Genomic DNA, 144,179 nt, shown 5'->3' on the forward strand with positions numbered 1-144,179 from the left:
ATGTATTCACACAGGTAGAGGAGTAGGCTTAGGAATTATTGTTCTGTATATAATTATAGGGGCTGAGTACTAGTAAAGCACCATGGAAACAAGTTTCTGCTACACCGCCATTAATATTATAAACTGCTTGTGACGTGGTCATAAAAATGGAAAAAATATTTCTAAGACAACAGAGCCTCCATTATTACTTTGGTTATGCTGAACTCTCAGTTCTTTCAATGAGTTTTTTCAGTGAAAAGCAGATTTCTAGTAAACTAGTTCACTACACTGTTTTCTATTTGTTTATTGAGAAGGTGAACACATACACATATCAAACCCACACAATCCTGTTTTGCTGCTTTCCAGCGCGGGAGCAGTTTGTGAAGGTGGCTTCCGAATCTTGCAGGAAAAACATGGCTGTTGCAATTACGGAATCACAGAATCACAGAATGCGATGGGGTTGGAAGGGACCTCTGGAGATCATCCAGTCCAACCCCTCTGCCAAAGCAGGTCCTTCTAGAGCAGGTTGCACAGTATCGTGTCCAGGCAGGTTTTGAATGTCTCCAGAGACAGAGACTCCACCACCTCTCTGGGCAGCCTGTTCCAGTGCTCTGCCACCCTCAAAGTGAAGAAGTTCCTCCTCATGTTTAGATGGAACTTCTTATGTTCAAGTTTGTGCCCATTACCTCTTGTCCTGCCACTGGGCACCACTGAAAAAAGACCGGCCCCAATTAATCAGCCTTTTTTTTTTTTTCCATGGTCACTGTAGTGACTTCACCATTCTGCAACAGAGTGTAATGCTAAAAGTTCACCTTTGGCTTTATACCACAGACATTTTTAGCATAACATCTTCTCATGTGTGTGTGCTCCAGTTGTTTTTTGAATAGATTTGGATACTTTTTATTCTGAGTCTTCATTTCACAATCTCTTTTGCTTCTGATTAATGATAAACACCTATGGCTTCACCTCTCTGGAAAAGAGCTCTACCTTAGTACAACAATGCTAATACCAAGAAAAAAAGCAATTGGAGAGCCTCTGCTTTCAAGGTAGTGGGTGTGAGAGGTTTTTAACTAGTTCATTATTATAGTTTCTGTATCAACTCTTTAAATTAGGCAAGCTTCTTTTTTCTAAATAATCTAAATGATTTTTTTTCTAAATCATTTTTCTAAAGCCATCTAAATTAAGATGGCTACTTAAGTAAGACTTTCTTGCAACTGAACCTGAAATGTTGATAAATTCAGGTACCTCCTGGTTACATATTATTGTTTAATATGTAATACAGATATGAAGCTGCTTTGCAGCTTTCAATTTCAGCAATTTGATCTCCCTTAAGCATTGGTAGGGAGAATATCTAGAGGTGAGACTGAGAACATACATCTGTGCACTAGTATGGGGGATCTAAATTAACCATCATCAATTAATTTGACACACTTGCAGACTTCTTAGTCCTAGCATCAAAAAATTTAAAGGCACTTTTGTGGGCCTTTGCGTAGCCCATCAGGTGTTCTTGTGGCAGAGTTATGCTTCTGTCCAGGAACACAACTCTGCAGTGCCAGAGTGAAGGGAGACTTATTAAACTCCTTCTCCTTCCAGAAACTAACATAATTTGATTTTCTCTTTGTTTACTTTGCAGTCCAAAGCTGGAAATGTTCCCTCAAATGGTTCTCAGTGGTTCCCTATGTGTCTTTCAAGCACAGTAACTAGCTTAACTTTTTTTTTTTAACTAGCCTCACATTTTTCATATTTCAGGAGTCCAGAGAATTTTGAGGTGAAAAACCTTAGGTCAAAGTACTCGAAGGGACTACACCCTGCAGGAAAAAACACTGACTGCTCTTATGCCAAAGAATTCCCAAGTCCAGATCTTTACCTCCCTTAGGGCAAAATCTCCATGACCATTATCAAAGCACTGTAAAATCATACTGCTTTTCTGTGTAAAAGTGCTTTGCTAACTGAGGGTTCATTGTGCATCTCAGCATCAAGAACCTACAAAGGTATTACCCCTCTTATAAATGTGAGATTAGACCAAAAAGAGGCATGAGGCAGTATTTTTGTGAATGTGCCCTAATTCATCCAAAGACGTTTTTCTTTAAGACCTAGCGAACACGATCTTAGGGGATTGACCTGATTTTACTCCTTCTTCAATATCATCCTTTTTTTGGGGGTAACATTTTTTCCTGCCTTATTACATCAGTAGATCCCTGCTTCAGGTGTTATCTTGTCACCTCTGACATCAAAAAGCACAACACATGATTTAGCAAACTTCCTCAGAACCGTGTATTTCGCAATGAGTTGCTAAATTTGTGTCAAAACCCAACACGTTCATGCTTTCTCAGGTTCTTGCAATGCTTAACTCCAGTACACTGCAGAAAAAAAGTTTCTGTGTTGTGTCTCCTCCTCTGAAACAGATTTCCTCAGAAGACTAGCGCTCTTTTTTTTTTTTCTTTTTTTTTTTTTAACTTTTCTTGTCTATTTGACTATGAAAAGCCCAAAAGGTTGAAGGAGACCTCAGAAGACACTAACACTTCCCTTGTGTGAAAGTAGATTCTCTCCTTGCAATGTGATCCACTCCTTGACCTTACACTCACTGAAAATAGGGAACTTTGCAGTGCTGAGTAGCTATGTATAGTTACTTCCTATAACGTATTTCCATAAGTTTACCTCTCTGGGCTCTAAATCAATGTAATACTCTTCCCAAAATCCTTCTTGTTTGAAAGTTCCCTACTTATGTCTTCTTGTAGATTTTGTTTTCTGCCATTCCTGGGTGTATCTGAAGTTTGGCAAACCTCTTTTAATTTTGACTGTGTCCACACCTAAGATGTTGATATACTGAACTCAACAGTAAACTTATAAAAATGAACTAAATGGACTCCTTCAACTGAATAATTGTGACAGCAGAGCGTGAAACAGAATATGAAAGGTTTGAATGTCTGGGACAGACACAGCTTGTGTCCAGGCTAGAGACACATGTACCATCTACTCCAAGACAGACAAAATGTGCTCATCAGGAGGCCCTTCAATTTATAAGTAACCATCAAGGATCAGTGGGGAAAGTGTCCTAATGTGAGTTATTATCAGGGAAAACGTGCTCTAAAGACAAAATTGGGTAACATACCTTCTACGTGAATCAAAATAGATTTCAGTGGTAGCCTGGGATGGATTTTGGCTTCTCCCATGCTAAAAGTGTGTGGCCTCAACTCTTCTGCCAGCAAAGTGCTACAGCTCCAGGTCCTCTCATGTTTTCCTCCTCACCTTCAATTACTGCAGAGGTGCAATAGCCGTTATATGTGCTGGGTACTGTGCATTTTCAAGGTATTAAAACTACCCTGTAAGGACTCCTGTTTCATTTTGCTCTGGTGTGTGTTGGGTTCATAAGGTTTTAACGCTGTGAATACAGAAGCCTTGTCCTTACCCGTGTAGAAGTTCATAGGAACTGCCAGTGTCCCCACCTCATTCCCTAAAACAAACCCAGCACCAGCTGCCTGGCCACGTTTCACAAAGCCAAGGGGCTTGCACGTGGTGAGCACCCATCTCGAAGGGAGTCGGGATGATACACTGGCTGGCTAAAATTGCACACCCACAGCAGGTCAAGGCTCTGAAGAACGAAAAGCATTTTGGTCATTATCTGTACAGACCTGAACCCCAAACTTATGCAAAGTAAATGCAGCAAGCTGCCTTTAAGCTGCTAACCCCAACGTAAAGAAAACATCCTTCTTTTTCGTGCACATCAGGACGCCGCCATAATTTTTTTTTTTTTTTTCAAGAAGGAAACTGAAAAAGGTCAGTGAAAAAGTGAAGCTGCTGTGTCAGTTGTTACAAGGCTGACCGACACTCCTTTGCTGGCAGTTCCCACCATAGCAGCCCCACTTGATTTTCCACAGGCATATGTCTAGCTGTAACCCGCTGAGTTCTGTCTGTTACCATATGCTCCCCCCTTCAAGCACAGCGTTTCCTATAGGAGCTGTGTCTAGTGCCTATTTCTAATTACTCTGTTTCGTTGGACTTTTTGGATAGCGATGGAGCCGGCTGCTGTAGGCAAAGGTGCTCCCTGGCACCCTCGGGGCAGGGCTGGCTGTGCTGGCTGCTGCCGGGGTCGCCATCGCTGCTCCGCAGCCAGGCGAGCATCCCGCTCGCTCAGTCGCTTCAGCAGATGTGCATGATTAATGGATTATTTACCTTTTGCTGCCTGATTATTATTTTTTCTGCCTCTAACCTTTTCACTTTTACAAATTTATTTTGACTTTGAAATTCTGGGGATTCCACTTATAACCTTTATGTTTATTGGTGAAGTAGCTATTATTAGAGTGTTTCCCCCCCCACTTTTCTAATTCTGGAGTTTAATTATATTTTTCCTTCTGCCTTTTGGTACAGGTGCAGTAATTAAATGGCATTAAGTCTGTTTCACGATCATTAAGTAGGCTCGTTATTGTCCTTTTTGTATATATTTGAAGTTGTAAATAAGTCACCTTTCTAATGAATCCACCTGGTAAAACTCTGACATGTCACTGAGGCAGTGCTGCTGTGGCTGTACAAAGAGATGTCTTGAGTTAGGTACAGTCCCCGGCCCTTTCCAGCAACAGAGAGGTCAGGGTGAAAAGGGAACTGCTGCACTGGAGAGTGTGGTGTAAACCCTGCAGGCGGGATGAGCCGAGGGAAGGAGGGGAGGTGAGAAGGAGAGCAGCAGGACAGAGATTTCATTTGACTCAGGGGCAACATTCTCAAAGCCCCAGGAACATGGGTGTCTCCAGCCAGACAGGTAGTCCTGAAATCTGAGTGACCGCTGGGGAATACTTGCATAATCTTGTTTTTCCTCTCCCTTTCCTTTTATTTTGCCCTGGCTGTTGTTCCATTCCCCACTATGCCAGCCTCCTCCTGCCTTATCTTTAGATTTTTTTATGCATTTTCTATAATTTATCTGCTAAGGCACATAGTGCTGATGCTTTAGTTTTTCTTTGGAGAGTTTCTCCCTCTCCCTGCCTTTCTGATTGCTTGCGCACACAGACATGCCTGGGACTCTTGCTCTGTTGTAGCTGGTCTCTTGCATCAGCTCTGTAAAAGTGGATCCTGATTGTGCTGAACCTTAAATAATTAATATGAATGCTTAAAACACTGAAATTATTCAGCGACAAGTTTGTTTTTAAACCCAGGCTTGTGAGCTCAGGCCACTTAGATGAGATCCCTGACATTTTCTATGAGCATGGGTTTTTTTCAGTGTTCCTAAAGTACTATTAATGGAAGAATGTAATGTGACCTTTTTTAAAAGACTATTTAAGGGATGAAACACCAGAAATCATATTGATATAGTGTGCATAATTTCAGAAAAGGTGAATTAATCAGCTTTATGTGATGGGTGTGCAGGAACGGAGCTTGCATGAATACAGACCACACGCTTTAAAATACCACAATGGGAGACAGCAAACATAATAGAAATACTCCAAAGGTGAACTAGGGTGAGGGGCAGGGAGGAAGAAAAGGGGCTTCTTAGTGGCATAACTCCACAGTGTTAGTGCTCTTTCCAGCACTAGCTAAGGCTGGAAATTTATTCTCCTTGATTACACTAGAGGAAAAATGTAGCCATCTTCTGGGAGGCATGTACACAGGTTTTAAAATTTTCTTGTAAGAAAGCACATCAAGTGACAAGCATGGACCTGGATAAACGTTGCCTCCATGTGGTACACACCTCTTTATGCTGTGAAAGATAAAACTGTCAGTCTTTTTTGGATTGTGTGGATTTGTTCAGTGACCTTTACTGGTGCCATCAGAACAAGCAGAAACGTGTTGCTCCTGAGGCCAGGCTGGGTAATTCGATGGAGCAAAGAGGTCAAGCGCAAGAGCAGTTGTCTGGTGGCTTCTCCAGGTAGGTTGGATGCTGTCAGTCAATCTTTTTTTTTAATATACTGCTGCTATTGTTCTGCTGTGGGGCACATGGGACTCTAAGGTTTGTACTGGTCTTTGGTGCGTCTCTGCTAGTGTGTTTCAAGAAGAGCAGCATATTTGTCGTATGGGTCTCCCCTTGGGTGCTCTGCCTTCCACCTGCTGTGGGACTTGACTGACAGAAAACCGCAGTCAGAAAAGGCCAAGTGAAGGACAGTCTTGTGAACAGCATATTTTGCTGCACAGCTGAGGATGTGGCACGGTTGCCTCCAACTTACGTGCCCACCACAGTGCTGGAGCTGATTCTCTCTCTCTCCACAACACCAGAGACCCACAGTGAGTAAAGTTATACTGGGGAGGATTTACACTTGTACTGGTGCCACCTGCTTTCGTTAAAGCGTGGTTATATTACCTGCTGGAAAGTACAGTCAGCACGAGTACAGTTTTAGTACCACCACCATCATTTCACTGATAGAGCATGCTGGTATTCAAGGAGAAATGAAGTCCTCTTCTACCTCGGTTACAATTTTCTTCCCCTCAAATTTTACAAGGAAGAGGAAAAAAAGCTCTTTGTATGTCAGAGCATTCCCAGTGCTCTGACGGCAGGAGAACAGTTGTGTAAAGCAAGGGCAAGTAATGATGCATAAAATGAGCATATCAAAGTTGCTGGTTTTTTTATGATTTCCATTGGTGGGACTACCTGAACAAGCCATTTTATAAGTTTTCTGTGATGGCTCTGACCCCACACTCCAGGGAGCATACAACACTTAGGTGCCATGTTATACCAGAACTAAAATATCTGGGTAAGACATGATGACATGATGGAAAAAATATGGGTAGTGTTTAGCTTTGCCTCCACTCCCTCAGCTTACCTCTGCCGGAGGTGGACGTCACCCCAAACGGGATGAGAAACCTACAGCCTGCAAAATGTGTTGCCCAAAACCGGCATGAACTTCACCCTCAAAATATTAGGCTAAAAAAAAAAAAAAAAAAAAAAGAGGTTTTCTTCTTTAGAAAACACTATGAGATGAAGAAAACTGCCCAATCAGGCTGGGTAGCCTTAGTGTTTCAGTGTTATGTTGATGGTATGAAAGAAATGAGTAAGTTCAGATGTAGTTGTCACCTCTATTACCGAAAGTTACTACTGGCTACTCTGTCACCCTGCTGCCAGGGTCTCAGGCTAGATCCAGAGAGGCTTGGACATAAGAAATGAGGAACAGCCCAGTTCCCTGCGCATTTGTCAAATATCCATCATGCTCTGGTGGGGAGGGGTCATGGGTTTGGGGTTTTGGAGATAAAGAATGAAAATGAAGTTGAAGGTATCTCATAAATTGCTGTAAAATTGTCCAGCAATTAAGCACTGTCAGTTCTCAGCCCATTCCTCTCAGCCCAAATCTTGCTACTTGAGAGTAAAATGAAGCAAAATTTACAGAAGGTTCATCTGCATATCCTTCGGTTCTGAAGACAAGATTATCTGCAGGATTCACAATTTTTGATTCAGGAGATCTTGTCTGAGACTTTTATTTCACATGAAATCAGCACTTGCTAGTTATTGTATGCTGTAAGTCCACATCCAGCAGGGCTGTCCCCTTGGCCTCCTCAGACTTCTGCAGATACAGCTGGGCAGAATTTGGCAGGAGTGCTTACAAATGCCTTCAGACTCCTTTCGGTATTAAAACAGTAAGTTGACTTAATAGCCATTTTTTCCTTAGAAAAACCATTAAAGGTAACATTTCACTGTAGATACTTCCTTAAAATATTGGGTGTATGAAAACATTTCAACACAAAAAGGTATTGCTGCCAAGTTAAGAGACCTTGAATTCTTGCGTTAGAGCACAGCTTTGCTCTTTATTTAATGTGTCACTGCTTAATAAATTCAAGAACCTCTGTTTAGTTTTACTTTATTTTTATTTTCTAGCATTTTACTAAAGCTTAATATCACACTGCACAGAGTTTTGATACAAGCCTGGAGGGGAAAGTGGTCAAACCTGGCTGATGGGAGTCCTCCCCAGCAGGGCACAGCCTGCACTGCCCCAAGAGCCATGAAGATCTTCAGCCAGGGCAGACGCCTGGAGAACAAAGTGCAGCCAAGCAAGGGAAGCAAGCCAACAAGCCGACCAGGGACCAACAGGAGACAGCAGGCACAGCAGAGACCAGCAGCCCGTGAGAGCAGGAGCAGCGGGGCTTATCCCCGAGGAGTGAGAAGGGGCTGTGTGGAGGGGGCTTGGCAATTTAGGAAGCCACCAGAGTCTGTTCTGAAGCCTAACACAAGGTCAAAACCTGACCTGACAAGACACAAGGGGGGGGATTTTCTTGCAAACCTTTAAAACTTTCTCCCTACCCAGCTCATGACCTTTCCGCATTTTAAAATTGTTCTAGCTCATGAGTGCCCAAAGCCTGGCTTTTGCATTCAGAGCCCTCTTGGTGCTTTTGGGGGTATTCACTTTGAAAAAAAGCTCTGGCAGATCTTTTTGGCTGTCTTTGAATCCTATCATGGCACAGCTTCAATCAAGAAAGTCTTTCCATTTTTCCTCTCACAGGGAGGTAAGCTGTCAGCACCAGCGATTATTTGCACAAAACAGTATGCAGACTTGTTAGTGACTTGACTTGGTATCAGGCAGATGGGAAAATCAAAAGCGTAGGATATCAATGTGTCAATAAATCATTGCAGCTTAACAAGAGAATTCCTCCCTCCTCCAGGACAGAGATTCCTTTAGTTTTTAGTTTTTTAGTTTTGACCATCACATTTCTATGGCCATTCAGCATTACAGAATGAGCAACTGCTGTCAGAAATATTTCTACTTCTGGCATGATCACTGGAGTATCTAGGGGTGATGTACTGAGCAGCTGTTATCCAGAACAAGAGCTTTCAGGAAGGTTTTGAAGGAGGAACGCTAAACCTTCTGCTTGACAAATAAATGAATGTGTCACAACAAGCCATAGAGGTGCTTTGAAATAAGATATAACAAGTTAAAACCTAAAGATGGATCAAACAAGTATGGAACTGAAAACCTCCTTTCCTCTTTGCAAATACAAATCCTCAGTGCATAACATCTAAAAAAAAAAAACAGATACAAATCCGTCCTCTGCTCCTCCCTCCCCATCTTCAACTGCTTGTGATTTAAGTAGAAAAAGCCCCATAGTTCTGTCAAACTCTGGCAGCTTTTTGGCATGACAGGGCAGAGTAACTTTGTATGTCACAAGGACTAAAGGGATTGAATCATCTTCTCATGCAGCCTGTGACTTTCAAACAGATATAAAGAACTTGCATTTTATTATAATATACTTCTCCAGGTCAGAGAAACAGCAAGCAGACACTCTTGAAGCTGTCATCAGTAGCTTGTTATTTTCTAGAAATTCCCTGTTTATTCAGTCCTTCTGGAATATCTGAAAAAAAACCAACCCCAAACAATTCCTCCAAGGCAGATGCACCTTTTAGCCATTTACCCACCACAGAGTCTTGCGGATGCTTAAGCAATACATTCCTCTGGCACTGACCAGAAGACATTTGGACCCTTCCCAAGCTGGTTTCAAGCTTGTCAGCACTGGTCTAAAAGTTGAACCTGTTTTGAGTTGGGTTTGAACAACTCGGTCTCCAGAGAATCCAGCCAGCCTAAATTATTCTAGGATTTTAACACACACTGGGACGGTCATGTCCCACCCGATGCAAGTACGACGTTGACAAGGCAGTGTCTTCAGGGGGTTGGCAATTATAGGCAATGGTAATGTTGTTCATGACTGCTATTGGATTTTTAGGCACTATTATTATCAGCCTCATTACCTACGGAAAACCTGCTGTGTGTGCAGCCATCAACTTTCTGTTGGCAGCCCTGGCCTCTTTGACCCTGTGCTGTCCTGCAGCTATGGTCGCTGCAGTGAACTGGACCTTTGGGGCTCATTTCTGCCAAAACTCAGCTATGCTCTATTGATTATTTGTCTTGGAAGGAGTTGCCATCTGGATTATTAGTGTGGACCATTTTCTAACCACTGTCTAGAGGCAAAACTAGCTGAACTCCCACTGTGCCAAAGCCACAACTGCTTTTTTTTTTTTTTTTTTTTTTTTTTTGATGCTTTCTGCATTGCTTTTCCTCCACTGACTGGATGGATGGTTGGGGAAATGCAAATCAGGGCTCTCCAGGGTGTGTTTCCTGCTGGCTGAGCTAACAAAGCGATGCTTGTTGCGGTAACATTCTTCATTCCTTTCAGCATCATGCTGCACTCCAACCCGTGCATCCCAAACACCCTCTTGTAGGTGGTTTGCATCCAACAACACTCCCAACAGCTTTTTCTTCAGCCAAAGGAACAAACTTGACCTGATAGGGCTGGAGAAACTTTGCCAGGTGAACGTAGACCTGAAGTTCAAAACAAGAGCCCTTCACTAAAGATCCCACTCTTGGATTTTTACCCTGCTGGCTCCCCAGGTACGCTGTGCACAGCCTGCCTTCAGCATCCAGGAGATGCCTGCAGTGCTACTGGTGCCTACGTTACCTGGCTGAGGGCTTGTCCCTGTCCTCTACTGCCTGAACACCAAGACACTTCAAGAGGTTTGAGCTGAGCTCAGGTATAAGACATCCAGAATTCTCCCTAAAGTGCCTGAATGGGGAAAAATAATACAACCCGTGCTTCTGATGGGAGCCACTCAACCATCTAAGCAGCATTTTCAGAGAAGTAGCTGAAAATCAGGGAAGAGCTAGCCAAACTGCACAAATTTTGCTTCTGCGCTTTTTTTTTTCTGACCATCCCATGCATTTTTAATGCACAAACCAAACTGCAAAACGAGCACGTTCCCATTTGTTATTTGGCTTCGAGACACCAAATAAAACCGTAACAGCGCAATGCTGTCAAAGCCATGCTGGCAACTAAACCCAAGCTGACTGAATGGCATGAAGCTACTGCGCAACAGTCTTTGTGGTATCGTTTCTTTATATAAACTTACTTTTTCACCAAAAAAAATGCAGCAACAAAAAGACAGGTGAGAATATTATTTGCACAAACTTGAAACAAGCAGCAAGTCCCGATGGTTAAACAGCTTATGCAAAGAGCCAAGACTGGAAAAGGGGAAACATAATCCCTACTTTCAAAAAGGGAAAAAAGGAAGACCTGGGGAACTACGGGCCGGTCAGTCTCACCTCTGTGCTCAGCCAGCTCACGGAGCAGATCCTCCTAGAATCTCTGCTAAGGCACGTGGAAAATAAGGACATGATTGGTGACAACCAGCATGGCTTCACCAAGCGCCAGTCATGCCTCACAAATTTGGTGGCCTTCTATGATGGTGCTACAACATTGGTAGGCAAGGGCAGAGCAACAGACGTCATCTATCTGAATTTACACAAAGTGTTTGACACTGTCCCTCATGACATCCTGGGCTTTAAATTGGAATGACATGGATTTGATGAATGGACCGCTCGATGGATCAGAAACTGGCTGGAGGGCCACACTCAAAGGGTTGAGGTCAACAGCTCAGTGTTCAAGTGGAAGCCAGTAACAAGTGGTTTTCCTCGGGGGTCGGTACCGGGAACAGTGCTGTTCAACATCTCTGTTGGAGACATGGACAGTGGGACTGAGCGCACCCTCAGCAAGTTTGCCGACAACACCAAGCTGTGTGGCACGGTCAACATGCTGGAGGGAAGGGATGCCATCCAGAGGGACCTGGAGAGGCTTGAGGTGTGGTCCCGTGTGAACCTTATGAAGTTCAACCAGGCCAAGTGCAAGCTCCTGCACCTGGGTCATGGCAATTCCAGGCACAAATACAGGTTGGGGGGAGAATGGATTGAGAGCAGCCCTGAAGAGAAGGACTTGGGGGTGTTGGTGGATGGGAAGCTCAACATGAGCCGGCAATGTGAGCTTGCAGCCTCCCTCAACCTGCTGGCCATGCTCCTTTTAATGCACCCCAGGAGACCACTGGCCTTTGTGGCCACCAGGGCACACTGCTGTCTCATGGTCAACTTTTTGTCCACCAGGACTCCAAGGTCTCTGTCTACAGGTCAGCCCCAATCACAGAAGGGCAATTAATCATGGAAGGGATTGCTTTGGCTGCACAGAGGCAGATCAAGATCTTCCAAATCTATAATGGCAGTAGCTGCTTTTGCCTGAATCTGTAAAAGTTCAGTCAGTCAAGGAAGAGGTGAAAACAAAGTGAAACTTCTTCACCAAAGTTAAAACTCATTAGTTGTTAAGAACACCTGTTTATCTCCGTTAACAGCCTGCACTTGCTTAATTCAGCCTTTTCATCTGACCACCTGTCAGTCACTCAGATGAACCCTCTTGTTTACCACTGAAGAATCTTTTTCCTTCACTCAGCCATTCACATCCTGGGGTTTATATATCTAGGAATGAATGACAGAAACATAATTAAAAGACTTTTTTTTTATTAAAAATCAACATATTTATACATTTGTACATTCCACATACTGCTGTATATGTTCACCAACATAACCATTAAGTCAGAAAGCATTAACAGTACAGATTTCCATCTGAACAAATTTACTGCAGGGGAACTTCAGTTTTGTAATCAATCAGACATTACAGAATGTCATTAACTTCTTTTCTTCTTCTCCCTTTAAAAGTAGCAGCACATTTAATTATCAGTGTTCACAAGGCATAAGCCCCAAAGTGTTGTACAGCAAGAGAAAAATTAATTAGTAAATACAGGCAATAGGAGGAGAGCTCACAACGAAAAACATATTAGTTGCTGCCTGTTATAAACAGCAGGATGTTAATAAAACACTTAGAGCTATGCTGAATAGAGACTGCAGCAAAATGGGAAAGGAAATAAAATAAAAAGTTACTTCTTGATACAACTGTCTAAAATAAAATATTGTTTAATGGCATTTGGGATAGGACTCCTGCAAAGAACAGACGTCATTATAAAGATTCAGTAGTCAGGATAATGCTTGTGTGTTCAAACATGTAATAAGGGTCTCGGAAAACACATACCTACTCCATCCCTACCACCACCTTTCCACAGTTGACGTTATTAGGGTTTCATGTGGTTGATGTAATAAAGTGACATTTTATTGAACAAAGAACAGATGTGCTCAGGAGTCCACCCCAGAACTCAAGATTTACATCCCTGTCAGTTCAGTGCCAGAAGAGTGACATTAATCAGGTAACAAAGGCTGGAAAGTTTCTGGAGTTCTCATTGTAGCCTGGACTCCTGTGCGCTCCTGAGCCACCATGGAACGGGCTCTCCAAGGAAGTCAGTTCCCAGGTGCCTGTGGTGTGCCTTGTGCTCTGTGCAGCAAAACCCAACGGCTTATTTTCTCCAGGCTTTGAGATCAGTATCCTTGTAACATTACCAATGTGATAACTTACCCCTTTAAAGCACAGAATGCGGTTAGATCTTCATTTCTTTCTTATAAACGTACAGCCATTCATCTTATTTCAAGTAGATTCTGGGTATTTTTTCCTCGTTAGTATTTTTCTTCTCTTTTTTGACTTAGGGGAAAAACTGCGTATGATGATATATACACACCATAGGTAATTTTTATGTGAGGAGGCATGGGGATATGAAAAAGTAGAAAAGGGTTTAACAAATGCTTTTTTATGTAGCAGTGACTGCAACGCAGAGCTGCAATATTTCTGTAATTAGAAACTACATCTTAGCAAACATGCCTCAATGTCTGCAAAAGTATCTGTGAGAGAGACTAATCTCATTTATTATGTTCTGAATCGCAGACACAGTCGTGTTAAAGAAAAACAAAATCTGCACAACTCTTGGTTTTCACACGTACAAGGTTGGAGGAGACTCACTAGAAAAAAAATAAGTGATAGAGATGACTTACAAACATAAATAATTTAGCAAGAGTTAAATCAAGGAGAAATATTCTGACGGAATCTCCTCTCCTGGAGGGCAGGTCTAAGACACCGCATTCCCTAACTGGAGAGAAAAAGACTGCACCAAGCTTGAACTCCCCAAACCCACCATATTTCCAAACTAGAACGACGGTCAAAGAAATATTCCACTTCCCTGCCTCTCCTCCTTTACCTATCCAGTCAGCAATTAATAACCAGATCACCGTTCATTCCCTCCTTGCGTATCAGAACTCAGCACAGCAACAATGCTGTGCCCCAGGATGTCAGGAACACAAAACAAGAACGAGCAAACTGACCAAAGTGCCAAAATAAAAGGAGGAATAAACTCAGGGTCCTCCCATGTGAAGTTCTCTTACCCCAGGGGTGTTGTAGTTGTCTGACCTATGGGAATTGCAATGCAGACCCTTTCATAAATTCCCTGGTGATAGAGTACAGAATACCACGCACCACTCTGACGCAGGCTGCCGTCTCCTCTGGTCGAGTACTATTGCGATTGCTGAAGGACCGTAGGCACACTGGAAGAGCATCCTCCACCCGCCACCTCCCTGCTGAGCTCTTGCTCTACCTCTGCCTCACATTGAGTTTTTTTTGCTTTTTCTTTTTGTTGTCATGAAATTTCCACATCAATTCATCCAAATGAGTTCTAGTATAAAATTTAACAAAGAAACAGGTAATAACGTATGAATCAAATGTCAGTATTTTTCCAGTCCACATTTCAGGGGCAGCTAAAAGAATTAGATCCCCCAACTTTAATATTAATCACCCTTTTGGTCATCTATGATTGCAAATATGGTACCTTGCATTACTTCAATTTCTGTGTTTGTTCTGTATGTACAGTTATACATTTGGCTGCATTTTAGCCAAAGCACAAATCTGAAATATATCAAATATTAGTGAAGAATTGCTTAATCTTTTACAGCCATACCTTTTCATGGCACTAACAACTAAGAACTTTCTTGTGGTCTGGAATGATATGATCTCTATTCCACTGCAACACTAGTTGACAAGACTAAGTTCATCACTACCTAGCGGCCAGAATTAGTCTTAATCATGGAAAGCGGTATTTGTTTTAGTACCTCCTTATTAGATAGGAACAAGGCATACTGAGGATGCTTGCAGCAAAAGAAAGTATTTCTTATGAATCCCGTGCTACTGTACACAAAAAGGCTCATCAGATCTTTGTATAATCACTTCCTCTCTATCAGCAAGTATTTTGAGGATAGGGGACTACAAATTTGTCTACGTCATCATCACCAGTTGTACACAGAATGTCTAAAAACTGGGAATACAAGATGCAGAAGAATCACTCATGCCTGAATAAAGTCAGAAATGCCCGGATTTGTCTATTTTGAAGGTGTCTTTCACGAAATGTGGCTCACATGTCTTAGTAGAAAGGGCTACAAAATTCCTTACTTGGGTTTTATTTATTTTTTAAAAAAACCCAACCCAACAGCTGTACTTTTCTAATTTCAAACTCAGAAAAAGATCCAAAGGTCTTTTACTTCAAAGACAAAGAAATAGATTCCCTCCCACCACCCCCCCCGCCACGTAGTCTGCTTGCCCCTTCCTGGAGGCAGCACTATGCTTCCAAGGCCATTTCATAACCCAGCCTTTCTGTAACAGAAGACCTGGGCAGAGACTGCATCTGGAAGACACCGCACAGATACCCCATTTTTGCTGAAAGTCTCCACTCTGATTTGGAAACGCTCAAAGCAGTTGTACTAACTCAATTGCATGCCGGGCAGTAAGCTTGGTATTTATTAGAGCTTTACAGAATTAAAAGAAATGCTTTGACTTTGAAATACTTTTATTTAAAGTCGTCATTTTTGAACATCTCTTGTGGGAAGCTGCTTCTTTTAAACTGATTGCTTCAAAATGGTTAAATAGCAATGTGAATACTTATCAGGGCAGTTAAATAAAGGGGTTTTGTCGTTATTTGAAAAACCTTACTTTTTTACAGAACGTTTTGTAGAATATAACAAATCCAGTACCCCTGTAGTGCTCCTTTGCAGATTTCTACCCAATTATACCTTCTTTCCGTGATTTTGACTGCACAAAGTCACCCACAAGTACTTAAACCTATTCTTGTGGAGTTCCAATCCGCCTAAGTTATGTTATAGCAAACATTTAGCACATAGCCTGTACATTTATGTATCAGCTACATCTTTATCCTCCAAAGAAACTCTAGAATGATATAAGATCAATTTATTCAATTGTATGTACAGTATATTTGCATATTAATAAATAAATCAATCAATATTAATGTTAAGGTCTCTTCCCCCATATAAAAGTGACTACAGACTGACCAGACAATCTGACTTTTTTGTTTTTCTTCTGAGAACAGGTGTGTGACTATCAGTTTCCACTCAGTTGGTTACAATAACTGTAGGAGTAGAAACCTAACAGACCAGTGCTTACATTTAAATTCTATATAGGAGAGGAAGGGGGTGGTGGTGAAGTACTAAAAAGTGCATCAAAAGCCAACAATTTGTAGAGCAAAAATCAAGTTCATAATGAGATCCTGGGGAAGAGAATCCAGCCCAAAAGAGGACGTGCTGCAGCAAACATTATAATCAACACACATTTTTTGTCTTGATAGTAAGCTGCACGATGACAGTCCTGTCACGTAATGTTCCAAGAATTCCAACTCCAGTAGATGCCATGTCCACCTCTACAAATTTATCAACACCACATTCAGTGCAAAGTGACTTTTCTTAAAATAACTGTTTGCCTTGCCTCCATAACGTTCATCCTTACTGTGAAGAAAAGGCTCATTTTCTTTAATTGTTTATTACTATATACACAGGAGCCTATATTTGCACCTCTCCGTTTCTGGTAGTGATTTTTCTTTTCTATATACATTCATTAGAAAACAAAAAGATAAGTGGCGATATTTCATATTTACTGGAAGTCTTCCCATTAACCCAAAGACTACCTCTTCATCTTAATTTATACCTAAAGTAGCTGCACTTTGTTCTTTTTTCCAGCCCACTTTCAATGGGGGTATAAGTCACAGGAACCTGTGGGACCAGAACATATTTCAAGTCTGATTGCTGGAGCTGGAAGAGTGATGAGTCATATTTGAATTCAGATGTCTGTTTGCAGCACAGTGCGTGTGGACCATACCCCCATTTGGGTATCTTACAAATACAGGCTCGCAGAAAGGATTTTGGCACACCTGACAGACCTTTTTGTCCGAAAGAAGAATTGGGGTTCCTTTTTGTTTAACCTAAAGAGAGGGAAAAGAAATCCAAATGTGAATCTAGCAAGAAAGGAAGGGAAATTACAAGGCATATAATTGATGGCTGATGGTTGGACTAGATGATCTGAAAGGTCCCTTCCAACCTAGGCAATTCTATGATTCTATGTACTAATTTCAACTGTACCAAATGGACAAACCTGGTCAATGACAGAGGCAGTCGGAGAAGACAGCATTCATTTCAGACACAGTCATACTCATTTATTTTCATGCCTCCTCTTAAGTACTGCTTTTCCTTTATTATTTTTTCCTTTGTTCGTTTAATAACGAAAAGCACTCACACATTTAATGTAACTAAAAACTCTATGCAGCTTCCTAAACAAGGTCACAGGACAACTCCACCGCAAACTGAACACTGATGCATTTTTATTTCAGACAGATTCTGGTGGATATACCATTGTTAGAACTAAACGGATTTAAGAATCTGCTGGGAGCTTTAAGCAACGCAGCTCTACCTAGGAGTAGAAGAAAGCTTCACAAGTGAATTTACCACTAACAAAAGCTGCTAACAAGCTTCAATTAATATTAAGTGCTGGGTAAACTTTTTTGCAAATATGGACAGGTCTCAATCCTAGTGAAAAAATGCTAACACATTTTTTTTTTTTTTTAAAGTTTCTGCAAGAATTTCGCTAATCTGTAAATCCTAGATTTAAAAAAACAACCAACAACTAACCAACCTACCTTCTCATATTTGTAGATTAAGTTTTCAGCTTGGGCTAACCCAAGTGCAGCCTGAGTCATTCTTCTTGTGTGAATGCTTTGCCTCACTGCTCCAGCCAGGAACGGGGAGAGGAGCTGCACTGACCAGCTGTCAGGTACCAGCTGCAAAACTAGAGCCGCATCAAATTCAGTAGCGTGGTTATTCAAGAGATCCACAGCAGCCATGACCAGTGCACAATCTGGAGTGCCTGGATTTAGATACACTGACAGCAGCATATGGAAAAGCCTCCGCCTGTACTGCATGTCTCTCTTCTCAGAGTTCCACATACAGTATTCTTCAGCAGCACGGAAGTCCTTTAGCTCATGGACAAGGATATGCAGAGCCTTCTCATGTTCTTCTAGTTTTCCATATAAAATTGCACTTTCCATGTGAAGGTCTGTGCCCTGGATTTTGTCTGTTAAATGAGAAATAATGCAATATTTGCTCAGTAGAGAAGACAACTACTCGCTCTCCCAGAGCCAGTGCAAACAAGGCCAAAGAAGTCAACCCTGCTACGTTTGCAGAGGTGCTGGCAGCTAGAAAGAGGACAGATGTTTGTAAGTGCAAGAATGCCTAGATGTATGGAAACACATCTCTAACAAAAGTGCACCACAAAATAAAGGAAAAAGAAATTACTAAATAACAGGTGGTAAAACCAGTGTCACTGACATCTTAAGTTCTAGCATGTCAGTCTTGCACATTTCTGTGCACACTGCTACCATGTATGAGAAACCGTAAAATGAAGCTGCGTTTTTCACCCTGCTTCTCCCACTACAGAAAATTACAGAATAGTTTAAAGTCCATAAAAGGCAACAAAGATCAAATAGTACTTCCTTTTAAGAAAGGGACACTACAAACCCTTAATCCAGTCTGACAGTTTAAAGTGTCAGTGGCAGGCAGAGGAAATGGCAAGTTCATTTGGCATTTCAAGATAAAGTAGGAAATCCTCTACGGATGGTAAAGGTGTTAAAGATTTGGCACAGACTTCTGTAAAAGGTTTGTGCCAAAAAAAAAAAAAAATACAATGTTTTTCCTCCCCAACATATTTTGGTTATCAAGGAGGAACACACTAGCATGCACTGGTCTCACCTTCACGTAAGCTAAGAATTGTCACGTAAGAAATCCTTTGTTTTGGAGTATACTGATTTCAAGCAAATAATCCATCTTGTAACTCTTGCTCTTAAAAATTTGGTTAAAAATTAGAAGGTGAAAAAAAGCAAGACTTTTAATGACTGTTGCGCATTATCTGTCATATAATATTTTGCTGACTGGAAAGGCAAGAGGACATTAAACATTGGTAAATTATTTTAGTTACTACTCAGCTATTTTTATTTCCACATCCACTAGATTTTTCCACTGAATTTCAGAAAAACATTTCACATATTTCAATACAATAACAAGTCATTTCCCTTTCATCCACTGCAAGGTACATTAAAAAATAGCCATTATAAGCCTTGGCCAAGGAAAAAATTTAGCTCAACTGCTGATAGCCTTGTACCAACAGTAAAATGTATGTTGCACTTTTCACCCCAAAAGACGCTTATATTTTTGCTTAGCATTAACCCCAGCTTTCAGGGTTAGAGCACGTTATGGACAACAAACAAGCCCTTGGTACTCAGATTCCTCAAAGCTTCACTTCAGTTCACTGAAAAACAGACTGCTTAACAAAAACTTGTAACTCTTCCATTTGTAAAAGACTGTCACAAGTTGCATGCTCATCATTAAAAAGAAACTGACTATAAATTAAGGAGATAATTGTATGAAGATTTTTTTTCTAGCTAGTTACGGTATTCTGTCTTTGCTGCAGTAGGAAACACACCACTGTACCTTACGAGCAAAGACAACACTAACAGATATGCTTTCTAAATTAATTTGCATCTGTTAGAAATACAGATGGTAAGCCGATTAACCAAATACACCTAGAAACCTCAGATCTTTTAGTTTTCTACCCTTATGAGGAGGGTTTTTTTGTTGTTTCCTGCTGGAACTGACATATAGCATTTATAGTAGACAACATGCATCTTACCCAAAATAAAGTGAATTCTGTAAAGATCAGATTTCTGAAGAAGACTGCGTAGTTTAAACAGCAGATCAGTTGTTTCTGTACACTTATCTGTGGTCACACATTTTAGCTGAAGTATTGCCTCCAAGTACAAGACAGCTAGATGAGTATGGTACTTTTCTTTCTACAGATGAAAAGAACAGTATTAGCTCAGTTTACAAAGACAACCCCTTCTCCCCACCAATAACAGTGATGAATATTTATGTTAATTACATAGAAATGTGTTTAAATTCATTTATCTAATTCAATTTAATCAGAAAGTCTTTTGTTCATGCAGACAGACAACTTATTCAGACCAGCTTCACAAGATGTACTATACCTATTGTATGGGATTCTGTTTCATTAATACAGATATTTCCAAAATGTAGATATAAAACATCTTATTCCTAAACCCCTCTTTACCTTAAATAAACAAGATCTATAAATAGCTTTTCTTGTGCAAAAATCATTTGAAAGTTCACCTAATGAAAGTCAATGCAGTAAAGCAGATCTCTTTCCTTTGAATACAAGTATGACCTCCACTGTGTCTTCTCCTTTTCTTTCCCTTGTAAAATGAGTAAATTTGATCTAATTCATTCTTCTTCATACTCAGCTATGTTCTTTGACCTTTTCTATTTCTGCAATAAAATTTGAGAAAGCCACCACAGATAGACAGACACTCTGAAGGCACAGTGCTTTTTGTGTTATCCACTACCCAATATTCATTAAAACAAGTCGACGATTTGGCTGTTTGAAACATTCCTACTAAAGCATTTACAATTAATCTAGTACTTTCTAAAGAGCAAATTAATTTATAGCCCAGTCTTTACTAGCAGGTAGGGTAGATTTAAATATAAAATTCTTTTTGTTACAAATATTCTATAAAGCGCTATGCTTAACTAAAAAAGTTTGTTTGAAAATATCAATGATATCAGCAACTAGAATATTCATCCGTTATGGTGTTACACACCTTGATGTATTTGCAATAGCGACAGGGGGAAACCATTGATCTAGCATGTGTATTTGAAGAATGTAAATTAGTGAACTGGTCATCAGATCTACTGAGTTCTTTCAATGCTCATTTCTTTGCAGGTTAAATTAACTTCTCCTGTGCTTAAAATATCTCTCATCCAAATACCATAATGTTTAGCTGCTTCTGTATTGCGCTTGAAAACCCAAGGGTGGAATACACTGTCATTTATGACTTGTGAACATCTAGAGTGGTTTGGAATTCTACAGCGAGAGGTGCACGGTTTAATTCTATCATTAATTGCTCAAATCTCTCTAGAAGGACAGAATAAGACAAACCTACTTGTAAAACACTGAATTAGCAATTTTAGTATATTGTTGCCATGGTGCAATAGGATTAGCACTTGCTCAACCATTTTTCTGTGATCTTACCAGACAGAGATTTGAGCCTCACCGGTGAAACAGAAAAGTATGCAATAATCAGGTGTTAAAAAAATCAACTCTGAGGGGAGTTAAGCAACTGTCTTGCCATCACAAGAGTTGAAAAGTTAAAAATAATGCAGATATCCACTCCATCTTCTGCTTTAATCTTAAAACCACCCCTTTGCTACTCTGAGTACATCTGAAAGCCTTTATATTATGCTTATTTATTCTAGACTGACTTTTTTCCCAGAGTTGTGCATCATAGTCTGCATTCTGAATCCTACGCCTATTTTTAGTATTCTTATAGGACTCACCTCTATTTTTCTTTCCAACACTAGATGTTCTAGATATTTAACACGTGCTTTAGGATATTTGTTAAGGCAACTGATGATATTATCTGGATTAATGTTGTTTTTCTCCTGTTCTTCTAAAGGCCTTTTGGTGAATATCTGCACGCCAACCTAGAAAGAGTTAATTGCATTTAGGAACCCCGTGGTAACCATTTTATTATCTTATTTTAAATTCTTATTTAATAGCACTATCACATTAGTTAGTACAGTATTCAGGAAGATAAACACCACAAAACCCTGCTCAACACCACCAAGATTACACTACTTAGTGCTTATTGTGATCTTGCTCACTGTCTTCATTACCTCAATTTGTAGTTTATACATTGTCCAGCCTATAAACTGGGCACAACCTCCACAAAAAGATCTGAGTAACAGCAGAACAAGAGACTTCAGCCCTTTGCAGCAAGAAAGTATAAGTTAGAGACCAGACTCTTTACAGCCTTGTCACTCTGTGTATCATCACATTTAAGAGACTTCTATAATAACCAAAACAAAAGCCTAGAAATCTGTCATTGCATTAAGTAACTAAGCTTTAAATTAGCACAAATTAGGCAGTGACAAATTCCAACAGCACAGACTGTCTTATACAGCATAAAACATCCCATTTCACGGCACACCACACTAATGGATGTTACAAAATTATTTTTTAATTCTGGTGGATTAAGTTAATTCTCACAGTAATGAGGTTTTGTCTTGAATTAAGGCTATTTATTCCACATCCTAATGTACACAGATATCACCCACCCATGGGATCTTTTTAAAAAAGAAATAGCAGCAACTGTTAACCTGTTTGGTGATTATTTTTTTTAAGATCTGAAAATTATTTTGTTTAATATGAAGAAAAACAGAAGACATGCTTTATCTTTCATTGTACAGAATGACCTAAACTTTGTTTTCAGAAGAAAAAGAGGCAATTATCACTGGCACTTGTTAACAGCGAGACTTAAAAGAACTGAGAAACCTGGAAGTTTTCTTCTGTTGATCACAAGTTAAAACAGTTAACTAACTGCAAAAAAAAAACCCACAATGGTCCAATTAGCTATCAAGATGGAACAATGCCAATGAACACCCAAACACCACTGCAGGAAAATACTTCATATAGATTATGTTCTTGGAAAAGTACACCAATCACAAACCTCTTCATTTTTTTGTAAAACCCATTCAGAGTATTTCCACACTAGATCTTGGTCTGAGCAGAATGTGAGGAAGTCTACTATATATTCATAGAGATCTGAACGTGTAGAATCTTGAATGTCTCCATCAACTATTTTCACCCATAACTGCAACAAAAACACACAAAGATTAAAGTGCTTAAAACATGTACCAGCTCTTCCAATTCAAAATTTATGTAAGCTACTACAACACTTAGTCATTGATACTTGTGGAATTAGAAAGAGCTCCTAGAAACACCAATTCCAAGGAATCTCACTGGTCACTAAATTCATGCCTCCTCTCCACCATAGGCTTTTCTTGCACCTGCCATAATACTAATTCAGTCAACTAATTCAGACTCTGTAGCATGTGGGTTCTCGCATTCTGAGAGTGCCTGGCCAAATCCTTCAGGAGGAGGTACACTAATCACAAAGAAAGCTTTTGATAAAAGTCCTTTTCTGCAATGCATGGTGTAATTTTCATGTGTTCTGTGTATGCAAGATTAAAAGCAAATTATTTATATAACTTAGAAGAAAACCTGATTTTTTTTTTACTGCTCTTTCTTTTTGACTGAAGAACTTTAAATTCCTTATGAGATTATTTTTCTATGAATTATAATTGGAATTAAAAGATGTCATATCTAGCAGACCAGTTTAGCAATAAATCTTGTTCCTTGAAACAAAGAAAACATGTCTTGCACATGACAAAGGTATGTACTGGTTTTGTTGTCCTTACTGGCTTTCTGCTTGGGAAATTACTTTTTACATCACTGACTTGAATGCATTTGACAGTGTTACTGTGATAAACATACTCAAAAAGCCACACAGTAAGGCAAGCTACTTGAGGTATTGGATATAGTCTGAGACATACATGCTATTTATTGATCAAGAACACATTAATTTCTCTAGATGAAGCTTTGCAGACAGGAATAACAAAATTATTTAGTCTACAGACCACTGCTAGTCTTAGCGACATCAGAAGGGGGGTCCCCAAAGGAATTACTAATCCAACTGAAACCCACAGATCTTGCAGAATGTGTTCACTGTCCATCATCAAGTAAGGAAACAAACTCTCAGTTGCTGTCAGTGTCTGCTATGAGATTACAATACTGCTTTGCTGTATGTATACAGACTAATTAGCACAGGATATGTTCCTGAAGTCCCTCAAACACCTTTTTAAGTGATCTCTTGATTATTTTAGCACTTCTGTCCATCTTTTAAGAGTACAAACATACGTTCTGGCATGCACAGTTTTGATTAAAAAATAGCATACAAGCATCTAAATAGCTCTCATCTTCACTAAGCTCTTCAGGTTTTTCACATCTAGCATATTATTTTATTCAAAGAAGTCTTATCATAAGTTTTCCCTATATATACACGTCACTACTTTTTAATCAGATAAATTAGCACCTCAGATATTTATCTCAGAGGTAAACTGGTATTTTGGAATGGTTTGCAGATGACACTAAAAGCTTTATTCTAACCTGAAGTGCTGCAGCATCCTGACCATTGTAGTGATACAGGAGACCCAGAGCAAAATACCTGTATAGAAAGAGAAAATAATATTAAAATTGCTGGATCTTTCCTACTAATTTCATTATGGTTTGATTAGCAGAGAATATAACAAATAATTGCTTACAGTGACATGTACATGGCCTTATCTACACTTGAACAAGTGTCTGTAGGCTCTTTTTCAGAATCAGGGGAGAGACGTTCTATGTTTCGTGTCTCTAAGGCAGTTTCTAGTTACTAGATCCAACTTAAACAAAGTATGTGTCACATTAGAGATGATTCCCATGCCGTTCTTTGCATTTTATATACAGACTTAACACACAGCTCCAAATAATAAATATTCCTCCAATAATTAATCAGGTGTCATTAAATCAAATTTTTATGATGCTTTTTTTATGATTTTCAATTTTTTATGATGCTTACTTAAAACTCTGTTTTACTATCAGAAACATTTTTTTCTTTACTGCAGCATGAAATCAAGTCAGGCAAGGAAGAGCTCTGTACAATGCCATTACAGAGGGGGTTTTGTGTACTCTAATAAAAATACAGCCTGAACAAACAACTATAATTTTAAAGCCACTTAAGTGGCTTTAAAGTTAATAGCTTCTTCCTAATAGTGCATGCTTTAAGGCACCTTTTGATTCTGTCCAAGTACCACTACTATGTCCACTCAACTCTCACATTGTCACAAGGGCAACTAAATCACTTCTTCCCGCCCCGCCGCCCCCCCCCCCCAAAAAAAAAAAAATATGTGCCAATCCTTTTTTTTTATGTTGGACACAGAAACTTTCAGGGAGAGTTCTGTATTTACCGGCGTAAGGCAGAATGCATTTCCTTTACCTCAGACTGTCAATTAATACTTTTCACCAACATTTTAAAATGCTGATAACTCAGGCCAAGTTGTCTTTGTCAAAAACACAGAAACTACAAGGATTTGAACACATTTCTCTAGAAGCCAACAGCATTTAAGATAATGTTCCCTCTGATCTCACAGGTGCAATACACAAAAAATCCACTCACTTTTTGTGTTTTTCCAGCCAGGCAGCACTATCTGTTAAAAGACAAAAGTTCTCTGAAACTAGCAGATCCAGCAGGCTTTCGTGATTTGCCTCTGCATAGAGCTTGAGCAAAGCTGTGTCAATATCTTCCTTGTAGCCATTTGCAACCTCGGTGCTGCGGACTTCATTCAAGTAACTCATGAGGAATCGTTTGCATTTTGTCATCTTCTCCTGGTCCCCTTGGGTCAGCTGGTTTAAGTCCGCATATTCATGCAGAGGGGGATGAGACCGTATAAATGAAGAGGAAGTAGGCAACAGGAAGGGGTAGAGAGAGATCAGCTCCCGGACATCAAGCTGGCCGCTTCTGCAATTACAGTGTCAAACTAGATGAAGCAAAAAGAAAGAAAAAGTATACATAGGCACAAAAAAATAACATACTGGGAATGTGTGCTCACATATGCTTAGAGTCAGGACACTAACAGGTTGTCAGTTTCTGGAAGTTACTGCCTTCTATGCTGGAAAAAATATATTCAGAATAAATTTGGATTGTTTTGGTTTTGTTTGCTATTTCTATCCAAACTTGTTTATCATACTTTTTCCTCCTCTAGATATTGAAAGCTCTGAGAATTGGGAAACTGGCCAGCCCTTCACTTTTGACATCCCACAGCTGTTCTGTGGCATATGTAAAAACCAGCTGAATAGCCTCAGTGCAGTTCCTAGGGTTGTCCTAGACTTCATCCATACCTTATGGGAGCTAATCTTCTAATGGAGGCAAAAAAAAAAAAAAGGGGAGAGTGAACCCTTTCAGGCAAGCCACTCAGACTGTGCAGGTGTAATACTGTACAGAAATGGCAACTTCCTATAAAAACTAAAGCTTTGGATGATGAAAATGCTTTCCCCAACTCTGAAATGCACCAAATTCCTCCTTTGCTCACTTCTTAAGGAGGTTCTGAAAACAAATTGTGGATGCTGATTATGCATGCATCTAATCGATAAGTAGTAGTCTATTGTACAGACATAGGTCTTGGGTGTACATCTATATCAGATACTAGGGAGTGGCTTTTCCACTTTGTATGTGAAGGGGGTCTATACTTTATCCAGGAGCAAGTCGTAACATCAACAAGCTACACAAAAATTTTTTCTTTCAGCCTAGATTGAAGAAATTCCTCAAGCATTTGAAGAATGCATGTTGTGACAGAAGAACAAGATGAGAAGTTTTTTCCACACATGACAAACAACTCTCCAATTTTCACAGCTAGAATCACTCCTCCTCCCAGGCCTTGTTTTAGAAGAACAGCAAGAAATCAGGATTTATATTTCATTTCACTATCACAGTAATTATTCAGCGTTCATCTTTAAAGATGAACATTCCTGAAATACAGGAGATACTGTTGCCAAAAAAAAATAATAAAAATGAACAGACTGTTCTCTAAAAGAAACCCTGGTTAGTTACTATTTTGTTGCAAATAAAACTTTTAAAAAATAGTTCTTCTCTACCCAATTATCAGCAACCTCAAAAAGACTTTCCCTTCACAAACTTGACCAGAAAGAATTCCAAAAAGAAACAAGTTATAAACATGGAAGTAGAAAAAGCAGCAGATTTCTGCAGGCAATAAATTGTGAAAGATGCTCACAAGGAGACTCATCCCTTCCCTGCTGTTGTAAAGTAACTACAGCAGTGGGGCATGCCTTGAGTTGTCCACTTCTTGCCAGAGATACAGTGCCAAAACCATCCATGAACTAGTAGGAAGCATCACCACGGCAGCACCTATTTACAACTTTTAAAAAAAGTAAATACTGTCCTTTGGCTACAAAAAAATCTATACCAGAAGAATGAAATTCTGGGAGACAGCAGCAACAGCAAATTTAAAAGCAGCAAGTATTCTGTTCCAGAACCTAGTGTCAGCAAAGCGTGGGAACACCACCACGAAAAATAAGAGTACCCATAAATGAGAAAAATCTGAACATGGGAAGCTTTCCTGTGAGAAGAGGTTTGAATAGCAAGTTTTTCCGATTTGCACACAGAGCTCCTACTGCCTAAGAAACACCTCTACACTACAAAGGGCAGCCTCTAACCAAGAGTAAAGTGTTCATACCTACTTTCAGATTTCTGCATTTGAAATTTCCTTTTAATCCCCCTTTCTTTTCAGACTTGATATTTGGTTTTGAAATTCTTGGCTCTACATTATGATGGAACTCATAAGCAGATGAGGATTTTTTTTTTTAAGAGGTAGAATAAGCAAGAACTAGCAAGTGGTGTGACCTGTTGGGCTTTCCATATGAACTCATTACAATAATCTAACCGCAGCTTCAGCTAGTCCAACTACTCATGAAATTTTAAAACTTGAGGACCACCAGATAAAATACATTACATGAGATGTATTACACTAGAAATGTTATTTAAAGATTTTTTTTCTCCTCCAAGGTTCTTCATTGATTTGTTTTAGAACAAAAGCTAACCCATAACTTGAATAACATCAATAGCATACTCAAAATTAGTGCAGAAGCAAGGAGTCAATAGATCTGCAGAAATTCAAGTATAAAGATTGGTTCCCTTGCTGGCTGTGCAAGGAGATGGCTTAAGCTGAGATGGAGACCGTGATGATTGATGAAGAAGTTAAAAATGCTATATTTAATGTGTCACTTATAAGAAGTTTTAGAACAATTTCCAACTTCTTCAATAGTTTCTACATCCTTTCATCTTACCATCCAGCTTTTCCTAGATGAGGAAGTAGTCAGCTACTTCAACTCTGGATTTCATAGATTTTTGTCCTTAATGACCATCTGTTTCCAAAAGAAGAATCAAAACTATCTTCCAACTCAGGCTAACCCAAACCCTAGGCTGTGAATCACCAGTGGTTCTCTCAGGTCTGATTCAAAGTCACATTGTACAGTTTTGCTCTCCCCAATGCAATGGTAACCAGCAATCAAGCAGCTTCCTTAAAAGCACAGCATAATCCAGAACAAATTACTTCAGAAGAATACCAAATACTAAACAAAGAATGGTTAACATTTGTCTCAAGGCTTATGGCTCCTGGGATCTGTGGATGCCTTTTGGCTTTGGCTCTTTCCAAAAAGAGCAACAAAGTTTAGAAAAGTTTTAGTGTCTGGCACGTCAAGTTTGGAAGAAACATCTGATCAGTGAAAGAACATAATCCAACACACTGGAGAGAAATAGTTTCGCTGTGACAGCTACCAACAGCTCAGCAGGACATCCAGAACTCACCAAATGGCCTGCTAAACATCACTGGTCTAACAGCGTGCAAGCTTCCAATGATAGCAATATGAAATAGCGAAAATATAATATATAAATCATAACTATATAACAGAATCACAACTCTGCTAGTGCTTACAACAGAGTTTGTCAGACCACAGCAGCCTCACTGTGATAGCTCACTCGGCTTAAGGTGAAAGGATGCAGCTGAAGAAAGTTCTCCTCTCTTTGTTGAACCATTTGATTTTCAATAAAGCTACCACTTCCTTCCTTTTTGTCAATCTTCTTCAGTATTCAGAAGTATCAGCAAAACCAAGAGGAACTTAGCAGGAAACTATTCCTCTTAGAAGTTTCAGTATTTAAGAAATATGAAATTAAGCATAAGATGTAACTGTATCCTGACAAGATTATCCAAGAACGATTACTGACACAAGAAAAAAACACCTTTAATCCAATATAATAATTTCCCCTACCTAGCCTGTAACTGACAGATATTTTCCGAGGAGTGAGACAATCTCAACTTCATATTTGACCAGAAGTAGGCCCACGTGACACCAAGTTCTTGGAGGTACTGCTGCCACTGTTTCACTGTTAAATCTATCTTCTCTCAGATAGGTACTAAGATGCCCTTTGGCATTTTAAGATGGAAGTTATTTCTGACTAACACTAGCTTGAAACACCTGCAGAGCAACACATGGGGATGGGAGGACGTGTTCGCATAGATTGCCGTTATCTTTCCCAGTTTTCCTCTGAGCATCAGTAAGTCTAAAATGACCAAGATTGTTTGAGTGTATATCAGGACATAACCAGATATTACTCGGACTGGATGTGCTCACTGGGGTTGAAAAGTTAGGGAACTTGGATTCCATAATGAGTTTTTTTTTTTTTTCTTCACAGTCACCAAAATACTCTGAGTAACTTATGTACGGCTTGCCAGGCAAAAAGCACAGAAAGCTCATCTTTTCTTTCTCCCCCCGCCGGACTTCAGCAATTCATGTACAGTTGTTCTGCTCTGGAGTTGCAGCTTATAGAGGAAGAGAATACTCTGGGATGTTGACTCAGCTCCAAATTCATGCCTGGACAGCATGTTTTCTTGTGAACCATGTTTCTTTCTATAGAGGAGCTCCCACAATCCTGTTCATTAAAGCTCATTTGTGAGATGGACTGTTAGTTGGATGGAGGCTGCATAACTGATCTTGGCTCCTTCCACAAGGTGCTGGAGCTCCCTGCAGGATACATTTTCCCCCTTTCACTGCTTTTAAAAGATGCTGGGGCCACTACCAGCAAGGCGGGGCTCCCAGATTAGCCTCCACAGGGAATTATTTCCAGTCAGGGTGGGAAAAAAGCAATATAAAAAAAAAGTTGAAGTGTCAGCTGTAATCAAGACAGCTGCAGAGCTATACAAATCTGGACACCTAACCACACCTAGATAATGAAGAAACTTCATAGCCCGCATAACCTCAACAAGCTATTTTACCAAAAAAGCTATTTTATACTGAAAGAAAAACAACCCAAAACATTGGAAGCCACGTAGAAGGGCTTTGTGGGAATGTTGCAAAGGATTCCTAACTATGTACAGCTTGTACTTCTACTTCAGATACACTAGAATGAATTGCTGCTGTTTTGTGTTTGTAAGATTACAGGGAGGAGGAAGATTGCAAGTTGCTCACTATCGTCAAAAATTACAAGGTGATATAGAAAGTGATTGTGGCCAAAACAAATTGCCACTAAATGCTGCTCAGGCCTTTCCTGTCATACCCTAATCTTCACTCAGCGTATACTGCCCATTCAAGCTCAGTGTTTCCCACTATTCTGGAGAGCAGGAGGCAAAATAGCGAAGTCCCTCATCAGTAGTAACATTCTCAAAAGCTTTACTTTCCTTGATGCATTTCCATAAAACGAAGGACAACTTTTTTTCCTATAGTGTAGACACTTACAATATACAGCAAATTGTCTAACCTTAACCCTATTGCATAGAATCTAAACCAATTTAAAGTGAATTTCAGCAGATAACATGGAGAGTTATTTTATGTGGTCAGCATGGATTACACTAACTCTAAACAGTGTCCCATCACATAATGAGGCATGGCTAGCAGAAATGAAATTATCAGGTAAAATAAAGATAACGAGCAGCATTTTTTGAACGGAAGTGAAGTATCAAGGTCAATTTGTAAACAAGTGACTGCTGAAACAGCTAATCAGGAAGGTTAGTACACACATCAAGAACAACAAACCTGTCTTCTGGAAAAGGCCTCACAGAGCAAGTGTTAAAACAAATTCACTATCAGCACCCTCAAAAAAAAATTAGTTCAATTGTGTAAATAATATTTAAGTTGAAACTAACTTTTAAATTGTAACTATTTGTTTAAAGTTGTTTTCTTTTTTTTTTTTCCTTAAAAATAAAAAGGAACCACTAGGCAATGCTCATGCTGCAAATCACAGCACAGGCTCAATTATAAAGCCTTGACCTTTATAAACAAAGTAAAAAAAAAAAAAATCTCCACACATACAACACTCAGATTACAGGATTACAGCCGTAATGCTACTGTGTATTAGCATACCAAAAAAACAGTTGCACCAACTCTTCAGTTATGAAGTTGTTTCAATGTTACTCTGTTTTCACCCCCAACAAAATCATTTTATCACAGTGAACTCAACATCTGTATCAAAAAACATCAAGCAACTAAGTCTTTAAAACCAAGAACCCTAAATCCTTATTTAAAGAAGATAAATAAATTTGTCACACAATTACCTGAAGAGTTCTTTTGCTTCAAGGAACTGAAGCTGTGCAAATTGTATAAAACCTGCTTGCTGCAGGATTCGTTTGTACATTACCTATAAAAGAGAAGGGGAGGAAAAGATTTACTATATTTGTAAGGAGTTAATTTACATAGTGCTAGCCACTACTGCAATAACTACCTGCTGAAAACACTGAACACATGATTTTCAACCAGACCTGTCAAATTACATGCAAGATAAAGCCTTGATCCTCTACAATTGTATGTACCTGAATATACTGAATCTGATGCCCAGATTCAGTTTCTTACACAAAAGTGTGTAAACACAACACTGTTCACAAGTACTTAATAAAAGCAAAGTCAACAAATAGCAAGTTTAAGTTTTCTTATTCAAATTGTGACTGACATCAGTCTGACTTGCCTCAAGTTTTTGCCCATGGTATTTGCAAACGTAAAAGCGAACGGTCATCTTTGAAGTTCCCCATGATTCAGCAGGCACAAAAAAAGGTTTAAACTCAAGGGTGGTCCCACTTGACCACATACAGCCAACTTTCTCCCTGTCTCACCTTACTTCTGCAGCAACCTTGCTGGTGATTCTCATAGTCTCATCCCCAGCTGATGACTATGTTTCTGGCTTTCTGCCAGTTTGGTTTTGGGTTTTTTTTGTTTTTATAAAAATACTTCTAAAGCAGTTCAACTTATCCAAAATGAGTACATTATGCAATGTACATAAAAATATAGAAATATAGTTAAGAATAGGAGCACAAGTAAACCATACGAAAAGCTATGTGTTATGAAGTTTTACTGTTAAGGTCATACCTAGACAGAAAAAAGTTTACAAGAAGTTCACAGGAAAAAGAACACAAAACTACTTGAAATGCTACGTATTTATTTAACCTGAATGGTCAATTAGTTACCACTAGATTAAATGAAAACCTTGTGCCCAGAATATTTCCAATGGCAGAGAATTACTGAAAGCAAGGAACCTAAACCATGCTCTGCAAAGCATCCACCATTTGTGAAAACACTGGCATTTTGCAAATACCCTGAGCTACATCCACATGCTCTCAGTTTTTCCCCTTCAACTTTCTCATGAATATACAGCTTTCTAATATTTAACAGTGTACATGAATACTGTTAACTAATAACAGACTCCCGTTTTCAATGAAAATACCCAGATTCTGCAATACATTAGAAATGTATTCCAGGCAGGAGGCCTGACACTCTTCAGAAATTCAAGTAGGGTAGACTGGTATTCTGGTTGGTGATTTTTCACCTTGATTAAAGACTGTGGATTTACCAAGAGAAAAGCTTGGCTTAAGTCCATTCAGTCTGTGCATGTTTTACTAATGGATTATCTTAAAGAAATACTTAATCTTGATCATTAGCAAGCCATTAAAACTTACTGATTTGTAGGGTTGTGGGACTTTTCTTGCCTCCCCAGTGTGGGGGAGAGAAGGGGAAATGCTGTCTGACATCTTTACAGACAAATGCAACAAAAAATAAATGAACGATACTTCATGACATCTTTATATTTACGTTACTATGCTTTACAACCAAATGTACTAATTCAAAATACAGTTATCTAAAGCTAAAAGGGAATTTAAGTACAGTAATAAAGCAAAACTACCTTAGGTGATTAATTCACAAAATATTCAAAATATTTTGAATTTACAATTGTGTTATTACATCAATAAGTGGTAATCTAGGAACTGATAAACAAATGCAAAGCTTCAAAATCTGGCCTCAGACTTTGCAGGGAGGGTTGAAGTACAAACATTTCTCACCCTGCTAACTAGTATCAAAAGTACGCTGTTTGTTTTTTTCTTTGCGTTGGGTTTGTTTGTTTTTTTTTAAGTCTGTTTTCAATCTTTGCAATGGAGTGACCGCTAATATTTATATATGTAGTGAATTAGGATATTGAAATTTTGTTTGAATTGATCTGAGACACTGAAAATACAGCTAGTCTGTACAGCTGTAATTGTACAGCTTAGTCTGTACAGCAATCTTTTCAACTAAAAGTTGAAAAGAGCTCATTGATAGTGTAAGCATAGGCCTAAGTGTAAGTATAGGTCCAAGGAATCAGTTTTACATTTGAACTGATTAAGTGGTATTCTCATTCATTTAAATGTTGACATATCTTCACTTGTCCCTTAAAAGCCACACAACAAAAAAAGCTGTAATGTCTACAGGCAGATCTTTTCCCAACTTTTTAAAGATGCAGTGATGGGATAGGGAGCATGCAGGTTGATAGTTAGCTGAAAAGATAAACACTAGATATTAAGATGTCCTGTGGTAAGGATTATGGAAGCAACAGACCAGACTCTCTGTGGAAAAATCAATATTCTCTTTTTCTCACAGGGTTTTAAAAACAGGCTAGACCTATATGCCAACCACATACAGTTAACTTTTGACAGAAAAAACATCTTGAGTTCTTCCAGACCCATTTGCCAGAATACCACAATAGACTTCTTTTTAAAAGGTACTAAGTTACACCCCGTCAAAACTCAATGCATTGTGTATTCCCCTACCATTTTTGGAGAAACACTATAGGCCTTGAAGTTCTTTAGGCAAATTCTAGATTGTTGACTGAATTCACATCAAAAAAAAAAAGATACAAAAACATGAAATAAGATTTGTATCAATTTGTATCTGAAAAAGTGTTAGAAAACAGAAAGATGACCACTGAAGCTGCGATAGTGAAGCCGTAATTCTCCCAATTGCTAGAAAAATCCTTTCTAAAATGGTCAGAATTACCAACTAGATTGCCAAAAAGATTTTTTCTAGAAAGCCACTTCAGCTTTTGGTCAGGTTTGGGTGCAGTTAATATGTGTTTTGAAACTAAAGAGAAACGAGGGAAAAAAAAAAAAAAAAAAGAAAAGAGATACCTATGCAAGGTGTGTGTCAATCTAACCAAGGTCTTCACTACCATCAACCATGATTTCTGCAAACTTCAGCTGTCCTGAAAAATTAATAAGTAGTATTCAGTCATTTCATGGTAGCATGGTAGAAAGGCCTTTGTATTCTTCTACCAAAAATTATATGCCAGCAAAGCCATCTCCTTGCAACATTTTTGCTTAGTGTTTTTTACCTAACAGTAATTCTTGATGCTCAAAGACAAAGGAATTTTCATCTAATATGGCAGAGATAAATGTGCAGTCTACAGTGACCACGGGTTAAATAACAGGTTAGAGCTACTAATGCATGACCTGCTTCTTTCCAATCACTAAATATCGGTTGTATTAACACTTATGAGTACAGGACTTTACTGTTTGAATCACACTATCGCTCTGCATTACCAGCATATATATATATTTACGCTGGTATAATACTGCTGATGTAAAAGAGAAAGAGCATGCACCTGTGTATTGCATGCAATGACAATGTATTGAACTGTAGGAAAAAAGACCAACATGTCATCAAGAACTGTCCTACAATGCCATGACTGAGTTCATGTCACATGTAAAATGGCAACACCCATGGCAAGCTGCAGAAATTAAAACAGCATGTAGAAAAGGGGGCACTGCACTACATGTATCATACAATTACTATCACTCTTCTATATGGATAAATTATAGTGGCTGGATCAAGTGCCTTAATGCCAAACCAATGGCATTCCTGTCCCTGCTCATATAAAATGGCAAAATAAAGCCTTGAAAGTGTCAGCTGTGGAGGAATGGCTGAGTGAAAAAGGGCATGACTTGATTACAATGAGCAACCCAGTCTTTGATAGGGATGAAAGCCTGGAGGAGGCTGTGAACTGTCCTTGAGAAACAGAAGTATGAAGAAGTAGCTACATGATAAGTAAGTGATAAGCGGTAATGCCTCCAGGAGATAGAGAAACATCTGCTGCGCGTGGACAAGAGGTCCGCACTAATTGTGTGAGCGCTCTAGGTGCGTGAACAGAGACTGTAAGCCAATCGTATAATTGTTGCTAGCGCGTGCTCTGCTTGTCTGTCTTTATATACTCTGTGTGAACTTGAATAAAGTGAGAACGACCATACTCATATTGAGACTCATCGTTACTCCGGGTCCGTCTCCCACTCCGACATCTGGTAGCAGAGGATGCACAGAGATCCATAGCTCAGCAGGACTGAGTTCTCCGAGTCTGCGGTAAGCAGCTAGAGGAGGGGAGTGGGAAACCACGGCTGGGAGAAGTGCTGCTCGGGCGCAAAGTCGGGAGCAGACAACGGTGCGAGGTGGCCTCTCGCCTCCCAGGCGCAGTGATGCAAGTAGAAGCTGCGGCCACGCTACTCGCTGGAATCCTCTCTAAGAGAGGGAGTGAAATACCGGCGAAACTGTTGATAAGTTCCATGCTACTCGCTGGAATCCTCTCTAAGAGAGATAATGAAGTACCGGCGAAACTGTTGATAAAGTTAATTAAATTAGGACAGCGATGGGGTCATTTTTCTGACACACCTATGCTGTTTTCTGTTTTGGAATGGCGAGATTTTGGAGGGACAATGTGGCAAAAAACAATCGAGGGGGATGAAAAAGAGGAGAAAGAGATAAAAGCCGTCCGTGGGTTGTGGCATACTGTGCTAGAGACTTTAAAAGCGATGAAAGCGGAGCGGGAAGTAGCCTGTGCAGCTGCTCAAATGTTAGGTCCAGGAGCGGCCGCCTTAAAACCTGAAAGTAAGCCTGGACCTATTGCGCGGTTCTTCGGGCTGCCCGCGGTAAAGGGAATGACCGGGACTGTGTGTAAAACTGTTGCTGAAATTCGAGCTAATGAGGACTCTGACCCTCCTGAGAAAAGTAAAGACTTGCCGCTGAACCCCTTGCAAAACTCGGGAAAAGCGGAAGTGACCGATGCGAAACCAGAACAGAAAAGTAATGCAAATGCGGAAGCGTCTCCTCAGAAAACTCCGATAGGGGAGGGGCCTGAAACGTCTACTGATCTCATCGATTTGGGAGGAGCAGCGTGTCGCCCTCCGCCCACAGCACCGCCTCCAGCAACTCCGCCTGCCTTGTATCCACCGCTACCCCCCTCCAGTGATTCGTCTGGTCCGCCAACTCCACCCCCGGACAAGAGTCGTAAACTGTCCACAGACAAACTGCTACAGACAGTTTTAAGGCGGCTCGACGAGTTAGATTTACGTGTGGCGAGCAAGGATGATAACATGCCTCCATGGCTAGTGAATCCCTCAACACCTCCGAGAACTGCATGCTGGAATGGCATTATTAGAGACGCTATACTAGAAGGACAGTGGGGAACAGCCGCTAGTTTGGGCGGAACTCCACCTCTCGCGTGTCCCGTTGTACATGTAAACAATACTGGCAAATGGGAACCACATGACTGGAAAATTTTACAACAAGCTCGCACCACCATCTCAACTTATGGAGTAAAATCTGAGGCTACCCGACAAATTGTCAGCTGGATTTTTTCTGCTGATCTGATGTGTCCATATGATTGTCGTAACCTAATGAGACTGTTGCTTACTCCAACACAATATTTGTTGTGGGAATCCTCCTGGCAACAACGAGCTATGAATGAAGCATCTCGAAGACAAGGGGAGGGAGACCCCCTCCGTGGAGTCACGGCAGAGATGTTCACAGGGCACGGAAAATTTAGTGACTTGGAAGTACAATTGACGTTTCCAGCAAACCTATTACAGCGATCGGCGCAACTTGCCCTAGAGGCATTTCTCGGCCTCCCAGGTTCTACTATTCCGTCATTTGGTACCATGATGCAAGGAACTACAGAAAAATATAGTAACTTTGTTGACCGACTGTGGGAAGCAATCATGAATCACCCTGATTTAGATGACAGCGGTAAACAACAGATGTTCAAAGTATTGGCTTTTGACAATGCCAATAAGACCACCAAGCAAATTCTAGTCAGTCTACCAAAAGGAGCAGGCATTGAAGAAATGTTATTGAGAGTAGAAAGGACTGAAGCTCAAAAGCAAAGCACCACGGTCCATCACAGACTCCAAGATTCGACCACAAAAAAACCGAGCTTGCAACTCAATTGCGCACACTGACTGATGTCCAAACCCTGCTTGGAGACATTCAATGGGTGCGGAACTGTGTTGGTATCTCCAATACTGACATTGCACCCTTAACAGAATTATTGAGAAGCAATCATCCAGCCGACGGTGTTACTCTGACAGCGATGCAGCAAGCAGCACTACAACAAATTGCACAAAAACTGCAATCGACGTGGTCATCTCGACGCATTTTAATGTTGCCAGTGTCTCTGATAATATGTAATGGGAAAGATTCACCATATGCAGTCATTTGTCAATGGCAAAACAAAAAGGGGGAACTTGCTACTCTCTTCTCCTTCTTTGGTGATGCCACTGACAAATGCGAAGGGAAGGTAACAAAAGAGAATGTGTTCAATGTCTTAGAATGGGTATTCTTAAGTGTACAACCAAAAACGAGCATTCAAACGCGAACTGAAGCAGTAGGTGAATTGATACGAAAAGGAAGATCACGAATCATAGAAATCAGTGGTAAAGAACCAGAGGATATTAGCATACCTGTTAACGCTGTAGATTTAGAATGGTGGCTGCGTAATGACGCTGCCATGCAAGAAGCCTTGTTAGGCTACAGTGGGAGAGTGCATTCACAACAGCCACAAGGGAAATTATGGCAAGTTCTAAAAAGAAATCAGTGGCTAGAAAGACCCAAGGTACGGAGAGACCCATTGTCAGATGGTATCACTGTGTATACAGATGCAGGCAAACGCTTGCGGCGTGCAGCCTGTGTTTGGCAGGAAAAGGGTCAATGGTGTCAGCATATCATAGAGGGACAACCTCGAGATTCCCTTCAAACATTGGAACTAACCGCAGTAGTTTGGGCCTTGAACAATTGGCTAAGCACTCCCTTGAATGTAGTAACAGATTCATTATATGTGGCTGGAATAGTGCCACGCCTGGAAGACGCTCTACTTAGAGAGACAGCTAATCCTAGGCTGGGGATTTTATTTATTCGGTTGCGATCTATACTTGACCAAAGAACAGCTGCCTGTTGTGTTATCCATATTCGTAGTCATCAGCTAGACCTTGGATTAGGCCAGGGCAATCAACTTGCTGACAGCCTGGTTAGTCCAGTGTGTCATGTGCCTCCTATGGATAAATTTCAACAAGCTAGGCAGAGTCATGAGAATTTTCACCAAAATGCAAAAGGGCTAAAAAGACAATTTAATTTAACAGAAAATGAGGCTCGAGGCATTATCCAAGCCTGCCCGAAATGTGGGAGCCATGGCCCAGGAATAGGGTTAGGAGTGAACCCAAAAGGATTAAAGGCGTTAGAGTTGTGGCAGATGGATGTCACACATATCCCAGAGTTTGGTCGCTTGAAGTATGTACATGTGACCATTGATACATTTTCAAAAATGATCTGGGCAACCGCATTGCCCGGAGAAAAGGCACATCATGTATGTAAACGCTTGCTTGCTTTGCTGTATTAGGAGTGCCTGAATGCATTAAAACTGATAATGGGCCTGCTTATGTTAGCCAAAAGGTTAGAAAGTTCTTGCTAAGATGGGGAGTTGATCACACGACAGGGATCCCACATTCGCCTACGGGACAAGGATTAGTGGAACGCACTCATCAAGTGTTGAAGGACTATCTAGGTAAACAGAAGGGAGTAGAGACAGATGCTCAGCAAAGGCTACATCGTGTGCTCTTTACGTTGAACTTTCTCTGTCTCATGGGTGATCGAGAGGAACCGCCAGTGATGATTCACCATCAAAACCTTAAGTTCAATAGTACAACAATACTCCCGCAACTCAAAGTGATGTATAGAGATCCAGTCTCTGGAATTTGGTTGGGGCCTGTTCCTGTTATATTTAATGGTCGAGGTTATATGTGTGTCTCCACAGATTGCGGTCCAGTGTGGGTGCCTAGTCGAGCTGTAAAACCTGCTCTGACTCGACATGATCCGCCTGACAATCAAGATGTTCAAGATCCTGACCCTGGGGATATTGATTCCGGCGGTAATGACCCTCCACAAGATTGAACCTAGGGAAAACATGTGGGTCACCTGGGCGAATAAGACAGGACAACAAGCCTTTTGTCTATCGCTTGCCTCTGCTACAGAGCCTTTTCGGACATGTTTGATAGGAGTGCCTGGTTTTAAGGTAGAAGACTTTAGCAAGTATAGTAAGCAGAACTGTATTAATTCTCAGAGTGTTAGTAATTGTAGTGCCACGCTCCTTAATAGCCTGAATGTTACGCTGCCTTGGGACCCTCAAGAATTAGAACTGTTAGGATCAATGAGAATTGGAAATGCCTCCCAGAACTGGACTCAAACCTGCATATTTTTTGGAGGACCTGCCTTTACTGGCGTAAATTATTATCGATCATTTAATTGGACGGGGTGGACAAACGTCACTCCGAAAGCAAACTACTATGACTATAGACATAAAGGTGCATTTTGTGGCACAAATGACACATCAAAACAAGGATTGGGAGCCCTTGGGGTTGGAACAAAAGGGGAACAGCAAATTTGGAACAATGGCACCCCAAAAGCCTTGCCGCCAAACGTGTTTTTGATATGTGGTGACAGGGCATGGCAGGGAATTCCGAAAAATGCGATAGGTGGTCCATGTTATCTTGGCAAACTAACGTTATTAGCCCCAAATCAAAACTGGTGGAAAAATGTAACCAAGGGAGAAAATGCCGCACGTACAAAACGGGCGGTCACGGGTCTCCCACCAAATTGCAATGATGAAGTTACCTTACTCAATCCCACGGAGAGAGTGTTTTTATCCCTGTTTGTACCTGGGGCAGCAGCAGGCAGAGCTTTGAAGGAGATAGGACGGTTAGCTTGTTGGGCTGAAAAACAAGCTAAAGTCACCACTGAGGTAATAGAAACTCTGTTAGGAGATCAAAATAGCTTACGCCACGCAATTTTGCAGAATAGAGCGGCAATTGACTTTTTGCTATTAGCTCAAGGTCATGGTTGTGAGGATTTTGAAGGCATGTGCTATATGAATTTGTCCGATCACAGCGAATCAATTCATAAACAGTTGCAGTGGTTAAAAGAGCATGCAAACAAAATTCATCAAAACCATGGATTTTTAGATGGGTGGCTGACTAACTTGTTTGGGAATATGCCACAATGGTTAGTAGGCTTGCTTGTTGAAGGCTTGCGCATTATAATAACTCTTGTGATTATAGGTCTATGCTTATGTTTAGTGCTTAGTTGTATTAAGAGAGCTATGTTAAAAGTAGTAAACCAAGCCTGGATTGCTCAAAAACAAAAAGGGGGAATTGTGGAGGAATGGCTGAGTGAAAAAGGGCATGACTTGATTACAATGAGCAACCCAGTCTTTGATAGGGATGAAAGCCTGGAGGAGGCTGTGAACTGTCCTTGAGAAACAGAAGTATGAAGAAGTAGCTACATGATAAGTAAGTGATAAGCGGTACTGCCTCCAGGAGATAGAGAAACATCTGCTGCGCGTGGACAAGAGGTCCGCACTAATTGTGTGAGCGCTCTAGGCGCGTGAACAGAGACTGTAAGCCAATCGTATAATTGTTGCTAGCGCGTGCTCTGCTTGTCTGTCTTTATATACTCTGTGTGAACTTGAATAAAGTGAGAACGACCATACTCATATTGAGACTCATCGTTACTCCGGGTCCGTCTCCCACTCCGACAGTCAGCTACTCGGGAAACAGTAAAGCTTGCAAAATAGATATCTAAAGATATCTATTAGAAGATACTTATTATCTATCTACCTATCTAATATCTATTTTCTGAAGATATCTCTTAAACAGGAGTTAGAAAGGAGTGACTCTGTGATCCATTAAAATATGCCACAGAAATGTTGCAAAAGATGTAAGGCATGTAATTTGGTTGAACTCCATCCAATTTGTACTATGCAAGACTACAAGAAGAGAGTCTGAAGTGCTTGTAACAAACCTGTCATGACAGCATTAAGTATCAGAGGCACGTTAGAAAGCAATCTGAATGTGTTAAGGTTTTAACTACAGATAAGCTCTGAAAAATTGGACAAAAGACTCAACAACTAAGCCAAGTCTCCAATGGGAGACTCCATCAATTTCATCTGGTCAACACCAGTTGGCAAATACAGCCCAGAACCAGAACAGGCTATTTTGTTTGCAAGTAATATGTTTTTTGTTTTTCAACTATAGCATGAACTGTAACTGAACACCCTTAAAAGTACATTAAGTTAGAAAGAATTTACAATATTCTTGGAGACAGTAATTTCAGGAAGACAGACACTGTGCACATAAGATATGTGTGAACAGAAACTAACATCCTAAAGACAGAAAAATCCTAAATGCAAGAAAACTTAGGAGGAACAAGATGCTACATCACGTATTTTAGATGATAAATTGTAGTTCATCCTGTGGCAAAACACGAAAAGACATCTCCCACACTACATCTATATAAAACGGAAAGAAATAACTGGAGAATTAGAGTTTGTAACACATAGAAGACATTGATTGGATCATGCATCCATGTTCTCACAGCAGAATTTTAGTTCACTTCTTTAAACAGATTGCAAAGGAAAAATTGGAAGTGAAGATGCAAAGCAGAACATGCTGGAAACTGAACTCTGTATTTGCCTAAATACTTTCCAGCTTCAAGTACTTCCAGACAGTTGTACCTTAGCAAAAGGATGGAAACACTTTCCTGGCCAAGCTTTTCGACTTCCAGCAGCCTCCAAGCTGTTCATTCAATGGAGGAGTTAAGGATCAAAATGAAAGGTGATACAAATTTCATTTACTTTAATGACTGCTTTTCAAGGGCCTTGATCAAAATTTAAATGCCAAGGAATTGGAAATTTCTTGAAATTAAAAAAATTATTAATCTGGACAGACTGAATAATTTTGGACCACTGCAATTCTGTAGTTTCCACAGTCATGTTCCAAACTTTACATCTTCCTAAACAAACCAAAATAATGTAACAGTTACTATTTTAATAGCAACAAAATGCTCCAAAATGTATTTTAAAAAACAAACCAGATCTTCTGCAGGTTACTTATCAAATTTTGCTTTTACAAAAGGAAAGAAACCAAGTCAAATATTCATTCACCTATTTGGTGAGTAGAGATTTCAAGCTACTTTTTCCAAGTTTCAGTCTCTAAATGACAAATAGGAAGTAGAATACAGTAGAATATGTATTGTAATATAAAGCAGATGTAGAAGGAAATGAGTACAAATCTCTAATCAACACTCTAAACAAAGAGCTACTAAGATTTTGCCACACAAAAATCTTAAATACTCAGTTACACACCAGTACAAGTACTATTTGTATGAGTTTGGAAGTAGGACATACTTGCTTTTGATTTCCCATCACTTAACTTCAAAGTTGTACCACTGTGGAGTTTAGGACATGGTGAGAATCTGATCTAAATTCATAATTTTTTAGACAGCAATAGCAAATAATAACAGAACCTACTGCAAAGGAAGTATCATTGTGTATTCTCTATCACTAGTTTTTTTCAGTTTTGATTTCAATTTTTTCAAGTTACACACTTTGAAAAAAAACCAACACCAAAACCCCAGCAGAACAACAGCATTCAACCCTGCCAATGTCACAGCCTTTACAAGCACAAGACAATTCAGCAGCACTTCCGTTTCCTCAGGCTGAAATCATAAAAGGTATCAGAGTCCTCTTCAATGTGAATCCTCCCCCACCCTCTCTAGTCACTTTACCATTAATATACACAGCCCCACTGTGAAATTTATATTTTCGTGAAAATTAAAGGAAGGACATACCTGAAATTTCTCTTTTGGAATATTCCTTCGAGCTCCTTTTGCTAGAACAAGGGCTTCTTCCACCCTGTGGCTAGCTAGAAGATCTTGAATCTGTTTTTCCAAAGGTAGCGGCACCAAGATATACACACCCTTATTAGTAGCAACAATCACCTTTCCTAGACAGAGGAAACAGACATATTCAGTTTACATTCTCTACAGAAAAAACACATTTCAGAAATAAGCTTTAAGATTTACTATTCTAGATACAAGAACCTAAGCAGTGTTAACGTTTCAAAACTCATCTTTGTTGTTGCCATATTTACTAGATAGCGTAGTTTACCTGGAAATTGCACTTCATAAATACAGAGATAATAGTAAATTTATTTATTTACAGTAGATTTTATTTCATTCTGAGTAAATGAAACTGGCTATAATATCTCATGATGAAAGCTGTAAAAGCCACTGCCGAAGCAACTGCCCAGATTCCAGAGATCAGGGACTTTTAACTGCCAGGTATTTCTACAGGCTTACACTATAAAATTGTAAGTTGTACATCAAAGGTAGCAAGTAACATACAGTTCATAGTGCTAGAGTTTGCAGCCCTCCTGGAAAAAAAATACCAACGCAGTGTATTCCACACTTAAAAGTTATTAATTGAAGAATAGATCAAAAGACATTTTTGTATTTTTTGTTTAACAATTATTTATGAAATATCTCCTTTAAAATAGCCGTGTAAGATGTTTAAGAAAGGAATAGAAAAGAACAATTTTTAAGATGTTAGAACTTTGTCAGGATAGCCAGTGGACAAATACCTGTAGCTCACAAATACTGACCTGTAGCATTAAATTAACATTGCTCCTTTGAAAGAAATAATTAAGTTACAAGAAAAAGCTCTAACCCCACAGACTCCTACCCAACAATCCATTTGACAATTAGAGCACATTAAATGAGCATACATTTTGGAATTTTGGATGGCTGAAGTTTTCCTATCAGAGTCTGCAGGAATCTTATTGAGAAAGCATTTGCAATAAAAGTTTCAACAGTTAATGTGCTTCCTAGATACTTTGTTTAGAAAACCCAAACTAACATGACTGTGCCCACAGTGGTGGCTATTCCAGTATTACCAATACAAAAAAAGCATCCTTTTTAATACCTTCAAAGTCCTGTAGAATGTGACCTTCTTTAAAAGGCAGGGTTTGCTTTTGCTGCTGGTCCAGCATACTGTGCACTGTAATGAACTCATCATCAAGAGCAACCACATAAGGGAAGCACAAAGCTGCTCCAATCACGTTCTCTGACCAGTGCACTGGGGCACGCTGTGAAATCCCATCTACAGTTGCAAACATGCCTACAAAAAGGAAGAAAAAAAGCCTGAGGCTCGTGCTAGTTGAAGACTGTTGTTTTCCCAACACAAAGCACGGGTACCAAGGTACAGAAATAGAAAGTCTCAGAAGAACAGGTGGCATCACAACAGCACATCATGGCTTCCTGGACCTTATAGACCTGTTGGTTAGTTCAGTTCAAAAGTTGTGTTTTTTTTTTTTCTCCTTCTTCCTCATTCACCACAAAAACAGACACCACCAAAAACTGAAGAGAGAGGAATACTGAAAGAAACTAGCAAGAATTATTCAAGTTTAGTAAGTTTCAGATTTTTTTTATAAGAATTAAGCCAAGTAGCTGAAATTTATTTCAAAACACTAATATTTAGTGAGACCCAGCATTCAAACAACACTGCCTTCGTAGAAGCTGCAGACTTGCACTGCCTGACCTATCTGGTAATACAGCCATATTTGTTCCTTGTAGTGGCAAATGTCTAAAAAGCATTTTAGTTGACAGACAATAATTTACTTCTTCATTTTTGCTACAGCAAAATTTTTTACAGAACAAGGGTCCGGCTCCTTGAGATAAGTGAGGCACCCTGTGAGTCATCTGTGTTCCATCATTTGAAAAAAATGCTGTCTTGAAAATAACCACATTGAATCTTCAGTTAATTTGGGTTTTTCTTTGCCACTATCTTTCCTCCTGTCTATTCTGAACTCCTTCCTTCTCCTAGTTTAACAGAAGTTTGACTTCCTTTTGGATCACATGCCACTGGTTCTATTTATGCTACTTGGTATTCCCTAATTCTTCCTGAGACATTAATTGGAGAAAAACTCCAGTCAAAGTTTTCAAACCTAGTTCAGTAACACTTGGCCAGCTGAGTCATACTGAAGCACTATGTAAAATTCTGTTCTAAACATGAATGTATACCCCCTTAAAACCAGTATTCTCATGCCATTAGAAAGACATGCCCATGAAAATTGTTCTTTGGCAGGAATGAGCCACTTGACAGCTGATAGAGTAAGTCTGATCTCTAAAGGACAGAGGAGATTAAAAGATTATGTTATTCAATTTACAAAAATCTCTTCCAAACAGAGGATAATGAGGTAAGGGTAGCTGGGGGGTGGGATTAAAAAAAAAAAAAAAAAAAAAAAAGGAAAAACAGAAGGTTGTAGATTTTTACAGAAGTACAATGTAGAGACTAAGCTTCTGGACTGGATCCTTTCTAGCAGCTTTGAAATAATCAGCCCTTTCCCCTGACTAAGGGTGCAACACAAAATAAGACTTTCACATCTGACTTAGCACATAATGCTATTTGCCTTTACACTATACTGATCAGCTTTTCAGTCAGAGCACCTTACCAAAAATACTTTTTTTGGGCATATTATATAATTCCCGATTTCCTCTGAAGATCTTGTTGATATTCTTACTGATCGGAATGGAATTTTACGCCAGGCAGACTGCACTATCCATTTTTAGTGCGTTTCAGCTCTTACTCTGTGCTATAATGCCATTTCAAAAAGTGGGAGAAAATTTCAGTTAAATACATACTAACCAGAAGTAAACTCAGGGCTAGTTATATTTGAAGTATTAATTCTTAGAATTTTTTATTTCTCTGACATTCTTAAAAAATATTATAAAAACCTGATTTTAAAAGTTTTTCCTTTTTTTTTTTTTTTTTTTGACGACAGAGCTCTTTTTTAGGTAATTTTAAAAAATCCTTTATGGAAGTGAAATGGTATGCAGAGCAATGTGCAGTACTTTTCCAAGTTAATGTATCTTTACGTCCCTCTACTCTCAGCAGCTACAGCTTCTGTTGTAGAATGATGCATGTTCTGTCTTCATCTAGCTCTCACCTAAGGATAACAGTAAACATGACAGCTACAATCAGAAACCATGGCCTTTTTATAGTACAAGAATGTGTTTGATGAAGCCAGTAATCAATTCTGTATTAAAAATGCATATGTTATCCAAAGGCTACAAGAGTTACCCAAAACACAGCTACACTGTTTTCAGCACCAACAGATCTAGAAATTTACAGAATCATAAAATAACTGAAGTCAGAAAGGGTTTCTGAAGGACATCCAATCCAGTCCCTCCCACTCAAAGCCGGACCAACTTAGATCAGGTTACTCAGGACTTTGTGCAATATACTGTAGATTTTGTTTATTTGTTTGTTTTAAAACAAAAGGCTTCTTAATGAAAATATCTGTAAAAATTTAAATAAAACTTCTTTTTTGTTACTATTATTACTTGTTTAAAAATGAATATGAAAATTTTCAGTTATCATACAAGTTGACAGCACAAGGAACACTGCCAGTGGGTGAAAACAACACGGGAACATGCTGGTTACTACCGACTACCCTGATTTATGCAGTGTCATCAGCTATGAGAAAAGGCACTGCATAACCTTCTATGAATCATTCTGCTTAGTACCTGTGTGCTTGTTATAATTATAAGGCTCAGTTCTCCAACTCCATTTGTAGTCTACTCAATCACTACACAACTGTTCAAACCAACCACCACTGAAAAGATCTTGTTATGGAAAAGCAAAAGAAATAAACTAAAAATTAGGTATTTAAAATTTCTATTTTTTTTTTCAAAATCATTAAAGCCATGGAATAGTTGAAGCAAGAAGGAATCTCTGGAGACCTGTCTAGTCCAACTTCCCTGCTCAAAGCAGGGTCAACTAGAATAGGTTGCTCAAGATCTCACCCAGTCAGGTTTTGAGTATGTTTGAGAGCAGAGACTCCACATCCTCTCCAACACCTGTTTCCTGGTTTGACCACCATCACAATGAGGAATTTGTTGTATTATGTTTACATAGAACTTCCTACATTTCAGTTAGTATCAACTGTTCCATGACCCAACCCTTCTCTACTGAGAGCAGGTTTTCCTTGCTCCAGATTTCCCCACTGGTCCTAGGGACTGAGGATTCCTGAAGGAAGATCATACCAGTAACAACTGAGGTAAAGAAGGCATTAAGCGCCTCAGCCTTTTCCATGTCCTTTGGCACCAAGTTCCCCACTCCATTCATCAGTAAGCATCCATTAGCCTTCCTTTGCTGCTGATATGCTTGTTTGCTCTTTTTGTTGCCCTTCATGGGGATCAGCAGAGTCAATGCCAGATGGACTTTGGTCTCCCTAACCCCATCCCCACATGCTTGGACAGTGTCTCTATATTCCTTTCAGGTCACCTGGCCCCGCTGTCATCTCATTTGATTCCTTTCTGTATTTGAGTTTGGTCAAGAGCTGCTTGTTCATTAATGCAGGCCTTCTGCTGCATTTGCTTGTTTTCCTGCTCATTGGGATGGACCACTCTTGAACTTGGAGGAGGTAGTCCTTCTCTCGAGGACCATATCCCGTGGGATTCTTTTAAGCAGGATCCTGAACAAACCAAAGTCTGCTGTCCAGGCTGCGATCTTTTTGCCTCATCCCCTTCTCTCAGGATCCTGAGCTTTACCGTCTCATGGACACTGGAGCAAGGCTGCTCCCCTAACATTCACATCCCTAACCAGGTTCCACAAAGCACATTCCCTCATCAGCTTCTCAGTCATCTGTGTCAAGAAATTAACACCAATGCACTCCAGAAATCTCCCAGACTGCTTGTGCCCTGCTATGCTGCCCCTCTAGCAGGTACTGGAGTGGTTCAAGTGCCCCCTAAAAACCAGGGCCAGCAAATATAGGTTTGTTCCTGTTATCTGAAGAAGGCCTCACCTATGTTTTCTTCCTGATAAGGTGGTCTATAGCAGACATTCACCACAATGTCAGCCATGTTACTCTGCCCTCTAATCCTAATCCATAAATTCTCAGCTGCCTCCTCCTTTGTCCCAAGGAACACCACCACACCTCCTGCTGCTCTCATGTAATGGGTAACCCCTACCTCAGCTGTTAACACACAGCTGTGCTGATTTCCCAGAAAAAGTGAGAGCCCTTTCACCATCACGTTGTTTTGCACACTTGTTTGTGTACATATGCCTGAAGTGGGAACCTCTTCAGCCCTGTTTGTTGATTACAAAGTCTTTCATCCACATCAATCTGAGTTGGCCAACTCAGCCTACAACCACCATTCCTAGCTTAAATCCTCCTCAGCAGGTTGCTCAGCCTGTTGGCAAAAACACCTTTGCCTCACTTGGCCTGGTGGATCCCATCTCTTCCTTACATAAGGAACCATAGTTATAAAAGCCAAATCCCTTGTCACCACAAGCTGTGCAACCAGTTGGTGACCTGCACGATCCACCCACTCCTCCTCACGTTGTTCTTCCTCACTAATTCCTCCTGGTGCTACTGCATTGTACAGGCTCAGATGGTTTGTTGGACAGAGCTTCCAGCTTCTCATCTACTACCAGAACACTGAACATATTCTATAGATGCAGACCTGCAGGCAGAGAAAAAGGGCTCTTCTTTCTATGAGAAGTCACACGTTTCCAGACTTTGCCATCACAAAACAAGCAGAGACTCAGCCTGCCCTTCCCTCAGAACAGCTTGGGGTTCAGGGTCATGTCTGGGTTCTGGAGAAGATTCTTTTCCTTTTTGTCATCCCTGATGCCATACACTGTGCTGACCTTGTCCTGCATCTCCTTTACTTGGCAACACAAAGTCTGAACAAGGCACACATCTCTTGCAGGCAAGGACAAAATTTCTCCCTGCCCCAGACTCAGCAAGAGGCACCAGGCGCTCCCTTCAGGTCAAGACCTGAAGAGCTGCACTGTCCCTTGGGAGCTCAGTCTGAGTCGAGGCCTCTGATGTTTTGGGGTAGTTGCTCCAGCTGGTGCTAGAAAGTGTACCCTGTGCCAATATACAACAACTGTTCACTGAAATTTTAAAAACTTAAAGTTTCTTTACAGCAGGAAATACTATCAGAAACATGCAACAAGAGCTTCATGAAATGAAAAACTCAATTTTGGTAAGCATAGTTTTATACATTGTCAGAAAGAACTGCTTTTCAATTCTGAATGAACTAATCACTGGACAGAATGAAGGTGCATCAAAAATGAAGTTCCTCCTCCCTTTGAAAGAACAAGCTATATACTAATTGCAAGTACAGCTGACAATGTAGTGAATGGCTAAGTCTATGCATCAACTATGAACAATTCTAACAAGCAGTTTTAAATGCAAAGAGTCCAGGTAACGAAAAAGGTTACATACCCGAGAAACTCAAAGATGTTTCACTTTATGATTACTGTTTCAAGCAGTTGCTTTCTGCCATTCTAAATTCCAGTCTTAACTCAAAAGCAAATTAATCTAGATAAATGTCACTTCAAACACTACAAAGCCAAATACAGTAAAGCAGAATACATTCACCTCAGTGAAACGGGCTGAATTTAGCATAGATGCTCTACCAAGTGCCAAACAAACATGTCCTAACCAATAAGATACACAAAAGAAAATCAAAATTAGAACTGAAGATTTACATCAAGCTTTTTCAAGTCCTTTCACTTAACAGCAGAGGCCTACCTCAAATGCCAAGATTTAGAATGCTTAGATGTTATAAATGCGCTCAACAACTTCACAACTTCAAAAAGAAGGGTTAAAGACACTAAGAATTTTACCAAGGAAGAGGAACAAGATGGATAATACTAATCAAAACAACAGTGGGGAGGGAATAGAGAACAGACGATTAAAAAAAAAACCCACAAGATGAATTAGGGAAGGAAAATCTATACATTTCATAGTAAGCAGTCTTTGTAAGGTATCTGAGTTAGTACAAGGTAGATTTTGCCTCTATTATGGGAAAAAGGGAATGGCTAGATCTGCAGAAGTGCATTTGCTTAAGATATTATATATCTGAAATTTTAACTCTAGGACAATCTACTTACACAAGGATGATGGATTTTATGAGTAAAGGTCTTACTGTATAGCTCTCTTCTAGGACATCAGTTAAAAATCAAAAGTCAGAATAAAAATTCTGCTTTTTGACTAAATACAATTATGATTTTGAAAGCGTACCCTAAATCTTCTTAAATCAAAAAAAGAAATGAACAGGTTGAACAGAATTTGGTTTGACATTCCTAAGAAGATACATAGAGATTAAATTAAGAATGGGATCTCCTTAGAAACATGTCAAAAGGGAATACTTTCAGTCAATTCAGGTATTTTAACTTTCATAGCACTACTAAAATGGTCAATGTCCACCAATACGTGTCCATGTTTAAAGCAACTAACAGTTTGAATAAGAAGTGGCAACCAAAATGACTTAGAAAAGCCCTACATCTGAAAAAACAAGTTCATTTCGGAACATCTGTAATTTGCATAAACTGATATTCTAACGAGTCTCTATTTCTTTCAAGAAAAACTACTGAGTTGATGTACATCTCACATTCTAGTCACAAGACAAAACTTCAATGTAAACAAGTGACTCCACATTTGCTTTTCTTTGGAATTCATATTAAAAACCCAAACCCCATACAGATCCTTGAATTAAGGGCCTAAATATTTGTGATCTGTGTGTCATAATATTCCTAATGTGTCAGGGAAGATACATAAAGCACATTTCCTTAATGGAGAGTCATATGGCAAACAGCATGAAAGCATTCTGCCTATGGTCTGTCAGCTCTGGGATATTGCAGCTTTCCAAAAAAAGCTCAAGATTACTGACCTCACAGCATATTGTTGATTTAGACAGATTACAGCAGCAGTAGCCCTTACAACCGGTTTTGCAATACTTACACTATCATTTTCTATAATACAGAGGTGAAAAATACTATGAAATATTGAGCAAACAGGAGCACAAAACCTGGGTAGTATCTGACAACATCTACAGTTAGGACAGAGGTTACTTCTACAGGAGTTAGGATACAGTTTACTCCCACTAACATTTCTTACTAGCACTGTAGTACAACATACCTACTTGTTAATCTGTTGCAATCTATAAAATGGACTTCGTATGAACTCCTTTTAATAGCAAATGAGGAAAAAATTAACTCGTCTACACTAATTTAACAATTTTATAGCAACACAGGGCTCCTCAAACCCAGTCCGGCTAGTCACTACAGCGAGGCTATCAGCTTCTGTAGTTTCACATGGTACCAACCAAGTTTTTTTTACTCTGGGCTACAACATACTACTACTGTTAGCTGTCTATACAGGAATAAAGCTTTCTACAGACGTGATTACAATACAAACAATCAGATTTTTATGCACTAAAAGAGTAGGAGAGTTATAGTAATACTTAGTGCCAAAAACTTACCATCTACATTTTTATCTCAGTGTTCCAGTATAGCCCTGTGAAGAATATTATCATTACTGTGCACAACACTTAGTTAGTCAAGCTTTGCTTCCCAAACTGAGAGAAATTAAGAGGGAGAAGTTAAAAAAATTGCAAAAAAATTAAAATCCTTAGTCTCACCTAGGCCTCCGGGGCCAGCCAACAGAAACTCTTGTCTGCCTATCCTTTTCACAATTGGTCGTTTCTCATCACTGCAATAAGGAAATAGATCCTGGGAGACGCCAGTATTATAATTCAAAATTATATACTGTGTAGTAAGTGCAAGACATAAGTAATAACCATCTACAGCCACAGCACAGGGTTGCTCTGGAGTAAACACTTCCTTTACTATCTGGACTCTGTCTTCAAACACCATGAACATTTGAATGGTCCGCCGCTTGACCGAGATAATGCAGACTTCCACACAGAAAGGATCCCCGCTCACAGGGTTTTCATTTACTGCAAACGTCACTGCTCCTTTGATTCTAGCACCAGTGGGGACAGGTTCCAAGTTCATCATGTTAACTAGTGTTATTGTGTTGTCGCAAAGGACGAGAAGCCTGGTGAGAGCAGAGGCTGCTTTCAACTCACTCACGGGCTTCTTCAAGCCTAGGTATTTATGCAGTTGTTTGGTGGCAGCAAAAGTTATTTTTCCAGCTGTTGATATCTTCTCATCCAACAGAAAGTGATAGATAAAGCAGTCATTGGTTCCAATATAAAGGTTCTTGCCGCAACACTCAATGCATTCAATGTTGATGTAATTTTTGTCTCCCATTAACATCTCCCGCTCAACAGCAGAAACAAGCTTGAAAGCTTTAACACTCATTGTGTCTTCCGGGTGATCTGATAAAGAGAAAAAAGCCACTATTTACCGCCATGCACATAACCGAACATCAGAGGTAGCAATTTAACATTCACCAATACAAAAACTTCATTGTTGCATTTTTTTAATAGTCTATATTCTATTTCTAACCCGATTGCACAAGCCAGAATGAGTGCATTACTAACCATAGAAATGAAACAAATTGTATCCTTCCACTTCAAGTCTATTCTGAAGCAGATTCACACCACCACTCAGCTATTTTGAAGTGATGCTTTCTCCACAAGTAACCAGCATATTACTGGCTCTCTCAGACACTTTGGCACTACAAGTGGTTTCCTGCTAGTACTTAGCGATTTATAAACCTGTCACGTAAAGTTTTGTCACCTGTACATGAAAATATACATGCTTCAGCTCTCAGATTTCTGAAGAAGCCATAAGGCATTTAGAGCTACAAGTTAACATGTTGCTTTACACCCAATTTAGGTCTATTAGTAGATGGTCTCTTAGCAAAATATCATAGGCATATTCCCTTTTTAAGACATACTTTACATTCCTTACTCTCCAGCAATCAGAAATTTGTAACTTCCAAGCCACTTAAGTAATAATTTACACAAGGTATCATCCAGCTCATAATAAAAGCTGTAGGCTTGGTCTGGTTTTGGTGGGGTGTGGGGTTTTTTGGGAGGGTTGGTTTTGTTTTTTTGCTTTTTTAAAAAAATAATATCTGTTTACTCAGTGCTACTTATACATTCTCTGTATTGGACTTTATGCACCAGCAATTATAAGGCACATTCACAAAGACAATTTGGAAGCATGATCCATAAAACATTCATTAAGCTCAAGATGCAATATCACTGAAATTAAAAGAGTTTCTGCTCATTAATATCACAACCATTCCAAAAGACTGTCTTTAAGTGCTAAGCAGCACTTCTGATCTTCATATTCTGCAAACTATACCTCCCTTTTTACAATCAAGCACTGTCAATGGACAGATGCAATTTACAAAGCAATTAACAGTGTTTCAAAACCATCCCTGTAATTTTACTGCACTCCAGACTTGTGTTATTTTTATAAGAAGCCAGCAGACAACTGTGCTCAACACTCCAAAGAAGGACAAATGAGAAATTGCTGACTTTGTTTAATCACCTTTCAGTTTGTCATGACTGGTCTGTAACAACCACTTAGCCAACACAGGGGAAGACACAAGACTAAACATCTTGAACAGATTTGAGAAGTAACATACAATTACTTCTAGTCCACATGTACAATGGAGATATAAAACATCAAGTGAAATTTCTGTGGACCAGAGAGATCAACAAAATGCTCTTATGAACAAACGGGAAACTAAACAAAGTCAAAAGGAATTTAGTTTCAAATTATTACATCTAAGAAAAACCCTTTGCTTTTGCAACAAAACATCGAAAACCATGGCAAAAGTTTCCAAAACTGAGTGAGAAAAGGTAAGGTATACAACTCACAAGTAACCACTAAATAAAATTGCATCAAACTAGGAATATAGCCAGAAGCAAAGCCTGCTACAAAGAGATTGTAGTGATCTTTTATGCCAAGAACTTCCTATTTTTTTCAGAAGTTAAATAGATTTTAGTTTGGGCTTCCACAACATTTTCAAATTGCATCCTCATCTGGGGGATGAATTAGAGTTCTGACTTTCAACAAAAAAACCCAAACCCAGAAAGTACTAAAGAAATAGCCTAAGGTAAAATGATAATGCAAGTCTCTAGCAACACAACCATGCTATCCTCCAACATTATCAAAGGAAACACAGTGCGTTTAAATTAAAGAGGGCTGCCCAAAGGTCGACTGCCAAAAAAAACCCCAACCATTTTAGAAGCCTGTGTGTAGCCCGAACTGATACGCTATCAGAGCGACCGGGCAGCTTTCATACCTGAAGTTGTCAACGACTTAACATTCCTGTAGCCCAAGGTGAAAAAGTTAAAGCATACCATTGGGAGAACTACTGAATTTTGCTCTTCACCAAGATGTAATAAAAACCTCCAAAAAACTTACAGTATGGAAGTAGATGAAAAGTAAAAGCATAAAAGAAATCAAAATAGATACATAGTATTCCTAAGGCATCAAAGGAAAAAAAAAAAAGAAATCCCTGAACAGAAAGAACAAAAAATACAACATAGTGCTACATAAGTCTGGTAGCAAAGAAATTAAAACATTTATGCTAGGCAAAAGTTGTGAAAAAGCTTCTAAGAGCAACCAATGTCAACACACATAATCTTCGTGTGATTTTTTTTACATTTATTTTGTTCTCATTTATAAGAGCTTAGGGGCCTATGCACACTGCAAAGAAACAGGTCCTGCAGAACATGCTGTCCCTCTAAAGTGCAAGAGGCCGCCTCAGAGTTACAAACACAAGTCAGTAGGCCACTTTGTACATGTTTAGACCTCTGAAAAACAAGATAACAGGGATGTCTGCTGTCAAAAAAAGAATAATCAATAGGCAAGCAAATTACCAGTCTACTAAATTTTGTTTCCCTCGGTGCACTAATAACCCCGCACGCACTCATTTCCGGTAACAAGTGGAAAGCTCCTCTTCCCTCTTTTGTTCAGTGATAACCTCGCTTCACCTTTACACGTTGTTTGCCGCTGCCCCCCAAACCAACACCCCACCCACCCACCTACCTCCGCGCTGCTCCCTCGCCTAGACATACCCTTACATACGCCCTGCCCAATTAACTACGTGCAAGCCCTAATTAGCCTTTGGATACGACGCCGCAGACCCGAGGTGCTCCCACCAGCCTCCCACCCCAGGAGGACGGGGCCGCACTTCACCCCAGCGGAGCGCCCGCACCCTGCCCGGGGTGTGAGGGATTCCTGAGGCAAACCAGGCCCGGCAGCGACTGGCCCCCGCGGCCCCTGGCCGGCCCTCCTTCGCCCCGGGGGGCGACGGAGCTTCTCCCCCAGCTTGCCCTCCCCCAGCCACCTGCCAGCGCCAGCCGCCGCCGCACCGGGAGCCGTGCCCGTCGCTTCCAGGCCTCGGGGTAGGCGGCCGGGCCGGGCGTCGCCTCAGGCCGCGCTGTCAGCGCCCAGGTCTCGCGGCGCGCGGGGCTGCGGCGCGTGGGGCTCCGCCGGCGGGCGGAGGGGGTGGGGGGGGGGGGGGGGAGGGGGGTGAGGACGACGGACGGGGACGCGCTGCTTCCGGTGTGGCGCAAACCCCGCCCTGCGCCCAGCGTCACCGCTTCCCGGCGCTGACGGTTTGGGGGGGTGGAGCCTCATCGGGCCCCGCCTACCGAGGGAGGCAGGGCTGGGCGGCGCGCAATCCCGACGGCGCGAACGGCAGACGTGCCTCGTGAGGTGGGCGGGTCCCGAGAGCGCCGCTTATTGTTGTAGTAACGTCATAGTTAGTTACGGAGCAGGTCCGGCGCTGAGGTAGAGAGGGTGAGCGTGGGCGGGAAAAGCGGCTCTTCCGGGAGGGCCCAAGGAGCAGCGGCCGCTGTGGGCGGTTCGGGAGGAGGGGAAGGGGAGGAGCGGGAGGAAACAAATGGTGGGGATGGGCAGGAGGCAGGCTCGACTGAGGGCGTCATCTGAAACAGTGTCAGTTCATAGACTCATAGAATGGTTCGGGCTGGAAGGGACCTTAAAGACCATCTGGTTCCGACCCCCCTGCCATGGGCAGGGACACCTCCTACTAGAGCAGGTTGCTCAAAGCCCCATCCAGCCTGGCCTTGAACACTTCCAGGGATGGGGCGTCCACAGCTTCTCTGGGCAACCTGTTCCAGTGTCTCACCACCCTCACAGTAAAGAACTTCTTCCTAATATCTAGTCTAAATCTCCCCTCTTTCAGTTTAAAACCGTTACACCTTGTCCTACCACTCCACTCCCTGACAAAGAGTCCCTCCCCATCTCTCCTGTAGGCCCCCTTCAGGTACTCGAAGGCCGCTACAAGGTCTCCCCAGAGCCTTCACTTCTCCAGGCTGAACAACCCCAACTCTCTTAGTCTGTCCTCATGGGAGAGGTGCTCCAGCCCTCTGATCGTCTTCATGGCCCGCCGCTGGACCCACTCCTGCAGGTCCATGTCCTTTTTATGTCAGGGGCCCCAGAGCTGGATGCAGCGCTCCAGGTGGAGTCTCACCGAGAGCAGACACTTCAACGATTTTTAAACACTCAAAATTTGAATTCATATTCTTAGAAGCGCTGCGTATATTTAGCAATTATGTTACATAGCTGTGTATATGTGACCTGTTCCATGTGTGTGTGTTTTTACTGTTACTCATGTTATGTTACACCGTTGCCTCTGAATTCTGCACAACTCATCAAGTGCTTCAAATTAGGCTCCTATTTTGTGTTGTAACAACAACATGGTTAATTTACTCACGTAATCATTTGTAATTCCTTACTCTACTTTTAAACATGTAAGCAGATTACTAACTCCATTGAGCAGGCAGTTATTTTCCTTTGGAATGACCAAGCACCTTCTGTAACTGCACATCAAGAAGCGTTAACTGGCAGTTAGCGCTTTTATGGGCAAAATCTTCGATCATGTTTTGTTCAGTGGCAAAGCTCCTGCCTGTCGCAGCATAACCGCTTTGTGCTTCCGTACGCTGACAGAATTGTAACAAAATACCTGCGTGAATCCCACGGGATTCATTTCCCTTTCAGTAATTTTACTTTTCAGTAAGATCTCTTCTAATGCTTGGGAAAACTGCACTTTTAGAAGACTCTAGTGCCTGAATCGGTGAAAATATTTACTTTATAGCCAGCTAGGCTCTGTGGGTTTCAGGGTCTCCATGTTCTCAAGTTTAGCCAGGTGCATGGATGAAGAGGAGCAAGACCTGGGCACTTGACCCAAGCTGGTCAACAGCATCATTTCATACCATGAATGTCACATTCAATACAAATTAGAAAGTTTTCTGAGGAGTTTTCTCTCTCTCTCCCTTGATGGTGGCGATCCAAAGAACTTCTTGCCCTGGTGCCAGATCCCTGAGGCCTTCCCTTCCTCCCAAAGCCGTCCCGATCGCAGCGTCTGACATTTGCTGCCTGCTGCTGGGAGCGCACAGCTTCCTACTGGTATTTTATATTGGTACCGGGGTCAATATTGGTCCTCTAGTGTTATTAACGTTAATTATTTAGTCTTATTCTATTAAATCTATTTATATTTCAATCCTCGGATTTCCTTGTTTCCCTTTCCCGGGTGGGGAGGGCTCATCGGGTGACAGAATAATTGTCCAAGAGACAATAAATAGTGGCGGGTTCCTCAAGCCGCAGCAGCGTGTTTTCCCCGTGCAGCCGTACCCCTTTGGTACCTGCAGCTCCCGCCAGGCTGCTCACGTCACAGACCGCGCCAGGACGCGACGTGAAAGCAGCCCTTGGCGCAGCACGGCTGCTCTGGAAGCCCCTTCCCAGCCCCTCCGTGTCCGACTGCCCGCGGCTCGTCCGCTCCGGCACTGGGGGTACCTCCGTGACGGGCACTAACCCACGGGAAAACGTGCCCCTGCGCCGCCCTGACGTGAGGTGTTGCGCGTCACTTCCCGCGCGGCATTGTGGGAGGCCGGAAAGGGGTCGCCGGGGGAAGAAGATGGCGGCGCAGGGAAGAGGCCGGGCGGGCGGTGGCGCGGAGAAGGAGCGGCGGGAGCCAGGGCGCCCGGCGGCGGAGTTGCTGCTGCACCCGGAGCTGCTCTCGGAGGAGTTCCTGCTGCTCACCCTAGAGCAGGTGCGCCCGGGCGCCGCCGGGGAGCCCAGCGGCTGGCCTCTCAGGCGGGGCCGGGGGGCGCGGTGCTTGCCCAGCCCAGCGGGAAGGGAGGGAGGGAGGCCGGCCGAGAGGCCTGAGCCTGCGGTCCTGAGCCTGCGGTGGTGTCGTTGTCGTCGTCCCTCCTCGGCCTTAGACCCGCCCTGTTTGTTTCTCCGCTTTACTCTACAGGGAAACTCCTACCTCCCCCATCACATACACTGGAAGTTTTTTCCCGGTTTTTGTACCACCCTTAACGGGCACACAAGAAAAATGCAGGGGAAAAAACCCAGTCAAACCCCATGTCCGTGCTCTGTAGGCTGGGTACTTACTTAGAGGAGGCCTATAGTGTGATAGACGTTTCTATATTTGGAAAGAGGCTGTGTTTGAACACTGCTGCCGCTAAAGAACAATCTACCCAAATAGACATGTCTATGAGTGTTTGCATACAGTAGAACTATCGGTGGAAAGATGATCTTTGCTCTCTTAAAGTTGCCTTGTTGGTACCCAGGGGATTAATGAAATGCATCCCACATAATCAATCCAGCAAATGCTTAAGTATGCATAATGGAAAATAATTGAGTTCACAAGTTATGAACAGTTTTACCTGTATGAAGCTTTGGCTGATGTGATTTGGAATACTTGTTATGGCCTTGCCTGAAAATTTTAGGTGCATGAAACAATAGCAATCAAAATTTTAGGATTTTATATGAGCTTCCTGAATTTTTGTATGCGTTTGTCTGTGTAGTTTATGTGGTCTAAAGTGTACAGGTTTTAGGCCCGTATCAGAAGTCATGAAGTGTTGCCAGAACCACTAGTGACAGAGCCTTGACTTGCTTTCAGTGACCTCTACTTCGTAAGAAGTTAGTAGGTTTTTCCTCTTTTCCTAAATTTGGCAGGAGGTACCAAGAAGTTTTGTGTGCAAAACCCTGTACATGATTAGTAAGAAAACTGGTGTTCTAACTAACAGTTACTAGAAATTTCCTTTTGGAACTTATTCTTTGGGAACTGGGGAGGAAGCATGGTTCTACTTCTGTAAGTTTAAACTGCATTATGCTCTAGTTTCCTATATTTTAGCAGCATAAAGAAGAGCTCTGGTATTCTAGTTGGATTCAGGGAAGTGTGTTAAGACTGCATGAAAACATCAGTCCTCAACAACACGTCTGTCATAACTTTTTCCTTTTCTTTTCCTGCTGTTTTTATTGGGGAAAAAATTGCAGGGTTTTGGATAGGGAGAGGCTACAGGGTTGACCTCTGTGGGCAAAGGTGATGAACTGCCCAGTACTGGTCTCAGCTGAACCTGACTGTCTCTGATGGTGATGAAAACAACCCATCACACACCAAAATTTCAAGCAGAGGAGCTCATGGCACTTGTGGTCAAATACGCTGAACAAAGAGCAGCAGCCACCATGGGCAGAAGACACAAAAGGACACACAGGAAAAGGCACATGTGGAGATAATGCGAGGAGATGTGCTTACAGGTAGTGGAAAAAGAAACCTTTATGCAGTGACCCAAACATCCTGTGTTTCCCATTGCCTCACTGAAGGGAGGGACCAAGTGTAATCCACATGGGAAACAAGGGAAGTTGACAGTAGGAAGGCAGGAGACCAGGCTGTCGTTGGCACAGGGCAGTTGACAGCCTCTCCACACTGGTCAACCCTGCAGTCCCCTCACTTCTGAAACCCTGGCATTTGTGCCCAATACACTACCTTAAAGTGGCATTTGAAAAAGAAATTATACCACTAAGATGCTCGTGCTTTGTCATAATAACAACTTTTTTTCTGTTCCCCACAGAAGAATATACTAGTCGAAAATGATGTAAAGATGGACAAAGATGGTCTCACTGATCTCTATATTCAACATGCCATTCCCTTGCCTCAGCGTGACTTACCAAAAAGTAGATGGGGGAAAATGATGGAAAAGAAAAGACAGCAAAATGAGTCAAAAAGTGAGAATAAAAGGTAATTTAGTTTTTATTGGGTTAGACTTGGAGAATTTAGGACAATGCATTTAGTTTAATCTTTGTTTGCCTGATTAATGAAACTTGTACAGCTTTTGGACATTGTTACAGTTTACAGAGAATGCCATGTCAGATCTCCTGTATCATAAGTGTTAGATTCTACTACTGCAATAATAGGAAAAAAGGGAAGATAATATTTTTTTTTGTGTCATCCAAATGTCATTAGTGATATCTAGTTCATAGTGCTTGTTTTCATAGAATGGTTTGGGTTGGAATGGACCAGTACTCCCCAAGTCTTTCTCGGCAGGGTTGCTCTCAATCCCTTCATCTCCCAGCCTGTATTGATACTGGTTTATTGGTACATTTCAAGATACTTTATAATGAAGAAAAAGTAATTTTTTTTTACCTTACAACATAATAATCATATTTATATTTATTTTTACATATTTACAGTGTTTAAGAAAAGTACCAAAAGCATGTTTGATTACGCTTGCTCCCAGGACAGGGTTGGTCTACTTTAGAGGCAGGGGTATATGCTGCAGCAGTTTTGTGTGTCCAATTTGAATCTAACATCTACTTTCTGAAAGAAACAGTCTGCATTGTTTCTAAAATCTTTCTGTTTGTATTTGATCAAATAGCAAAATCTTCCTCAAAAGTTTACTTGACTGAATCTCTTCTCCTCCCGACCTTCCCCCTGCCCAAGGCTTTGACTTTGACACATGGGTGTGATGTGACATGATGTGCAGGGCAGTGTTCTGATTTAACTTCAGTAATAAATGCTAAAGGAAAGGCAGATGGAAATGCTTATTGTAGTTTTGCAGTATTACAGCATGTTGATTTCATGGGGCTGTTTTAGCTTTACTGAGGTTTCTAACTGGGAAGAGCTAAACAAATTCTGTCAAGTGGGTTTTCTTGGTTTTGGGTTGTTTTTTTTTTTTTTTTTTTTTTTTAAATTTTTAGTGGCTAGGGCACTGAGTTACCTTGTTATGTCAGGTTTTTTTTTTCCCATGTATATAAAACTCGGTTTGTTTACAACTTCCAACTTGAGGATGAAGTCATGAGGTTAGTTTTTGAATAAGAAACTGTTGGTGTGCTGAAATAGGTGTGAAAGAATTTTTTAACAAAGAAATAAAGACAGCAGGCTGAATGTTTTTGAGAGAAGGAGGCAATGTTAATTTTTAGATGGAGAATTACTTTATCCAGAGCTTATATGTAGAATCAGTTTAGGTGGTCTTATTTTGTTACACTAAAATTCAGTGATCATTAAACCTATTTAGTATTTGCTGGGAAAATAGTAAGTAAAAGGAGATATGTTTAATTTATGACTCTGCTTTTCTTCTACTGGTTGCTCTTAGCACTTAACATCTAGTGTACTAGGCTTAGTCTTTTGTGCTGTTGTTAGACAGTTTTAAGATTTTCCAGCAGTTACTGGTTTTGCTTGTATTACTTCTTTCATACTTAACAAATCTGCTGGCAAAATACTGTCTAGAAAAGTTAATCTTTTACTGCTAGTATTACTAGCCCTAGAGAAATGGGAGAAATAGACTTTCATCGCTCTCAGTAAGTAGAAGTTGCACAGGGAAAACTTTAGTTCTAGTATATTTGTGGAAAGAATCAAGGAAGTTCAATCATCTTTTTGAACGTTAAAATATTACGCTTTTTCCTCACTAGCTGTGTGTACTACTTAAGCAGAGCTGGCATGATGCCATTGTGCAGGGGAGGAAGTAGAACTTGGTGTTCCTGTTTTAAAAACAAAACAAAATTCCCAGGTACTGTGAGGCTGTAAGTTACGTGCAAGTCAGAGATGGGAACTAGGCCTGCTGTTACTTCGGCTTAGAAGTCAGATGAACTGATTGATCGTATGAACAACAGGAGCTTTCTGATGAGCTCCTCTGTGAAAAGAACAGCTTTACAACATGCGCTGGAATTAATATGAGGCTTGGAGACTTGATCAGCACAGCTCAGTGTGTGTTTGCATGCCTCTAGTAGTTACAGATAGGAGGTAAAAACACATTGAAATTTAGAAGTCTGTTGAGTGTCATGTTTAGTTCTGCAGCTGGTGATTGATGGCATGTCCTAGAAGACTTGCTGTATATCAGCTGAGCTGCTGTAGCGCGTTATACCTCAATAATACAATCAAATATCTGAGGTCACACATGATGGTTTGTACATATTATTACTGAATATTTGAGCTTGCAAACAATCGTACCAAATAAAACCAAATGCAGTCTATCCAACTTCAAACATTTCAGAAAGTATTCGTGTTCAGAGATAGTTAATTTTGTAGATCTATGAGATCATCTTGCCTGCTGGAAGAAATATGATGGTATGAATCTCAAAATGTGCATGTAGTTTCTGAAGTGCCTGAAGAGTCACACCTGCAAATTCTCTGTCTCCAGGAGCACTGTGCCTGTGCATGCTCAGAGCTGTGGCCTTGGTAGAGCTCATAATTTCTCATTAGTCACCTGAGAGGTGGCTGTGGCATCCTCTGAGAACTGCTAATGCACTGATAATACTGAGTTCAGTGTAAAACATGGTAATTCTGACTAGTTTCAGATATTCACAGAGAGGTGATCACCTGCCTGTTTAGTAACAGGTGAATATTTAGGATAATCAGGGATGGGAACTAAAAGCTACACTTCTCTCTGGCTTTAGGGTGCTACCTTAAGTACCAGGCTAAGCTAGACAAGAATAGGAACATTTTTCATTAAATTGTCCTAATAATCAGGAGTTGGTCAGAGGCCATCGTGGCTACACGAGTAATCATGTGAAACAGAGGAAACCCAGATTGCTCATGCAGAGAAGCTTTTGCTTCCTCTAGGAAACCTTGTATTTTTTACCATGTGCTACAAAGTAAGCAGCAGGATTAGAGCATGCCCTCCATCCAGCCCGGTCGGATGTGCGGCTAGAACATTTCTCTAGGATGTTGGAGATGCGCATTGAAACTAGGTTGCAGAGAGTGTCCTACAGGAGGGGACATGATCCCCAAATGATTCTTTTCAGCTGTTATCTAAAGTCAGTGTCCTCCCTCAGAAGAGTGCTGGCGGAGTCCTGCTCTGAAGCTTTTAAGCTGCCTGTACTTTATATAAAGAAAGTGAATGTCACACTTAAGGTTCTGTGTTCTTCTGTGAGCCGTGTATCTAGAAATTAGATGTGGCAGTTCTTGATGGTACAGCATCCAAATTTCTTTTGGAACTTTCCCATAGTGTTTCTCTGGAAATGTTGCCTGTATTGTAGCATGTGGTCATTTGTGCAAGTGCTACAATTCTAAAATTCAGTTTAGAATAAATAACAATCCTCCTACAATTCCAGATATTTCCTGACTTACCAGTCCTCACCAAGCTGAATTAAAAAAAAAAAAAAATCTCCATAGGAAAAACAGACTTCTTATGTTAAGGAAGGTGACTGAAAAAAGGTATACATTTTTTTTTCTTTCACATAATTTGTAAACTGGCTTTAAAAAAGGCTGGTGGGGAATGTGTTCCTTGTCAGAAGTGTTGAATAAATTATTGGACAAAACCGAAGTGAGCAAAAAGTATCATGTTTTATTTTTGAAGTTTGTTCCAGCTTTTTAGTCTTGTCAAGTGAAGTTATACTCCTTAATTTAATGGATATGTTAAATACTGCTGTTTTTTCAGTAATACTTGACTGAAATGACATAACCTGGCTGAACACTCCTGGTCTTGGAAACTAATGTCATTTTGCAGAAGCTCTCCTAGAAGCTACATCTGCTGTAGGTAGAAGCCAAAGAGTTGTGTCTAGTCTCTTGACAAACAAGTTGCAAATTAATTGAAGTTCTCTCTTTGTCTCTATCAGTTCCGGGAACCCCATGAATAGAGAAAGAGGAGGATTATGTGTCATGTTGTTGTGCACAGATAATAATGTAGAAACAAATCTGAATAACAGCTGAACTTTCTCTTGCTCTGTGGGTTCTCAAATTGTGACTCCTTTCATGTTCTTTTAGAGAACCCCCTGGTCTTGACAGAAGTTGTGCAAGTGGCGTATAATTTCTTAATAAGTGAGGTTTATCAGCAGCTGCTAATTTAATGTTGTTCCAAGTCAAACAAAAGGAGTCTCTGCTTGTGGCTTATTTTGAAGTCTGTTGAGGTTACCTAACATCAATATTGTCAAATTCCTTAATTACAAGTCGAAATTGTTCCATTGTTGAAAACGCTGTAGTTCAACTTTTATTCCTTTGTTTAATATGAGACGATTAAACAGTAAGTGTGTACTGAAAACTGAAGTTTCTAAACAGGAATATTATATAACTTCATAGTCATTTGGGGTTTTTTTATTTGTTAAATCTACACTTCTTGTCATTCAAAACTCATTAAATCAGCTTAGGATTCCTGTTGAAGGACAGCTTATTTCAAAAACAGGTATGGGTTTTTTTGCTTACTGTTTTCATTCCTTGTCTAACAGTCTTTTGGACTATCTTAATATTGTGATTCTGAATAAGAGCAGAAACAGGGAGATTTAGAAGCATCAGAATATTAGGTACTGTTTTTTTAGGTAAGATGGCAGACACTTTCTCAAATATTCACCTTTTAAAATACTTAACAGCTGTTGCCTATTTAGTTACTCTGCAACACTTGCAGTGGTATAAGCATACAGTCTTTGGTCGTACAACTGTAATTGTCTGCTTAGAAAGTTCCTCACACAACCCTCTTTGCTGAGGAGCACTGTTCCTCACACAACGCCCCTCTCTCCCCCCGCTTCCTTTTATATTTTGGAAGCAATTTCTGTTGCCTAAGTTTGGAGCAGCTGAGAGTTTAAGGTTAGTATTTTGGGACATGTTTTCACTTAAGCAAGATTAAATTAATTTTCACTACTCACGTCTTGAATATGGTATTTTTGGACCATTTACCTTGTGTTTCTGAGAATTTTACAATTTGTATTTTCAGTGTTACAGCGGTGGAAGGTTTAAGGAAACGGCCATTAATTGTATTCGATGGCAATTCAACAAGTACAAGCATAAAGGTGAAGAAGACAGAGAACGGAGCTGCTGATCGCCTAAAACCTCCTCCAGCTGGAAGCACCACCAACACTGTTAGAAGATTATCAGTTCCTTCAAATGCCTCAACATACATTTCGGCCTCTAGTTTATCAGAGGACGCTAAGCTGGGAACAAGGAATAATGAGGCTAAGCAGAACAATATTTCAAAGACTAACAGCAGTGTATTGGCTAATCTGAAGGTGTACCCTTTGTCTCCAGTAGCAGGAACTACTGTTGTGAAGTTAAAGAGAGCTGTTCCAAAAGAAGAATCTGATTTGCCGGTATGTACATTCAATATCTTGTTTTACAGCTTTTTTTTTTTTTCTTTTTTAATTGAAACTTGCAGGAGCCAAAGGTAGACCTTTGTAAGAGTGTCTAGGATTATTTTATTTTGGAGTACTAGTAGAGTCTTTTTTTAGAAAGAGGCAAAAGAGTAGCTGGTTTGGGAAAGATCAGAAGGAAAGAAATTAAGTACTTAGGAGTTTGCCATGAACAAGTACAGTGTGAGAGAGGCAGCTTTGTAGAAAACATGCATATAATTTTAAATTGAGTAAGTAGGTAATACTTAAGGTGGTGGTGGTAGTAGTCAAATAAAACACAAACAAAATAATCCTACTGGTAGGTCTGAGCGAGAGAACAGGTATTAGAAAAATACGAACTGCCTCAAGGGGAGGACCAGTGGCCTGTTTTCTCTAATAGGGAAGAAAAAGATGGAATGGTAACATTTGTAACAACCACACTTGACTGGTTGAGTAGGACAAGCTTTCATTTTTCAAACTGAAGGAAGGGATGTTACAAGAACTGAAGCGAGATGCTGAGAGCTGTAGAATATATCCTTAGAGGAAGAAAGCCATCTGTTTTAAATCTCATGTAGGAATTGGCAAGCTAGAGGAAGGAACTGGATGTGAAAATCTGGAGAGCTGCCTAGATTGTGGATCTGAATGAGAAGCCATAAAAACAAACCATACAAGCTGAACTGAGAGGCCTAAGTTTGAGTGCTCATTTTGAGCCATGGTGATCTTAATCAGGTTCCTGGGCTTCTGTAAGATGATGAGAGAGACATGTTGAGAGCTTTAACAGAAGGATGCTGCTCTCAAGTAGAGGACTAGTGACTGAGCTGTTAACTGTAAAGGCAAATAGTTATTTTCTTTCTGCAAGTTAGATTCAGCTGCAAACAAATTTTCTGTAGAGAAGAGAACTATATTACAGATGGGGGCAGAATGAGGCTGGCGAGCTGAAGTGATGAGAGAAGAGATAAGGCAGGATATATGAATTCAGGAGGGACTTATCTTTGGAAGTGTAGGTAATGGTGTTGAGTGTAGCTGCTAGTTGGGGAGAAAGATAAAACAGTGGTTAATTTTGACAGTGATTAGCCTTTAAAGACTTGTCAGTGAGCAGGGAGCAATGGGCCATCACCTCTTTAAAACGTGCCATGAGGTAGAGATAAGTTTTATATTTGTGTTGTATTCCCTCATAGTACAAATGAAGGAATTTTCACATTTCCGCTGCAATAAGGGAATATCTGGAATAAGTCTGGGCTTTTCAGAGGAAGAAATAGAAATATCTGTTCGAAGTTGAACTGCAGGGGGAGCTTTAGTATCCACTCAGCAGTTACATAGATTAAGATTTTCACAGGATACCAAACCTAATTTCTGTTTTCTCAGTTTTGTCTCATGAAATACTTTCTATTTATCTTCTTTAAAAAAAAAAAAAAAAAAACAACTCAAAACCTCAAAATCCTTTCATGAAAGAATACAGGTAATATCCTTGCTGCATAGATTGGTAGGTTCTATCAGAATTCTGTTAAACATGAGCACCAACGCACGTGGCTGTTCTGAAAGACAGCTTTAGCAACTTTTACAAGAATGATGGCTGAGGCCCTGAATCAAATTCATGCTGGAGAGGTGTGTTTCCTGCTAACAATATCACTAATTTATTTCAGTATTTAGAACTCTTTAAATATTGGTCAGATCTGAAACTACAGAGCTTTTGGAACTTGTTTACTATACACCTCACAGCTGCTTTATATTTAATTTAAATGTTTTGTAGACACAATGATGTACACTGTTAAGTGACACTGTATAGCCGATGCTCGGAAGCTATGAATTCCGATACTTGACTTTCTATCGTAGCCACAGTTTATGTTGTCCACGTTAGTACCGGTAAGTTCAGTCATGCCTTGGTTAATGTCAGTCAGACATATTTGAAGTTAGGCAAATGTGTTGTATGGATGTTACTTAACTGTCTGAAATTAAAGATCATGGTATTGAATAATAAGTGATGCAGCCAGCAGGAATCAGTAAATGTGACAGATGGCTGTAGACTGTAAAGCCTGATGTATTTTTAGTATTATGACAGTAGTGATAATTTCAAGCAAGTGACTGTTCTTTGACTTTCAAGATAAACTGAAGTTCTTGTGCTGAATAGCACAGAACTATCCTTCAGATCTTTGGGTCTAATCCCTTTCAACCTTTCCATGGTCGCAATCCACAGGCTTGCTGTAAATAAGCTAACATTTAAACTCTTAAGGAGAAGAGATCTCTATGTATTGCGTTCTCTAAACCAGTGTGTTGTAGAATGTTCTTGAAAACTCATATACCTGTCTTTATACTGCTAGTGTAAACTGCTAAAGCTCTAATTTCTCAGATTTTTTTTCCTTATTTTAGATGGCGAAAGGTAATTATTTCACCATTCAATCTCCCATTGTTTTATGTTGGGCTTGCCTGATTTTTTCTGGTTTCTTGGGGCAGGACTTGAAGCATGAGTTATCTGAGGCTTTGGCATTTGTTTCACTTTCTTTATACAGATCATTACAAAAGATGATCTACTTTTCCTTCTCTTTTTCTAACCTTTTTACTATTTGACAAAAGTAAATCAGTTTCCTAGTTGTGTGTTTAGTTTTTCTTATACAATCCCATTTCAAAAAGTATTTTAAGAAAGCAATCTGAAATAACTTTAGAAGTATTTTTTGAAACCCCAATACATACCTGTTTCTAAGATGCATAATTGAAAGATATTTTTGCATAATTAATTGTAGCATTAAGAAAAAGCAAAAGACATGTATGATTTGCCGGTAGTTAAATTCAATGGCTTTATCTTCTGTAGCGAAGTTCTGTGATACTTAACTTTCTCCACAAGATGGCAATAGAAAGCCGTTGTAGTAGCATATAGCTGAGTACAGCAGTAGTCAGTCAGTCCTAGATTTGAACACGGCAGGTTAATTACTGACTTCTACTACTCACACAGTGTATCTAAGAATACTAATATATTTTCTTGTATTCCAGAGTGACCTAAAGCCTACGGAAGCAAAGAAGAAAATCCAGCATGTTACGTGGCCATGAAGTAGCTAAGGGTGCTTGAAACATAAATATTACTTCCATATTTTCAAACAGATAAGTCATATTTAAACAGTTTAAGTACAACTCTTTTTAAACCTTACAGGGACTTAGATTGCTGTGAAGTTTTTAACAAGTTTAAAAGTTCCCTGTTGTAAAGCTGAGTCATTATCACCAGTCACCTTAAGAGTGTCAACTCTCGTACACCAAGTAGTTCATTACTTCTTTGAAAGGTGGTAATGTTACAATATACTAACCCCCTCACTTTAGTTTTCAAGATTATTATAGTTCATCTCCTGCATGTCCCTACGATTCACAGATATAAATATATAATTTTTTTTGTTTCAGTAAGATTCAGTTTTGTTCCACTTCTGGTTAAATAGTTAAAATAGCTATTGAGATTCAGAGTGATCCCAAGAGTCATCTTGGCTTCAAAAAGATAATTCATTTAGATAAGAAAACTGACCATTCTGCTAATAAGATAGTCTGAGACAAACTTTTTTTCCTTTTTGTTGCACAAAACAGGAGTATAGAATTTGCAGTGCAAGTTAGGTTGGTAATAAGAGATGAACTATTTAACAGCATTACTTCAAATTGAAGTTTCTCTTATTGGCATATGAAGCAAGAAATGCACGGATGGAAGTATGTTATTGGACTGTTTGATATGAATCTTTGAGAGGAAGTAGTGAATGGATCAGTGCCATGTTTTCTTAAATACACAAGCATATTTTATACAAGCATAAGTGTAAAAATATGCTGATGTAGCAAATTTGCTTGTTTTCCTGGTTACAGTCATGCTTATAAAATATGGCAAAAACCTGTGGAATGCAGGCTAGTGCTTTTTCAACTTATTTACAGTTGGAGAGGAATAGGGATAGGAAGACGAGTACCTTGAGGGCATTAGTGTATGTAGTCGCATTCTTAAAAAAAACCCCACAATCCAACCTGTTTTCCCTTCCTTTGATAATTTAACATGGATGTTGGTTTTCTGTGAAACTTAGTGTTTGATCTGGATTATTGGTAGTGCCTTATAAGGCAGAGATCTAGTTAAGTTGCTGGAAACGTTTTTATGAAATCTCAGTGGCGCAGACTGAAGCCAATTTAGATCCATTTTACATATGGATGGTAAATAATAATAATGCTCCCAGACTTAGTAAAACGAAACCAAAATCAACGTCTGAATCCACTTAGTTAACTCACTAAAAGAAGCTGTCAGTAGTGATCTGAAAGCTTGTTTACATTTTTAACATTGGTTAATACTGAAACCAAAAACTGTAGCTTAATTCATTACTGACAGAAGTTCTCCATTCACTGTTGTGACATAAGGCACTTCTCGAATGCTGTAAAATGGTAAGAATGTGTATGTTTTGAAAAAGTGTGCTGTTTCCCTTTTACTAAACACTTGTGCAGTTTTTGTACTTGAGTACAGCAAACTTTAATGTAATGTACATTTTGTATGTAAAGAGGTGTCTTTTAAGTAGCCTTATCCTATTTAAATAAATGCAATTAAAAGCAAGCAAAGTAGTGCTGACTTGTTTTTGTGATGTAATTAAGCTTGTTCATTTTATACAGTTATATTTTGGTGGACTTGAAGTGATTAGAACCTAGGAAATATCTTACAGGGTAAAAGGCTCAGTAGCTACTTCGGAGTTTTAGCAGCAGGTAGTAACATGTGAAGTGCTGGTCCTTCCACTTCAAGTGTAACAGTCTGGTAGGAGTTCTGTTTTGTGGGTGGCTTCTTGGCAGTGGTTTAGAGTCTGGGCTATATTTTGTTGTAGTTTCAGTTGCTAGGAGCATGTGTGTGTTGGTATGTCTTAAGGAGTGATATGCAGAACTGTACTGGAATAATAGCATGATGCTGCTATTGCATGGTAACGGTCTCGTTTTCAGGCCAGTACGCTTTCCAGCCTTGTCATGTTTTACCTACCTTTACCTGGAGCTGGGACCATTTTGCCATCTGTTCTAGCATCTGGGGGGCAAGGTGCAAGCTGTGCTGCTCTGACTACCTTCCACTACCCCCTTAACTAGTCCTTCTCTTAGCAAAGTGCTAGAGCAGAGCTGCAGTGTGCTGGGGGATTGCCAGACTCCAGAGGAGAAATGAAGTAAGGTGCTTGCCCTGCTTTGGGAGGCGTGGATATAAGAGTGATTTTTCTGGCTATTCTTTACTACAGATTTCATCATAGAATGAAGTCACCAAAGGATAGAATTTAGTCTTTCAGTGAGATCAGATTAGCATGGTGTGCACTTCAAAAATGTCAGCCAGCCAAGTTCTTCAAACAGTGCACAGTAAACCATATCTGATCTGATGCATCTATTTAGCTTGTTGAATTAATGAGAGAAGAATGACCTGTGAGCACTTATACTTGGTACAAAACAAAAAAAAAAAAAGAAAAATTCAAGAGTGGTGGCAGGAACTAAGAGCAAACTTTGCCTACCCAGTTACACACAGAGTAAGTATATTCCTAATTCTTCTTTCCACATCTGAAGATTCCTGTTGGAAGTGTAACATGTTACTTTCCTTCTTTTGCTGGATACAAATTAACTCCATCTGGAAGGTGTACCAGAACTGTACATTGCATAATATGGCCATATTTCTTGAAGTTTGCTTTGGGAAGTTATCTTCCTTTGGATTGTTTCCTCCTGATTTTTATTGTCCTACCAGCATGCTGTTGCTGACAGTTGCCAGCAAACATGTAGCAGAAATGATGCTAGAGCAAAGGATATCAGGTATTACAACACAGAACAAAATTAAAGCATGCCCTAGTATAGAAGTTAAATTTCTGACTTTCGCAAATGGAATGTCTTTTGTTTTGACCTCCTTGCTTGCTGCGAACTGTAATATTTTGGTTTTGAGTTTAGAGCCTATGAATACATTTTTATCGGCTGCAGTCGATTCGGTATTTTCATACAGTTGTTCAATTTTGCTGATAATTTTTCCACTGACAGCAGTCTCCTACTAACTGAAATATCAGCGGGGCTCCTGTGAGGATTGTTTAGACTCCACAGTTCGTAATGACTGGGTGCAAAAAGGGTTGTGTTTGTATCGCTCTTAGATTTTGTTTCTTCAGACTGTGAAAGCATTTTATTTGTAAATATCTAATATGTAGATGCAATTAAAGCACAATCATGATTTTGTTTTAAATGATTTTATTTTGAAAAGTACAATTTGCAGTGAAATGTCGACTAACTGTAATACTGACACAGTCAATCAGAACTTGTACTTCACACAATGATCAGCTAGTCATGCAATAAAATATGTACCTGTTATGAAGCACTCCCACTTCAACTGGTTTTTCATTATCTCTTTATGGCATGGCACAAATCCTTGTACATTGAAACACCCTCTACATTTGCAGTCTTTCTACACACTTGACAGCACACACTAGTCACATAGCTCAAGAACACTGAGGCGAGACCACAGCCTTATTGAAATTGAATGGTGTTTGCCATTGATTTCAGTGGGCTGAGGGTTTCACCTGAAATATCCATCTAAGAATGTATTGTGCGTGGCCATTGTAATCCTTGAACTATATCACTTGCTTGTAACTGGAATATTTAGTGGAAGGAAAAAAAAAAAACCAACACAAAAAGAGTATGTTATGTCAGTAACACCCAAATGGTTTTATATCTCAGGTTTTGCATTAGTTTTGGTTAGCTGTAGAAATCTTAAACACCAACACTGCTGCTAGAGATTTTGAAGTTATTTTCCCTCCAGATCTGGAGAGTTTGAAGTAAAAGGTTAAGTGATGTTAATAGTACAGCAAAACACAGAGTGGCAAAGCTAGTTCCGAACATCCGTGTATTTCAGACTATATATTGCAAGCATGACTTTCCTCCCTTCTCCCCACCTCTTATTTTGAGCTTTAAATATCCTTCCCACATTCAGGGCAAAGGATGTCATCTCTTTCTGTGAGGAAGCCGCGACCCACTAATGAGAGAGAGCACTTCTTACAGTTAAAGCAATCATTATGCCACTGCCGTTCTTCAAAGGAGATGTACTTGGTTCCTCCGAGTCCTGTTTGAAAACCAAAAGCATTCTGTTACAAGAAAAGAATAGCACTTCAGCCATTGAGCGGTGCTATTTCTGACTCCCCTCATGGATTGCTATGGATATCTGACATACAGAAGTGGAAAATTGCCATTGTGACAAATATATTTGTTACTGTGCTAATTTTGCCACCCTTGTTCTGTAGCAAGTGTCCCAGTTTGAAGTAAAACCGAACCAATTTTCTGTTCTGTAACTTTACATCCTAGCTAGGCCTCCTCTAACTCTCTGAAATTAACGGCATATTGTGGAGAAAACTGCTCGTTCTCAGAATGATAAGACCAATGTTTGTGCTCCATGCCAAGGAACAATATGCAGGGAGGCCCTTGCTTATACTTATTGCTATAACAACCAAGGTCGGCCAATTTCGTTGTTTGCCCCCTTAGAGGGTCGGAAACGGAAAAAATGTAGAGGGGTCACATCGGTGGGGAGGAGTGGACAGGACAGGTGACCCAAACCTGACCAACTGGGGTATTCCATCCCATCTGCCCCATGCTCAGTATAAAGGCTGAGGGATCAAAGGGTCAGCCCTCTTCCTGCGATGGCCGACGTCCAGAGAGGACTCTCTCTGTTCATCTGCCTTTGATCCCGATCCGTGTGTTCCTGACTCCAGAGCTGGAATCCAGTTCCCATCCGTTGCTGAGTCCAGTCTGGGACTTCCCCAGTGCCTGCCGGTGACGTGACTGTCATCCTGGGAGCTTGATACGGTTTTGTATATATTGTATCTATTTCATTATTTTCTTTTTTATTTTAATATTAATTTTTCATTAAAGTAGTTCATTCTAAACTTCTGAATCTCCTTATCTCTTTCTCCTCCTCTCTCCTCTTTTAGGGGGGGGGGAAGGGGGGGGGAAGGGCCATCTGCCGGTCCGGTTTTGGTAAATTCAGCCAAAACCACGACAGCAAGTGACATTTTCATCCTCAAATAGTTCTGTTGCTTTCAGCTAAGTTAGTGGACCAGACTGTTGTCACTGGTGATAATGGCAGAAATGAACTTTCAAGGGATGGCACTGTGATATACAGCAGAAGAAAAGAAAAGCAACTGCCCCGGAGCAGAAGTCCGATAGTTTTTTTACAGAATGTTCTATGGCATCAGAGTAAGTTAATTTTGTTTTGTAAAAATGCATTTAGATCATTGAAAAAGAAGTCTGTCAGGTTGTGCCGTGACTTGATTCGTAGCTTTGAAGGAAGAGTGCCTCAAGAAAAGAAGCAGGTTAGCAAACTGCAAAAAAACATGCAAGAGTTTGAGGATATGGAGGTTATCATAAGGGGTATTGAAGTTGTACAGAAAAAAAGAGAAGAGACAAATGTCTCCTAGTAGCAATTCTCTCTTGTTTAACCTCAGAAATGACAGGCAATTTGAATATGATTCATGGGACTGACGAGCTGGAAGTCAGTGAAAAGGTTCAGTTGGGCATATCTCTTACCTGACGAGAGGCATTTTTGTTTTGTTCTGCCTTTAGTAGCAACATTGAAAAAGCCAACATAGGACAGAAAGGACTGCAATATGCAGAAGAGAAATGCCTCTTTCACACTAACAGAAAACAGTACCTGTGGTGTTATGCACTGACTTCTCTAGGAGCTACACAATCAAGCGTATGTTGGTGAGGGACAGGTGCAAGGGCAGAGCAGTAACAAGAGAGAAAATGATCCAGATAGATGCACACTCTTGGACTGCATGGATCTGTTAAATGCTGATTACTTCATAGAGGAGGTTATATTTTTGTGCTGAGTGTTTCATAGTAAAGCTCTAAGCAGTTGCTCCTTTAAGTACTTTTGTGCTGGAAAGCAGTATCTGAAAGCCTTGTGGTTTCTCAGTTGCTGTCCTGAATAGCCAGGGAAGAAATGTGCCATGCTAAAGCACGAGGTATAAACCAGTTAGACACTTTCTGCTGGCAGAGGGACTGTTGTTGCCGAGGTCAGAGATCCCTCTAATAAATGCAAGTGGAATGACATACAGAACATACATATCCCACTACATGCGTAGCTCTGTTACTGTGTCCACCATGTTCTGTGAAAATCAGGTGAAGAACAGGAAATTTCCATTTAAGGACCTTTTCTATTTCTGTTAGGCACTCGAAAGGTATCATAAGTATTTAATTTCACACGTCTTGAATTGTGTAGTGTCTTGAGTCTCTCAGGTTATTCAGAATGAATTACTGAACCATTTTTAATATTAGAAGCAGTTCATTGAAAAAAAAACAACAACCAACCCAATGTTTAAAGAGACTTACCACTGATTGGGTTTGTGCATCCAGCACACTTCTTGGCGTAGAGGTTGCAGAAGCAGCTCAGGCAATAGGCAAACTCATCCCTGGATGTAAAGCGTTGTCCAGACAACTGCTTCTTGCATCCAGTGCAAACGAAGCACTCCTTATGCCACGGCTGCTCCCGGTAAGTAACGCCTCCTGTAGTGATAGCCTGTTTTATGGAAAGTAAGACAGAAAGTGTTTTCTTGGGAGTGGCAGGTTTGTATCTTAATTCGGTAGAGAGTAAGGGTGATAAGTTTTTTGTGGGTGGGAGGAGGGACAGAAGACTTAACAGCAGCAAAATCATCATTTTGGCTGCACTTCACCTTGAGAAAAGCATGCAAGTGATATTTCCTAATTTATACAAAGAAGCTAAAAGTACTTTATTCTCCATATATTGTATAATCTTACTCTCAATTGTCCTCTTTGTTTTTAAAGCTAGTCTTTGAATGTCGCTTTCCGTATGTGTGTGCTAGGATTTGTCTCATCTCACCTTATGTCAACATCTTCACCTGTCCCCATTCTTCATGGGGAAGGAACTACCTCATGTGTTTCAACTTCCCTGTTATTTTCCTTGGCAAAGACTGTCTTATTTCAAATTTTAGCTGCAGTCTTTGCTTTTTGCTTCTCCAGACTTTTTCTGGGATTTTTCTCTCATAAGAAGTAGTTGCCTACAAAACCAGCTCCCCAGATGTTAAACAAACTGAACTTTTTTGCTCCTTTGAGTGTTCCGAAGATGACTGTAAAATTGGTAACTTTATTTCTTTTTTCTTTCTTCACTAAAGGGAGGTTCCCTGGGAATTCAGCTTGTATATGATCGTGCTACCTAATATGTGCATTCATCTGTGTCTTTGCCTCTTTCCCAAATATTTTTGAGGCTGTTCTCAAATGTGGTTAAAATTGCACACTAGGCAGAATTTTTAAGATAGGAAACTCCTAGAAGTTTCAGAAAATTGATGGATGGATAGGAGGTAGTAAAGGTAATTGGGTATACCTTTGGTCAAAGGCTGAAAGAAAAATTTAGCCTTTACCTGTGCTGTTTTGCCCACACAGCAGCAAAGATGCAGTCATATCTGGCCAGCTAGAGCAGAATGCAGCTTTGCTTGACTGAAGGGCAAATGAGCAGGTAGCGCATATGGAAAAAATCTTGGGTAGTGTGGGCACAGGTGGTGTCTGGAAGTACGCAGAGGTTAAAGGGAGACAAAGAGGAAACAGTGGCAGTGGGAAAGGGAATTTACTGTGGATATAGCCATAGTTTTGATTGTCTTTGCCTATGCATATATCCAAAGGAAACTGGGATTTGTTAGTTCCATAACTGATGAGACAATGCTTTTTAGAAAAGAATTCTAAAATTCTTATCAGTTCCTGTGTATAGAATTCAGGAAATTCACAAATAAAAGGTGCTTAGCCTAGAAAGCAGTACTCCTGAGCATACTGACTTTACTAGTGTTTATTTCAGGAACAGCATTTGCTCTGTGTAAATCTTTGTCTTGAACTTCCTTAGAATATTAAAAAATGATCAGTGTCAGCTCATCTTCCTTCCAGGTGAAATGTTTAGGCCTGTAGTATATGATGGATTATATTGGAACGAGGTTATTCCACTGCAGAGTTTATATTTTATCTTTTTTTGGTTTTGCTTTTAAAAATGTGTTCTCTGTGTGCTTTTAGTTCAAAGGACTCTTTAACCCTGAGTAAGAGAATCCTCATCGTAGTAAATACTGTGCCCAGTGCAGAATGGGAACTGAAATTACATCGTCTCTTAAAATCAGTTGATTCTGAATCTTTTAACACTGGTAGAAAAATAAAATATCCTACCTACTTGGACATAAAATGGGATGGACTTCAATCCCTTAGGTTTTAGGTAAGTAAAATAAGAGCACTACCTTCTTGCACTGGACGCACTGCATGGCAAACTGCTTTTCGTAGCAGGGTACGCAGAAGTTTTGATTGTCCTTAGGGATGAAACTCTTTGTCCCAATCGGCTGTTGGCACCGGTAGCAGATAAAGCAGGTCTCGTGCCAGCTGTTGCCCTTGTATTCCATCTTGCGAGTACCTGTAATGAGACCAGAGCATCAACTGAGCTGCTTCTGGATGAAACTGTTGCAATTTGTAGGTCTTGTTTGCCTGACAGCTGGCTGTCAGTCAATAAGCAGTGCAATATTTCATGTTCTCACCAGTTTTGCATGGTATTGGGTACTGTATTATGTAATTTTTTTTGGAGAATGAGTGGTTCGTGTCCTCCTATAAAGAAAAACATTTCCTGCTAATAATGAAGGCTTAGGACACCTTTTTGGGGTGCTGTTGTAGCTAATAATGAATTCTAATGAACAGGAAGATTCCGGGGAATTGGGGAGACAGCAATATAAGCTGCTACTAGTGCAGAGTGAAGGCAAGACCATTCATCATTGAAGTTGGACTTTGTTCATTCCAAGTACCTTTTCTTTTTTTTTTTTTTGAGACAGCTGCAAGCTACCTGGTTACTTCTTGGCAAGCTTCTTGCCTCCCTTTCCCAATAGGGTATAGCTACTGTCTGAAAAAAAAGGATAATTTTGCATCTGCTCTGTGGCCTTTTTCCTGTCCACTGCAAATTTGCAACGGTTTCCAGCTCTGCAACACCTATCCTAAATGTTCTTCTGTCTCTTGAAACTTTCAGTGAGAGAAAAGCTTTCTTTCTGTTTTCAGTTGTATTTAAACCATGGTTGCTGTGTGAAAGGAAGAAGAAATTCTTTAAACAATCCTTACTGAAAATCAGAAAAGTGGTACTTGTCTGATCATACTTGTCTAGAATGAAGTTTTAGGGTATAGATACTACACTTTGCAGATTCAGTCCCCTGTATGACAAGTGGACTCCTAGCCCTTCCAGGAAATTGGAGATGCCCTATTATATGGAGGAATTTCTTTGCACACTGTGTAATTTCAGTCAGAATATTTGGTACTGGCCAGAAGAGAAAACAAATGATGCTCATACAGTTCTGCATTACTTTTGAAGCCTGTAGCAACAAACATGATGTCAAGAGCTTGGCAGACCGACAAGCTGATCCCATGTGGGCTAATGAAGAAGAACCACATTAACTCCTTTGATGCAACTCTCCCCGCCCCCATTACTGCAGGGTAAAGTTTTACTATTTTCCCCTTCTCAAGTATTAATTTCTCTTTCTTTACTAGTCACATATTTTTCTTCTTTTTTCTTTTTCAGTCTCACTAACTTCTGTGCAGAGGCATACTCTAGGAGTTGGGGTTTTTTTTAAAGAATTGACTTGCAGCAGCGCAGTGAGCTGTTAATTATCCTTCTGCCTGATTCTTGCAAGCTTGACTATTTCTGATCCATTTTATTAATGGACACCTTTTAAGAATTATGCCCTCTCTGTGCTGGTAACTTTCTGTGTCATACCAAGGAGCAACTAAATCAGTCCTTGAAGGAATGATGTTCTGGAAAAAGGAAACATGGATACATCTTTTTTTAATAGTCTAAAATTTTATTTTCACATTTTTAGCTGTTTCTCTTTGGGATTGTTTTGTCACTGAAACTCAAGGCGGGGGACCCCTGTTTGTTACCTGCTACACTGAAGTCAGTGGGAGTTTAGTTTGCAGAAGGACTGAAAGATCAAGCTTGTAATTACTTTGGTATTTAATAGGCTTGTCAAGATAACGCTTTATTAAATCTAAATTGTACATTTAGTGGAGCAAAGCAAAGGGCAAGTATAGCATTAACAGTCTCCATAAAGGGTATCCAACCACTTGGTGGTTCTTTCAAAATGAATTATGCTTCAGTTGGTGATCATAGTTCTCTGGGGTAGCTCCTGTACTACCATGGTGTGCTGTGTAAGTAGAAAATACACGCTGAGTGTACTGCTCTCTGAATGTGGTGAAATCACAGCTATCCTGAGTGAGCAACTAAAGACCAGTTGGTGGTTGTAAAGCTTCATAAAAATGGGGTTTTTTCTGTTTCAGATTGTAGGAGAAGAAGGGATTCTCTGGGTTGCTGAATCCAGCCTCCATTACTACTTATCAATCCATAGCTAGCATAATAGGCAAAAAGAGATCATTCAGTAAATATATTCGCTGATCTTTGGGGTGAATTTGGTGAACAATCTTAAGACATACATATATGTAGTTCCAGCATTAAAACTAGCAATGGCTATTCCCAAACATGTCAGTTGTTAGTGCTGTATCAGTAAAAACAGGTGCACATGGAATAATAGAAGGAGATGCCTAAACTCAATTATGAATGGATAGTGCCATCTGCTTTTAAGTATTGTCGTTGTTTCTATTTATACATCCTATTTCATCATCAGGTCCTCATTTTTACACCTTATGTGCACAACATTGTGGTTTTTAGCTTTTGTCCAAGATGATCAATGTCAGAACCAGACAAAGAAAAATTTTACTGGAAAAATTAATCAGTAGTGGTTATGGAGCACGTATGTGGATTCTTCAAATTGCCTTTTAATATTTTATTTCTGGACCAATGTTCCTTCCACTGTAAGCCCTCAAATCATCACAGAATGTTGTTGTATTAACATGAGCAGATGAGGTTTTAGCAATCTATTACTATAACCTCATGTTTCATGTTGAAAAAGAAAATAGCTCTTTCCTGTTTTTTCCTATCTTTGTGCTCAAGAAAGACCTTGGAGGCACTTTGACCATTTTTTCATTTTTATGAGAGAAGTTAAATTTAGAGTAATTACATAAAAAGCTAAATTGTGAATTAAGTAAGCTGTTAAATTTGCAAGCTGCCTCTGATCTTCAAGCAGTGGAAACCAATCAAGACAGAGTACAAAGTTGGGATTGGACAGAAAGATTCAGCTTTAGCTGTCCAGCCATCAGAAGCCTTTTAATGAGTACTGCTGTAAAAAATTATAAATGCCATTAATAAAAATACTTAATGGAATAAACAGTAATTTTCAAGAGTAATCCACTTCACATGAAGTTCTATCATGTTCATCATGAAAATTATGTGTTCTGGTAATGGAAATGACTTATGATGCACAATCAACTGTGTTTTACAAAGTTCACCATGGCTTAGCAGAGATAGTCAAGGAAAAACAATTGTCGCAAATGTTGCTGAGTTTGGGCTTGATATTTAGCCTAAGCTTTTCTTAGCCAAAAAAGCGAGCATCCTAACCTGGCATAATAGTCTTCTTGCACTCGTTACATTTGGAGGAGTATTCGTTGGAGTAGCAATCAGTGCAAAGTAGATGTTCCTCTTTTGCAGCAAAAGGTTTGTCCACCAATGAGTTCTTGCACTGGAAGCAGTGGAAGCAGGTTTCATGCCAGTGGCGGTCCTTGTAAGACAGATCCTGTAGAATCCAAAACCACAGAGTAAGGAGAATGAGCAGTTTGCACAACTGGAAGCTCAGGGAATGCAAACACATCTACATCTGAACCACAGCCAGGGGCCGAGGCTGATTTGCGCAGCTCAAGAAAACAAAAAGTTCTGATGAAGGTGAACTTATTTTGCTATGATAACCAGGAAGAGCTCATGACAACTATCGACCATTTTTCAGTTCAAGGTAATCTTCATTTTTCGTATGTGGCAGAAGAACAACTAGTTTCATTTAGGTATTTCCTTTGAGAATAAACCCCTGGTTTTGAGTCAGATTAAAACTTGTTAACCTTATAGGTATAATAGACTTCCCCTATTTGTCTTAGCTATTTTTGATTTCATAGGTGTTCAGCCTAGACAGAAGTCCTTTTCGCAATTACTTTCTGGTATTTATTCAGTTCAACAGATTTACACCAAGGGTGGAATTGATCTGATCTCTATTCCTTTTTTTTTTTCACTGCAACTATTTTTTACTGACTCTTGTGTTTTGGTTTACCTGTTTCAAACATGAATCAGACTGAAAGATGAATGATCACGTCATACCCACAGCCACTGATCCAGAACACTCTGGCCAAGGGATTGGCATGGGCACCGAAGTACTTAAAATACCCACCTAAGGATTTAAAATACCCTTTTATTAATTAAAAAAACCTGGTCCTTTTAAAAATTGTGACCTAAAGGGATGGATTGTGCCTTTTCAAATTTAAGGTGGCCTAATCAAGTAACACTTGAACAGCGTCTGTGGACTTGAAACCAAATCGAGCTTAGATCATTACAAGAAAGGGTGTCTACCCCAAAATATATAGGCTTCGCTTTGAGGGGGGAGTGTGAGGGGCTAGTATTGTAATGAATGGGGAGTATAAAAATTCAGCCTAAATAACTTCTCAGGTTCTAGCTCAAGATCCACTATCTATTCGTTACAAGCACCAAATTAATCTGGTTAACTGAAGGAAAAAAAAAGAGTTGTAGAATATCAGAATTTTTAATTGTGTAAATGGAAGCATCACAAAGTGTTCAAACACAGTCTGGCCTAAAGTGCCCTATGTCGGTCAGTACAGTCACAGGTAACTCCAAATGTGCCATCTTAGCCCAGAGCAAACAAAAGATACTGTGTATTTAGGTTAACCTAAAATAACCACACATTATGTCTGCAGGAGCCTTGTTCTCATAAATAGCAAACAGGAAACACTGAAATAGTTTTCCTTAGCTCAGCTGATGTGTGGTAGCTTGTTAAACTATAGTAACTTCAATCAGAATTTGACCATGCAATAAAGACTTTTTTGATTGGACAACTTTGCTACTCACCTAAATTTCTTAGATTTCTTAAATCACTCGGAGCAATATTGGTATCCAATGTGTTTTTCGTCTTAGGGGTTGCACTGTGCGATAGATTATCTGAGCCTCCTACTTTACAGCTTTCAGACTGTTTATTGAGCTTGTCTATTCATTTCAGCTGACTCCTTTTGAAACAATCCAAACTTCTGACTGTAAAATTTTAATCTTTTCTAATAGCAAGATGAAAAAAACCCCTTCTTTGGATGTTATTTACCTTTTTTCCCCCCTTTAAATGAAGTTGAATAGCCTAAATCTTATCTCGGAAGGGAATAATATTTTTAACAGAAAAATACAACATACAACCAACAAAGTTTTCCAAAATGTGAAACTTGCCTGCTAGAAAACAGAATGGCAACAGATCTGCTTTTCTTTCTCATGTCTCTTTCCCGCTCTCTCCTCTTTTTGCAATATTCTTCAAGCTACTTTTTATCTCCAAAATTCATATGCTGATATCTGCTTTTGTTCTGCCTTGTTGTATCAATAAAATTGTACCCTGGAAAAGGTGCATGCCTTTTCGAAAGAGGAGTAATGAAGACAAGGATTAGGTGTCAATGATGAAAGGTTTAATCCTTGAGTCAGTTCTGATGGCAGCTTATATAGACACTAGCTGGGTAGGTGAAAGCAGCAGATGTTTCGTCATGGCAGAGAGATGAAGCGCAACTACAACCCCAAGTACCCAAAATACAGACTGACTTGAATAATCTTTAGCTTCCTTGGATGATTATAGCAGATACCGTCACTGAATGTAGAGGGAGTCTAAGACGTCTGGCTTTGACATGCCTGCAGCAGAATACTAGACCGATGAAATGGATATTGCTTTGTCTCTCTGAATCTGTCACATCCAAAGCAAGGAAGTCCAAGGTACTGTCGAAACAGTTTCTGCATCATGTTGTTCTTAGGTCAGTGTAATTAAGTCACCAGAAATCAGGTTTGATCTACTTCAGGCTGTTGTGTATCTAACTTGGCTTGTACGCGGGTCATGGCTGTAGTGATCTGGAACAGATTCTATGCTGGAGAAGTTGCAAGTGCAAAACTGGCTTCAAGCTTGTCTGTTAGGCTGGTCATCAGTTAAACTGAAAGGTTTACTCTAGGCATGTTAGCATCTAGGTGAGATGATTGTAACCCAAATAAATTTGTTCCAGCTGAAGGTACAAGAGATAAACAGGAATTTGTTGTGTATTGCATGGATTTCCAGGAAGAACTAATAAAGAAAATTACTGTTGTGGACTCCGAACAGAGGTGTATCCTGAAAATACTGACGAGCATGACTTCTCAGCCACTTTAGGCAGCCTGAGGGAAATTAGTCCCTGGTGCTACATATTTTAACTGTAGTTTTAAATGCAGCTTCCTATGTTGCCTAAAAGAAATCTGGAGAATGACACTTTTTGCAATCTATTTGTGCATCTGTATGAAAACTGACAGCCACGTGCCCTTGTTAGATAAAGCACACATAAGTGCAGATAAGAGACTTGTTAGATAAAGCACAGACCAGAGACTTAAAAAATAGCATAAAATGGCATTTGAGAAGTGGAACAGTGTTAACGTATACAGAGATGCATGCACACAGATGCTCATGGACATGGGGTGTCCTGTACGTGTGTTTTACAGCTGAAGTGCAGAGAGCTCCAGACCCGCTCCAGATGTGCTACAAGTGAAAAGAGAAGGGGAGGAGGGCAATGCCTGTCTCTGCAGAGCTGCGATGAACTTTGCAGCAGAATCTGCAGGGAGAAATATTTAACACTTCATTCAGTTGCATTTCTTCTGAACATGGGAAATAATCCTTCCTGGAAATCTGGTTTCATTTGAAGATAAAAAATAAGCAGTCCCTGAAGCTAGTCAGATTTGTATGGGGGCTTTCCTCAGCCTGATCCGAGAATAAACCTCAGCTGAAAATTTCTGCTCAGAGTTCTTTGGGACAACCAAATGAATAGTGAATCCTGGGATGTTTCTCAAACAAACGTCAGAGAGTGGGCCAAGTGGAGGTCCCTTGTACACACTCAGATAACTGACTGTAAGAATATGGTGCAAGCAAAACTTAATGCAGATTCTATTTGTATCCAAACTTTTTAGAGTCATCCCTTGCAAAATGGATTTGAAACTTCTGGTTCTGAAAAGCCATTATGTGCTTTTCAAGCAATTTTTTTCCACTTATTTTCATTATGTCACCCCCAAAGAAAATTTTGTCAAGACAACTGTTTTCAATATTGACAAAATCAGATTTGATAGTTCCTCCATAGTTCTGTGTGGTTTTGATCCAGCACGGTTTATTGGGCCTCTAGGATGGGGCTGCTGGTGACTTCTTTTGTTTTTTAAACTGAAAAAGCTCCAAGACTAGAGTTACCAGGTAACTGGGTTAAGCACAGACTCCTCATATTCTGCAATTGTATTGTCTTCTACTCCGGCTTTCTCAGTCTAAGTGAACTTAAGCCATTTTGTATTACCTTTTCTCCTGAACTGACTTTCAACAGGGACCCAACAGGAAGAAGGAAATTAGAGAGATTATTAGCAGCAGAGCAACTGTATATGCTTGCTGCAATGCTCTTTTCAGAAGGTTGAGCTGAGGAAATGGGGTATGACAACAAAATGCTGTACAGATTTTAGCCATGCACACCCTGTAGCAAAACGCTTAAATATGTTAGACTGCTGCTTCCCTATCAAAAGTATGTTTAGAAAAGGGAAAAATAAGCTATATTGTACTGAAGCCAGCACCTTAGTGATATGGGAAGAGGCGAGGGTGTCCCTTTCTTTTACCATTCCACTTCACAACAACTAGTCTGATGTTCAGTAATGCACTGAAAAAGTGGTGCAATTCAGGACAAGGATTAAACATTAAAAATTTGAAAAACAAATATTTTCTCCCTTTCTTGATCCGCATTACTAGAGGCTTTATGTTTTTGTTTAGGTTGGGTGTAAGACCGACCCTTTCGATCCAATTTTGGCCTGCGTGCTGACACAGTAGCTTTATCTCACAATCTGCTCTTAATTTCATTCTCACATTTTGCAGAGGGAGTTTTCACCCCCTCCTGCTTGCCAAGGCCAACTTGTGGACTGCATTAAACACTGGATTACTGTAGGTATTTCCTGTATTTGTGATAGTTTCTGTGCCATAGGGCCTGCAAGGAAACTATTAAAAAAGCAAAAAATCAACCAAAAGTCACGCTTCAGCAGTTAGGCAAATGAGAACATAATGGATGGATTTCCAGAAAGAAGCCTGAAACTGTAGGTGTGGTGAGCATTCACCAGGGACGTAGGCGATGGATGCCAATTCTTTTCAGAAAGAGTAAATTTTGATTAAAACCTGTTGGCATATGGATAACGTGCAATAGCTGCGAGACAAATGGCATTGTGTTTTTCTACTGCCTGCCAGTGCCTCCTACCACTCAGTGTATGAAGCATTTAATCTGCCTGTGAAAGTTTCATAAACATCAGCTACAATTGTTTACAGTTAATGAAATGGCTTAAGTCCAAAGGTGTCATTCAGACACGTTGTCATTCAGGGGTGGTTTTTTTGGTGGAAAAAAAAAAGCATTTAAAATAAAGAACAAGTTATTGACTACTCAGTTACATTCACAGATACCCATAAATTACCATAGAAAGATAGTGAAGCAAGTTCTCCCCTGATGTAAATGCAAAGGAAGCTTGTCTTCAGGATAGTTGCCTTGTGGGCTCTCTGTGCCGTAGCTACACACAAGGTGAAAATCTGGCACCAGTTTGATCCTCTCAGAGCCCAGTGCTGTCAAAGTTGGAGTATTACCAGTGTCTGAGCAGGCTTAAGTTCAACTCGGGTGAGTTGACACTGCACACCAGTGCTGATGCACTACAGCAGTGTCAGAGGTGACAGAGACAGGCAGCTGGCTGTCCTCTTGTCAACACCTGTTTTGCTTTGGTGTAACCCTTTCGGCTACAGGGGCGTTGTTTTTAATTGGGAGGGTTGATAGAGAAATCCAGAGCATCTCAGCTGCAGCTGGATTCTCAGTTCAGCTCTTCTCAGTGCAGAGAAACAGCAGTGGCCAAGAGGGAACTTGAAAAGGAGGATCTGAGGCGAGAGCTACATGGAGCTTTCAGGTTGTAATGTCGATGTGAGGGTGCGTGGCCCTGCCAGATGGAGAGGCCTGAATGTGACCCTTTCTGATAACACTGTTGCTCCATTAGGTTTTAGTTCCAAATTTTACAGTTGTATACAGGCTATACAGGTAAATATGGAGTCCATTTTTACATCCAGTAAACTTACTGGTTTTATTCCCAAACACAGTCCATTTTATCTTCTTTGCTCAGGAGAAAATGCAAATGCAATATGTAAAAAGATATATATAAAAATACTTACATGTATGTCTGTGTATGTATATATGTGTATATTTCTTATGTGTTCCCATGTATATATAAGTTTAAAGACAGGTAGAAGTAAGATTTTTTTCTGACTTTGCGTTTCATGACTGAATTATGCTCAGTCATACAGTGCACAAGCTTTAACAGAAACACAAGGACTCTCAAACATATTCTCAATTGTATTCAAATGTACATCTATTACTGTCATTGAAAAACTACTCTGGTTTTCCTCTCAGTGGGAACATTAACAGGATCTCTTTTCCCACCCAACCACATGTTTTTTTCAGAAAACTTGTAGGAATTTAAGTTTGCAACCTTTATCCATCTGTCAGAATTTGGTTAAAACTGGCCAACAGGTTCAAAAGCTGCAGCGTAAAGCATGGACAGGCACAAACAGCAGTCATAGAAACAAAAAAGGACACATTTGTTTCTGGTACACTTCATAGCTCTTTAAGATATCTTTGTTTATTATAGTATAGTTGTGTTTTCCACATATAGTTCTGGTTCTTTACATATATAAATATTCTTATACTGCATACAATTAGGGGCTTTTTTTCCTGTCTGCTATTAGAGTGTTTCTTGCTTAAATGTACAGAAGAGCAGTATATCGGATAACACTCACTCTCCCTAAATCCATAAATCTGGGTTGAAAAGTTCAGCCTGATTAATTCCCAAGTACTTTGTCCGAGATTTGTTGAAGTTGGTCCAAGTTTTTAAATTCTTGAATATCAACACATGGAAATATCTTCTCAGGGGATTAGAAAGAGACCTTAAAACAAAAGCACATTCTGGAATGGGGCAGAAATATTTTGCTTTTTCAGGTCAGGCCAGCTGTATCTCTTCTCTAATCTGAATATTTATGAGCTGTAGGAAAGCTGGCAGTTTTATACCCTCATAGAGATTATTGCCAGTTCCCCGTCATGATGGTGAAACATTCTCACCTTTTTAAGGCTTCTGAAAAGGGCTTTCCTACTGCTTTGCCAACGGAGTGGGATAGATCAGTTTGGGAGATATGAGACATTTATTTTTCCCAATCTGAGTAAGTATATATTTTTGTATCTCTGAACTAGTGATAGAGCGGTAGTATCAGCAATAGGGACTAATTGGTACTTCTAGAGGTATGGGTCAGCTATGTAGGAAATCAAACGTCAGGCCTTCTCATACTGGTAAAGAATCCTGTGGCCATGCAATGCAAATGGCTGTTCTAGTGCAAACTCACTCTGTCAGTGAAACTTTTGGCCCACTTGCGACAGGTCAATTTTGCGCAAGGCGGATGTATATTGGATGAAGTCTGTTTGTGGCAGCCCAACAGACACTTCACCGCATGGCTCAAATATCATCTGCCTTCATTCCTTCAGAGTAAAGCTAGCATGAACCCCAGTTGTTTTGGTTAATTTAAAAGAAATTCAGGTGGTCACATCTTATTTATATAAAGTAGGTGTTTCCATGTGATGCAGCAGTGTATAGCTCAAGCAAGGCCTCTGCTCTTTCCTTTACAATCTTTAGTTAGACTCCACTATCATCATCCTGTATTTAAAAGGCTGATTATTCTGTGTTTTAACTGACTTACTACTTGGGTCAGCATTAGCCAGATTTTTGTTGTCCATGAGGTGGCAGCTTTTCTTGAGCATGTCTTGCCTCTCGATGACAACTGAGTTGTGGTCACTGCAAAGCCAGCAGTGGCTTACTTCCCTCTGACCCAAAAGTAGGCAAAATCAACTTTTGCCACCTTTCCAGATCCCAGCTGGCCCCAAGGACAGTTGGGCTCTCCTAGTGAGATTCTTTCTCGTGTCAGATCTTCATATGTCTTGTGGGAAGAGAGGAGTGTTCTGCTATTTCTATTAATGTGCTTGTTAAAGAAGGGTTTGCCAAATGAAGTGGTGAAGAGCAGATATAGGGGTCCAGAAAGCATGCTCTCCTACCAAAAGAAACCCTTAGGTAGATATTAATCTGGATTCATGTTTCCTTCCAGGTGACAGCACCATGTCTGAGAGCTATGTATCCAGGCTACTCTTTCAAGATTTCTTTAACATGACAAAAATGTTGCATACCTTGCAGTCAGCACCAATAGGTTTCTTGCATTCCTCACAGGTGTTGGAATAAAGGTTTTCATAGCATTTCACACAGTAGGGGCTGTCCTCCCTCAGGATGTACTTCTTACCAAACAGGGATTCTTTGCAGTAGTGGCAGTCAAAGCGTTCAGTCATGTTGGTGTTTGGAGTCCGGCTATCCTGTCACAAAGACAGAAACAGGCGTATGTCAGACTGAGCTACACTTGACCCAATCCCCCAATAAGGGTTTATCAATTCCAGTTTATCACTTTGTACCTCAATTTTAATTCAACTTTCAGTCAGATAAATGAACACAATAGGAGGAAACTGGACTATAAATTTTGCAGTGCTGGGGAATGGTAGTAGCCATAGTAGCCCATCTACTTTAGCCATCCACTGACCTGTCTTTGACCAGAGACAGTGTTAGAGACGAGAGAAGAGTAAATCCTGACTTTGAAGAATTTATATGGAATTTGTGAATAAGTTTTGCCCAAAAGGTCCAAAGCAAGAAGCTGTCTCTGTAGGGCATGGGGGGAGCCAAGTACATTAAGAGGATGAACCAGCAAATCTTCAGAAGGAGTAACATCACCTCCATAAGGCAATACAAAGGTTTGCATTGCTGGTAGATATTAGTCATGCACAGGCTACTGGGCACCACTGTTAGATGCCCTGGTTAAGGCAAAGGTCAAACAATTACAGATGGCGAGAAGCAAGTAGAAGGAACTGCAAAGGATATATCATCTTGTCTGAATTAGGGACAACTGCTATTTACTCCTCAGGTCTTCTTAGCATTTTTTGGATGCACACACAAGCAAAGATGACACAAATGCCTTTGATTACTTGATAGATGTTCATTATTGCCCGTGACAATTTATCTTGGGTTTCATTGGAGTCATCAGCTGCTTTCTTAACCCGAGGCTTACAGTGTGTGTTGCACCTGAAATCTGTTTGGGTGTTACAGCTGAAGCAGGACATAGCTGCCTGCTTAGGATGGGGAATTTCCCAGGCAGAAAGCACATTTCATCTGGACTGCACAATTTTCACTGCCTGCCAGGTCTGATCTCCTCTTTAAGCCACATTTGAACTATATAGCCTTAAATGTTTTGGGTACTAATGGCTTAAGTGACTACCTCTGTCTTTCACACACAAGTGACATTTACAGCAGCTGCAGTCCTTTTGCCAACTTCAGCTCTCAGTTTTAAACAAAAAGTTGTTACTTGCTTAGTGTTTATCCTCTCCTTCTGGTGGTGGGATTCACCCTTAGGACATTCTGAAATCCTGAGTTCTCTTCCAGGATTTCAGCTTTTATTATTATTTTTTATTCCCCATAGCTGGGGTTTGATTAAGGTTTTATGGTAGTCAGAATGGGCAAAGTTTGTTTTGATGGCTAGAAAGCTTTTTTTTTCTTCTCTGTCAACTGCTGGACTGCATTGTGACTAACACAGACTAAGAGGTGAGTGCTTTTATATGTGTGTGAGGTAGGTAAGTGATGGCTCAGCTGCTGGGAAGTCTTTTGAACTCCAAGTACCTACTAAAGAAGAAAGAGAGACAAACTACCAAAACCCAAAACATGCTTGGAAGAAAAATCCTGACTGCTGGTCATCTGTGCTATGGACAACCCAGAAGGAGTAGCAATCCAGTTGTTTTGAACCTCAAGATATTCTAGCAATTAATTAGCTTTCTTATCTCAAAGGGGAGCTAGGAGTATGTTAGATGCTTTTGGTCGTTAAGGAGTTGAGAGGATCATAGGGACTGATAACAAAAAAAAGAAGGAAAGTAAGAAGACTTATGCTGGAGACAGAAGCTCAATGATTACCCAAAGTTCCCCTCTAGCCTGTATCCAAAGCAGTGGCTAGCAATGAAAGTGTAAGGGAGGAAAACAGTGTCAGTACAGAGTGACCTTTCCTTATTAACTGCTTCCAGCAAGTTAGTCTCCTCTTGAAGCAGAGGTGCAGTCTTTACCACATTTAGGTAAGGTGATGGTGGATTTATTTTCCCCTCTGTTTTGAGCTTGTTTACACCCACAACCTGAAAAATACATTTATAGTTCCCATGAAAGAACTAGAGAGGACTTAATTTCTTCAAGGAGTAGTTTCAGCAAAATGAATGCAATCAGACCAGTATAAACTGATGTGTGTATGTATGGCTGAGTCTGAGAGGAGTGATAGCTTTGTCCAACTAGTCTGTGTTTAGGACAGAAATCTGTACTTTCTACCAGATTTTATTAGATATTTTTTTCTAAATGATAGGAATTGGTCACACAGTTAATTGGCATTATTACTAAGTTAAATTGTGAGCAGGAACCATATATTGCATTTTTCAACTTTCTTCAGAGTTAGTTCTTTCTAGCCCTGAATTAGATGTGCAATACTGAAGAGTGAAAAATTCCTCTGCCATCAAGATGTGTAAAAGCAAAAAAACATGAAAGTGTGATTTCTTTACAGGTTTATACCATTTCTGTCCTTCATCCAAAGCTGTTAAATGTAAAATATAGAAGCAATTTGTGACAGGAAGGACTCAGAGGTGAATGTTCCAGTCTCTTGCTCACAAGAGGTTTCTTCTTGAGTGCTGTATTATTTTCTGGGTGCTTTTCACAGGAGCAGAGGCAAGCAGTATTTAATAGAATAGTCACTGTCACTATTTTAGAAAATACCTGGGCATTTTTTTTCCCTATCCTGAAAGCATCCCTGAAAGGTATTAGTTTTGTTAAACGTGCTCGAAGATTGTCATAGTGGATTGTCCTCCACACCGTGAGCAGGGAAAGGGAGACCTGATTTCTATGTCCAAAACAAATTTAGGGGTGAATTCTTCTCTATGAAGACACTGAATAGGCAGCTCTGGATGGGGTTCGAGGCACAACTCCAGAGATCTGAGAAATTAAAAGAGAAGAAAGGCAAGTTTCCGATCTTGGTTTTGTTGGTTTTAGTTGTGTGAATCTTTTATTGGATCTGGCACAAATTTCAGATCCAATATATCTTAAAGTTAGGAATTCAGGTTCATGTGGTTTCATTCAGAAAGCCAGAATTCAGGATGAAGCATCCCAAATTCCAGGCAGTTTATATCTGGACCTTGCATTGGATCTCAAATCTACTATGTGGTATTTTGAGGGTATTTAACAGCTTTATTTCTTCTCTGGAGAGAAGAAATTACATGTAAAGTAGTCATGGGGCCTCTCTGTTGAAGAATTAGCTGGAATGTCAAACAGATAATTTCCCTTCTGTCTTACAAACAAGAAATCTGAGATCATACTGGTCAATGTTTTTGCCTGTCACTTGGTGCACGTGGTCCTCTACATCACCAATTTGTTGGTTCCTGTCATATACAAAAATTGTGCTTAGCTTAGTGCAGATATAATGCACTGCCTTGAGCTTTAAGAAAAAAAAAAAACCAAAACCAAAAGACTTTCACAGTTATGGATGGGCACAAATTGCAATTCAACCTCTTTCCCATTAATCTATTTCTTCCTCTTGTGTTTGATACTTGGTGACTGTAGAGCTTTGTCGTCCAGCAGCTCATTTTTATTATACTTCCTTGCGGTACAACAAGGTCTTTAGCTTTTATTGCAGTAGTCATTTTATACTTATGTTTTTTCAGATTGCTCTCAATATTATCATGAAAGAGAAGTTGATTTTTCTGCCATACAGTCGCCCTCCTACGACATTAGACATAACAAGTATATCTCCAAAAGGAAAAGGGCTTTCTGTTGCATGCCCAAAAAAGAAGTTAGAGCTTATGCCAAATGTTAGCACTACCCACTTTGTGTCTTTCAGGAAAGAAGAACTGCCATGAAAATTACCAAAAAGTTAGTAGGCTGACTTAAAAACTATGCTTCTTTCCAATTCTTCCCCTGTTTGCTCAAACAGTCTCGTTTTACTAGCAGTAATTGTTAAATTTATCATACTACCTCATAACAATTAGGGCTCATAATGTCACTATTAAATCCTCTGGTGTTCCCCTATCCCATGACACTGTTGACTGCTGGAAAAGGGGACTAGGTGCCCCAAACCTTGCCTGCCTCATAAGAGATGTTCTGTGCATCTTTTATTTCAACCCCTTTTAGGGGGTGTTGAAAACTGAGAGGTATAGATGCACACACACAAGAGAGAGAAAGAAGCCAAGGGAAACTGTCTAAAAAATGTAGGAGTTGTTTAGTTTATTCAATGAAATGAAGGTCTGATCTCTTGTTGTAACAGTATATGGAGACACAGAATTAAGCCCCAGTAGATGACAAAGGGGTACTTACTATGGCCCTCGGTTAGGTCATTAGGGCTGGGGCTCTACTTGTGCCCCTGGAGCAGGATGTTCTGTTAGACACCTGCGCAGGAAATAAAAGGTCTTTGGTGACACCCATCTTCCTCCAACATGTACACACATTTCTCCCACCTGACTTTGTTCCAGAAGAACTGTGCTCATGGATAAATTGCTATCTATCTGTTTAATTTCCCCTGAGAAAGGAAGATTTGTGTCTGACAACTCCAGTGACATAAGCCATACAGGTCCAGAGCATTTGGAAACAATTTATGTTAATGTTCCAAAGACTAAAATGCAGAGATTTATGATATCCTTTGCAACTATGAACTAGCAGTTCAAACTATGTTGGTCTTTCTGGCAAGAAGCGATTATTTTCCTGTAACTTAGCAGCTATTGCCACATTTGTTATCTATCATCTTGTTGCAGCAACTGCAAGCCACTCTTCTAAGGGCTAATCATTTTTCCAGATCAGGCCATAGTGCCATGCAAGGGGAGGGGGGGAAAGATAATTTTATTTCTTTTTATTTTACTTCAGGAAAAGAAGAAACGACCAGTTGCCAGTAGCACTGACAAGAAGGAAAAAGAAGTAACATACAGTCAGAGTCCGCCTGAACTTCAGAAGTTAGCTGCAGTAGATGCACACCACAAACACCCAAAGCATACAGCCTGCATGTTTAGATTTACTAAAGCACATTAAGAGGCAGTAGCCCTCTTTCTTTGTCTAGGCAAGTACAGCTTATGCTTTTCTTTATGAGATAAGTGCCTGCAGATACCATGACAGAGCAGAGGGAGAGCAAAGGGAACTTGAGTACTTGGAGGTCTAGGCGGCCATAAGGCAGGTGTTACTTGGATGCCTGATCCTCTAGCAGCGGGCTCCTGGGCATGGGATAGAAGCAGAACAGCTAGGTCTCCCTCCATGGGTCACAGAAGGACATTTGCTTCCTAATACTAAAGATGGCTGATGCAAAAGCTAAGCAGGTGCTGAGAGGCGAGTGATGCACAGCACATCCTGCAGGAAGCCCAGCCAGCCATTCTTCCCTTCCACAGGCCCTCTGTCCCTGCCAGTGGCTACTGGGTTACTGCTACATGAAGGTGCATTTCTCAGTTGAAGAGAAGAGGAGGAAAATACTTTTGAAAGGTTGTTGAGACACTGAAGCTTATTACTACAGCTATTTTTCATACCATCATCTTTCTGTAGGTCCTTAAAAATGGGAGTTGTGATTACTGTGGGGAACAAGTTGTTGGGTATCCCTGTATCCCATGTAAGCCTGTGAATAAGACAAGGATGCTTAGACAGATGTGGCTGCACTCCTTAATTTTTTAAGTTGAGAAGAAAGTGAAAGCCTTTTCCTCTTGCTGCTGCTATGGAAGAACAATCCTGTAGTAAGCCCACCAAAAGAATTTGGCACCCTGTTTTCAAGAAATCAAGGCCTTACAACATAAAATGTCATTGCTCTCTCAGAACAGCCCTGTTAACAAGCTCAGACTGCTTTACCAGTGTCCATGTTAAGGTTAGGATATTAGAAGTATCTAATTACAGAGGTGTTCATTGCTGCTTCTGAAGGTTTTAAACTCAGACTAGATATGCATAGATCTAGAAGCTCCCAGGCAAAAGCCAGGAAAACCTGGTTTCATATTTTAATATAGTAGTAATAATAAAAAAACAATAAAAATCAAACCAAATCAAAGAAAACTCTTCCTAAGTATCCCACTCAGGCCTTTCTACATGCATGCTAAATATTAAAAACTATTTTAAAAATGTTTAGTTTTTAATGGACTTTTTAAAGTTACCTTAAAACTTTCTTCAGAATCACAGTTAGGTTTTTCCAGCAACTCAGCTTCCTTGTGCATGGCTGACTTATTTTGCCTATGGTATAACATTCCGATGTCTCTTTTTAAGTACTTTAGAGCAATTTTCAGAGCAGACAGACAGCATTACTGTGTGCAGATAACCAAAGCATACCTGGTTCCTGCCTGGATTGCACAGTCAGCCTATCATGAATTGGAAAGTGGATAGTCTGCTATTTAAAATTGTTTTCCTTAGCATAATATTAATAATAACAGAAAATGTTTCTCATGTGGTAAGGCTTCTCATGTGCCTGGCTAAAGTAATCCCGGTTATAGAAGTGGAGAAGGAACACTCCAGTTGTGGTTTCTGTGTGGTTTGTTGTGTTTGGCAGTCAGTAAGGATCTGCTCCAGTTTAGAGCCACTCCAGCAGTGGTAGAGCAAGAACCAGTGGTAGTAACTACAGAAGCCACAGAAGAACTGAGCACTGACACTTTGAAAGTGTACCCCACATAATTTACACTATGATTATCTGAGGTTGATATTGAAATGACTGGAGGATGTATGGTCTTACCAACATTCCTGCATACATTTCAATTACAAAAGGAGCCTATTGAAATAACACAGAGCATGACTCTTAAATCTACCATAGCAAGGAAGAGCACAGTTCAAGCGGAAAGGCTTGCTCTTATTTTCTGTTTTTGAGCCTTTTGAAACTGCTGTTTTCCTTCTTTCTCTTACCGAATAAGCAAAGGCTTACTTAAAGAGAAAGATCAACTTGATATTGATATACTTGATATTACTTAAGCATAGAAATTTATATTTCTAATGAGAGCATTTAAGCAAATAACAGAAAACGATAGAGGAGAAAAATAGTATAAGTTTAATAAAACCAATTGTTATCTCTGGCCCTCTGCTACAGACATAATGTAAAAGCTAAATGACTGCAGACACTAAACTCCAATGGAGATTTATTTTTCCAGAAAAGAATTGCTTTTTCTTATTGACAGGAACACTGCTAATCCCAGAGATATTAGATCCTAAGATAGAAATATCCAGAAAATGCTACGTGCTACCATGCAATGACATTTCTGAATTCTCCTATATTTTTGAAATCCTGCATAATACAATCCAGGGCACAAAACCATAACAATGTCCCAAATATTCTATGTTTCCATCTTTCTAGAAGAATAGAAGCAAAACTGAAAGGACCCTATGGAGCAAGAATACTCTGTTATTTGTCCTGGCCTCTAGCAGAACAGCTCTGGGTCTCTCTATCTGGTTCTGTTTACAGAGGCACGAGCACAAAGCCCCTTTCTGTCTAAGATAATTGGCATGCATGGTGATTTGGAGGATCAGCTAATGTACATCTTTCAGCTACCGTATAAAACTGCTGTAGCAGCAAATGCCTCAGGGCTGTGGGGCACCCATACTTCTCTGCTCAGCTGCTGTGCTGTTGGCTTTCCAAAATGTGGCAAAGAAGGCTATGTAAACCTTAGAGGTACCCATTCAGCTGTGCACATCTTAGCAAAATAGATCAATTACACCTGGGTAAAACCAGTTTGGTCCAATTTATTTGATGGTGTTTGGGACTGAGGACTGGACACAGAGAGCAAAGTGATCAGCTATTAACATTGAGTCAAAGTACCTGTGGTGCATGAGAGATGTGGGAGCAAGCACAGAAAGACACAGAGAGCCTGGGGACATGGACATGGGTAATCTTTTTGTGGGTGAGATCTTTTCTGACTGAAGAAGGAAGATGTTGGGTCCACCATGGAGAGATGCACAGCATAGCATGGAAGGGAGGGATACATCAGAGGTGGGATCCTGGCCTCTGAAGATACTTTTGGTCTAAATCTCAAGAGTCCTTTAGAGCAATGACAAAATAGGGCTAAGTAAATGCTTACAGCTATTTTATGGTTTTATGCAACTCACTACTTTTATTTTGCAAGATGAAGTAGAGTGGTAGGTTTTGAACCCTTGTGCCTGTGCTTGCCAAGGGTCTAGAAGTACCTCCCACCACCAAAAGTGCAACCTTAGGCCTTGCTCTGCTGTGGTGGATTATTTGTAATTTTAAAGTTAAAAGTTTTCTATGAAAGGGAGAGATGAATATTCTTACATCAGTGTTACACTCACCTACATTCCTCTTACAACATATACTGTATGTACAGTAGCCTTTTAACATCCTAGTTAATATTATCCAACATAATATAGAAGGGTATGTGAAGAGGAACAAAATTAGGACTGTAACTTTTTCACCTGGCATGAGTATTTTGATGTCCAGCTTTAAAAGAAGCCTCTAATGGTTTTTAATCAAACACTCTCTCTCTATATATAGCTAATTAGTATTGTTGAAATGTTAATGTTTCAGTGGCTGTCAGTGTATCCAAGATTTATTTCCATGAAACCTGTCATTACCCTGCCATTTCACACCATCACTTAGGGTGAATCTGCATCACAAATAACTGTGCATATGGAAATGAAACATTAAAATTACACTATTAGAATTAATCAGTCTAAAAATGCAAATTATGAGATCCCCAATCTCTGAAGCAGTACCCAAGTGAGGGAAGGTGTCTGCCTACAACGCTACGCCATCCAGTTTCTCTGAAGATGCTCAGGACCAATTTATTCATCAGAGAAACATGAATGAGCCTCAGATCTGTGTGTAACTAGTCTGTGGGGACCTTGAAAGAGCGACGACATGCTGGCCAGCAGCAACAGGCACTACTTCAGTTTCCAGCCTGATTTTCACGGAGAAGAAACCATTTCTTCTGGCTGATGGTGTTAAAATTTACCTGACCCTCCCCTAATTCTGAATATCCTGACTCCTGTAAGATGAGGCATGGAGATGAGGACAACAGCAGGTACAACTTGGCTCTCGGGCTCAGGGCTCCATGCCCTGGAGAACTGAGCCAAGAGTCACTCTTGTGAGTATAGGTCTTTACAGCCCTCCTCACCCATTTCTTTTGGGAAGAAAGCTTGAATTTGCAGTGCAATGCAGCAGAAACCGTCACCAGCCCTTACGATTGCAGGAGTTGTACTTCATCACCAACTTTGGGGTTTTTTGGCTCCTGATGCTTAAAGCGTGATGGGATCCTGGAAAATTGTGTTGTGTGTGACTGAAGAGTTGTCTTATTTTTTTCTAATGCAAAGTGTGACAGGTGGGAGTGCAGTTGTCTGTATGGACAGGAAAGATGTGTTTACAGGGAAAAGGCTTCCCTAGACTTCCTTAAGAAAACGTATAATTTTAAGTAGGAAATGGAGCCTTATCTGTGCCCAAATACTTTAGTTGGGAATCACCATTACATGCTCTTCATGGCAGGACTTTTGCATATACAAACAATATCTTACACACTATATCTGCTGCTATGTGATAACAGTGATCTCACAAAAATTACTAACATTTTGCTATAAATCCCAAACCTGGAAGTGACTACTTGGTGCTTGCAGGTGCAACACTGCTGATTCCCATGGCAGCACATTCACCAGAATGGTGAGAGCAAAAAATCAGTATATTCTACTCCAGTACTTCTGCCATCTTGGGATCTTCTAAGCTTTCTCGAAAGACCTCAAGAACTGGCCTATCCCTCAGCCTCAGGGCTGCTAGTCAGATGGAGATGTCAGGTGGGAACCCCAGGTAACTTTCACAAATATGATTTCTCAGCAAGAGCGATTTGTGTCCTTTCAGCTGCCCTGCTCACTTCAACCATGTGCTGGCTCGGAAGCCAAAGATCATTATCTATGTTATGGCCAGGGTAAAAGACAGTTTTATTGGTGTTCTGGTCAGATTTTGAATACAGTGGTGCCACTATTGTAGTGTTTGGAACTGAATTTTCAATAAACATCGTACCTCATATCCCTTCTTTTCATTTTCTCCAAAGGTAGGCAAAAATATACACAGGCTTTATTGACAGAGCAGCCTTTAGAGTGCATCCTTTCCCAGTTATATGTACAGGGGCAGAAAACAAGTAGAAATTTTTATAAAATTAAAAAATAAAAAAGAGACACTATTTTTTCTGCCTTCAAAAAGCAAATGCCATCTGGCAAGTTTACCATCTGGCTGATAAAAGGCACAGAAGATAATAGCCAGAAAGCAGGGAGCCCTATAAATGTATGAACTGATGAAAATAGGGTTCATAACAGAAACCAAATGGCAACCTTAGTTAAAGCGTTCCTTCACATTCAGATGCATGTGAGTATCTAATAGCACACCCCCTTCTGTTAGTCCCTTCTAGGACAATTCCTATTTAAGACACCGTATACAAATATGTATAGCCAACAACAAATGTTATAGCTACTGACCGTGGCAATCTCAGTGTCAATCAGCAATCTCAGTTAATACACCTCTAGGTAGGAGTCAGGGGAGTAACAATAACAGACTGACTGCTGCTGGTATATAGAATTTATAACATTTGCTTTCTTGTGACTATGTGTCTGTCTCTCTACAGCAAAGCTGAAATACGCAGGTATCATCTGGTGAACTAAATAAAAGCCCTATTCCTTTAGGGAAATAGAAAGTTTAGAACAGCCACTAATGCAGACAATGAAACTTAGTATTTCCTTTATTATGTAGACAGAGAAAACCATGTTAGATGGCATACATTAAGGACCTGGGTTATTGTGGCTGCACACACATGCACGCAGAGAGAAGCAGGGAAGGAAGGAACTCAGAGCTATTAATTGGGATTAGTGTTCTAATTTATTTTCATCATGTAAAAAGAAGAAATATGATGCTGGTAGCTCCCTGTTTTTCCCCGTACACAATCTATCCACAGTGTTTGCCTGCAAAAAGGAAAGGCTACCTTTGTTTCATGTGCATCTGCTCTTGCTACAGTGCAAAAATCCTTCTTTGTTAAGCTCGGCAGCAGGAGTGTGCACAGAGGTGTAAGGAATCTAAGACCTCAGCTTCTACTTTTTATCACCTCCCCAGTGGATTACACACACGGCACAATACAGTCATTAAAAATAGTTACACGTTAAATGACCCAGCGCCTCATCAGCTCGCTGATGTGTCACTTTACAGACGGACATGCAGCAGTAATTGCTCTGATAAGAAATTTGTCCTTTTCTCCTCTTCACACCCCTCGCTGCGTGCTCAGGAGAAAGGGGGACCGGCAATCTCTCTCCTCGCATCCTTACCCAACAACCCACTGGGGCATTAAACAACGCTCTCCTCCTCTCCGCACCCTTTGTTTCAAGCGACACCTTCAAAGATATATTCCGTGGGTAGTGGGGAGGGAGGGGGGAAAAAAAGGGATTTTTACTTACAGAGCAGTAGCAGGCAGTTAATGTCACCTCCTGGACCAGGGGCAGGGGGTCACATCCATTAACAAATGTGTAAAGAGCACACCGGCCTGCTTGCAGAGGAGAGCTGTACAGCTGGCCGGGGCTTTCTACTGCCTGCGAAGAGAGGCTCTTCCGATCTCAGCTCTGCAGTCAGTGTTGTGTGGAAAGAGGCTGCTGCCTTCCCCAGCCTAGTGAAACCCCTCTCTATCATTTTACCATATAAGGAGACAAAAGCGTCGGAGACACTCATTCTTTTAGGCGCTCTGCAGCTGGCATTCGACACTTTCTCTAGTCCAAGGGTGTCGATACTTCCCCCTCCTAAACATCTTGTCTTTCTTGGCCCCCTTCCTAAAATAAGGCTCCCCCCGCCCCCTCCTCCAGCCTTTGTTTCTCTAAACCCCTGATGCTTATTAATAACGTAGCTTCGCTAAATCCGAGGGATCGCACTTTACAGAAGGAAAGGTTGTACAGCGACTCAAGCCCAAACATTTGTAAGGCTCTTCACCTGGCTGAGAGAATAAAGTATTTGATTAAAATTGGTATAGGGCTTTATTCTCTTTGGCTGTTTTGCCTGCTGAGACTTAGTGCCTTGCCCAGAGAAGAATGAAACAAGCTGTCTCTCTGCTCCTTCGTGGAGAGGTGCACATTTTTTTCTGAGGAGCAAGTGTGCAGGCGTTTCTTTACAAGCGTTCAGAGCCCATTCTTGTTTCTCTCCACCCTTCTTTCTTTCCAAGTTCCCCCATAGTGAGGAGGAAAAAGAAGAAAAGCAAGGGAAATTAATGAAACAAAAAAAACCACCCTTGTGTAAGAGAAAGCTAAAGGAACAGATTGTCTTAGCACACGCTCAGGACCCAGCAGAGACCCCTGCCAGTGGGCACATGTTAAAGACAGGGGGAACCATTAATCCTCCTCTAACCAGGAACTAATTTTTCTGTTACAAAATCCAATTTCGTCTATCAACCATTCTAGCAGAAACACATTCTGCTAATCAAAACAGTGAGGGTCCTGGGAAACCTCCCAGAGGGAAGAATTTGGATCAGAAGTGCATGGGAGATGTCTGCTCACTGCCATTTGAGGGATAGGGTGGGGAGGCAATTCAGGGTAATACTTCAGTAATGACTGGTGCTTGCCAAGGGGAGGTGCTTTAATTTGAATGCTTTCAACCTTAAGAGAAACCAGTAGGATAAAAATGTAAAGCCCATTAGCCCGAGACAGTGTTGCTGTTTTTTTGCACCCAGACAATGCAGGTAGCCAGATATCTTTCTGCGTTGGACACCGAGTGGTGGTGTTTGGGTGGTGGTGCAGGTGTGCATATGGCTTGACTAAGAGTTTCTCCTGCAAAATGAACATATGCCAGAACCCTGACCTGTTCTTACTGTCCCCTTGTGCACCTGAATGGTAGTCTGTCATTCATTTGGAATGGGGACGAAATGTGTTAGTTGGTCTCAGCACTACTCAAAATATACAAAAGCACATGCAGGATAAAATGATGGGAAAGGGCCATTCCTAGTTCTTCTAAAAGAAGCAAAACCTCTGTTACAGTTGTGAGTTATTTTGATGACAAGCAATGCCCATGGGGTGCTCTGTCTGATGCTGCAGCCTTTGCAGTTGCATTTTCAAAATACAGGCATTGTGCCCTGGAGGACCAAACATGTATGTGTGGGATTAAGGAGTTTGATTCTCTGGCAATTAAAGCTTATACAAATCAAAGCTGCTGCACTCCCCAGCCACATGTCCCTGGCTCCTCCCTTACATTTGCACTGGCACTGGAAGATGAGCTAAACCAGACGGTGGGCAATTTTCAGTGAGCCCTTGAGCTACCATGGAGCTGCCCCAATGTCTTGGGAGAACTGCTGATTGGGTTTCCAGCTCCATCACTGGCTTGCTAGTTGCTCTTGGACAAGACATTGCATCTTTCTGCTCTTTAGTTTCACTGCTTGTAAATATAGAGCTCAGGATAGCCAAACTCTTGTGTAAATTGTTAGCAAATATACAAAGGACTAGTTAGTGCGTAATAATAATAACAACGACAACTATAATAATAATGATGTCCTTTCTTTTAGATTAAACTGTTGCACAGTGACAACAATAATAATTAATTTCCATCTTAGTTACAGTTCTTACCTTGGCTCTGATTTATAAGTGCATGTAAAGAAGAAAAATGGGCTCTGAAGGTGATTAGATCTGGACTATTTGAGTCAGTTTATTTCCAAAACTTTCTAAAACAAATCAAATATTCCAAACACATTGTTTGATTTTCTTTCAATTTCCATGATATTTTCATTTCCCTGTCTGTCCATTGACAGCCACTGCAGCAACTCTGCCAGAGATTTTTTGATGTGACCTGCTGGAATACAAGTGTTTTCCACAATTACAAATTGAAATATATACTGGCTCCAGCTGAAATGGAGTTTTAGTTTAACTCTTGCAGGTCATGGGCTGACTTTAGGAAGATAAGATCATTTTGGTCTTATCTAATCTAGCATGTCTGACTCCTTGAAGGCAGAAGAGCCTCTGTCAACTTAAAACCTGACGATCTGTGGGCTCACTATGGGACTTGATGCTCAGCAGCCACATTAAGACTGCACGGAGCTGCAAAAGGGATGAGGGTGTATTAATGGGCAGCTCCTTCTCTCTTCCCATGGTGTGGTGTATGCACTCCATCAAATGCTACTAGGCGTGGCAGGGGGATCCTCTGACCTCTTATCCTCCCTCAGTTGGTCCACCCTTGCTCACTTCAATTTTTTATTTGACGAGTAAATATTCATCAGTAATTGGTAAACACCCTCTTTCCCACGAGTATCAAATCCACTGAGGGGAAGAAAACCAATTTTCCTTAATGATAATTAAGGAAAGGGAGATGGGGAGGAAAGAGCAGGGTTTTTTTTGTTTTTTTTTTTTTTTCACTGGCAAATGTAAGGTTTAAGTGACCCACTTTTTATTATTTTTTTTTTAACTTCATTGGTTCTCTGATTAGCCCAGTATAGATCAGCCATCTTCAAGGCTTCAGAGGAGACAATGCAATGAAAACAGGGGGCAATGTTTCTAATTGGGTGCCTAAATTTAAGGTTGAAAAGACAAGTATTATTCAGTGCCTTCCTGTGATTTAGAAACATACCCTATGGCTTATATATTCCTCATATATGTAGCCTTTGCGTAGCATATAGTGCTTGTTCTTCAGTGGCCTGTGTGCTTTTACAGGTTTAATTCTATGTGGAGAAGGCCATACCTCACATATGAGAAACAAGATGGAAAAAGTATCATTTTCATAGCAGGGCTTCTCAATGATTTTACTAATCCTTCAGAAGTCTCACTTCAGCTACTGGGTTGATGTTGGAATAACTACCATTTCAGTACTTATTTCGTCTTCTGGCTGAAAAGAATGAACAAAGAAAAACAGTGGAAAGAGACAGCTGGAAGTGGAATACTTCTATTTCCCCCAGTTTCAGTTACCGAGAAATGTAATGTCTCTGAGAGGGCAGGGGAGGTGGAAAGCTACACTTTTATGTTTGAAAATGGCTAAGCTACTGACTGATTCCTTCCACCACTATTTTATCTTGGAAACTGTTAAGTTACTATATCAGAATTCAACAAATCCCTTTCTGATGCTGGAACCTGTGTAATACAAGCTTCCATTGACTATGAGAGGGTGCATTTAGGAGAAATGCTATTTTTGGCATTACTGCTTAGGAAGTACTATAGACTCATTCAGACGTTGCATTTTAGTTCATTAAACCTAAAATAACAGCCAAGCAATATTAAATCTTCCTGAAATTTAATTCTCATAAGAGATATATGTAGCTTTCCCCAAGCATATGAAGAATATGCAAAGGGTAAACAGATTTTTTTTAGTGTGTATTTTCTCTCCCCATTCATTCTCCTGGTCACAAGGCTTTTTGCAATATTCTGATCTTCCTTTCTTCCCCTAGGTGACTTGATCCTCAAGTAGAAATACTCAGCAAGTAAGAAATACCAGATTTTCACAGATACCGAAGAAAGAATACAGATACTTTTGGACAATCCATTAAAACCACCTCAGCCAAGGAAGATAGGGAATTTAACCTGAAGTGAAAGTCTGTCTGGTTTGGGCTAATGCAAGACTTCTTCTCTTTCGGGGGGGGGGGGGGGGGTGGTGTTTAGCCTAAATCAATGTGAAAAGCTGATGTTTTAGAAACTCCAATCTAATCTGGAAAAAAATGTTTCCTTGTTTGCTTTCTTAATGTGTTTGAATAGTTTTCACATACAGTCTTAAACAATTTTCTTCAGCGAATTTAGAGAAAGGTGCCATGGCTCAGTAGCACTGAAGAACTTCTGGTTTTGTATAGGAAAAGTTATCTTCAGAAGGATAATATACTGCTATGTGACAAGATAGATGATACTGACTCAAATTCAAGGGTGTTTCTGTGATAGCATGATCTGGGATGGAGCTGGAAGTCACTTTGGTCAATGATTTTGTTCATTTTTTAAAGTTAGTCAGGACCTCCTTTTCTATCCAGTTAGCCCCAGTTTCATTCAGAGAAATCTATCTCCTGAAAAACATGTCTCAAAGTGAACGTGGCACTGGCCAACTGGTCAACAAGTGACCTGTCACTGTCTATGCAATTGCTCCTATGCTCCTTTCTCCATGGACAATTGAGATGTAGAGATGGTTTGTAATGGATGACCCAGGCAGAAAGACAACTATGTGCCTGCAAGTGCTGCTTTTCTCTATCTCAGCTGAGCAGACAAACAGCTCTTGACACTGATGAGCAGTGGAGCGTGACTTGAAGGGATCACAGGGGAGAAGGGTAGTGGTGCTCGTGGATGGAGCAGACAGCACATGAGAGGAAGCTTCAAGGAGCAAGCCATGGTTTTAAGGAACTGGTATCTGCTAAGGAAAATCCCACTTGTTGACAGTTGAGTTTTCAACAGCTTAGAAAGTTGTGACACCATTTTACAGAACTGACAGGTCTTTCATTGGAAAAGCAGCATCATCAGAAGAGCCATCCCAGTTCCTCATGGATTAAAAGAAGCCATGAAAGCTATTGCAGGATAAAAGCAGCCCATCAAACAATTCTCCAAGCAGCAGGTGTCTCTGCTGTGTGGGCCAGACACCCTGAAAAGCCCTTACCAGGATGCTAACCAAGTGAAGAAGAAATCGTGAAAAGTTGTAACAAAGTGAGTAGAAAGCAACAATTCTTGTTGAATATAATCTTCTCCTTCCTTACTTTCTCTACCATTCTCTCTTCTTCTTTCCCCTCATTAGGAAACAGATGGTGCCTCTACTTTTAAGGAAACCAGAGGGAAACATTTTCATCTTTGCCATCCTCACACCCCTTTGGACTCCAAGCACGCCCTAAACCCCTTGGCTCCATAGTTTTTTCATCTGTAAACAGAGATAGGGAGCCTGATGACACATCTTTGGAAGTGCTTTGGGATCCAGAGACAACCTCTGACAAGAGGTGAGTGGTCTTTAGAAATGCTGACTGTAAATGATGATGGAGCAGGGACCTATATGGAGGAACTGTTGCTTCTTTCCTTTCCTCTGGATTCAGCTTGATTGCTGTGTGGGGCCCTCAGTGTGACAGATGGGAAGAAGCTTTTGGGTTTCCTACCCCTGCGGTTGGAACCTGGGATGTCAAATTACTACAGAGTTTGCAGTAATTGCTGGTCTTCTGAATTGGCAAATACTACCCCTTAATTTAGGATTTATTCATTTTAGTATAATCACGATTTATGGTTCCCTGTTTCAGACACATGAAACAAGCACACTGTGACTGTTCCAAAAAACTAATTGCTGTGTGTTTCTGATAGCACAAGAAACATGCAATTCTGTACAAAATAGCTCACATACCTAGTATTCCCCACAGTGTTCCCAGCATGCTCCAGTGCTTTTAGGCAAAGTCCCCTTTCCAGATTCCTCCCCCTGCCACTGCCCCACTGTTCACGGCTTCTTCTCCGAAACATTACTTCTGTGTGAATAATTTCCTTCTGCTCTCCTTAACACTTTGTCTGCCTGCATCCCTGACGTCTTTTATGACCCTCTAGAAATAGCCAACAGCAATATTTGTAACTGTCATTTCCCCTTATCAGCCAGCCAGAGGCCCTGGGAGCTCTGAGCAAAGAAAGGTTTGTAAAACTGAGCAGTTGGCAGACACCTCAGGAACTTATCTAACTCATTCCCAAGGCAGGAGGGACAATATCTAACTCATTCCTGTCAGATCTTTGTCTAATTTGCCCTTAAAAATTAACATAGGACTCCACAACCTCCAAAGTCAAATGAGCATAAGTTTTGTCAGTCCAACACACACGAAAAAAGGCAAAAATTTGGACTAGAGTTTTCGGACTAACATTCAAGCCTGTAAAGGATGACTAATGTCAGGTAGAACCTGTAATTTGCAGGTGTTCAGATTATACCATAGTAATAGAAGAACTGTTGAACAGAAGGGTTCCTCCAACTTGTTGTCCTCTTCTTGGGGACTCAGAAGTGTCTTGGGAAGAAAGTATGAATAGCTTGTAATATGTCCTCATAATACTCTCCCAGCCTCCAACAACTTTTGGCTCAGGGATTTCTCAACCTGGAGGCAGAATCCATACTGAATATCACTTCCATGAACTTGCATGGTTCCCTCCTCATCCCCTGAAAAGAAATTCACAGTTTCCTGTAGCAGGTAGCTCTACTCTGTGTTGTTGAAGAACCATCCCCTTGTGTTCATTTTGAACATACTACCCACTAGCTTCATCTGATGTCTCCTAGGTCTTACATTTGGAGAGATAATGAGCTACTGATCTTTATTCAAATACTACAGGCTGTTCATACCTTTGTCAATCTTTATCATCTCTCTTCTAGGCTGGAGAGTCTCAGCCTGCCTAGTAACTCTGTATGAAAGCTACTCGCGAAGTTTTATAATCCTTCCCCAAACTTTTCCCAATATGACGATTTACTTTTTAGATGAAATGGCCAGAACTTTAACATTCAATTTGCTTTTTGGCTTTTTTTGACCACTGAGGAGATGGTCAAAATTTCACCCCCCAATTTTCACACCCACAGGTGGTCAGCTCAGAACCATTACCTCATAGCTAAAGTTACATTTTCCCCCATGTACACAGCTTTGTGCTTTTCTACATTCAGTTTAAGATGCTGTTCCAGTGCCTACTCATCCTGTTGCCTAAGATCCTTCTGTTTCTCAGTCTTAGAATTTCCGCTAATAATCTCCTATTAATCTCCTTTTACTGTAAGAACTGCCTGCTTATCTTTCAGCTGATTTTATGCAATACATGCAAAGATCTTCCCTCTTATCCCGTGGCTGCTTACATTTTTTAAGGGTGTTTGGTGAGGGCCCTTGCTGAATACGTGGAAAAGTACAAATAAGTAGATGCTGGTAACCAAAGATCTCCTGTATCTGCATGCTTCTTATCATCTTACAGGAAAACAATGGATTTGTAGAGTATGATTTCTCTTTACAAAGCTGTGTCGAATTTCTCCCAATCATATTTATCCATTTTCTCTACCCTGCTTTGTAGTTTCTATTAAATTTATCAAACTTACCAGGCTGTAATTCCCCCAGTTTCTCTTGGAATCATTTAAAAAGGCTGGCACTGTATTAGCTACTTTCAGGTGCTCAGTTCTAAGCCTGTTTTAAATAAGAGGCCATGCATTATTATTATTTCAGCTAATTCATCCTTGAGTCCCTTTTGATCTCTTAGGTGAACACCATCTGGTTCTAACAATTTCTTCCTATTCATTTTGTTTATTTGTTCCATACCTCTTCTACAGACACTTCGGCTTGAAATAGATCCTCTGACGATCCCCATAAGGAAGTTGTTCTGCTGTGGGAAGCTCTCCAAGTTCCTCACAGTGAACACAGGAGCAAAAAAAAAAATTCATTTAGCTTTTCCTGTTACAGCCATCTCTTCCCTGAGGACTCTTTTTGTACCCTGGTTATCTATTTGCCCTATTATTCCCCAAACCGTTCAACTTGCCTAGTACTCAAAAGAAGCATACAGTTGCAAATCACTTCCCAGATTACTTCAGACTCCTAATATTTTGATGTAAGTAGAAACAGTCTCCCTCTCCAATCTGAATATGATTGAGGACATCCTGTTTTGCGGAAAGATCCTTCTTTATGGCAACAGTTATTTTTCTGCTCAACTACTGTTTGTATATACTACAGATAAACCGATAGGGTCTGAGACGTAGGCTCCGACATATATTATGATTGAAAATATGAGCTTAGATTGTGCACTTTGAAGTAGAGTCCTTGCTGTTGATCCTCTTAGGCCTGTGCTTACTTTGAACTCTATAAGTGCTCAGGCCCTTTAAATAATGGGATTAAAGTAATTATCTAGTTGCTGATGTGAATTTCATGTCTAACACTTCACATAGAGCTGAAAAAATATACCATCCATTGTCAGCCTGATAGACATATGGATTGTGTTTGTCCCTGCCAAGTTTATATTCATATGACTGTCTAGTGGAGTTGCTGTCTTAATATGAATTAAATCCAAATGTTGCGAGTAAAACAAAATAAAGACTTAGAACAAGGGCTTGTCTTGAAGACAATGTGTCTTGTGCTGGAAGATAAGTAATTTTTTTGAATCATTAGAGAGGAGGCAGAAATCACATTATGAAGCAACGCTAGTCCTTGCGTTTATCCTTAATGGATAACCATAAAGTCTAACCAGTCCTTGCCAGGTTGCTACGATACAAATGCCTTACATGACTGAGCACTGCCCACCTGGCTGGCTGCTCCATGAAGAGCCGGTCCAGTGCGATGACGACTCTTCCTTATATCGAGAAGGATTTCCAGGAATCCAGACTCCTCATTTGCAAGGAAGAGTTCCTAACATTTAGATGTCCAGAAATAAATGCGGGGAAGGGGCTGACTTGCCTGGCAGCAGTCACAGCACTGACAGGCAGCAGAAACTTCACTTGCAGGAGAGGGCAGAGGAAGACATGGTAGGAAGGCTGTCTGCTCTCCTTGGATGCTCACAGCTCTCCCACAGCCATGCCCACTCTGCTGCTCCTGAGGGCTTTTAATGTGAGCATGCCTCAGACCAAGAGCTGTTTGCTATTTACTTTAGCAAGCTGCATATCCATCCTACAGTTGCATTTGTAAGCACAGGGGGGAAAGACAGAAAGGAGGCATGACTTGGACAGGAATCCAGGCTGAGAGTCTGGTCACATATCCTCATCCAGCGGCCAGTGCAACCACGTGCATAACCAAACCCTAACCCGTTCCAGGCACAATGAGCTGGACGTGCCTGTGCCCTTCAAGGCCCTGTTATTTCAGCCACTGTCATTCAACAAATGAGAAAACCATTACCAAAAGCAGTCAACTGGGAGAGTGGCAGACTCCAGTAGGAAGCAATGATAACAGCAAGAGGAATGGCGAAGACCATGCATGGACCCAAATGATCCCCAGCACACAAGCTGGGTGCTCCTGCTTGTGATGGTGGGAGAGGGTGGCCCAGCCACGCCACTCCTGTGTGTGCATTTTTCTACTGGAATCAAAATAAGGGCTGTTGAGAAGAAAAGGATGGATGAACAAATCTCCCTTTCATACTGCAACCTGCTTGTGCCAATGACAGAGAGATCTTCTCAGGGTGACTGCATCACCCATTCCTCTGGCCCCACCACCTTCCTTGTCTGCATCTATGTAGCTTGTGTTGGCCCAAATACAGCAGAGGATGGTCCACAATGTTCAACTGTGAGTGTGGCCCCTGACCTGGCTGAACCAAAGCCCTCATCCATCTCCCAAGGAGTCTCTGGCGTGGCCCAAGGGCTGGCCTGCTCAAAGGACTGCTTCTAACAGGAGGGTGGATGCGCCCATCTTGTCTTGCCCAGTAAGACAGTATAACTGCATGTACACCAGCTGTGCCATGCTAATTGGCCTCAGGGCCAATATTTTGTTATAAACCAAAATGTTTCTAACTGAGATAAAACTAGCAAACAGAGAAACATGACAGTAAATCAGATCTACTAATTTTCCAGAAGAATGTCCTTAGAAAACCTGTTCCTGAGATTTCTACGGTTTGGTTGATGGAGTCTGTTCTTCTGTTTCATGCACCATTTGCTCCTCAGGGTCAGGAGAAAGCCTTTTTGGCCCACTCTAGTCCCTCTTTCTTGAACCCTTTGCTGCTTGTAGTTCTGTGGTCCCTTGGTCTTCAGACCTGGTGGAGCATGGATGTAAGATCCTTGAAGCAGACAGCTTTGCTGGTTGCTTTTCAAGAGTGTGTTGAGGTTCCAACATCTGCAGCCACTGTCTTCCTCACTTCTGTCTGCTAAAGATCTTCTTAAGTAGAACAATACTGTGCACATCATATACTCTGTTTGTGTAATCAAGTCCATATTAATTATACCTTCTGCTTAGCCACCAGTATTCCACAGCAACTAATAATTGTATCCTAAACCATTAATTGCACTAATAAATCTATATCCTCCTTAGGTTATGAATCTGCAAGTTATTGAACTGTAAAACTTAAGATGACACTACAAACAACATCATGGCTTTATTTAAGATTGTGGTCTACAAATAAGTGTAAATATTATTACCATGAAGCTCAGAAATGTTTCTTCAGCCAATCTTGGAGACCTCCAAGTAAAACTCTTACTGAATTTGATGAGATGAAGGGTGAAACAGTTTACAAATGAATGACCTTGGTATCAGTCTCGATAAGAAGTTCCAATTGTCTTTTATAATAGGTTATATATAATGATTGAGTATTTTCCCATTGATTGCCTAACTAACAAACTTACATAAGCACTTTCCATTATTAGGAAAAGCTCTGTTCTTTTTCTTATTTTAAATAGTCTGTCTAAAATGAGAGACACCAGTGTCCTAGCTGGCTGATTGTCATTGTTACCACAGTCACACTGATGTTTTTTGGAAGTAGTTCAGTAAAAATAATTAGGAATACAAGTCTAACTCATAGCATCAGATCAGGAAAGTACCAATCTCATGCTAAACCTCTTCTTTCCATTCGAATTTTCTACAAAGGACTGTTAATGTTTTCATTGTAATCTCCAATTTTTCAGACACCTTCAACGTTGCACAAAAAGGCACACTGGATTGAAACTTTTCCAGGCAATGTTGGCTGTAAAGACTATTGTCATTACAAATATTCAACTAGGTTTGTGTGATCTTCTCCCTGCAGATGAGAATGGATGGTCTACAAAATAACCACTGTTCAGTCTCTTCTCCTAAATTTCTATGCTCTTTGATAACCCTTCATTCCTGAATAAACTCTTTCATACCCTTTTGTTTTGAGAGGCAAAGCCATTTCAGCAGACTATTGCTCTCTGTTACAACCCCACCAAGCAAGGAAAAATTCCTAACAAAATATTTCCACTTTACACAGGTTCTTGTTTCCACCAGAAGCACTTCCCATTCATCTGACATGCTCCTTCTGTGGTCTGGGTCACACTTTGCACCTGGAAGCAGACTTTCAAGAGTTCCTACAGCACCAGGATAGCCTTGGTTCATCTCATGAATCTCCAGAGAATGCCCCAGAATGCATCAATATACAGCAAAACCAATACAAGAAGTAAAAATGACCAAGGAGAAAGATGAGAAGTAAGCACAACACAGTTCTTATTACAAAGAATCTACATTACTAAAGCACCCTGGTTCATAAAAGTAGAAAGGAAGGGAGAGTTTGCAGGTAGGAGTCAGGGACTTGTGGTAACAGTCTGTTCCTCAATCAACAAAATGCTTTGTATAACTAGGGCAAATAACCTACAATGGCATCCATCTTGCCTCATTTTAACTGATCAAATGTTAGTTGATCTAAACAAGCCATCCATGATCCCACTGTAGTGGGTGGAGAAATAGACGTGCCTGTGAGGGGTGATTTGTTAGACACCCATTGAGGATGAATGAACTTCCCTGTAGATGTGTTTTCCTTTCCACAGTGAACATAGAGGGAATCCAGCTGTGTAGTTCTGACAAGATACCTGACCTTGGATAGCTAAAGTGGGGCAGATATGTCCAGGCAGCATTTACACACCTGAATTCAGCTGCTTTGTTCCCCCCTGCTTAATTGAGCAGAGCTGGGCACATCCCACATGTTGGTTAGAGGATTTTTAAGGCAGATGAAAGGAAAAGAGGGGAGAGCCTCTCTCCAAGATTTATTTCTTGGAGCCCTGGGTCACTTCAGCCCTGAGCTGGGTCTCACAGCCTCTGCCAATCCTCGCCGCACTTCAGCACTTGAGTCTGCCCTCAGATCTGGCCCCCACTTCTCCTTTCTGAATTAGGAAAAAGTGCTACTTTTCTCCCCTAAAAGGATGTTGAGAGAGGAAATACTCAACGATATGAAATGCGGGCCATATGAGTACATAACACACAATGTGTTTAACCTGTGCTCGTGTGAATTCCTGAGCTGGGGCTTACATCCGGAAGTTGAAAGCTACAACAAATAGAGTTTATTCTGATAGCTTCCTGTTTTATTGTTCTGTATCAGGAGTGCCATACTATATGGTGTTAACGTGCCTGTCTTGTATAATAAGCTGTGTCCTAACCCCTGGAGGGTCCTGCTGCCTTCTGCATCCAATACCGGAGGCTGTGGGGCGTGTTGCAGTCAATGGACTGCATGCATAGGAAATTAGGATTCTCAGCATTTAAAAAATGGGATAAATAACAGAATAATGGGCTTCTGTGTGCTGGCATTTGCGGACTGCAGGTATTCTTGTTTTCATATGGTAATCTCTAGGCAAGAAGAGCTTTGCTCCCCTAGCTGCAGGCTGCCGAAAAGGACAACTACTCAATGTTACCTACTTCCCTCCAACAGAAAGCATTCAAATTTCTAGTGAGACTTTGGTGGAAATCCATTAAGCTTGACAGGGAATACACTGATCTGAACGCCCACTGGCTTTGTATATGAAGTGTGTGAATCAATTTCTGTCCTCACATCTATGCCCATTCTACTCCCAAGACAACGTGGTTTGAAAGTGTACTTGTTTTCCCTTTTTTAAGGAGAGTTTTCCTCTCATTCAGTGTGATATGGAAGTTTCACAGAGACAGCAGGAAAAAAGTATTATCAAAGAGAACCTGCACAACTGGCTTCACACAAAATGTTACTGAAAATATAAAGTGAAATCGGGGGAAAATATTTTTTCTTCTAGCTTTTTCAGTTTCATTACTTCTTGGTGGCATGTGTAACGGTAGCCAGTAAATTGACCTGCAGCAGAAACATTTGGGGTTTTATGAAGTTGATGGATCCCTTTAAAATATGTATGGTAGTGCTCCTTCCGTGTTTGTGTCAGAGTGAGCTGAGCAAAACCAGGCAGAACTGCTTCCACTGCTTTCAGAAAAACTAGGACTCTGTGTAATATGACCTATGCCTCTCAAAGCTAATCAGTTAGATGATGAACATTGTTGAAACAGCCTGAGATTTATCAGCATGAAACTGTACTCACTGTGATATAAAGCCAAAGATAAAATATTGCAGCCAGCAATAATTCATCTCACTGAAAAACAACTGTGCCAGAGTGCCTGTGCTCTGATTGGACAATACACAGCTGTGAAAAAAAGGAAAACTGGTAAGGAAAAATGTGAAAATGCACTCTGGTGGTGCAAATCTACACAAGTTTGGCACTACTAAAACTAGAAGGAAAAGGAGGAGATCTGAGCTTTGCTAAAATCAGCGGATGTTTCTGAGAAAACTCCCATTGATTTCAGTGGGGCCAGGATTTCACCCCAAGTCAGTCTTCACATTCCCTTCCTTCTCTGGTTTTCTTTCTTGTAAAATGGCTTTTTACATTTTCTGCATTAAAGAAGTGTTTGAATGAGTCTGCCCCCTCCCAGCCTCTTGCCAGCTGCAATCAAAGGTCTGCCTTGTTCTGGTGACTTGCTGTTTGGAAGGGAAAAAGTAAAGTTATTCATCCATTAATCATATTTTCAAATGCTAGGTAAGAACAAAGTATTATTGTTGGAAAGGCTGCCTTTAGAATGGGCTCACTTTGGGAACAGGCTTTAGGTCTTTTTGTTTTATTTCACTTTTAAATTCAAATCCAGTGGAAAAACACTGCCTTAGTATGTATGTTCTTGCATTTTTTCAAGCTAAAGATCTTTGGCCAACATATTTTTTTAAAAAAAACCCTGTTTTGCTGCACATGATTGGAATGCCACTTCTGCTTCTTGTTTTTAAGAGGGAATACTGTCAATACACCAGTGGCGATACTTTAACACTAAGTGCCCAACCAGAACAATTTTGTTATTTTTTATTGTTTTATCTTGAGGCTTGGATGACAGACAAAGAATTTGAGGACATGAGAAAATTTCTAGTATGGGAGAAGTAAGACTACTCTATAAAAAAATAATGGTTTTGAACATGATTTCTTTATTGCACAATTTACTGCGGAGGCACATCTGTTTAGATTAATAGCAAGATCTTGGAAAAAACAGACCAAGTGGAGCAGTGGGTCCAGCTAAAGCAGCTGCCAGCTCCCACTGGTGGCCTGCTAAGGGTCAATGCTGTGCGCTCTGGTGGTATTTACTACCTTTGGGCTCCAGCCACCTTACAAAACTCATCTCACCAGTGCTGGGGAGAAGAAAACTGGAGCTCTGTGCAGATCTGAACAGAGCAGACCACAGTCTAGTGGCAAGACCATTGCTGCTGGAGAACAGAGGGATGTGCAGAGGCACCAGCTGCAGTTAGGCTTTCCAAGACAACCATGCGGGGATAGTAAGCCTTGAGATAAGATATCCACATGTGCAGACGATTTGGTATTTTACCTTTTTTTTTTCTTCCACTTAAGTTATGTGCTGTTCTTCACATAAAAAGCGGAGCAAGCTTGTTCCTAAGCATGTTGTCTCGACGCTATCTACACTGACAGTCATGGGTTCCCGGCAACTTAAGCCTGGAGAGCTCAGCTGGACAAGACATGTTAGCTGAGGACATCCATCACAGGAGTGAGTCCCCATCCCAGGTGAGGTTTAACATGTAGGGGCAGCCTCAGAGGCTGTATAAGTGCTCATAAATCAGTCAGGACCACAGGATGCTCCCAGGTGCTGAGACTCAGTCCACCACACTGGTCAGTTGTATAGATGCTGGCTAGGGCTCTCCCACTTGGGCATGCCTTAGGAGCAAACCCTGTCCCTAGGACATGTTTTGGATGTGGCTGCTTGGTTTCAAAGGCTAGAAGTGTGTAAAGGCCTAGGCAAGGCCCCAGGGCCACATCTCCCATGGGAGCATTGCTGGGTTTATTGCATGTATGGCCATGACAGAGCTGGAGAGACAGCCCTGGGACTAGACCCAACTTCTCCATGTCCACCGGCCTGATCAGTACCTGATGTAAACATCCAGCTCTTTCAGTAAAGTATTAGGAAGAATTACTTTACTGAGAGAGTGGTCAGGCACTGGAACAGCTTGCACAGGGCGGTGGTTAAGTCACCACGCCTGGGGTATTTAAGCAACGTGCAGATGTGGCACTTCAGGGCATGCTCTAGTGGCCCAGATTGTGGGGGTCTTTTGTGTGTGTATGGTTGGGCTTGGTGATCTCAGAGGTCTTTTCCAACCATGAAGATTCTGTGATTCTGTGACTCTGATTCTCTCAGCTAAAGTCATTGAACCGCCAGCAGGTTTGGATCAACTGAGGACCTACCATTTCGCCTTTGAAACCCTCACTTAGGAACTGAACCCAATCCCAAACACTTTGAAGCGGGCTGACCATTCCTACAAGCCTTGGGTTTGGGTCAGGTCTCAGGTGCCCTACTCCCCAGGGGTGCCAAGGACCTAGGATCCTGCCAAAGCCCATGAAGCAATCGTTGCTCAGCATTTTGAAAAAAAGCCTTCTTTCATTTAATTTCCTAAATTATGGAATAGTAAAGAAATTCTGGTGCAAAATGTAGTAGCTTTGGTTCTCAGGCTAAAAACAAATTAATATCCCTTACCTTTGTGTCATACCTTGTGATTCTTAGATCAAAAAACCTCTCGCTATGAGAATGTTTATATTAAAAATGCATGTGTAAATGCATCCAAACAAATGTACACATAGGCACAAACAATCTTATTTTTCCAAAGAGGTCTTCTTTTATTGGATTCATTTGAAAATTAATGCTCTCATGAGATGAGGTTAAAAGTAATTTAATGTAACAATAGCCTGATAATTGGCATTTGGCAGTTATTGCTAATGCTATTTTACAGGCTGGTTCTGATGAATTCCTGCTTTGACACCCAGTTATGTTTCAGTGCTTCACTTTCTTTTCCCTTTCCCCACAGCTGCTGTAATCCATAACAAGTAATTGTTTAAACATTAAATCAGCAAGCATTGCCTGTAATTTGTCTTTCTCTCTTTCATGACCATTAGGAAATGGTCTGAAAGAGGAGAGAAAAAAGTAGAATGTTCCTTCTGTCCTCTTTTTTTTTTTTCACTATCTATTCATTTTCCAAATATTCATCATAAGGGAGAAAATGCTGATAGAGGGGGAAAAAAAAACACCTAATCAAAAGCTTTCTGCCTGAAGTCATTCAGTTTGCTATTCAAACCAGGGAAGTGTCTATAGTTAGACATGGTTGTGTTCCTTGAGAACATGAAAACATGACAGCGTATTATTAGTGCAGAAACTAAAGAGCAGCTGTTAGTTAGCACCTGGTTCCCAACAGCAGACTGGAAATACAGAGAGAGGCGCTCTGTATGTGCCCTGGCAGCAAGAAGAGAATAAATGTGTTAAAATCCACTCTTCCCCTGGGAAAAAAAGCGCTCCCCTCAGGATGTCTACACAGAGCCCTGAGAAATTGCCAGAGCCCTTTGCAAAGGGAAGGTGAAAAGGAGAAAAGGGCTCAAAGGACAGTGAAAACCAAAATAAGTCACTGTCTTACCTTGCTGCAGCTCGGCGCTGCCTCTGCTTGCGAGTCTGCGAACGAGAGAGGACGGGGACAGGCTCGCTGCTTTATTGGATTGCCCAAACTATGTGTTTAGTAATTAGACAGCTAGGCATTCGTGCTTCAGATGAGCTATAAATATAATATCTCCAAAGTACCAGCCATCAGCAGGAGATAAGGACCGCAGCACCTCTGTGCTACCAGCCTTTTAAGGCATCATAGCTAGAGTGGCACCATGGAAAGGGGGGTGCCATGCTCCCAAGCAGCCCTGGCCCTTTGCTCTGCTGCATTTGGGAGTGTCTGATCTTAAAATACACTCACCTGCTGCAGGGAGGTCCCACGAGGGACCCCAAGGAGCTAGCATTATTTCAGGGTGTGACATTTTGGCTGAGCTAGAAGCTATTTGAATTTCTCAATCAGATTATCTGTCGGGGCTCCAGGACTGAGAGAAACACCCTAGGGAAAGATGACTCCTCTGTGGATGTAACAAACTCCAACTCCCCTTTGTCTGTCTGTCTGTTGGTCTGTCCATCCCAGGTGTGCAGCCTTGTTGCAGGGGAGTCTGTGCCTCGTGTCCTACCTTGTTTTACCCCTGCACAGCCTCATGTTGGGGGAGGTAGTGCCACTGCTACCATTTCACAGCAAAAAAGACGGAGACTTCAGAGACTAGATTGAGGTCATGAAATAAATCCACGTGGGCAGCAGGGCCATAGGTCAGGAGCAAGCTCTCTGCTCAGGCCTCCCTTCCCACTACCTTGCAGGTTTGATTCCAGGTGAAGAGGACACTCGTACATGGAAGGGGCAAGAGATTAGAGGTGGAGAAAAGCTCTTCCAGCAGCTCCCCTGGGCAGCGTCTCGCTGGCTCTTGAGGAAAACCTGTCTGAGCAAGCTTTGGTGCAGAGGTGGGGTTACAACCTGCCTGCCTCCTTGCCAATGCTGGGTCCAGCTCTGCATTTCAAGTACTGCTGCAGAGAAAGTTGCAGCAGAGACATGGCCCTTGATAGGAAGCTGAACTATTTTAAGATTTTTTTTTTTAAGGGGAGGAAAAGGAAAAACCCTCTTTAAGACAGGGAGGTGAAGAAATAGCATTGGGCAGCCTCTACGTGCAGGCAAATTACTCTCCTTTACACAGCAGCATACTTCTCTGAAGAAGTATTGTGCTGTTGAACTGAGATTGCTTGCTGTTCCTTCTTCTGGCTGAAGCAGGATTTGCTGAGGGATTCAGTTTCTTTGCTGGATTTGTTACTTCCATAGTCCTAAAGAACTCCCCATTCCCTTCATCACCCTCTTCTCTCTCTTCTCTTTGGAGTGCTGGTTGAGAAATAGTCTTTAGGAGATAGTGTCACGTCCCAGCTTGTCTCTGAGTAGTTCGTTTGGACAGCAAGCATGGGTCAAGCTGTGGAGACTGCATGCTAAAACAAATGACGTGCCAGGCTTTCTGACATGACAAACTGATTTATGGTTTGACATGGAGCCCAGTCAGGTTTTATGGTTTTAACTCCAATCCAATGAGAAGTTGGCATCTGAAGGGTTCATCCTAACATAAAAAAGCTCATAACAGCATGTCCTCTGTCCCTGCCAAGCAACATGATTTGACAGCCTGAGTCAAGTCTCTTAGAACAAATGACTTTCACACATCTCCTTTTGTCCATGCAGAAATGCCCAACCTCCAAGCGCCATGGACGAGGAGCATGGCCTAGAGACTTAGGTTAGGGAGGTAAGAGAAACGTCCCATGGATTCCTGGTGCAAATATTGTTCATCCTAGAGTTAGCGGCCTTTTGCCACATGTTCCTTTAGCTACCGTGTAAACAGCCTTTTCTCATTTCCCAGAACAATAAACAGTTATGAAAAGCTGTGTAAGCACCAAAAATGTGGTAGTTAGGACATATGTTTGGACAGCTCTGGAAAGCCTCAACCTTTTCATGTTTGCCAGTTTTTTTGTTTGCATGACTCAAAGGTCCAAGTGACATTGTAGAAACAACCTGGACAAAAGATGGCTGTCCCCAGCCCCAGTCCAGGCTGTACTGGGTGCTAAAGACATGTTTAATCCCCAGGTGTCAACCTGATTACAGAGCATGTTTGGATTTGGTATAAACATCGAGCAACTGGGAACCAGCTTGGGATAAACATGGCCTCCTGACACATTCCATTTTACTACACTAGAAGGTGGATTACAGATTGGTTCACACAAACATTAGTACTTTTCTCTGAAAAAAAGCAATGTCCTGTAAGGCTGGTTGCCCCACACTGTCCTTTTAAATAAACTGCCCCACTTTCTTTTTGGGTATTGCTTTACTCTTTGATGAGGCTCACTGGGGAAAAGATGTCTCCTTGAAAAAGGGTGCCGTCAGAAGGCTACAGCATCAGTGACAGGTCAGGCTGCTGGGCCTGATCCTGTTGTTTCCTGCAGTAGGTAAGAGCTGAGCCGCTGCCCTGAGACAGGCAGGGAAGTGCCCCCAAGCTCTGGGAACCATCACTTCCGAGATACAGAAGAGTGGCAGGCTAATGATGGAGGAGAGGTACTCCTGTGGATGTTGGCTGGGAGCAGAGATATCTCCAGGTTTTATACTGGCATTGGAATTTAGCCCAGTTACAAAGAGGGTCAGGGGCTGAAGCTCTGTGGCCCAAAGCAGCAGTGGACGGTTTGCCATCTCCATGAGTCTGTGGCACCCGCTGCTCCCACAACTAAGGCACGGGGAGGAAGCAAAGCAAGAATTTCAGCCAGTTCTCTACTCCAGGGTAATGGGAGGCATGTGTGCTAGAAGAACTGCTTTAGAACCATAGAATCATTTAGGTTGGAAAAGACCTTTAAGATCATTGAGTCCAACAGTGCCTTAGAAACGTGAAGGAAATGTTGCAACCTTTAAAGCACAGCCCCCTGTGGAAACCTTACCAAGGTCCTGGTACCCATTTGTTACACTGAGGTCAGTTTTACCACTCATCCCTCACAATCAGGATTCTCCCCACCATTCTCTGCAAGTCACAGAAGATGCCAGCATGTGGGCATGCAAGAAAGATGTCAATAGCTTTAAAAAACAAAATCTCACCAGCTTCCTTTTCTAAAGGAAGAGCTCCACTGACAGATATTCATGGGAATCTGACCTGGCTGTCCTGACATTTGTGTTCGTGGTAGGTAGCACAGGGATTACAAACTGTGTTATGATGTTGTTGAGCCTTTAATCTAATTTGGGGGATTTAGAGTTAGGTTCTGTACATACGGTATTGACTGCCAGAGATTTAGCAGCAGAGCCAGAGGGGAAGATGGACCCTGTGGAGATTTTGCTGGTAGTCAATATTTTGCAAACACTTTACGCTCAGGCCCTCGTGGTGAGGAAGACGGGATTAGCATTTGCTGCTATGAACTGGGGATTCGGCTGTGCTAGCAAGACATCAGCCTTCCTGCTTCTTCTTGCCCTTCACAGCCACAGGTCACACCAGTACCTTCCAAATAAGACATTTGCATATAAAACCTGAAACCCAACTGACCTTCACCTGGAGGAAGAGCATTTACAAATGCTGACCCCCATGCAAACCCAGAAGCACACAGCTTTTTGCCAGGAGGCACACAGGGCATCAGGAACATTGCACATCTTTGGGCCTTCCCATGCCTGTGAAAATGCTTTCACCAGGCAGTGTTTGGGCTCCAACTGTCTTAGGGACACCAGTGACCTTCAGGCCCGTGGGGATGTAGGTGCACCTGGAGGACCCCAACCCCAGCTCCCTCCTGGTGGGCAGTTGTCCTTGCTGCCACCACCACGCCCTGGCTCTGGAGCACAAATGAGGTGGAGGTGCCTTCATATGAAGGAACAAAACGTGTGTGATTTCCAAGGGTCTCCTCTCTGCCCATCTTCCCCTCCTGCCCTGTGTTTTGAGCTGAGGTTCCAAGAAGGTGTCATCACTGCAAAGCTACATGCCGGCTTGAGGGCAGGCTGAAACGCTCGGAGCTCTGTGACCTCCGCGTTTTCCACGGGCACTGTCATCAGCAGTTCATCTCACCTACTTTTTGCCATCAAAAGCTGGCATCTAGTGTAAGCCAGTTATCTGCGTGCTTTCTTTAGTGAGTGGCGGTGCCTATCTCCCACTGCTGACTACAGGGGGAGAGGAGATGACTCACACCAGACAGCTAACTGCTGGTGACTGAGGTGATGTGAAATGTGCCTCACTCAGCTGAGATGCCCTTGCTGTGTGTAGCGTGCCACAAAAATGCCTGTCTTGGCCAGATGTAGGTTAGCCTAGCCCATTTTCTTGCCTCCAGAGATGGCCAGTAGTTGATGCCTGGGATTATATATTCCCCAGAACAATTTCCTCAATTCCCACAGGTTTTGGTTTGGGGACTCTTTGAGACAGAAGCAAATGATATTTAATGTCCTTGATGGATTTTTTCTCTTTTCTTTCCATGAATTTCTCCAGCTGTTTCTGGAGACGTACTCTCAGGGTGTTTGCTCCCTCCCACGCTCAGTCTCTGCAGCTTGCACGCCCCCAGGCCTGGGGGCTGGCAGAGGCTCACAGCAGAGGCAGGAGCTCTCCCTCCAGCACAAACAATACCACATTCAGGAAAATGGTGGAGATGAGCTTTAATTTGAAAATTCAGCCACCCAACTCTCCAACACCTCTAAACCCAAATTTTGCATGGAAAACCTAGGGAGCTTTCCCCTTTCTCCTCGCTCTCCCTCCTCTGCCCCACTCACACTGAGGGAGTCCCTATATCTGAGAGGGTTTGCTTTGTAAGTCCTGTGACACAGCACTGAAAAATGGGTAAAGAGAGGACCGGAGGGAGCTCTGGATATATTTTCAGAGTGCAACCAAGATTGGAAAAGCAGAACCATTTTTTCTTCACTCCTCCATTTATCTGCCCAGCAAATGTTACAGCTCAGAAAAGGCCACTGCTCTTTGCAGCTGCTTCATGGCCCCACCTCTGCCCTTTCCCATTTTGGCTGAAATACTCGTTCACTCCACTGTAGCTGCTGGTTTTGGATCACGCTAAGACTTCTTCAGTCCAAAACTAAATCTACCCTCATAATCCACCAAACTAAGTCCTGATAAAGCTAGGCAGGCTTCACTTAACAACAAGCTGAGATATAACTGTATGTGGGTTGCAATGACAAAATGCAAAATCCAAGTGATTACCTGAGTTCAAAGCAGATGGAAGAAGCAATCCCAGTAACAGCGAATTTCGGTACCCCATTAGCACACTTACCTGCCTGTTTGAATTAATGTCCCTACCACACTGTACCTAACTCCACCAGTGAGTATGAGTGCACTGCAAAAGAAGCTTTCCTCTTAGAAGAAAGGTATTTTTTCGTGAGATAACTGTTATCTGAGAGAAGTACAGTGCTGTGAATCCAGCAGTGAGAACCAGGAATTGCCTCTAGTAGAATTAAGCAAGCAAGAGCCCAGTCTGCTTTACCTACCCCCAAGTACAAGGGTGCTTGGACAGATAAGGAATTTCAGCCTAAGCAGTTTTATTTTGGCATGCATAAGACGGCTGAAGCAGAGTTTTGTAATAGAAGCTGTAGATTGCCTTAAGCATAGGTGTAATCACCAGCCCGCCCATAATAAGTAATAATAATCCCAGCTCTGGCATTAATTCATTGTGTGACCTTGGACATGACACTGACATCCACGTTATCAAACCTGGCAAGGGCATGCAAGTCCCACTGAAGGACAGAGGAGCTACAAGTGCCAAGCACTTGAAAAAAAATCAAATTGAGGTCCCTGGGGCTCGGGTTTCCCACCTACAGGGGAAACTATGAGAGAGAGCATTGCTGAGAACAGGATCTGAAAAATACACTGAGATCACAAAAAAAAACCCAGCCCTTAGAGGACTAAGAATTTCCCAGACCTCCACAGCCATTAGAAGGATCCTTCTGGCAGGAGCACATTTCCCAGCAAAAAGCCCCAAGACTGGCTGTGATAGCCCTTTCCCTACATCTTCTGCCTCAGGATTCATGCTGGGAGTGGGGGGCATGTAGTCTCAAACAGAGGTGGTCCAGCACCCCAAAATCATCCTGTCTGTATGCACTACATTGCAATCAATAGGACATATTAAGTAGGACTTCAGCTGCAAAACTAGTATGACATTATACCACCTTCAAAGGCACTTCCCCAAATGGTGCAGAAATAGAAACTAGGGTAACACAGTTGGCAGCGGTGATAAATCTAAAATCTTCCACAAAACATTCAAGCTTTGTAACGTCTCTGCACACTGTGGAACAGGACAGTGGCCCCCCTGTTTGGCATTGCCTTGGTGTAAGCCTGGTGGCTCAAGTTAGCCTGCTGAAGGCCATCATGTACAATTTGAAACAAACCCAGCAATATTAAAAAGTTATGTTTATAAAGAGCAGCTGCTGGCGTTACGGTGTATATCCCTCCCCTGGAGACATAATCAGCTGCGTAACTGGTAACTCAATCTTTGCTAGCAGTTTGTTGCTTTGCTGATAGAAGCGCAGCCCAGGGCTACCAGATACCTTCTAGGCCATTTAGCACAATGTGAAAAATTTCACTGGGAGCTTAGATTAGCCTGGATGCGAGTGCCAAAATTAAAGTCAAACCTGACACTTACCGTTTCCCCTTACCCAGATCCTGTGTGTGACTAAGATGATCCTCAAATGCCTGTTTCCTCTCTTCGTTGAGTCACTGCTTTGCCTCTATTCTCATACATGACATGAAAACATATATATATAATATAATAGCATAATATATATTAATATATTAATACTTTATCTGTTTCAGTGATGCCTTTTGTGAGAACTCACAGGGATTTTGCTGGTGGCTGAAAAAAATCTATGTGCATTAAAACTGCACCCTAATTTTATGGCCAAGTTCGGCAGAGAACATGACATTTATCAGGAGGGCAGCTCTTTATGGTACCTCAGTTAAACAACAGAGCTACTTCTATCATCCTCAGAGCTACTCAGATTTTTCAAAAACAGTTCAAAGACAAATAGTCAGTTCTATGGCCATGCATTAATTTGAAAGTCTTGACAGACATGCTTAGCCATTAAGTTGTCGAAGCGTAGCAAGCAAAAGCAAAGCATGCTGAACAGGGAAGCGACAGGTCTTTGCTATGTATGTCTTGTCAGCTGAGACTAGCTAAATTGTTAGTTACACACTGATTGAAATACACAAAAAGCTCTCTGATTTTTCAGATTGTTGGGAAAAAACACAGCAACTTTTTCATGCTTTAAAAAGATACACTTACTCACAATATAACTGAAGGATCAGGAGATTAGAGTCCTTATCATGCAAAATCTGCATCCTGACTATGAATTTACCGATCATTTTCTAATTGCCACCTGTATGCCTCATAAAACCACCATCCAATGTAATACTAGACCACCTTGGCATTGCCATAATTTTCTTTGCATTTTTTTAACATGTTCCATCATCTTTTCTCCTCTCGGCTGTTAGGCTTGGTACGCCGTATCTCTCTCCTGCTTCCTTTCTGCCCCAGGCACCTGCGGTGTCAGCAGCGTGGTCTGCCAACCTCCTCTCTCTGCTCAAGCCATGAAACCCGCAAGCTAATCTTCTCAATCTCTGCCTCCTTAGCATCCTTGCCACCACTTCTTTCCCCGCAAGGATGAGCAGGTGTTTCATCAAAACACCTGCAGTTTTTCCCCTTCACCTCATTCCCCCCATCTCCCCATTTAACTTCAGCTCCCTATGGCACATGAGTCCTCTTCGTTTGCAGCTGACAAATGTTCTCGCGCTATTCTGCATTCATCAAGCCCCACACAAGCATGCGCGTCTGGCACCGTTTTGGCAGGGCACCCCAAACCAAGACGAGAGCTGAAGCCATTTGTTGCAGCTGTTGTTTTACAGCTCCTTGGTGAAGTTGGAGCACGCCCCTGACTTACAAGCAGGAGTCTTGCGGAAGGCAGTTCAAATCGATAAATCACCCAGACACGCAAGGTATGCCCAGCACCAGTGATAAGGGCAGCTGCCGAGCGTAACCCAAGCATCTCTTGGAAAACACTTCTGTAAACAAATCTGCCATTTAATTTTTGGGCACAAACATTAAAATATTCTGGAGAGCACCCTGCCAAGATGGAGACGAGAGGTTCACACCTCTCTTTGATCTGTGATTGCGCTAAATTTGGCTCCTGCTCAGCAGACAGCAGTGCTTCTTTCTATCTTTTAGGAAGGATGTGCTTCTTTGCAAGGGCGTATCAAGAAGGTGTTTTTCTGAGTCCCTGCATGAGCCGTGGGCATCACCCGTGGTTTGCAATTGAGCTTGGGCCTGAAGAGGTTCAATAGCTCCCAAACCTAAAGGAGTATAAAGGAAAGGCTTCCTGGCATTGAATAGTCTAGAACAAAGGGAGATGAAAGAGAAGTTGTTATCTCTGCCTTGCACACTGAAATGCTTTTAGGGCATTCAACTCTGTGCATCATCACAACAAATCCTAAAACAACACCAGATCCCGGACCTGTGGGCTCTCTGGCTCTAATCTGGCTTTGGTCCTGATCTATCCTTGCATACCGGAAGGGGTCCAGAGACAACTTTGCCTTCTGGAGATCAAATTTTTAGAAAAACAAATATTGAACTGTATAGAAACACAATAATTTCATTAACAGAATCTAATAGGCTGGAAAGTTTATATCTTAAAAAAAAAAGAAAAACCTGAGTGCTGCAGAAGAGGTGTGAATCTTCATTTACTCTACAGCAGGGTACAAACACAGAGGGGGTGTTGGTACCCAGACCAGAGAGGGTGCCTGCTCCTCTGCAGAGCTGCAGGACATTTCCAGGCTGGCTTGTGTGGAGCCATGGAAGCGCACTGGTAGGAACTCACCTGGGCAATTAACCTGCTCAGCTGCTCTTTTCATTCCCCTGGTTTTTCAGACCTGACCTGAAAAGGTTAATAACCGAAAGCTAAGCTCTGCAAGGTCACCCCTCAAAAGCCTTTTCCATGGGGCCTCCCACCACCCCAGCCCTGGCAGGAGAAAACCCTCATTCCCCAATCTCTGCTGCTGCTTCATGCCCAGGAGGAGCTCCTCTGCACTCATAGCCATCTGCCGCCAAATGTGATGTAAAGTCACTTCCCTGTCTATAAAAGAGAGCTACACCACCTCCATTACACATGCTGCAGGGCGCTGTGGCTTGAGGGAAGAGGAGGAGTAAGGTTTGGTAGAAGAGGCCCAGGGGATCCCAGAAACAGCTCCCAAATTCCCCTTTCTGGCACAATTGTGTCGAAGGGCTGAATAGAGAAACTTGTCAAATGTGCAACCTGTTGCTGCTATGACAGAAAATTATTTGCATCATCTCTCAATGTGACTGTGAGTAACAGTGCATTTCTGCTCCTTTTCAAACATGGTATCATGTTAGGAGCTCAAATTGTTTTGCTTTTTCTTGGTAGCTCAGTAGATTTGAATGTCAGGACCCTCCGGCGTAGCACTGGCCGGCCAGCAGTGCCTGTGGAAAGCAAAATAACCTGTAGGTCAAAATCATTCTTCACAGGGGTAAGATCGGTTTAACACCAAACAACCTGAGATCGTTCCTGCTGGTGTTAATGGGACAGTGGCAAGTATGTCTAGAGTCCTTACAAAAGAAGTAAAAACTTCTGCCGTCAGTGGGCAATTTTGAAACTTTGTAAGTGAGGATGGGCCTTAGTGTCACACATGAGATCTAAACACAGGGACTGCTTTATGCAAAACATTGGCTAACGGGGATCCTGGATTTGGGAGAACAGGTGGAAAATAAAACTGTGTTAATAGAATATGGAATATGATAAATTACTTTTGGGTTTAATCTTTTCCAAAAATCTCTCATCCAGTACATCCATACCTTCAAAGGAAGAAAACGCCCTCATGGGCTATCGCAGGAGCATTGTTCATGCCAACCACGTTCACATCATTGTCATCTTGAAATAATTTGGTTACTGTTAATTCTTGCTTTGATGCAGACAAGATCTAATTAACTACATGAATTATCACTGTTTATATGTTTATATCTACTGTGATTGTTAGCTTATGCGTATATATGAGGTGGTGTTTTGAGTGTATAAAGAATTAATGCAAGGAGGCTTGAATCCTGCTTTGCCTTCAAGGAGAATCTTTGCTTCACAGTCACCATGCATTAAGGTAAGGACCAGGATGGTGCTGTTTTTCCCCTGTCAAGGCAGAAGATCCCACCTACCCAGCAGGTACCCACACTTCTCAGGTCAGGTGATGGCATGAATGGGAGAGGCGTAAGGGGACACATCCCAGGGGAGAAGAGATGTGCAAAGACATACATATCCCTGAACCAACGTCCCTTCAATAAACTACATGCTCTGGATCAGGTCTTCCTTAAAGACAAGTTTCCAGCTGAAAGGTATGTAAGCATGCTGAGAGCGTTTTAGCTGGATAAAACAGAGAACAGAGTTAGAATAATCTGTCTGCAGCTGTAAGTTTTCTTTTATTTCTGCACAGCTGCCTCTAAATAAGGAGATCATACTGCTGATCTTTGGATTCCTGAATAAATTCATTCCTTACTTTATCTTCAAGCCTGTCTGGTGGTAGGAGTGATTTAAGGATAACTGGCAAACCACCATCATTCCATTCCCAAAGAAGCGACTATTCAGTAAAGGGGAGTGTTGGACTGTTCCCCCTGAAAAGATACAAAGCCAGAGGTAGCCAGATGTTTCTCCCCGAGTTGCACGGGACATTTTGAAAGTTGATAATGGGGGCTGGAAAGGAAGTTTTCTTGGGACAGAGTCTCTCTGGAAAGATAGGAGGATGCCTCAAGACGGAGTGTCCAGGAAGTTCACGGTGCTAGGGGTGGCTGAATCTGGTGAGCTTTGGGATGTAGGTGAGACTGCTGCAGCTCCACATTCATGGGTCCAGCCTGCAGCAAGGCTGAGTGTGTATTCCCAATAGGCAAATACATACACACACAATATGCATATTGTCAGTCACCTGGATCAGCACAGAGGAATCAGTGCCTTTATCAGCACAGCCAGCTCTCACACAAACATGAACAGCACAGACAGCCCGATCCTCTTCCCCCTCTCTGGGGGATCAGGATTGAAGTCCACTACTGGGACACACACCGAATGTATGGGGTCACTCCAAGATCTGGTCACAGACACTCTGTCCTCTAGTTGGCACCTACCTTCCCATCTCCTCCAGCTGCTGGTGCTTGGACCTATGAGCCCCAGAAGTTCATGGTTCCCTTCTGGGTGCTGGTACTCTCTAATCCTACTGGTCTGGTCTGAAGCTTGGTAGCTGTGGTTGTCCTTTAGTCACATAACTTAACACATAGAAACCTAACACTGCTCTTTGAGTGGCTAGTAAAAGTAGAAGCTAAGCAGAGCTTTCCATAGGGAGCCATGTTGTCTTGGCAAGCCTGGCTGCATGGAGGATTTCTAAACCACTTAAAAATACTTCTTAAGTACAGAGGAATAGCTGGATCTACAACTCTCCTTGCATGCATAATTTCCACAAGTGATCTTGACGGCTTCCATCTTGAAGGTCCAACTTGAAATGCATGAAAGGAGCATGATTTCTAGAGGATTCAGGTGTTAATGAAATTCAGTCATCTGAAAGCTTAATCTTCACGCAGAACAGAGTCTATCCCCTTCCCTGAAAGCACAAATGCCGTGTTTATCCTCAGCATCTCTGCCTCAGATACTCCTGGAACTAAAATAACCCCAGTTGTCATAATTGAATTAAGCTATCGGTTTGAAATGTCTGAGTGTTGTATTGAGGTTGTGTGGAAAATATGAGCACAGATAATTGTGTTAGCTAGGAATAACAAAACAGATTGTAGTATAAGACTAGAAAGGCTAATGTTCATTGTGATCCAAGCTGACAAATCCTGAGATTATGGCATTGGGTTGGTCCTGTTGTGGACTGCTGAATAACTGAGATTGTAAATGTTTATTTTAAAATGGGCATCCAAGAGCATGTTCCGGATCATTTGTTACTCCTTAATGTGATTGTGTGTATTCCCTTAATATCTGCTATTGATATTAGCCCAGCCGCTGCTTGATACTGTTTGAGCATTTTGTAAGAGGGAGAGTGCAAGAGCTGGACTTACTGTTGGCAACATCTAGATCACAGAGGTGTTAAGAGACTAACCACAGCTAAGGAGGCTTTGGCCCCTTTTATTTATACTCAGGTGGCTCTTTTGTTTACTGACATCGTATTTATTGCACATCACCCAGGCTGAAGAGCTCTCCCGCGAGAAAGAGGAGAGCTGTAAGGGAGCATCATGGCAGCTGCACAACACTCTCCGCCTGTGATAAAGCCACCAGGTTTATTAATCCTCTGAATCCTGGGTGGGGGGCTGCACTGCGTGGTTTCCTCTGGGCTTTACACTTTGCTTTAGCAGCTGAGAAACCTGTGACAGGGCTTTAGCCTTCTGCTCCATCCTCCAGGCCACTTCAGCCCTACTGAGGGGTCTCCCCATCCTCAGCCCCTCCTGGCAACTCCTGCCCAGGCAGGTGGGTGGCGCAGAAGGTCTGATGTTTGGAGGGATGCAGCTGGAGGTGGCCAGAAAACAGCCACCTGGGGAGAAAGTAGCGCTGTTATGCTTGCTGATCCCTTATCGACATACTTTGAATAAAGGACCAGAATGCTTGGTGGTTTTATTGACGCACATTAAAAAGAACCTCTGCCAAGAGACTGGGAAGTTGTGGCAGCTAATTAGTAGAAAAACCACTAAAAGGCATTTTATCTCAAAAGTAGCAAGATGTAAAAACTGTTTTTGTTTGTCAGGCTGATCATTTGTGCAATGTCAGTTCCAAAGCCAGATCGTAAAGTAGGGCTGCGTAAGGTAATCATTAAAAAGTAAAAATCTCGATTTTCTGACTCTTCTGAAGATGTTATTTTTAGCGTGCGTGTTCCTGTTAAATGTATCTATGTGCTCCTAAACCAAAAGGATGTGAAAGGAAACAAATGTGAGACTTTTGTTTCACATCAGCAGCCTGGCTGATAGGGCTTTCACACCAGGAGCCTGCTCTCTGGGGCTCTCACAAATGGAAAAGCAAAGCTTAGTTCAGCCAGAACACAAACCAGAGCTTTAAGACTGACTTTGGACCAGGCCCAAACTAAACAAAAGCATGGCTCACGTTAGCCCAAATCAAACCTCTCTCTCTCCCGGAGCTTGCTCACCAGCCCCTGGGATAGTCACAAAGACTGGGTCGGGTTTGTAAGCTCTGCTGTTGAATCCATGGGCTCAGGGGTCACCCTGTTCTCTGGTGCTGCTGCACTGGCTGCTGGTCACCTTCTGCCCCGCACAGCAGCATCTGCCCAGCACGGCTCTGGGGAGAAGACATCTAAACCTGGCTCTGCAGCCTCATCCTGCCCCGGTGTTCCCTTTTTCCCCAGCCCTTCGGGAGCCACAGCTGCCAGCTGGGTCATGGCCCGTGTTTCTCTGCAGGAGCTCCTGCTGCTCCATTTCAGCTGCCTGCCGGGCCTTCTGGACAAAGGCCCTACGGGCTCCTCTCCTTAGAAACCACAACAAGAAGAAGAATGTAACATTAAAAATAATCCAGGCATTAGATTATGAGCTGCTGTGAGGAAGAGAAACTCAACCAAGCAATAAAAAAAAAAAAAAACCAACAAAAACCAAACCCCCACAATATCCTACTTCTCTCTGCCTTAACTATTTTCCTGGATCTTTCGAGGGAAAAAAAGTTTGTTTATCTTTTCCCCCTTCCAGGTTGCTGGGTAGCCTTAAGGCATGATCCAGACTCCACTAAAGTCAGTGGAAAGTTTGCAAGGTCTCTGAATCAGGCCTCAAATGCAGGGTGGTAAAAACTGTGAGCCTTACATTCAGGGTGAAAACACACACATGTTAGTGTTCTATAAGTGGTCCTCTCCCTTTCCCTGTTTCTCCAGCACACGAACAGGTCCCTCTGGTTGAACTTCTCATAGAAAGGACGGGCCTGGCTCCCTTCTAGCAATCAAGTTGCCATCAGCAGTGGAGTTGCACACCACAGGAGTGGCCCTTCTCCTGGTCCTTGATTGCATAATTTCACACAGAGCCCTGTGGCAGTGACTCTGTATGGTGCTTTACCTGGTAACACTGTAGGTTTTTGGATAACGCACCATCTGCGTCGGGTTGGGCTGAAGAACTCTACATGATTTCTGTGAACAGTAACCAAACCATCCATTTGGCCCAGGCCATTTGTGTTTTAATGGTCAGCCTTTAAATTACACTCTCTGATATAAAAACAAGCTTAGATAGCAAATTTTCAGTCAGCCTCATAGATGAGACATTGGCTGATGCCACTTCTAGACTTGAGTAGTTACTGATGTGAGCTCTTGTACCAAAGCTATTAAAGAGGCCAGATGAGAATTTTGCCATAAAAATAGTCCCACATGCAGACAGACAGAGGGATAGAGGCTGAGATGACGAGAACTGTTTTAAATCCGCTGATTCATTTGGATTTCTGTGAGTTAGATCAGCTCTGCTTTCCAGAGCTTACTTTGCAGATAGCTGAAGTGAAGGCTAAAGACTTACCAGTGACTCTATAAGCTCTGTTTGGTATAGTCTGTGCACCCAGCTCAGGACAATGTTAGCCAAAGCCTCTCACCAGGCTCTTTCACAAAGGCTCTGAATCTAGTAGCAAAACTCACACACTCCCCTTCTCACTTAGCACCATTTTCTAACAAAAATTAACATCACATAGCTGTAAGAGAAATGCTGCACTACTTGTTATAGTAGCTTGATTTTTCCAGAAGTGATGCCTCAGGCAAGTTTCAAAATTTAAATTTCTGATACTGTTTGCATTTCCCAAAAGCTATTTTTTTCCATAACTTTATTTTTTCTAAGCTGTTACAGCTCCCTGAGAAGTTCAAGGTATCCATGGCTTCCTCCAGCTTCCCTCCTGCTGACCATGGGACTCACTGAATACCACAGAACCACAGAAAAGCAGGGCTGAATCCTCTGCCCATGGGCATGACCAGCTGCAGACATGCCATTTCTGGCAAAATGTTAGCTTGTTCTTAAACACTTATATAGCACCTGTGTAAAATGCAGGAGCCTTCTTGGAGTGTTTCAGTCTGACTCAAGCCTTTATCTCAACCCATCAATAAAAATACCTGAGTCCCGCTGTGGTCAGTGGAGGCCCCAGAGGGTGCTGGGCAGAGGTGACTCAGGTAGTGGCACAACTGTCCTCGGCAGGTTAGGTTAGGCAAGGTGAACACAATGCTATGTGCATTTCTGTAGTGTACCAGACAAATTTGGAATAAAGTTGTTCTAAGGATCTTCTCCCAACCTGCGTGGTGTGGTAAAGGCCAAAGGGGTGAAGTATATCTGGCTAGCTGTGCTGTAGATTCTCAGAGAGGGTGACCAGTGGTGGCACCATAGGTGGACACATGCAAAGATAAGCAAGAGATTTATTTTTTTTTTTTCCATGAAAGCTGTTTGTCAAAATTCCTCTTCTTAGTACCAGTGATTATGAAAGCTGCCCTCACACGCACACCACAGCGCACAGGAAAATGAGTCTGATCTAGGGCTGATCCTCAGTCACCTTACATCTTCCCTTCCCTGCTATCAGAGTCTGGGCTGTTGTGACCTCTGCATCATAAGGCAGAAGTATCATTGTCCTTTTCTCACTACAGCATTAATGCTGGCCATTTCAGACAAAGCAATTGTGATTTCTCTGTGGATGGGTTAACTACACCTGCATCATTGGGGCAGAGGTGAAAAAAAAATAAAAAATTCCTAGGCAATGATTTTGCAAGCTACTCTCTGGGGTACCATGTTTTCCCAACAAGTTGGAGGCATCACAGAGGACCACACTGAGCTAAATATTTAATAATGTGAAATAATTTTGAGTGCCTAAAAAATCTTCAGTATAAAAAGATTTTGTCAGGCTGTAGGTGTACCCAGACAAGTGAGCTATATGTGGAAATCATGTCAATCCGTTGGGGAATGATCTGTTTCTCCATAGTGCCATGGCACAAAAAGCCTCTTCCTTAAGCAGTGTCCCTGGCTTTGTTTAGGCCACTTTTGTGTACTCAGGGAAAGGCTTTTGGTTTGGATTGTCTGAGGGGGTTTATTTTTGCCAATTATGATTTCACTACTGTACATATTTTCATAGCCTACACAGACTTTGCAGTGGATCTTAAAAATATGCAGACCTGGTTTTTTTTATTTAATATGCAGTCACTTTTAGGGATCACACACTGTACAGAACAGTAAACAAGCAAGTAATGTTGTAGAGCAGTGAAACTACTGCAGGCTCCCCATTCTGCATTGATTAATTATTGTTGTTATTATTATTATTGTTGTTGTTATTGCTACTATTATCAATACTTTTAACAATGGCAATTGATATAGCAGCTGTTTCAGGTTAGCGTCTATCAGCATCTCCCTTTTCAGTGAAGCAAGGTCTTTGCTGAAACTGCTTCCTGCTGCAAAAGATTATTCTGAACCACTTCTTCCATCACGCTTACAACAGACACTTTCCAGATACTCTAGCTCACCAGACACTCCTTGGAAATGTCAGATATGTCTTTTGTGAAGAGCTCCTGTTTTTAACAATATATTAATATTTCAAGCAAATACTTGGCAAGTCTTCAGATTTTGCCAGTGGGCCCTAGCATCTTTGGAAAAAAAAAGAGATTTATGGGCAGTGTTGGTGGGTGGAGGGGTGGACATCAGGCGTGTAAAAAGCATACCTTGTGGTTTTAGTGACGCATGAATTATAATCACAGATGGTAGTGGGGTGCATTCCAGTCACTGTGACAAAGATAAAAGGCAAGGTGAAGATTTGTGATACTAATTATTTATGGGAGCCTGATGTTCAACTATGTAACACTGCCGTGGGTAGGTTTCCTTTCAGAAAAGTACCATGGCATTAGCTGCTCCCAAAATCATCCACTCAGTTATTTTTGCATGAATGGTGACATGGCAGAAGTACCGCAAGTATGACCGGAGTGTAGGGCACCTGGGAGCTGCTCCCTGTGTGACCCAGGTAAGTCATATTTTCCTGCAGAGCCTCCACGGAGCAGGGATGCATGTGGTTGCCCAAGAAAGAGGGTCTCAGCCATCATGCTCCACCCAAGGCAAAACTCCAGTTGGGTACAAGTCCTCTCCTTCCTGCCCTTTCTTTTGGTCTTTCTCTCCTCTCTCTCCCTTCACTCCAGACTACAGTCTGGCCAGTTTCAATACATCATCTGCCTTTTAGGCACCTTTTAGCTTACTGTTATCAGATGACTTAGACAACTATTGCCTTGCCCTGGTCTTGGCTGCTCACTCTTACCCACAAGTAACCTTCCCCTGGCTAGGCTGAAATAAAGTGGCTTTTTTCAAAATTTTGTCTCTTTTGGGTTTGTTTCTTTTTCATCCAGATTGGTTGCTAGATCTGGCATGACAGCAGCAGCAGAGCTGTGGGAACAGGGAGAGAAGGTAACTTTATAAGCCGGGTCCTGCAGCAGGGCTGCCACACGTGGAAAGCATTGACCTGGCCAGCAACATGGTGGGCTGAGGGGATCGCTTCACCCACCCCTCTCTGCTGACTGAGTGTAAAAGCAGTGTCATTCCTAAGTATGTCAAATACAAACGGAGTCTCTGGCTTCAGCCTGAGGTCATTTCTGAGTTCCCAGACACAAAAGTGGATTTTTCGTGGTGTAAGTTTAGCTGTGCAACACAGTCAGTTTATTTCCTATGATGTGAAGTCAAATGCACATATATACAGAAGGGAGGGCACCAGCTGAGGGCACACAGATGCTACAGCTTAAATATCTACATCTGAGTGAGCCACCTCAGGCACCATGTACAGCCTGTGGAGCCCAGAGTACCATTCAGCTTACCCGAAAGTTTGAGGACATCCACATTTGTTTAAACATCCTCTCTTGTTTAAACATCCTCACTTGTTTAAACAGTGAGCACTGCTAAAACAAAACAAGACAAAAACCCCCAGATATTAGCTGTAAAGACTAGTTCAGAAAAAGAGTGGCTCCAAGTCAGCCTCCAGTCGGAAATCAACCTCTGATGTTGTTCCGAGTTAGCAAAGATTGTCTTGAGAGCTGAATTCGGAGAGGAAGATGGGCAAGAGAGCCCTCCTGTGATCCACAAATACCTTTTTTCAGTTTTTCCCTTTTGCCACTGAGTGCTTTTCACACAGCTGTAGCAGCTGCAGCAGCACAGCACCAAAGAAACTACTACACCACCCCCTAAAATGAAGATAATCCATGCACAGGTTGGGCTGGGCTGACACAGGCTTAGAGAAGCAGGTTTTAAAGCGGAGCCACTTAAAGCCTGCTAGCGGATGGCAGGTTATTTGCATGTTAGAAAATACTCCTGGTGGAAACAGGCAACCATAAACACCAACTGTTTACAAGCCTGCTTTCATGCTCAAAGAAACCTGATGCTCAGCCATGTGGAGGAATCATTTCTTTCCTCTGTAGCAGAAAGTTCACTGAAATGGAAAGCAGCTCTTACAGCTGAGTGCTCCAACTGGAATTATTAAGTATTTTTTAATAGCTGGCAAAATGATGTATTCACTTTATCTGTTATCATGTAAATACTTTGTACTAAATGCACTAAACCATCTTTTGCAAGATTAGATTGGATTAGACACTGTAAAAATTGCTCTTAATGAAAATGTTTAGGTCTGAAAAAGGATTTAAATATTATTTTCTATCACTTTAGGGCCTTTGTATAAAAGAGAAACTGGTCCTTTATGTTTAAGTGGTTTAAAGCATCCAGCTTAAACTGCATTACTCAGGAACTTCCATGTTGCCATTAATAGCCCACTCTTTATTTGAAGTACAGAGGAAGAATAGCAATCAACCCCCAAATTTCTAGACATTTGCTAATTCAAACCTTTCTCACTTTCCTATATTAAAAGATGTGATTTATACACTAAGTTAACAGACTCTTAAAATAAGACACTAACAGCAAAGGTTATAAAGCATATAGTTTACCTGAGCTGCCTCGAGGAGTCCTTCTATATCACATGCTTGCCTGGGCTGAGCCTTTACAGCTGAGTTAATCAGGATTTAACAGGAAAACACTGCCACAGGCTTACCAGGCTGGCAGGCATGGATCCCTGCAAGGACGCCCTCCTTCTCTGTCTGCGTCACTGCTGTCTCTGGGGACCGCGGTGGCCTCCTTTCCCACATAGGACTCAACCAGCCCCAGCCACGTGCCCTGTGGCTCCCCTGTGGTTTCTCCTTCTGCAAGGGTGGTCAAGCCCAATCTCTGGGGCAGGAGAAGGCCCTGCCTTTGGGGAGGGCAGCTCTAGAAGACAGGTCTGGATAGAAGTCAAGTGCATCACCTGCAGGAATCTTGGTGAGGCTGCTCTGGGTACCATCCTGTTCTTCAGCTCGTGTTCCTCGAGCTGGAGCTGGGTTTTGTGTTATGCAGCCATGTGCAATGGAGCTTTGGTAAATGGCAATGTAGCTGTCAGATGGGCAGACTGCACCAGGGACGGGCATTACCCCACAGAGGCACATGAGACCACATTGGTCTCATGGATCCTCCTTCTCCTCCACTCTCTCTCCAAGATTATACCTACGTTTTCCCTCTGTTGCCATGGGAAAGATGGCCCAGAGGGTCAGCCCGGAAGGGTGAAGGAGGTGGGAAGAAACACCTTCAGTTTGCAGGACAAGGGGCCCACTATATTCTTGGTACCTGGACCCATGCCCACCTCTCTGCCTCTCTGGGACCAGCTCCCAACCCCAGCTTTCAAGCCCCACAGCTCCAGGAAGGCACCTAAACCTCGGCTCAGCTCTGAAATCTGCACGTGCTCATGGAGTGTCTCAGGGAGGTGGACATTCACACGTTTAAATCTTTTCCTGGCCCAGGGGTCTTAAGCACATGCTCAGAGTTCAAGGATCGGTTTCAGGGAAATCGGGTTTGTAGTCTGGAAGACACTTCCCAGAACAACTCGGACAATTGCTCTCCCTGAGTTACCAATACTCAGCCTCATGAGGACTCTCAGGTACCAGTTTGGGGAGGTATGAAAGATGCAATTGGGGGGAACTACTGAGATGTTCACGCTTGGCTGCAGCCCTTTTCAGAGCAGAGGGAGGTGTCTCTCCTCAACAAGGTGAGTCTCCTGACAGGAGCTCTTCAGCCCAGCTTGGGAGGACATGATCCTGCCACCCCAGTCACAGCAACACTGCTGTGTCTCCCCCTCACCTATGGGCACACATCACAGTTAAAGGTGATTTAACAGCCCTCAGGCTTCTGCTGAGGGTCTTAGCATTTTACTGGGGAATCTTGGCACCCTTCAGTACATTTTATTTTGAAAGAAGTTAAACTCCTTTCACCTATATGGTTAGGTGATTTTTAAAATGTGTTTTTAGATTATCTGCATGGTCAGTTAACACTGTACAAGATTTCATATTCTGCAAAAAAAGTCTGCATTTTTTACCAGCCATTAGCCCTGCAACGACTAGCTCCCCAGAGCTGTGAGACCATTTTATAAGCACACAGCAAGGTGGCAAACCTGGCTCTCACAGAGGGAGCTGCCTGCACCCCTCTCTTCTGTAACCCTGTTAAGGCATGGCAGCGTGCAGGCAGGGAGGTTTGGAGCTGGTTTTGGATTGTTTTCAGCCCTTTTTGATCCAGAGACATGGTGTCCACACCATCAGTTCAAAAGAGTGATCCAAAAAAACCCCAAAGCCTCTGCTCAGGGACTGCCTCACATACCTCTCCTTGATCTATTAATTTGCTGTGCATCTTATAGCTCTGCTTCTGCCTGGAAAGGCCCCTCCTTTCCCAAAGCTTAAGTCTGGGCATTAGGGTTAGCCACCTACTGCTGGTGACTGAGTCCCTGCCCTTACAAATCTCTCTCCTGTACGAGAGCTAACCCTCTGCTCAAGGTTTTCCCCTGCTGGAGAAGCTCATTTTGGTTCCATCACGTTAGGTCTTCTGTTAAAGGGTGGCACAAGAGAGCAGAAAAGCTAAGCTGCGTGAGCTGAGCACAGGTCACGATGGTCACAAATGTGATGGGAAAGTGCCTATTTCAGAAATAGGAGCGAAGCACGTCTAGTAGCCTATAAATAAACAACTTTGGGGCCCAGGCTTTCAGACACACGTATGTGTCACAGAAATGCCTGTTACAGCTCTTCAGCACTTTAAAACTGAACTTATAGCTACAGGCACGTGATGGGGAGTGAGAGTGTGAGGAGACTTGAGAGGTATAGCAGGTCACATATTCCATTTGTAAATTGTGATAGCACAACTTCACTCCCACAGACAAACAAAAGAGTTTGTAGGAGCTATCTGTGACCAAGGTCTAACCTGTCAGGCTAAATCTGTCTTATTTGGAGCCAACAGGTACTGTCTCTGAAGGTGGCAGCTGTAACCTAGTCTGTCTACACTAATCTGGCATACTCTCTAGCCGCCTCAGTTGCCCTGCCTTCTGCATTCAGAAATGCAGCCTTGAGCACTTCCAGTCACCATGTGCCGGAGGGATCAAGTACTTTCCATGACTATCAACTAAAGAAAAAGGGATGGGCTAAATTGTCATTAAAAAAAATGCAGTGAAGGTGTGTTTGTGGCACTTGTCAGCTCAGTCTGTCTCACATGGAGATAAGCAGTGTAGGTACAAGGTAGCCTGAAGGTTAGGCAGACTATCAACGACTAATTTCTCCAAGGATGTGCTCTAGATGAAGCTGTACTCTACATCACAGTCTCCCTTGACTCTGTGTAGGATGTTGGCTGGATTAAGCAAGTACAGGTATGCAGGGTCATATAAGCATCACACCCTGCCCTTGTGTGAAGACATACTGCTAGGGCTCACTGCCTCAAAGGCTTGTACATCTCATTTGTGCAAGCCTAGACACCCCTATTTGGTATATCTTGACTTCCCGAAAAGGAAAGCTTTGAGGAGGTTTTGCTGAGGTAATTCATTTGCCTTTTTCCAGTCTCATAAATCCACTCACATTCATTTCCCTTCACAAAGCAACATTCACAGGTGGCAAATCTAGCTGATCTCTTCAGTCTGGTGCGCATTTCCACAGATATCTCTCCCCATGACCATGCCACTGTCAGCAAAACCCACTCTGTCTCTCCTCCTGCCTGAGCCCCCAGAATGCTCACACACACACCCCTTCCGCAACACAGAGCACAGCTGGCTCAGATGGGCTGATACAGCTCTGCCTGAGCCTGTACTGAGAGAACCGAGCCACCTAAAAATACTCTTTTTCAAAAAAAAAACCCAAACCAACAAGTTCCCTTGCTTGGTTCAGCATGTGCTCCCCACAAGCAAACCTAGCAGTGCAAGTAAAGTGGGATCATAGCATTGGAAACTACTGGTGAAGGTGGGGAGGTTGGCAGAAGATCTTCTAGCTGGAGTGGCCACAGAATGAAAATCTGCCCGCACCATGGGAAGCTGTCATGGTCAGAAAGTTGCAGGCTAAGCCTCTGTGTTTGCTTCCACTTCCAAGAGATGGGAAGGAAAACCAGTATGACAGGTTAATGGAGGTGGCCAGAGAATTTTGAGCATGATTCATATCTGTGGGCTCTTCCCCCAGAAAGACTTTCTTGTCTAGTGTATCTCCAACCCCACACAGAGCCCGCAACTTACACCTCAGATCAGCATTATCTGGTGTGGGAAAGTGGCCAAATGACTAAAATAAACAGCAGAGCTCAACAGAAGCCTCCTGTTACATTTGGGTTGTAACATGATCCTTATCTCACCTTTTTTTTTCTCTTGATAAGAGGGCATGCAATCGGCCTGGGAGACACAAGTAACAAGAAGAATTTAGTTTCATGATTAAGGGGAACAAAGTATTGGGAATAATCTGTGCATGGGGAGCAATACTATTTTGAGCACAGTTTGGGAGAGTGCTTGTTCAGCTAAGAGATAAGTCAGTCGATGAACGAGCTTTCAGATGAAGCTCCAATTTGTTCTTCAGAAGAGAATCGGGAGGTGTGGAAACCCTGGAAAAGAATACAGCAGTCTTTCCTCTAAAGTCTGTCCCTCATAATTTTAACCAAGGCACATAACAGAAGACATTTTTTAAATGAAAGCAAACAACATGATTACTACAGAGGGATGGTTTTCCCCAGCTTGAAATGTGGAGCAGGCTGGTATTTAACTGTGTGGTGAGATTTTAACTGCTCCTTTTCGCTTTGTTTTTGCACAGCACCCAGCACAACTGAGCCATTGACCTGGCCAGCTGCTGACTGCTGCAGTAATTAAAAATATTTGTTTAAAAATGAATGTGGCTGTTGCTTTTAAGAGGATTCCAGTTAGCATAGATTGCTTCAGCATAGTCTCATGTACTATGGAAAAGCTCCTGAAATAATTTTTTGTTATGCTGAAGGATAATTACAAGACTTATTAATGAAAATGGATCCTTGTTTAAAAAATTCCCTATTAGCCAGTTAAAGGATGTTAATGCTCCTTATTTACACCTTCAATACTTCATGCTTTCATACATCGGCAAATGTAGGGGGCTACCATTAAACTGTGAAATGGCTTTGCGCAGAGCAGGATCTGCCATTCAGGACCTCTGGCATCAGGGGATCACTATCTCCTTTCACATCATGACCAGTTCAGTTCAGGGAAGTGCATCACTTTGGGCACAACCTATTCTTCTGGTTGCCATCATGATCTGAACAGTTGGCTATTACTTATTCTCATGGTCAAGACTTGAAGTCCTCCAAAGGGTCAAAAAGTCAAGACCTCTGGTTGCTAAACATGAAACAAATAAAAGCCAAGTCCAGAATGGTGAATCTCCTCATGAAGTGCCTGCAATCCCACGTGAAAGAGCAGGAGAGTAAAGTGGTACTTTTTCACTAACTTCATCCTGGAGATAAGCTCTGCCATGCTATACCCCATATCTCATGGCAGCTCCCCCGGCATAACATCATTGGCCCCTGAAATGCCTTCCCGACTGCTGCTGCTGACCTCAGAGCTGCTCGTGCAGAGACAAATTTTGTTGTCCCTCCCCGGGAGTCGAGTTTCTGAGAATGCTCTCTGCTGCCTATCAGCCCCTCTTCAGAGGTGATGAGTCGCTGCTGATAGCCCTCTTCAAGCAAGCCAAACAAACCAGGAGGAGCTGTGTTAGGCTTTGACATTGATTAAGGTGTGTCATGGTTATCCACCATCATGTGTCTGTCATTAGCTATTAATTAAGCTAAGTAAAAGATAAACATTGGCCTTCAGAGCCATCCCCATGCATTAAGAGTTTGCTCTTAATGTATATCCATAACCTAGCATCTGCAGAAAGCACGTTAAGTAGCTCTTAATTTCTCCAGCTATTTGCTCTTAATTTTAGAGAATGTCATCTTGCTTCTGGCATGGCTGAAATTTTATGCCATGTCCAATTTTTAGTAACCTGCCTACTGTCAGTCTACACCAATGACGGTAACTAAAGCTGTCTGGGAGTCATTTGGGAGTCTGAAAAGGATTTCCAGGAAAACCCTTGATAGGATGATACAGTGCATTATTTGAGTCTGTGCTGGTTGTCTTTTTTCATGAAGCCAAATGCATATTTTGACTGGCATGGGGCTTTTCCCTCAGCTGCTGGTACTTACCCCTCCTGCAGCACCTGTGATGGCTTCCAGTGCTCCCTAGGATGTGGGAACCTTTTGGGAACAGGCTGGGCATGTGTATATGCCCGTATGAACACCTTCCAGCCTAGCTGCTTGTTACTCTGATCCCCACCCCTTGTCTCCAGTCCCTGAGTGCAGGGGTGCCCATGGCAGCGAAAACTGAGTCAGGACATGTGGGTGGCAGTGCTGGCACTGTGTGGACTTGCTTACCAGCCTGGGTCTCACTCAGACCTCTGCTAATGTGCCAATGTCTCTGCCCATCCATCCCACGAGTTAGAGGGTGGTTGAGTCATTTTTGCAGGTGATCCATCACCACGTGATTCATCATCACATGATCCATCTGCTTGTGTCCAGCCATGGAGAAGTAACCCTAGTCGGTCCCTAGTGGAAGGCCTGGCTTTCTCTGGCTTTCTGTTGCTGTGTCAGTGGGGTCCTTGCTGCTACTACTGACCATTGCTCTAACATCTAAAAGTCAAGCATCTCGTTTTCAGGCCATGCTGTTCCTCTTCACGGAGACATCAGCATCAAAGGCAGGCAGGGAGGAGAGGAATCTTGACCCCAGAAGCAGGAACATCTCCCGTTGTCTGCTGTTCAGAGAGCAGTCTCAGCAAGTGTTAGTAGAGTTTAGTGTTTATTTTTGATATAGGCATTCTTGGAAAAGTCCAAATCTGCAAAATTTGCAGAAAGCATTCTGTGGAAAGGAAATAGCTGCTGATTCAAAATGACAGGGTGTATTCAAATAAAAGCTGCATTTCTCAGGAGCCAGCAGAGGATAATGCCACCGCCTTAAACCTGAGTAAAGCCAAAAGAGGATGCAATAAGATGTACCTTTAACTGTATATAATCACAAAATACATCCTAGTGACCCTCAAAGGAAAATGTCATCTATCCCTTCCTTACTCTCTATTCTCATGTCCTTTCTGTACTAATTACTAAATGTTCCTGGAAGTCTGAAAAGAATATTAAAGAATACTTTTATTTTTTAGACACCTTCTTTTCTATTATCATGGCAGATTCAAGAAACCAGATTTTGTAAGATACTAGGTTTTGAAACTTCTGTGCTCTGAAGATCCTTGAGTCCAGGTTATGAAACAAGTGGAGCTATAGCTTTCATCTCAAAGGGATTTAGCATAAACAATGTTCAGAGTTGAGTTTTCTCAGACTATGCCTTCTCACCTCAAAGACAGAGAGGTCTTTTCCATCTTTGCACACTGTGAAAGAAATTCAAACTGCAACCTAAACTAGCATTATGTCTTTATGGATCTCCCACAAAACTCAGAAGATAAAACAGTGCTCGCTCAAGTCTAGCAAAGGCTCAGCAGTAGCCAAGAACCATTCCACAGCACAAGTTCCGCATTAGAAGTGAAGGAGTCGACTTTCAGCTTTGGGGGTATATCACTGCTAAGGCTCATGCATCTCCTCTGCCACTTTGCTACTAGTGCTTTGGAAAGCAACACAGCTGGAAAGATTTTGCAAATAAAAAGTAGCTTTTGCTGTTTTGCTTGATAAATACACAAGGCTTTGATTTAATGTATCTCTGACTGTCTCAACATATGATATCTAACCACCATCCATCTTCCTAGCTTTTCCTAGACACTCCCTCTTAAACAATTCCTTTTTAGAGTGCCTTGCTTTGTGCCAGGCACTTTGTTTGCCATCCGCCTGAGCAGATGGAAATATGCATGCCTCTAACAAACGCGACCTTGTTAGGCTGCTCGTCCTTCATGTCTGGGCGAGAGAGAGATGTAAAACGTTACACCCACTACCTTCCAGAGGGCGAAGAGACTGAAAAAGCATGTGTCTGCCGTGCTGCGAGGTATCTCCTGGTAACATTGCCTTGATATGATCAGCATTGCTGCTACTGCTTTTCAGCATCTTGGAGTTGTTATAAAGCGTATGCTCGCCCGCTCACGCATGTGCCAACGCTTGCTCTCTCTTCACCTCCTGGAAATCACACCTGGGGTCTACACATGGTGCACTGGGAAGCAGCCATGGCTCAGTGCATAGTATCAGTAGCTGTCCTTTTTGGTGGTCATTAAAAAGGCAACTTGAGAGATAAGCACAAAAGTAGAAAGGTGATATGTGAATGGAAAAAGAGGATAAATGGAGGTTTGTAAGTAGTTTTGATCTGTGACTTGATTCTAAAAGAAAGTTCTAAAGAACAACTTCAATCTACTTTGCCCACACCGTGTTTTGCTGCAGTGTAAGTGGGATTTATCCAAGATAGTTGTAAGTCTAAAGTCTGTGGACATGATCAAAGAAGTGAAACATGAACCTCCAAAGGACAATTCATCTGACCTCCTTTAGATGCTTAATTGTCCTCTAGACCAGCCTATTCATTCCTAGAAAAAGAGGCTATATTAGTCTCAACCCTTGAGGGCTGAAGGCAGTTGCCCACAGGGAGCTGTCTAGTGCCACTCAGAGGCGGTCTCTGAGACATCTGTACGGGGCAGGAGAGAGGAGCTGGAGGTGACCTGTGCTGTTGTGGCTGCCTGGGGTACCCCAGGGCATGTCACATCACATGAGCCATTTCTGTGTGGGCAGCTGAATGAATCCCCTAACTTGCAGGTCCTTATATCAGGGCTGGTGAATCTTCCCACAAATACCCTAAATAACCAGATTCAGCTCATTGCCTTAATAAGAATAAAAAGTGTTGCTGTTATAACTCCACGAACTTCAGGCAGCCAAGCTGAAGTCAAGCCCCTGCACTATAGGGCCAAATGTGAGGGCCAAGGACTGTTCCCAGCATGAATCACAGCTGAGGGCAACGTTTCAGTGCCTTACAAATTACCTTACCATCTCAAGCATTTCTTCAGTGGAAGAGTGTTGCAAGGCAGAGATGTGAGGCTGGGGAATTTCAGCAGTGAGCAGTGCCAGAAAGGGGTTGCAATTCCCTCCCATCCATCCTAAGCCTTCTCTCTTCTCCTCCACACCTCTGTATAACTTCTAAACCCCCTTTGCCTACTCCTGGCACTTCTTTCCAAGTTCTGTAGCTGCTGTATACAAGGGAAGGAAGTATATGCAATTAGAATACACTAAGATGCCATTAGGGATAAATAGGAATTTTTGTCTCTATATTCACCTAGGATGCAGCTGGCACTACAATCATTTGAAATGAAATAAATCTAGACCCTTTCACTACATTTAAGACTGGTGAAGCCCAACAATGGGCAGCAGAATAACTTGGCTTTAATCCTCTGCTTTTGGTCATCAGTGGCAGGATCCCACCGATGCAGTGGGATAAGGATCGACCTACCAAAAACTTCATGTCTGTTTTCTAGACCAGGCAGTTTGGGTGACTGATAGCAGCTCTTAAAAAGTATTAGCTCACTGAGCAGTTGTTAGCAATAGGCAAGCAAGACTCGAAAGACAGCCAGCCTAAAAATCAGAAACAAGTTAGCACTTGGAACAACTTAAAAGCAGCTACCGATACCCTGTATCTCTCTTTTGTTTGGGGTGGTGAGGAGGTTGCCAGCTAAAAGCGTGTTCTCTCCTTTTAGGGTGTAAGTCCCTGCTGTTGGCAAATTGTTTTCGTGTTTGGTAAACCAGCCAACTTGTGACCTATTAGTTGCTGACAAGTGAAGAGGGTACTCTTCTATCCTTGGGACAATAATCAAAAAATAATAGGCCAGATTCTCAAATCTGATCTGGCACTTCTGTGGTGTTCAGGAGGTGAAAAGGAGCTGGCAAACATCCAGCTGCAAATGGCCAGCCAAAAATTCCTCTCTCGGTCACCCCACCTCACAGGGAGAGCAAAAATTGAGAATAAGCAGATGGAGATCTGCCCCATGTGGACCTAAGCTTAGCCCGGGTCACTGCATCAGTGTTAAGTGAGGTGTCTTAACCCACAGCCGGGGTGGGGGCTAAAACCAAGCTGGCCTTATCCTGGTAGCCCTCATTTTCTGGATCAACCTAAAGCAGGCTATAGGTTAATCAAATTACTCTAATTACAGCTTTCTGCCAAGCAGCATTTCTTGGGGCAGTTTGTGGAGGCATAGTGTGGTGCCTGAGGAGGGGTGAAGAAAGGTTATCAGCACCTTCTAAGTTACATTTCAGCAGGTGTGGAAAAAAAAAGGGAAAGGGTTTTTGTAGCTCTTTTCCCATTGTTCATGACTGGCAAGAAAACTGTAAACTGCTGCTTTTCCTTCCTCCCTGCTTGGAAATGCTCCTCTGCTCCTGAAAGGGGCACAAGATTTCCATCCTTCTCCTTAGCTGCTCTCCCCATAGG

General features: G+C 41.5%; 4 protein-coding genes across 10 annotated transcripts; 2 read left to right on the plus strand and 2 right to left on the minus strand.

The window, feature by feature from the left end:
- Positions 1-9,569: 9,569 nt before the first annotated feature.
- Positions 9,570-10,232, plus strand: GPR45 (G protein-coupled receptor 45). The gene is given in 3 exon segments (XM_074149570.1): positions 9,570-9,905; positions 9,908-10,141; positions 10,143-10,232. Coding segments are annotated over 3 exon segments (660 nt in total).
- Positions 10,233-16,705: 6,473 nt separating this feature from the next.
- On the minus strand, positions 16,706-52,051 carry TGFBRAP1 (transforming growth factor beta receptor associated protein 1). The gene is made up of 11 exons (XM_074152068.1): positions 51,367-52,051; positions 43,853-44,047; positions 42,721-42,875; positions 31,035-31,117; positions 25,091-25,432; positions 24,043-24,100; positions 22,544-22,687; positions 21,372-21,518; positions 19,651-19,810; positions 17,606-18,039; positions 16,706-16,894 (listed from the first exon to the last, which is right to left on the minus strand). The coding sequence occupies exons 1-11, from the start codon at positions 52,049-52,051 to the stop codon at positions 16,706-16,708; spliced, it is 2,592 nt and encodes an 863-aa protein (XP_074008169.1).
- Positions 52,052-57,585: 5,534 nt separating this feature from the next.
- Positions 57,586-69,546, plus strand: C1H2orf49 (chromosome 1 C2orf49 homolog). Its single transcript, XM_074158175.1, has 4 exons — positions 57,586-57,731; positions 59,542-59,708; positions 64,612-64,984; positions 67,988-69,546. The coding sequence occupies exons 1-4, from the start codon at positions 57,597-57,599 to the stop codon at positions 68,042-68,044; spliced, it is 732 nt and encodes a 243-aa protein (XP_074014276.1). The 5' UTR covers positions 57,586-57,596; the 3' UTR covers positions 68,045-69,546.
- A 1,343-nt stretch (positions 69,547-70,889) lies between these two features.
- Positions 70,890-115,782, minus strand: FHL2 (four and a half LIM domains 2). 7 transcript variants are annotated; one of them, XM_074158159.1, is made up of 8 exons: positions 115,497-115,615; positions 112,093-112,194; positions 101,926-102,069; positions 87,371-87,550; positions 79,458-79,632; positions 76,216-76,385; positions 74,318-74,504; positions 71,160-72,053 (listed from the first exon to the last, which is right to left on the minus strand). In XM_074158159.1, exons 4-8 carry the CDS (start codon positions 87,524-87,526, stop codon positions 71,902-71,904), a joined length of 840 nt encoding a protein of 279 aa, XP_074014260.1. In that variant the 5' UTR covers positions 87,527-87,550; positions 101,926-102,069; positions 112,093-112,194; positions 115,497-115,615; the 3' UTR covers positions 71,160-71,901. The 7 variants fall into 7 exon arrangements, 6 of the variants coding, with proteins under 6 accessions (XP_074014220.1, XP_074014260.1, XP_074014237.1 ...); XM_074158136.1 differs by lacking the exon at positions 112,093-112,194 and having other exon boundaries at positions 115,497-115,609; XM_074158145.1 differs by lacking the exon at positions 101,926-102,069 and having other exon boundaries at positions 115,497-115,588.
- Positions 115,783-144,179: the final 28,397 nt, after the last annotated feature.

Source organism: Numenius arquata, chromosome 1 (assembly GCF_964106895.1).
Source record: "Numenius arquata chromosome 1, bNumArq3.hap1.1, whole genome shotgun sequence".
In the NCBI taxonomy this organism is placed as follows: domain Eukaryota; kingdom Metazoa; phylum Chordata; class Aves; order Charadriiformes; family Scolopacidae; genus Numenius; species Numenius arquata.

What these genes read in the sequence shown, in the direction of transcription:
- TGFBRAP1 (XM_074152068.1), bottom strand. Translation starts at nt 52,051, where the DNA reads ATGAGTGTTAAAGCTTTCAAGCTTGTTTCTGCTGTTGAGCGGGAGATG. An exon ending in GAAGCAAAAGAACTCTTCAG is followed by an intron (nt 25,433 to 31,034) that starts GTAATTGTGTGA and finishes CTGTAATTGCAG; the next exon opens with AAGCGGCCAGCTTGATGTCC. An exon ending in TTTTACAAAAAAATGAAGAG is followed by an intron (nt 21,519 to 22,543) that starts GTTTGTGATTGG and finishes AACTCTTTCTAG; the next exon opens with GTTGGCGTGCAGATATTCAC.
- FHL2 (XM_074158119.1), bottom strand. Translation starts at nt 87,526, where the DNA reads ATGACTGAACGCTTTGACTGCCACTACTGCAAAGAATCCCTGTTTGGT. An exon ending in AGTGCGTCCAGTGCAAGAAG is followed by an intron (nt 74,505 to 76,215) that starts GTAGTGCTCTTA and finishes TCCATAAAACAG; the next exon opens with GCTATCACTACAGGAGGCGT. An exon ending in ATGCACAAACCCAATCAGTG is followed by an intron (nt 72,054 to 74,317) that starts GTAAGTCTCTTT and finishes GTTTTCAAACAG; the next exon opens with GACTCGGAGGAACCAAGTAC.
- C1H2orf49 (XM_074158175.1), top strand. Translation starts at nt 57,597, where the DNA reads ATGGCGGCGCAGGGAAGAGGCCGGGCGGGCGGTGGCGCGGAGAAGGAG. An exon ending in TGCTGCTCACCCTAGAGCAG is followed by an intron (nt 57,732 to 59,541) that starts GTGCGCCCGGGC and finishes TGTTCCCCACAG; the next exon opens with AAGAATATACTAGTCGAAAA. An exon ending in AAGAAGAATCTGATTTGCCG is followed by an intron (nt 64,985 to 67,987) that starts GTATGTACATTC and finishes CTTGTATTCCAG; the next exon opens with AGTGACCTAAAGCCTACGGA.